The sequence below is a fragment of the Lepidochelys olivacea genome (assembly GCF_965140295.1).
Source record: "Lepidochelys olivacea isolate rLepOli2 genome assembly, chromosome: 3".
Classification (NCBI taxonomy): domain Eukaryota; kingdom Metazoa; phylum Chordata; order Testudines; family Cheloniidae; genus Lepidochelys; species Lepidochelys olivacea.
Genome location: NC_140413.1, coordinates 193,405,113 through 193,548,959, shown reverse-complemented (window position 1 = coordinate 193,548,959; position 143,847 = coordinate 193,405,113). Strand labels below are relative to the sequence as shown.

Here is a 143,847-nt window from a genome sequence, read left to right as displayed (position 1 = left end):
GATAAACTATTAGGAATTTTCTGGCTTTTACCCATTCAAATGCTATTTTAAGACTAGTTTGTGACTTGAGGCTCAGTACTGCGCTCTTTATTCAGGCAAAACTGACTGCTTTCAATGAAAGTTTAGTTTGGAGTAAGAACTCTAGGAATAATCCTTTACAAGGTATCTTCCTTTGCTAGTGTGCATCAGAACATGACTTGTCTGCTGTAGAATTGGAAGAGGAGGATAACTAGTTACACAGGGATAGAAAAGGGTGGGGGTTGGAGGGTGGGAAAGAAATTAAAGCTATATACAAGGAGGCCAATTTCTAAAACCTAGACATTTAAATTGGGCTCTATATACTGCTTAAGCAGGCAAAGGGACACAAACTAGTTTTCAGATTGGACTGTCTAAAGTTAAGTGCCTAAATCTCTTAAAGATCTACATACCTTTAAGCAACTAAATGCTGATTTAAACTCCTAATTCCATGTTTAGATACCTGTATTGAATACTTAGGCTACATCTACACTACCCGCCGATTGGCGGGTAGTGATCGATCTATCGGGGATCAATTTATCGCATCTAGTGTAGACGCAATAAATCAATCCCTGATCGCTCTGCTGTCGACTCCAGAACTCCACCACGGTGAGAGGCAGAAGCTGAGTCAACGGGGGAGTGGCAGCCGTCGATCCCGCGCTGCGAGGACGCGGAGTGAGTGATTCTAAGTCGATCTAAGATATGCAACTTCAGCTACGAGAACAGCGTAGCTGAAGTCGACGTATCTTAGATCGATCCCCCCCCCCCCCCCCAGTGTAGACTAGGCCTTAGAAGCCTAGATACAGATTTAAGTACCCATATTTGAAAGACTGAGCTCTTAAGACTAAATCCTGAGAGGTGTTGAATGGCTGCTTACCAATTTCAAGCCCTGTTGACTTCACAGTATCCCAGGATGTGATTCTAAATCTGCTGTTTGGACAAATATTGTTATTGCTTCAGTTCAATACCAAAAATCAGCCTTCAGAAGCCTGGGCCTCCTATGGGTTTATTTTTAAAATACGTCCAAAGGAAAAATAAACTACTGGATTTTCAGACGCGTTGTGCTGTAGGAGTAAAAACTTCATGGCTGGTAGAATGGAGATACTTTATCTGGTGAAGATTGATGCTTTCAAAGCATCATTTTCTGTACATTCTCAGGGGACAGAGCAGAACATGACTGCTAAACCTAGTGATAGAATTTGGAGGACACTGCCTTTGTACCTTGTACAGAAAATAATCTTGCATCTTAATCTTATACCTTTGAAAAGAAAATACATTCTCAGAATTCAGAAATTATGCTGGGCGTTTTCTTTTCATGGGTAAATTCTCATATTAAACAGGCTGTTATATGCTGCCGTGATGAAAATGGTACAAAAGCACTTAAGGGCTAATGAAATTACCCAGGAAAAAAAAGTGTATCTGCTATTACCTCTCATTATAAGGAGGTACCTCAACTTAGGATATAGATCTCCGATGTTAAGTTACACGTGTTGTATTTAGAGTGGTGGCACGATTCTTAAATTACTCAATCTTTTTAGTATCTCGCACTAGTAAATAAAAAAAAGTACCTGAAGTCTTAAAAATTTAAATAGAAATCTAGTTAATTTAGTACAGAGCTCTGATAAGTGATTTCCTTGAGTGGGTACCTATATACCACAAATGGAAAGATTTTACTCTTTAGATGACTCCATATGTCAAATGAGCATGTCTATATATAAATATAAATTCCTCTAAACAGAATCACAAATCAATATTTAAAACCACCTTGAAAACATTTCAATCATTCCTGACATGAATTGATGGGAGGGGAACCCCTGCGGATAGGGTTTGCCATAGTAATGAAAAGTGCAACAGGAAATGTAGCCTGAGAACACGTCAGGATAGCAAGAGCAGAGCTGCAGCTAGAAGTACAGAGAAGAGCAGAAATTTAACACCCTGGGCCAGGTCCTCAACTGGTGTCCATGGAGCTATGGCAATTTATTTCTGCTAAGGAGCTGGCCCCCCATCTTTATAGAGGTAGACAGTGAACACTGAGAAGACTCCACCACCCAAACATCTAGAAACCATATGGAACTTTTTCTAAAGAGAACTGTGGAAATCTACAGCTTCTCTGATCTTCCTACTTTAAACTGACAATATACCTGCTCCCATCTTAATTATTTCACATTTAATTAACTCTTAGGTGGTTGCATCCACCTGAGCAAGTAGTTGGAAAGCTTACATTCCTTTGCAATTTTCCTTTAAAACCAAGGTGAACTCAAAAAAGGTCACGTGAAAGGTTTAATAAGCACTCAGGTTCTTTAGGAGGAAAAGTGTATGGATTTTTATTTACTGCACAAGCACTCCGTTGATTCTGAGTTAGCTCAGGCTTCAGGAAACATCTAGTTCAAACTGGGTGTGCGAAGAGGCTTAACAAAATCATTAGCATGCTCACTCCCATACTCATATTAATGGTAGTCGTAACTTGATATCCTTAAGGAATGAAGTTTGGCTTCTGATTTGTAATAGTTTTAGCTTGGTAATAGCTTAATAGTCTATCAACTTTGAAGCGTGCTGCTTTCCCCCAAATGCAGTGTAGAACAGAAGTGTCAGGATGCCTCAGTGGGATTTTTTCCTATGCAAAATAAAATATTACAGCTAGGAAGCAGTGTTGTTGGAGACCTATTTGTTGAATTCTGCTTTGCTGCTCACAGCACACAAACACTTTGTAGCCAGAGAACGGAGTGCTTTGAAAGATTCAGAAGTGGTCTAGTCAGACGATTCCAAAGCCATGTATATGGTCTCCTGCCCCAAATTCTTCATCTGGAAATTGTTGGCTAGGTGAAAGGCCCTTTTGGGAATGGTGCCTAGCTCGGGAAGGAAGTTACTGAGCATTGTCAGGTCCCCATAAATGTGTGAATGAGAATATTTAGCCCTTAGGCTGGTCAGACCTCAATGTGTCCCAAAATCTTTAAATGACATCTCCTCATCCCCTGCCCCCAATTTCAGTCTGAGCCAAAAAACGTGAGAGACGAAGCCTGAAATGGAAGTGTCTACCACATTCCATATCCTGCCATTATAACTGTTAATGGTGATTTTTCATTTGTTCTACTGGGACTATAAAATTTTAGTATGTGATCACAACAAACTCTTCTTATATGGTCTTTAGAAGTGTAAGCATTGTTTAACTTCATATGTGCCATAATGGAATCTGGTCATGAAGCAATTACAACATGCATAATAGCATCCCTTCCCCTAGTCTTTTTATGTCCCTGCGTCTGGATAATATTGGTGGGGCTGGTAACACCACCTATTATAAAGGTTGCCCAACACTTTCCATTATTAGACCCTGTGTTTAATTGCTCACAGCTTTGCCAAACTGTAACCATTGCTTTATAGGAGTAGCAAAATATTTACTCTAGAAGTCTGTATTTTATATACTAGTAGGATATTACCTGAAATATAAAGCCTCTCAAGGAATACATTATTTTGACTCAATTTCTTACATCTAGGAGTCCAGTCCCACAGCCCTTAGATATGTAAAATGTAAGGGCAGCAGGATCGGGCCCAGAATACAAAATACAGTCCCCACCCTGCAGTCACATAAGCGCATGCTTAATTTTATATGTTTTTTTTGTAGTTCCATTGGCTGCAGAGGGAGAAATGCCATAAAGTTAAGCCAGTGTGTAAATGCTTTCAGCACTGGCACCTAAGAACCTGAGTGCAGGGCGAGAACTCCATTGACCTGGGTAGGGGCAGGGGCTGGGTCCTCTTGGTGGATGTGGGAATTACTTAGAAAACAAATGAGAGTAGTTGTTATACCAGTGTCCACACGGAACACAGAGGGAAGGTGTGGCATGCTATTTGAAACATGTTTTGTTAAGTCAAGGGGGACTTTGTCTAACTCAGGAGCAGCTCAGCGAATTGAGCAATGCAGGGGGTCAGGTAAGATCATCCCTCTGCAGGACTTCACAGTGAGCCTTGGGGGAGGGATAGGTCAGTGGTTTGAGCATTGGCCTGCTAAACCCAAGGTTGTGAGCTTAATCCTTGAAGGGGCCATTTAGGGATGGGGGCAAAAATTGGGGATTGGTCCTGCTTTGAGCAGGGGGTTGGACAAGGTGACCTCCTGAGGTCCCTTCCAACCCTGATAGTCTATGAATGTCACCGGTGCTGCTGTGGCTAAAGTAATAGCGACTTCAGTGTGGTTCTATTAGGGCCTCTTTCACAGTTTGCAAGGATATTATATGCAACATCTTAAAGTCCCCACTTTAAAATAAACAATGACTGAGATTTAGAGCAATGAATCCTTTCTATGTTTTCCTGTTTACCAGCTGCCAGAATCTCACCCTCCCCAGATCTCATTCAGTTCTTGACTTTATTATCTCCCTTGCCTCTGTATGCACCATAGTGTCCAGCATGTGCTGGCCATGCTCAGAGGGATGGTACCTGTATGTTGACCTGTAAAGGCTGTCTTTGCCCACTTTTGGTGTGAGGCACTCCTTCTGTATCGTAGATTCCTGTGTAACAGACGACCTGGGGATCTCTTGATTTCTCTTCCAGGGGGATGTTCACTCCTCCTATACCCATAGTCCTGAAATAGAGAGGCCTGAAGCAGTTTGAGACAGCCCTTGTCCCCAAAACAAGTACTAACACAAACCCTGGACACTTGGCCCTTATCACCCAAGCTGATGAAATCGACATGAAGGTGGAGTGCCCAGACACTGCAGGGACACAGTATGGGAGGAGTGGGGTCACTCATGGGTTTTTGCACAGAGGAAAGCACAGAAACGCTTGTACCCTGCCTTCTCCGCAGAGGCCTGTTTTGTGGCATTCTTAATAATAATAACAAGATTGCGCTGCTGACTCGTTTTGGCTGATGGTTCCTGATTTGGCAGGCTGAGTAGTAACCCGGAGAAGAAACATGGAGTATAATTCAGAGGTGAAGGTTTCATTTATTGCAGCTGGGCATTAGCTATTTTAATGGGCTTTTCAGCGTGAGGATCGCTTTTCCTGGAGAGCAGTGCTTGTCCAGCCAGAGGCAGCCCCCAGCACGCTAACACAGCCCTTCTTCCTTTCCACCCCTCCCGCAAGGGCGAGCCAAAGGATCGCAGAGCTGGTAGACCCGCTTCTCCTTCCAGATCAAACACGGGGAAAAACCCAGGAGGGAGAAGCGGTGCAAGCCTGGGACGCTTCTTAATTGGGCTGATCTCGGGGAAGCCGCACCGTGGGGGTGGGGCGGGAATTCTCCTTCCCTATCTAGAGAAGGAAGATGTATCTCGTCGGAAAGAAAACGCACCCCCCCCCCCGCGTTTGCAGCGATCCACTGTAATGACACCCCCACCCCCCGCGTTTGCAGCGATCCACTGTAATGACACCCCCACCCCCCGCGTTTGCAGCGATCCTCTGTAATGACACCCCCACCCCCCGCGTTTGCAGCGATCCTCTGTAATGACAAAGGGAGGATGCGGAGGTAGCAGCCGGGGGGAGAAGAGCCCCACCCAGACACAGGTGCCCTCCAAGTCAAGTGGGGGGGGGGGGGGACAATGGAAATCCTGCGCTGTCAGCCCGCCAGGAAAAAATATTAGCCCTCTAAAAATAGCCAGTGGGCAGGGGAGGGGGCCCGGGAGCAGCGACAGCCCTGCAGTGCGGGGCACTTACGTGGCATGCACGACCCCGGGCTTCAGCACCACCTCCACCGTGTACTTGGCCCCCGTCAGGAACTTGATGGTCCGGTTCTGGTCGAACCGCTGCCCGTCCACCTTGAAATAGACCGGCCCGTCGTTCGGCTGGATTTTCAGGGAGACGCTGATTTTCACCAGCTTGGGGATCTCGCCCATGGCTGCCCGGGGCTGGAGCGAGGACGAGGAGGAAGAGGAGGGGCCGCGTCAGACCCGAGCCAGCCCAGCCCTTCCCAAAAGCAGCTGATGAATATTTCTAATGGGGGTGGGGGAAGCATCTGCTCTGAGCCCCCCCCCCTCGCCTTTCCCTTCTCCCAGCCGGATCCCGGCGCGGCGCAACGGGGCCATTTGCAGCTGGTCACATTTCAGCCCGTTCCCAGGGAATTCAGCCGGCCCTGATTGCACCCGCCGTAATCCACTTTTACTGCGGGAGGGGCCCGGCCGCCCACGCCCGGCAAGCGGCAGCCGGTGCGGCAGGGGGTCGGGAATGGTCCAGAGGGAGAGTGAAACCGGAGCGGAAACAGGAACGTCCCCGCGCAGGGTTTGTTATTCGCCCAAGGCAGAGCGGGCCCACTGCGAAGCGTGCGAGGAGGCGATGCTCTTTGTGTTCCGTCCACACACAGAGTCTGCGGGTGCTCGCTCTCCCGAGTGCTGGAAAGGACTCCAGGGGTGATCCATACCCCATATTAACGGCACCCACGTATCTCCAGCTTCCCCGGAGGGCGGTGATTAGCCCTGGGGAAACAATCTAGCCCGGACACAACAATGCCAGGCGACACACGACAAAGAGAAGGGATGTGTGTGTTAAAGGGACTGGATTAATTCGGATGAGGTCTTTGTACCCTTCAAAAACCCCTGGAGCCCTTTTCAACTGCGGGGAGCTAGCTTAATTGACGATTTCCACTGCTACATCATTAACTGAGTATTAGGTCTGCACTTCCTGGCTAATTCCTACTCTGGGGCAGTCAACTGAGCATTGGCTACCTATGAGTATCTTATTAGGAGGGGAAAGATTCAAAAGTATGAATGCAATGCTTCTGATCTTCCTGCCCCGGCTGAGCCCCTTATAGTTAGATTTCTCAGTCACTTGGATGCTGGGGGATCTAGCTGTGTCCAATCACTAGGTAAAGAGTCCCTCTTAAACCATCTGCAGGCAGAAAAGAGAATTCGAATTCTATAATAAAGCTACTTTGTGGCTTGAGGTGTTTATACACACGTGTGTGTGTTGGGGGGACCGTCTGTACTTTGTGGCTTGAGGTGTTTATACACACGTGTGTGTGTGTTGGGGGGGACCGTCTGTACGAGAGTAAAAAAAGAAAAAGACTCCGTCATGATTTGTGCTTGGCCTAGTCAATAATCTTGGGGATCCCAAATGAGGCCTACAACTAGAGTAAGTGGGTTCTACTTTCCAGACTGTTACTCGGCACCCAGCAAAGCAATGTCTAGCTGTACTTCAGTGCTAGCTGTGGGGCAGTGGCTCTGGAGGAGGAGCTGGGACCTGCTTTCAGCACCATTGCTGCGGACAGTTACCGGCAGCAGGTCTACACCTGGGAAGACTCAGCTGATTTCACACAAATTGTGTCCATGCAGCGATTTAGATGTTTTAACCCCTCTGGCTCTGGGTCCTGAAGTCCTCCTAGTCTTTCCTCCACTAAAACTCTCCCTGAGTGAGAACGGATCAAAGACGTCAAGGTCGGGCCTATGAAACAGTTGTTATTTTGTCTGCTTAGACTCGAAAGGAACCAAAGCGGGACTGCAAGCAAGACACAAGAAGGGTTTATTTGCAGTGTTGGTGTTTGGATAGCTCAGTTTCCTCTCCAGCTGGGTAACGGGTGTAACTTCAGGTGACAGAGCCCGCCCCCTTTTAGAGATGTGACTGCATGTGGAGTTGGCATCACATGTGATGGGAACAATGCACTCGGTCACCCATTCAGCAACGTAGACTCTGGCTGCAGAAAGCCAGCCCCAGCATCCGCTGCTATCCCCATCCCCACTGAGACTTCCAGACCAATTTCCTGTGTGATGTGGGTTCCTTTCATCTGACCTCCAGGGGACTGGGGTGGGGGGAACTCATCAGCAGGCAAGCCAGGCAGAACCATGAACTCCCAGCAGCCACACAATACGTTTTTGCATATGCACATTGATTGACCTAAGAGATCTGTAGAAGTGTAAGGATAATCCATAGACGTGTAGGGATGATCTAAATGTCACAGCTCACTCTCTCCAGTAGCAAAATGCAACACGGGAATGTCTGATGGAGGTAGTAGTGCGGCAGGAGGCCCAGCTCTTGGTGTAGCCAATGATGCCTCAAGAAACTGCATTGTTACCAATTTACCAGACCCAGGAGTCACTTGGCAAGAGCGTGACTGTGGTAACCGCTGCTTGGTGAGGACATGGCAGGATTGTAGTAGTTAAGCCTGGGCTACAGGGGATTTGCAAGGGGCATGGGGATGTGGCCTATGTGTTACCTGCACTCATTAGGGCACCCCACCTTTTCCCAGTCTGTAGGACTCCAGGCGTAACCCGGTTAATTTAGGCACCCCCACCTTTTCCCAATTCATAGGGCTCCAGGCGAAAAGCACCTACCCTTACCCAATCCGTAGGGCTCAGGGCCACCCGTACCCAATTTGTAGGGCTCAGGGTGTAACTAACCTGGTCAATTTAAGTACCCACACCCTTTCCCAATACATAGGGCTCTGGGTGTATACTACTTCTGCAGGTCTGCTGGACCTTTTACTAGTGAAAGAGCCTTACACAGTAATATACTACATAACCTCTATTGAGTAACAATCACCAAAACCAGACTGCACACACTACACATACAGGGCTCCCCACTCCCAATAAGACAGATGAACTTTTCTTGATGGCCAGTCAGGGTCAGGTCCATCTGGGGGACTCCAGTTTCTGCGCGGTGTCATTGGCAGAGTGTTGAGGTCTGGCAGCTCTGATCTTTGGGGCTGTGTCCTGGAGTTGGTTCCCAAAGAACTTCCTTTTGGACCCCAGTTTATATAGTGAAATTTGAGTCCTTTTTAGCTATACCTTAACCAATTATTATGCTAAAATTTTACTAGCCAATCCTAACATAGTGTAACAAAATTCTCTAACCTATTATATCCCACTTCCACAATTAACTTACACCTAGCAAAATTAATTATACAGCAGACAAACAGTTAAAGAACCAGACAGAGACCATACAGATAAACAATAGCGAAGTGGGGACCATAATGACAAAACAATAAAAAAATGAGGATTTCACAACCACAACTATTGATAAGTGATTTCTTGCCAGACAGAATGCTATCAAACTAAGGTTTTTTTAGCCATCTTAAGATCAGTTTCTTTCTCTAGTGATAGTGGGGGCTATTAGGATGGGGTCACCTTCTTAACAGCCTGATATTACATTGTTTTAATGTAATGTAGATGGAATGTGAGGATGTGACTTCCTGCTCCTCAGCTAATGGCTCCTGCTTGGCTGCTCTATTAATCTGGCTGCAGATGAAGGCCTTAGGCTTTAGGCCTTACAATCTGGCTGCAGACAAAGGCCTTATCCTTACATATGCCCTGCACCTCCCCAGCCCTTCCCCCATGGGGTTGGCTGGGTGTGCAAGGAACTGCTGCCAAGCCCCAGGCCCAGCTTGTGCACTGCTCCCTGCACGAGCCCAGCTAGCAGTGGTGATGGTGGGAGCTTCAGTTCCTGGGTTCACTTGCCACAGCTTCACAATAAATAAGGCTAAGCTAGTCATAGCTATTCAGTTATACAGTGGGTGGGGTGGAAATAACTGTTTTGTGGTTTGGGCCTCACCTGTCAAAAAAGCCACCACTGGACTTTGGTGAACTGTGAGAGAACCTTTGACTGCCTGTAGTGTGGGAGGCCTCACCCTCAGCTTTCTGACACAACCGTTGAGTAGCCATTATAACGGAAAGCCTCCAGTGCTTTGCCTTAGCTCACATCTTTAAAGAGCTGTAGGTAGATGGGCTTCCAATGACTCTTGTACTGAACTGGAGTTGAAGGTCAAGAGAGTCTTTCTGACTCATACTCCAGTAACCCATCAGAGCAAGCACACCAAGCCAATCAGTCAGACGGGCCCCTTGCTCAAAGCAGAATGGAGACAGATGGAAGAAGAGATGCTTGAAGACCAGATGCATGCTTGTGTGGTGGGGTATAAAAACATCACACTGGAACTGAAGGGATTAGGGAGCAACTCTGGGCCCAGGTGACCCTGCCCAACCCCACCTGCAGAACATGCTCCAGCTGGAGGTGGAGCTTAAAAGGGAGCCAGACAACACACAAGGGGCTGTGGTAGGGCAGGGCGAAGGGTCTACCCTAAGTGCTCCAGAAGAACGGTGCTGCAGAAGCCTTTCCCAGGGAGCAGGCGCGTGCCTGCTGAGCCCTGAGGGGCTGAAGGTTCCGTTACTCTCTGTTTTGTTACTACTTTGTCTCAAGCTGTAAGATATTGGCAGAATTCCCATTGACTTCAGTGGCTTTAGGACTTAGCTCACAATTTCTTTTGGGAAGATGTGTGTATCAATAAATACTTTAAAATTCTGTTAACACAAGACACATGGGAATTGTCATACCAGCTCTGGCCAATAGACTCTCTAGTGCAATATCCTACTTCCAATAGTGGCCAGTATCAGATGCTTCAGAGAAAGCTGCAAGAAACCCTGAAACTAGCAGATGTGCATAATCTGCCTCTGTGAAGGTCTCATCCTAATCACTAATAGTTAGAGATTGCCTGAAGCAGAAGGTTTTACATCCCTTCCAAATGTTTTGTTAGCATTTACTATTGTGACTCTGAATATTCTTGCATCCGTATAATTGTCCAGTCTGTCAAACAGAGGGTACTGTAGTGGTTTCAAGTAGTTCCTCCTTGTCAGCCTCAGAGGGAGGCCACTCCGCCTCACTATGCTACCTAGTGGCTGACAGCCAATTGACAGGGGATTAGCGTGGTATGTGTCAGTAAATAATCTAGGGCCCTGGCCCCTGGGGGCAAGGCAGGGGTACTTAGTAGTCTTTAGCCCAGGTCCCTGGCTGGGGCAGGTGGCAAACACAGTCAGGCTCTAGCTCTCTAGGCAGGCAGAGCAGTAGCAGTCTATAGTGTAGCTCCCTGGCTGGGGCAGACAGCAAACACAGTCCATCTGGCCTAAGGTGGATAGCTGCCACCCCAGGAGTGAGATCAGCAGCAGGAGGTAAGGGGACCTGGGGTCACCCTACTCCACCGGCTCCCAGCCTAGGGCCCTATCAGTGGCGAGTGGCTCCACCACTGGGTTAGCAGGGCTCCTCCCAAAACACGCTGGCTGTGGTTTCAGCAACACAACCAGACTAATGTCTGGTTTCCCTGGTCTACTTCCTATCCCTACGTGTTCATAGAGTCCCGTGGCTCATGGGTCCTCGATCTCCTCAGGGTACTTGGCGGCCAGCAGTCTTGGCAGCAACTTGGGGTACTCATCTGGCAGCAGTCTCAGTAGCTCCCCTCCCTAAGGGTTGTCCTCCAGGGGTTGGCACTGCTTGGTCCTTGGCCTAGGAGCTGGCAGCAAGGCAGAGGCATCTGATGTCTTTCCTGGCTCTGGCCCAACTGAGCTAGAGGCCCGGCCTCTTATACTTCCTGTTATGCCCCTCTGCTTCCAGCGTAGGGGGGAAGGGGGGGAAAGCCTGGCTGCACCCACCAGGGGGTGGAGAGTGATTCCTCCCTGTCAGCCTTGGAGCGAGGCCACTCCACCTCACTACAGAACATTAATGGCATAGCTCATGAGTAACAGCAGTGAGAATTTTTCAGCTAATTCACCTATTTTACCACTAAAATATATCCTCTCTTTCTATTTTTAAGGATCAGCTGCTCACATTCCAGTGCAATGTAGCACCAGTAAGGCAAACAGAAGATCAAATAAACGGTGTCCCTTTGTATGTCTAATTTGTTTAGCAAAGTGTTTTCATTGTAGTGTCCTTGGAGTACAACAAGAAAGGGTATTGCTGAACACCTGAACAGATACAATGAAGATCTTACAGTCTGTTAAGGAAAAGTTAGCACATGTGACTCCATTTTGGTTTGGGGCCCACCATTGTTTAAATGCCAGCACATCATACACCAGGAGGAGTGATCCTTAGATACTGAATCCCTGTGAAAATCCTCCTCCTTGTCTCCAGCCTGCCTTGACTCCCAGTATCTGGTTTTTGTCAGTCTCTAACTCCCTGTCTCTTGGCCTTGATGTGAGGCCTCCCATTCTGATAATAAAAGTTACTGATGCATGGCTTTAGGACCATGCTGTGTAATTAACATACTGGTATAGCACGAGGAATGCACCAAGCAGGGATAGGTGGTAGATAAGACAAGGGTTTGTTTATTGGCTAAGGTTTCCGATGCAGGAAGGCAACATGCTTTGCTAAAAAGTATATAACCTTTGTATAATCTGTATTCAGGGTCCCCCTCTGGCTAGCAGGGGGGGCACCACGCTCGAGCGTAATAAACTTAGTGTCTTTTGGGAACTCTGCAGTTGTGGACTTTGTTTCTGTGCCTCAGCCTAGATTCGAACTGTGCGTGTCCTATCAGGTGTAATTCGTAGCATTGGTGTGCGTGTCCTATCAGGTGTAATTCGTAGCATTGGTGTGCGTGTCCTATCAGGTATAATTCGCAGCATTTGTGTGCGTGTCCTACCAGGTGTAATTCGCAGCATTTGTGTGCGTGTCCTATCAGGTGTAATTCGCAGCATTTGTGTGCGTGTCCTACCAGGTGTAATTCACAGCAGTTGTATGTGTGTCCTACCAGATGTAATTCGTAACAAGTCACATGTGACCACAACATAATACACTTCTGCATCACAGAATATCATGTACGGTTCTAGGTGTGTGTTCTGAGTTTCCATAGAGAAGAGATGAATGGGGCAACTCACACCTCTCAGAGCTTATTGCCACATTCAGTTCACTAGCAACACTGCAGTCGGCAAGAGCTCCAACATGGGGAAGTTGTTACACGGTGAAACAATGGCATCTCACAATGGACAGTCAAACAGAGGACTATAGAGCAAGATAAAATGGGAGAAAGGGTGGTTTATCCTCAGTATAATGTGGTAAGAGGGCACAGATATTCCTATGGATATTAAGGAAGGTCTTGGGAAAAAGCATTTTAAGAGTGTGGGATTTTCAAAAGTGCTCAGCATTGGCCTAACTCCACCCCCTTTCAAGTTAATGTAAAACCCCCATTTCATAGAATCATAGAATCATAGAATATCAGGGTTGGAAGGGACCCCAGAAGGTTATCTAGTCCAACCCCCTGCTCGAAGCAGGACCAATTCCCAGTTAAATCATCCCAGCCAATTATTTATGTCAATGGGAGAAGTTTAGCCAACACCGAATAATTCTGGAAATGCCATTCTAACTATATGAAATGCATCTCTTTTTTTCAGGTAGGGATTAGAGTGATGTGCTAACTCAGTTGTTAAAATAATATCTTTTGCTATATACCCACACCAATATTTTATAGCTCTACAGAAAAGAGACCCATCTAGAACACTCTTTCCTATCTCATTTGCCCATTGTAATACAATTCTCTGTTTTCAGAGCTCTCTGCTTGGATTTCATGCGTTTTGAGGATTGCAGAAAGTTTTGGTTGTAGCAAGTTACACTCTTGTGGGATTAAATGTAATTGGGGTAAAAAAAAGACAGTAACCTTACGTTAGAGAGCTGGGAGGAGTGTGACCACAAAATGGGGTATCTAATAATGGCTGCCACCAGGAATCAATTATAACTATCTCTAGAACTGACCATATCATGATGTGGTAAATTGTGTGAAACTGACAGCATTGATTGGAATTGGTTTCCTTACTAAACGATAGGTCAGCTCTATGAGTTAAGCCTGAGGACAGTTTTTCATGTTATTTCTGTATGAATGAGCATCTTCTATAGCTGTAGCTAGGGCTGTGAGTTTTATCCTGTTCTTTTAGGAAAAGTCATGGGGAAATATGGCAAAAGTCATGGGAATGTATTAAGAAAACATATAATGGACATTTTTGAGAGCCAACAGATTTATTTTTCCATTTTGAAAATAAAATGACAAGTGCCAGTGATGTTAGAGCCATTTGAATTTAGAAGTTGCCTTATTATCTTGCGAATCTCCCTATTTTATCTTGGAAAACTCCCAATCCTTTATGGAATTAAAGCTGTCACAGAATCCACACGTCCAGTTCTGCTCAGTTTACTGACTGTTCTTCATCTGTAGATCAGAGTTTCATTTTGCCTTTCTCAAGGCTCTCTGTGACGTTAATGTTACCATCCCAGTATTCACTCACAAGAATTACCCAAATGTCAAATGTTATGGCTGTTCTTGTTATAAACAAGAAAAGAATAGAATCCATGACAACAATCTGGCCCTCACCCATTAATTAACAACTTGCTCCACATTTCTTAACAATGCAAAATATCTGCAGAAACAGGCATCCTATGGTTCTTATCACCAGTAGAAGAGGTACAGTATGCATGGATACCACCCCTTTAGGCCTCTTTTAGGCTAATACACATGCAAATAATAGCCAAAAGTGGCTGAGAAGTGTGTAAGAGGGGAGAGAAGTCTTCATGGTATCCCATTGGAACCCACAAAACCCCTCCTGGTGACTGCTGTGTGGATGTGCTCATCAAGTTATGGGGGAGGTGTGGCTGGGCAGGACCAAAGAAGACCCATTCTATGCAGCATCAGCACACAGCAAACTCACAGGGAAATACTCAAGTGACATATGAATGTGGTCCATATTAGCTCCAATGGGATCCCACTCTGCACCCTGATGGAGTGGGGAGTTTGGCCCAATGCAAGCAGGAAGGCCAAGCCTGACAGCACTTGTGCGTCTTTTAATACCCTGAGATCTCTGTATTTAGAGGGCCCTGCCACACTCCCAACACAGCCCTGTAAGCTTGGCCCCTCCCTGACCTCATGATGCAGCAAAAATGCCAGGAGTCTCCAAACACCTGACTCCCCCGTAGCTTTGCCTTCCCCACCAGGAGCATTTCAATATTATCACACATATAGTTATGTATTTCTGGAGGGCCCAGTACTTTTTCCGGTCAATGCATCAGTCCTGCGTCAAACAGCTGCAAGAAGTAAAAAATAGCAATCATGCAAGGGGGCCAGAACGAAACAGCCGTATTTATACACTGTCTGCCCTGCAGCTCCAACTACTGGAAATCCCAAGGCGATAGTCAGCGACGTGGCTAACACCAATAATAACCATTTTTCTTATCTTTATTTTTTTAAAAAAAGATTTGGGAAGGCATTTTGTTTTTATTTGAATCAGTGAAGGCAAAGCCAAAATCCCATGCTTTCAAAAAATAGCCCTCTGTGATATGCTGCAGGCTGTCCGCTGTGTTGAGATATTCCCTGACACTGTGCTGGTTAGTGCTGTACATTCCTTTGAGGTCTTTTGCTTCTGCTTTTAGACAGTGAAGTGGCTGTTTCATTATAGTATTATTTGTTTCTTTTATTTAATACCCAGACAAACAATGCATTGATATTTTTTCTGTCTACACAGTCATTTGGCGAAACAGCGTTTGATGGTAACTCCCCCCAAGTGTAGTTTGATTTGCCTGAGTGCTGTAGGCCTCTAATAGCGCACCCCAGCTGTATTGCTGAATGGACTAGGTATATCTTCATGCCAATGGTACTTATAATGCGGCAGGTGCAGAGGAGGGCTGCAGTGAAAGAGTTAATGTTGGCAGCGCTGTTGGTGCAAAATCAGAGATTACATGTAGCTTTCTTGGGTATGATGCATTAATGCAGAGAATCTAATGCTCGGATATAGAGTGGTGGGCAGAAATGTAATAGCCCATGTTGGGGTATGTACCTCATCAGGCCCTGTAGGGGTTAATGTGGGCCTGAGAGACCCATTTACATTCCTGGCAGCACCTCTGTCTGTCTGTGTGTGAGAGAGTGAGCGAGCAAGCACCAGACTTACCTGATCATGACTCATGTGGTCCAGCTGGGCAGGAGCAGTCAGGTTAGTATAAAGCCAGGAAGTTGAGAGCAGAAGAGGGCTCCATGGAGGGAATCTACCTTCACTCTCTAGGAACAGAGAGGTGGGTAGGAGGAAACCCAAGGGAAGAATAAGCCATGGGATCCTAGCCCTGAAAGAAGGGTAAACCCAGAGACGTTATGGGGAAGGAAGCCTGAGAAAGACTGGCTAGGAAGAAGTCCAGGGAAACAGCAGTAGGGAGGGGGTCCTTGCCCAATGTATTTCACCCTCTGATATAGAAGAAGGGCTGGAGAGGAGAACTGATGAGAGGACATGATGGACCAGGCAGCCTGGAGGAACTTGTGGACTGGGTGATGGAACAACAGAAGAAGTAACAGCAAATCCTTCAAGAGTTTCAGCAGACCCAGCAACAAGAGAGACAGTCCTTGTTATTGAGACAGCCAGCAGTTTTGGTTGGCAAGGTGGTTGGAGGGGACACAATTTTGGGGCAAAGGTTCTAAGTCATCAGATTGGGCCATGAGGTGGCTGAGGCCAGGTGACCGAGGAACAGGGGAGGAACAGCAGTCTTATGCTTGAGCAACTGCTACAGAGTCTCCCTGAGGTCACTACGGTTTGGGTGTGGCAACACCAAGCTGTTATGTTAGAAGCAGCCAAATGCGTTCCAGGCACTCCTCCTGCAGATCCTAGAGAACCAAAAGAGGCAGTGGGAGACACAGTTATATCTGCAGGTGCAACTGGCAAGGCTGGAAGAGTGGCAGCATTATATTTGCTTGGGATTCTGCAGACAGAAATCATCAGAGGTCACAGGACAGGGTGAGAAAAGGATGTTCAGGGGCCAGGAGGCCTGAGACCCAGCCAAGAGGATGTTATGTCTTTGGGAGGGGACACCTGAAGACAGCATGCCTCTATATGCATTGCAACATGTAGGCTTGCCCCGAGGGGTGGAACAGGGGAAAATCAGCCCGTTGTCAAAATGTGGATGGAAAGGCCCCTCTCTTGCTAGCAGGGAAGTAGGACATTTAAAAAAGTATTGCCCTCAGAGGGAGGTGAACCACAGCCAGAGAAAGGGCAACGACCTCCGCAATGAGGAAAAATGGAGCAGGTGTCCTGTGGCACAAGTACAGTGGCTGTAAAAGCCAAGGAAAAGCCAAGATGGCAGCAGGTTGGGATAGTCAGACCCTTGCCTCAACTGGTATTAATCATGACCAATTGGAGCCATTTTCATTTAGGAAAGGAATGCCTGGAAACCCAAATGGCCAGAAAGCGCAGGACCAGGGTGGGTAAGGTGTCAAGGAATAGATCAAGAAGCCAAAGGGAGGCTAGAGAAAGAAGAAATGGGACATAGTTGATGGGAGACAAGCCAAGAACCCCAAAGACCTGGGAGAAGACTCCAAGGTAGTGGGGAAAGAAAAGGATGCAAAAATAGAACAGGATTTATTGGAGAAAGAAGGCATAAGGGGATGTAAACAGGATAAGGGTTAGAGAAGCCCAGGATCTCAAGGAGGTGAGATCTCTTCCCACTCTTGTCCTATGCCTAGGGAGAAGGTAAAAGCCTTAGGATGTGGGGGGACAAGGACTGGTATAGCACATTGTAAATAAAATGCACAGTGCTGATCCTATGCAGGAGTATGTGAGGACTGTTTGTAGAGAGGAATTAGGTGAAAGAGGCCCATCCCGTGGCAGCACCCCATCCAAAAACACATGGTTTATCACATGCTTATGTATTTGCAAGACTGGGCACTGAAGAGGCACTAGGAATATAGTCTTCAGATTAAATCCTCCGGTGACTAGCCTTCAGCAGGTTTGCTTTTGCAGGTGCAGGAGATCACATTGAACTGGATTGGGCCTGTAGCTTCAACCCTATGTAGGGGAGGTGAGACACAGCTGAGCCACCTGATGAGGAGCTTTGTGACCCTGAGTCACAATTGCTTGCTTTCACCTCTCGTACTGGGTGTGGGGATGGGGAGAGCAGTGTAAGCTACTGAAGTCTTTTCATGGTACGGCTTACTTCCCCCTTGTCCCAGGTTGGCTCTGCTGCCTGGCGTGTAGGGTGGAGGAGTCATGGCTGCACCTGTTCTCTGCCTCCGTGTTTGCAGCCCTGCTTCCCCCCATGCCCAGAGCTGCAATCCAGGCAGTCCCGACACAGCTTCCCCTTACTTCCCTATCTGGCCATCTTTCGTCTGGGTACAATCTAGTTCTCCATGAACAGTTTAACTAGTCAGCCCATTTCTGCCAATGGGGAAAAATCACTTGTTTGCAGTACTGTTGCCTGTGTGGTAATGGGAGATAAATAGACCCAAACTGCTCCCTCTGGAGCAGGAGACCTTCTAGAGAGCAACACTGGAAGAGGAAAAGAAGTATTTGTGAACTTCTAGGGGAGAACTACAACCAATGCAGAGAAAAGAAATGGAAAGCAATTGGTCACATCCTCCTAATATTAGATGAATGTAATTTTATTATTAAACAGTTTAAATATTTCTTGTTTTGAGTCATGAAAGTCTGACTCCCAGACTTACTGGGAACCCTGGTTAATTTCGCAATATCGGTAACTGTGAAGGTGGTAGGGTTTCCCTGGTGATTATATCTCCCTCCCTGTGTCCAAAGGCTTGTGGAGCAATTAGTAAGAGGTTGAAACTGCTTGGTTTAGTGGTTACAGCAGAAACCAAATGCAGTAATCCACGCCAAAAATCTTCTGCTGTTCATTAAAAATCCTTTACACATATCAGGAAACAAATACTGAGCTCATGAGCTGCCTGCTGGGGAAGAGGAATTGTTTCTAGAAATACAGCAACATTCTGGGCCTTTAGTCCTGAGTCACCCAAAATTCTGAGGCCTGATCTACACTTACATATTAGATTGCTCTAACTACATTGCTCAGGGCTATGAAAAATGTCATGCCCTGTGTGACCTACTTAGGTCCTCCTAACCCCCACCGTAGACACAGCAAGGTCAGGGGAGAATTATTGTGCCCACCTAGCGACTGCCTCTCGGGGAGGTGGATTAACTACGTTGATGGAAAATCCCCTTCTGTTCATGTAGGAAGCCTCTATTCGACACGGCAACCGTGGCAGAGTTGCAGGGGTGTAGCCGTGCTGCTGTAGCCACTGTAGCGGAGATGTGCCCTGAGTCAAGGGGAGTAGACACTGAGACCTGCCCTGCCCCCTCCTGGGAGAGAACCGGTGGGAAGGCTGTTTGTGGGGAGGAGCGTGTTGGTAGAGTCCCCTCTCCGCGTTCCCCATAAATGGTTCCATGGGGGAGAAGATGTTTGTCTCCCTGACTCCCAGTGCTCTGAGCTGTTGGTCCCGTCCTCCAATCCCAGAACTGCTGGAAACACAGCCAGGTGGGAGGAACGAAACCCCCTGACTCCATGGCAGCTCTTGGTCCCTGCTGCTTGGCAATGGGACTCCAAGGCAGCTGTGCTGACAGTGCTCCCTTGTCCGCTGCTGCTGCTCCTGTAAGCCCCCCTCCCCCTCATAAAAAGGGTTCATCTGTATAACACCATCCCTGCCCTGGCCTGTTCGCATTCAGCAGTGGCCTTCCCATTTCCCACCCTCTCAACCTGCATGAACCCGGGCAGGGGTGTGATGTTATCTGATTAAAATATGACCATATAGATCATTGTTGCAACCACAGTTATATATTTGCAGCAAATATTGTATTAAGGTTATCGAATGAGGTGTCTGTGAAAAGGTTATGATTTGCTGGTTATGATTATGCTATCTGTATGCATGTATCTTTTTTGTATGTGACATTATAAGTATTGGAATATCCACCAGCTTCATGGGGATTGTCTGCCCCATTCTTTGCAGTTCACCCTAATTGAATGACCATAGCCATCCCCCACTGTGACACCGGTGACAGCCAGATATGCCATGTAAGATATCTGCAAAAATGTTATAATTTGCCAGATATGATAACCTTGTTTATATGTTTGTATCACCTTTGTATTATGAGTTATAGATATGTATGTATGTCTTATTTCAAACTTGTGCTATGCTTCTGGGTGACACCCCCCAGACAGTTTGACATCGGCACTGCTTAGCCTGCTTGATGGCCCAGTAAGGACCATCAGCTATACAACTGACCCCTTGAGAGAAGGCAGATACACCTTATGACTCAGCAAGGCACGCAGGGACATGCCCATCCACAGGACTGTAAGGCTTCCAAGCCATGTGCTGGGCAGCGTGTGTTTGAAACAAAGGAAGCACAGGCTGCATGGCAAAAGCCTATAAAAGGCAGCTGCATCTTCTCCATTTGGTCTTCAATCCTGCTTCTTACCTCTGGAGGAACCTTGCTACAAACTGACGCTCTGAACAATGGACTGAATGACCCATCCAAGCTGTGGCTGTACTCCAGAGACGTGACTTAAGCCAGCAGTTTATTGCATCACTTCTACAAGCCTGAACCAAGAAACTTTGCCATTACTGTATGTAATTGATCCCTTTAACCAATTCTCTTTCTTTCTTTCTTTCTTTCTTTCTTTCTTTCTTTCTTTCTTTCTATAAATGAACCTTTAGATTTTAGATACTAAAGCATTGGCATCAATGTGATTTTGGGGTAAGATCTAAGTTATATATGGACCTGGGAGTGTGGCTGGTCCTTTGGGATCAGAAGAACCTATCATTTGATGAGACTGGCTGTAAAGAACCTCTCATCTCTGAATCCAGTGTTTTTGGTGGTGATATGAGAACTGGAACGCCTGAGGAAACTGCCTGCATGTTTTCTTGTTTGCCAGTGTGGCGAAACAGGAGTTCACTTTTGTGGCTGGTGTGGTATATCTTATAAAAGAATAACCACCAGTTCGGGGTTGTGTTTGCCCTATTTCTCAGCATTCTCAGTGGTGACCCACTAAGGCACGGTTACAGTATACTCCCTTGTCTGCTGCTGCTCCTGTAAGCCCTCCCCCCTGCCATGAAAAGGGTTCCTCTGCAGAACACCAGCCCTGCCCTGGCCTGTTCCCATTCAGCAGTGGCCTTCCCATTGCCCACCCTCTCAACCTGCATGAACCGTAGGCAGGGGTCAAACTGGGAAAAAGAGTATGATGGCGACGCTCTGCCAAGCTGTGCCCCTGTGTGCTGCCAAAACTGGGCATCGTGACAGTAGACTGAATCCGCCTCTCCTTTCTTACCGGCTTTCCCAGGGTAATGAAATAGCTCAAAATGTTGCCACTTAAACTGGCATCTGCATTAATATTTTGCTGACATGAATGGGGCAACAATCCACACCCCTCAGAGTTATTATCCATGCTCAGGCAGACACTGCTACACTGGGGGCACCTTTCTGAAGCATTCGTTACAAGGAGAACAGCTAGTGACTTATCAGGGTTTTCTAGCGAAGGCTGACATTCTGGAGCAGCCAAGGCAGCTTGGGAAGAGACACCGGCACGCTGTACCCCTGCACACTGGCTCAATGCAAGTCCTGATCCTGATGCCGCATGTGGCCTCCTGAGGTGTCCATGGAAAATGGGAGATGGTGCCAGGGAGACAGCCAGCTCCCTTACTTCCCTTAGGGATGGATGTGATCCAAGTGCAAAGGGTATGCTCCGGTCTCAAGGAAGGATTTTAGGAGTTGGTCCTCTCTCTTACAATGGCAGCATCTCTGCTTTCTTCTAGGTCACTTAATTATTGAGCCAGTATAGAGATTGATTGATTACACATATTGCTTCAGTTTCTTTGAAGAATTCAGGCTTAGTTTGACACTATTTTTTGCCCCCCTCTTAAAAATAGTGAAGGAGGCAGAACTGGAGTGGACTTTGGCTTTGGCTCGGGTTACCATACGTCCAGGTTTCCCCAGACGTTTCTTCTGGTTTGATCCCCGCCCTCGGTCTGGGCAGATTTTTTAAATAAGAGGAAATGTCCAGGATTTTTGCAGAGCAGACATTGCAGGCTTTGTCCTGATTGGTCCCTCTGCTGCAGCCCCAGCTGCCAGATCCCGTCCACTCACGATCTCCTGACCTGGGGAGGGGGAGAGGCAGGGAGGCACTGATGGATGGCTGATGCCACTGTGACAGGGAGTGACACTGTCCCCCACCTCAAGAGTGAGGCAGCAGGTCCTCCCGCCAGCACCCCCATGTGTCCCCTCCAGCATCCTCCAAAACCCCCCAGTACACACACTCCTTCAGCACCCCCAAATACCGCTTCCCACTACACTCACACCCCTCGAGCGCCCCCAAATACCCTTCCCAGTACACACACCCCAGAACCCCCCAAATGCCCCATTCCAGTACAAATACACCCCTCCAAATACCCCTCCCAGCACACCCCCCCCTCCAGGACCCCCAAATACCCCTCCCAGTACACACACACCCCTCCAGCACCCCCAAATACCACCTCCCACTACACACACCCCTCCAGCACTCCCAAATACCACCTCCCACTACACCCCCCCTCCAGCACCCACAAATACCCCTCCCAGTACACACACCCCAGAACCCCCCAAATGCCCCGTCCCAGTACACACACACCCCTCCAGCACCCCCAAATACCCCCTCCCAGTACAAATACATCCCTCCAAATACCCCTCCCAGCAAACACACACACCCCTCCAGCACCCCCAAATACCCCTCCGAGTACACACACACCCCTCCAGCACCCCCTAAATACCCCTCCCATTACACCCCCCCCTCCAGCACCCACAAATACCGCCTCCCACTACACACACACACACCTCCAGCACCCCCAAAAACCCCTCCCGGTACACACATACACCCCTCAAGAACCCCCCAAATACCCCATCCCAGTACACACACACCCCCCCTCCAGAACCCCCCAAATGCCCCGCCCCAGTACACACACGCCCTCCAGCACCCACAAATACTGCCTCCCACTACACACACACACCTCCAGCACCCCCAAAAACCCCTCCCGGTACACATATACACCCCTCAAGAACCCCCCAAATGCCCCACCCCAGTACACACATGCCCTCCAGCACCCCCCAAATAATACCTCCCACTACACACACACTCCCCGCTCCAGAACCCCCCAAATGCCCCGTACCAGTACACACACACCCCTCCAGCCCCCCAAATACCGCCTCCCACTACACACACACACACCCCCCTCCGGTACTCCACAAATACCCTCTCCCACTACACCCCCCCAGCACTCCCCAAATACCACTTTCCATTACACACCCCCCCCAGCACCCCCTAAATACTACCTCTCACTACACACACCCCCCCTCCAGAACCCCCCAAATACCCTTTCCTGGTACACGCCCCCCAAATACCCCCTCCCAGTACACACACCCCTCCAGCACCCCCCAAATGCCCCCTCCAGCATCCCCCCAGTGTACCTCCTCAAGCTCTCCCTCCGGCAGTGTTCTCTTTTTGGGAACCTGAAAGATGGTAACTGAGCTGTGACCTGGGTTCCTTGCTTACCTATCTAGTTACAGAAAACAAACACCCCCCCCCCCCCCGCCCCTAACAAAACCACCAAGCAAGCAGCCGGTTTCCAGAAAGATGGCCTAAGACAAAATAAAAGCAAAGAGAAGGAAATGATGTGCCTTCCTGAAGCAGAAAAGGGAATCACCTGGCCAAAAAAGGAGTATGGAGAAATAAAGAAGCCTGCGTACTTCTGAGACTGATCGCTTTTAGGTTTATATGAGTTAAAGGGTCAAAGCCTTCCCAGAAACTCAGCCTAACAAAAATATCAAATGAAACAGAAGGACCAATTTTAGTGTGTGTCTTTGATTAACACCAACATGCCAAATATTGAGCTGTTGGCTAGCTGAATAACTTTAGAAAGGAAATAGAGCCTTCCTGACCTTTAACAAAGGTGCTGATTAATATATACTGTACACTGTTGTATTCATTTACATGGGCTAAAGGCTTAAAAGTGTTAATATAACTCAGGTTTCAGAGTAGCAGCCGTGTTAGTCTGTATTCGCAAAAAGAAAAGGAGGACTTGTGGCACCTTAGAGACTAACCAATTTATTTATGCTCAGATAAATTTGTTAGTCTCTAAGGTGCCACAAGTCCTCCTTTTCTTTTTAATATAACTCAGTTACTATCCAACATGAAATAGTGTTAAACAAAATTCAAGGGTTTGATAAACACAGACTTTACCATGGCAAACACACCATTAAACATCATTTTATTAAAGATACAGAAAGAAAAACAATTAAAGAATTTGAAACGTAAAGTATTAAGTAAGACTTTAGTTTTACCAGCATCCCCTCTTCCCTTTAGCTGGAGAGAGTCTTTAGAAGGAAAAAATCCCTTGTTGGACACTCTCCTAGAAGACGGTATGAAAGATGGTAATAGCTGTTCTTTTAGAAGAAAAAAGAGAAGTTAGTAGCAATGGGCTGGAACTGTTGTTGCTGTTGTTAAAGTCTAATCCTGTTTCCTAAAAAACAAGACAAACACTCCAAAGAGCAGAGAAAAGAACAACGAAGAATGAAAATGCAGCTTCTAGACTTGGTTTACACTACAAACTTGTTGGTATAACTGAATCACTCGGGGTGTGGAAAATCCGTACCCCTGAGCACTGCAGTTATAACGATCAAACTCCTGGAGTAGAAGCGCTATCAACGGGAAGGCTTCTCTTGTTGACATAACTACTCCTGCTCAGGGAGAAGCTCTCCCATTGGCATCGGTAGCGTCTTCACTAAGCACTACAGCGGAGCAACTGCACGGATGCAGCTGGGCCCCTGCAGTGCTGTAAGTGTAGGCAAGCCCTTACTGGCAACCTCGTTGCTGGAGAAACATAGGCATAGCACACTCCGAGACCTGGCAAACTCGTACCGGCATTGGGCTGTTTAGGACATTGCTTTTAGCTGCCTTGTTTTGGTCACAGGCTTACAGCCGTGTTGCAAAATGTGCAGTCTTGGATGGATAACCCAAACTCTTATTAGACAAAAGGAAAAAAGAAAGAAATAGGAAAGAGAAAAAACAAGATAGGGGAGAAAAAGGTGGTGGGGAGGGCAGGAAGAAAACGACAAAGTCTCACACCGCAGGTGGTGTTTGGGTTTTAGTCAGTGGAGGTGGTGATGTTGTCTGGCTCCCTCTCTCTGGCCTGGTCTGGTAAGGGCGTTTTTCAGAACAGGATCTCAGGAGACAGTGCAGGTGGTAGCCTTGATGGTGAAGCTCACTCTAGTAGCCAATTTTTCTCTTTCTTTAAGGGCCCACGAAGCAAGTGGTGGGTGGAATAGCCCATCCCCTCATTATTTCGTCCACCATGGAGGCCTAGCTTCTGACACACCAATTGGAGTTCTCCGATTTCTGGTTCCACATGTTTCTTGTTGAACAAGCATAATCTTAATAGTCCCTGAATGATAGGAGGCAGCCTTTTTGTTTGAACTAATGCAGCCTTTCTGTCTCCCTTTTGTATTTTTCCCCATTAACATTTGTTGTTATAAGTTATTGTGACTTCTTATGGACTTACTTAGTTTTTACGGTTAAACCCACAATTAGAGTAAATTTGTAGGCCCAGTAATGTCAACACCACCACCAGAATACTTAGTGTTTTTTATACCTTGGCCTTGTCTAAACTATGTTTTTAAACACCTGTGTTAACATACATATCCCAGCACTTTGAGGCCCTTGGATGGAAGGTACCATAGAAAGGTAAAGCATTATTAGTTATGTATTGTGATGTTGTTAACCCATTTGTATTAAAGGGGTGAGAACAATAGGAACAGAACATTCCAAGCAGGGCCGTCCTTAGGATTTATGGGGCCCTATGCAGTATTATTAAACTGGTGCCCCTATGCCCCACAGGGAGGGTTGAAGGGGGGGAAGGACGAGGCAGCAAAGGATACCGAGATGCCTGGCTTGCCTCACGGCAGTGGAGAGTCATAGTTCCCCGCAGAGAGCCCCGTACTCTCTCCCTCACGCAGAATGCGCAGTGCCTGTGCATTTGGCTCTGTGAATACGGCCCCTGCCTAAGGAGACTGTAGTGCGCACTGGGTGTGCGGGAGCCAACCCACTCTTCCCTGCTGTCATGGGCAGTGGGTGAAGCTGCCGCTCAGGGAGGTTAGCTCCCTTGCCCCCTCTTCTGCCTGTGGCCCCACTCATACACCACTGCTGGTCCACCCCAGGCCCCGCCCCACTTTGCCCAGGCCCCGCCCTCTCCCCAGTGTCTCCCCCCTCTCTTCCTTTCTCCACTCTGCTCACCCCCTTCCAGCCAAAATCCATGAACCCACATGAAGCAAATGACATTTGAAAAAACCACTCTTCTGCAATTCTGCAATAAAGAAAATAGAGCATGTTTTCCACTGCATGCCAGATGGTGAAGACTGAACATGCAGAAGGTGCCTAATTAAAAAGCATAAATTTGGGAATAAAAAATGTCAGTAACAGGTTTTTTAATATGCCCTGAAGTTTGTCAGAGATTTATTTGCAAAAACTTTGTAGTAAGGGCGAGTCAGCTGTCTTGCTGAATACAACATTAAATATTATGGAATACATGATGCAGCTCTTCACTGTTTTACATTTTCTTAATCAGTATTTTTAAGCTGATTTTATATTTTAAATGTACTCTTAAGCCTTCATAAAGTGATCATTCCAGATTACTACATATTTAATTCTCTGAAAAAGACATTATTTTAAATTAATCAGTCACAGAGGTTTAGTGTGTTCATAACAATGTTCATTACTTTTAGAAAAAGGGAACACTAATTTACTTTGTGTGAACATGTTTATGAAATTTTATCAACTTTAAAAAATATGTTTCCAAAGATTTTAGGCATAACAAAGGATTTTATATCTTACTAGGTACTGATTTTGCCGGAGGGTTCTCTTAAAACTAGTTAGTCAGATAGTCAGAAGTAAAGAAAGGGAAACTCTTTGTCCAGCTATCTGGAAGCAAAGGGGTGTTGTTCCTTTAAGGGCTTTCTTCAAGGTGGGGGGTGGGAAGGTGAAGGGAGAAAGGGATGGACTGAGAGGATAGGAAGACTTTGGAAGCAAGTTTTTTTTACTATAGTAATTAAAATTAAAATGCGTATTTTAGATAAGGGTGGTCTTTTGAAGGATTTATTTAAAAAACTATATGTCTGAAGATCCAAGCATTTAAGGCTAAAGATGACTGTGCATCTAAAAATCTATGCAAGGATTTTTTAGAGATGTGATTTTGTAATCTTCACCAACTCACTAATGAAATATTTTTAAAGCAAATTTTAAACTAAAGTCCTGTAGACTAACATGTTCTGAGTAAATATTACAGTAATGCACAACTGTTTTTGTCAGTAATTTCAAAAACTGACAGTATATACCTGAGGGTTGGCAAATGCCTGTTAAATGGCTTCATTACCACTTGAATGGCTCTTTAACAGTTTCAGTGTTGTGCTAATAGGTCTGGCAACCTGGAAGTCTTTTTCACTTTTAAGTTATTAGAGTTATAACTGGTTATAAGAGTCACCAGGCTGCAGAAGCCTGCTGTGGGAGTCTGCAGGAAGGGTCAGAACAGGGATAGGAAGCGGTGGATGCTAAGACCCAGTGGTGCCCCAAATTTTCAGGTGCCATACACAGCCACATATTCTGCATATGCCTAAGGACGGCCTTGATTCCAAGGTCCTGAGCCATAATAGAAAAGGTCTTTCTGATGCTTATTACAAACTTTACCAGAGCTTCTGAACTCTTAGAACGTCCCTTCTCACTGGTGTGTGACCTTCAGAGACAGACCTAAACATGCTGAGCTTCCAAGTCCTCTTGCCACTTTCCCAGCTCCTGCACACAGAGGGCAGGAACTTCCAGTGATGAAGACTGCAGGGCCATTTTCCACCTCCGGAGTGCCAGGTTCTCCTTTACGGCTAAGAGGAGAATGGGAGGCCTTTCATCTGGTGAATGCAGACATTAGAGCTGAGCGTCACATACCTCTCTTCTGCCATCCTGTAGAAGCAAGGTAGTCTGGGTTACAAGTCAAGGGGAAGCTCCAGAGGGAAGCCATATTTGAAAGGTGTAGCAGAAAGATCCAGGAGATTATATTGGCTCTAGTGATGGGGTGCATCTTCATGGGCCCCTGCTGGAGGCTCCACTGCTCTGCTACACCCCGACCCAGAAAACAGCTTTCTAAGAGGAAAAGAGCAGTAAGTATTAGACCACTGGGCTTGTCTTGAAAGGCAATTTTGGTCTTTCAGCAGCCACAAAGGCTGGAGATCAGCAAAAGCCGGTCAAGGCCCAGCAGGCCGAGATAAAAATAGCTGCCTTCCACTAGCAAGGCAATTCTAGATGCATAGAGATGCGATGCTCCTTAGGCTGTAGTCAAAGGGCTTATTGTAGGCCACAATCAGCAGCAGGAGTTCAAGAGGAACCCCGCTGATTTTATTCTAGAGAGGGAATTAAGCCCCACAAGAGAAGGAAACCACTATTCATTTATAACTGGCCCTGAAGGGTAAGGAACTTCTTCTATTTATTATACCCTGTGTCAAGGTTCCTCCCCCACTCTGAACTCTAGGGTACAGATGTGGGGACCTGCATGAAAAACCTCCTAAGCTTATCTTTACCAGCTTAGGTCAAAACTTCCCCAAGGTACAAAATATTATACCTTGGACAGGCCGCTACCACCACCAAACTAATACTGGTTACTGGGGAAGAGCTGTTTGGATGCGTCCTTCCCCCCAAAATACTTCCCAAAACCTTGCACCCCACTTCCTGGACAAGGTTTGGTAAAAAGCCTCACCAATTTGCCTAGGTGACTACAGACCCAGACCCTTGGATCTTAAGAACAATGAACAATCCTCCCAACACTTGCACCCCCCCTTTCCTGGGAAATGTTGGATAAAAAGCCTCACCAATTTGCATAGGTGACCACAAACCCAAACCCTTGGATCTGAGAACAATGAAAAAGCATTCAGTGTTTTACAAGAAGACTTTTAATAAAAAATAGAAGTAAATAGAAATAAAGAAATTCCCCCTGTAAAATCAGGATGGTATATATCTTATAGGGTAATTAGATTCAAAAACATAGAGAACCCCTCTAGGCAAAACCTTAAGTTACAAAAAAGATACACAGACAGAAATAGTTATTCTATTCAGCACAATCCTTTTCTCAGCCATTTAAAGAAATCATAATCTAACACATACCTAGCTAGATTACTTACTAAAAGTTCTAAGACTCCATTCCTGTTCTGTCCCTGGCAAGCGCAGCATACAGACAGACACACAAACCCTTTGTTTCTCTCCCTCCTCCCAGCTTTTGAAAGTATCTTGTCTCCTCATTGGTCATTTTGGTCAGGTGCCAGCGAGGTTACCTTTAGCTTCTTAACCCTTTACAGGTGAGAGGAGCTTTCCCCTGGCCAGGAGGGATTTCAAAGGGGTTTACCCTTCCCTTTATATTTATGACACCCTGGAAAAGGTTTCGACCGTATGACCCAACCAGAGGGCTGAGCCACAGAAGACCCACAAAGGTTGACAGACAGCCTGCAGAAGGTGCTGAGAGCAGCAGAGAGTGGAAGCTCTGCCCTCAGCCACCAGGGGGCACTCAAGGAGGCGAGTGCAACTCATCACAGTGCCATTAGCGCATCACTGAAATTAGGGGATCTGGGAGGGGCCTGTTTATTTGAACTTAACTGAACCTGAAAAAACCCCAGTGGTATAGACTCATAATATTATCAGTGCAGCTGTTTATTCAAATATATTACAAAGTTATTGAATTTGTGCAGCAAGAGAACCGGAAATTGTGTATTGTTTTTAGAAAGTTTTTTTGTAGCTTCCGAATGGCCAAATGAATCAGTGTTTTGTTTTAGAATAACAACAGGCTGGGGTCTAAGACCCAAGTTTGAATCAAGTTCCTTGAGTCACAAATTTAATCAGATTTTTATAAAAATCAGAGTGAAATCGGAGACAGACTGAGAGCCCTAGAGGCCACAGCCTTTGCATTGGATGAAATTCACCTGTGTTGAGAAGGGACTTCTGTAACGTGTAAGCCTTTTTGCTGCCCAGAGCAGGGGAGAGGTACAGACACAGCGGCCACTCCTTTGTTGTACCAATAAAATAAAAACCAGCAGGATCTTATTAAAGGGAAAAAGGCAAAATACCACATTTATTGTGAATACAGAAAGAATCATAGTAAGTATAGCTATAACATTCCATTCAATTTCATATTTATTCACACATTCATTCATACAAACACACACACACACACATACACACCCACACACACAGGTTCTGCAAGGTTGTTATCATAGTTACCAGCCTTAGAGTTGCTCATGCCAAGCCACTGGCCAGGTGGCCTGGACATGAGGAGGGAGCAGGGCCTTGTCAGATGCTCATCTGATGCTCCTGGAAGTTGGTTTGCAGAATCAGACCAAGAATCAGATCTCACTTTTTAGAGTCTATTTTTATAGGAATTTCTTCCTATGCCAGTCTATGGGAATTGCTTCATCATGCTGTTGCTGAATCAATCAGCAGATAGCACATTCCTGACGGCTCCAAGATGTTATCTTGTTCTTTGGTTCTCCCATTCTTGAGGCTGTTGGGTGGATTCCAGTCTGCCCTCCGGGGGTCCTCTGGTTATTTCCACTTGACGCCTTCTTCAGCCGATGGACACTGGATTCTTAGGCTGGCACCTCCCTGATCATTCAGTTATTATCCACACCAAGCATCCATCCACATACATCCTCGATCTCTATTTTAATCACAATTGTTAATACAACAAAAGGGCGGGGAGTCTCTGGGTGCTGTTTGTTGTTAGAGTATTGCTTTGAGTCTCTCTCTCTCTCCGTGAATTGCTTTGAGAACAGACTCTGTCTTAGAACGTACTAACACAATTAGCAGCTTGCAAATTTCACACATAGAGGGAGAGAAACAGTACCAAAAACCAAGAGACCTCTTAATTAGTAATACCCTGGAATTGAAACTCTGGGGAATCAAACTCATTTGTGATTTTAATACAGAACTTCTTTAATATGATCCAACACCTTGGCCATCTCCCGTGCACAATTACAATTTAGATGCAAGTGGAGCCCTGCCCCCTTGTGTGTACAATCTAAACAGACAAAGGGCGGAAAGGGAAACAAAGACTTAGGGAGCAGAACTGACTGGCCCAAGAAGGTGCCACAAGTCCTCCTGTTCTTTTTGCGGATACAGACTAACACGGCTGCTACTCCGAAACCACGTTGCCTCTCGGAGAAACCACGGTAGTGCTGTTTGGTTCAGGGCAGAAGGCACCAATAGGGGTGGGCCGGGGATGGGGTCTTGGTTTCTGCAGCTTCCGTAGTGCTGTCACAGTATGTAAATAGGGCAAAAGGCTGCAGCTGCTAACTCCAGCTGGAGTCGGTGGTTTGTGGGGGCTGGGCATACACGCAATGGAACCTGAAGGGGCATTGTTATCGGTTTGAAAGCTAGGTTATTTAAAATGAATGAGATTAACGTGTTTTCAGCTGCTAAATTTGCCCACAGCACGTGCTTTCAGCTTCTGTGCCTGAACAATCCCTTCCCCACCCATTTGTTTTACATGGTTTTCTCTCTCCTGTTGCTGGTGAAAGACCACACAAACAGCAGCGGAAGCTGGTCGATTGCCTCAGTATGGGAAATTGGGAAAGTGACTGTACATCAAGTGCTGTCAAGGGCATGATGCAAACAACAGGAAAATGATGTTTTCTTCTAATCCTATTCAGATATCATCTGAGTGGTGTGACTTGGAACAGTGACTAATTAAGTTTCAGGTAATGTATGTGATTGTTTTTTTAAACTGTGTGCCTTTAAAAACGTATGTGATGACCAACCCCGAGGACAGACTACAGCACTCTTCCATCAACAATAACAACCACTTATTTTAAAAATCAGATTGCTTCTGACATCAGGAGAGGGCGCTTTCTCATTAAACTAGTTAAGTGGTGCTTATTGCCAAATGCACAATAAGTCTTTGTCTTTGTAAAACCCAATGAATCGACATTATAACAGAGCTAATAACATGGAAAGTTATTCATAAGATCCTTTTGTCCTACATTAAACAGTGACATGGTACACTGCCTAGTTCATTATTATAGTACAGAGTCATATGCCCTCAAAGTGGGCATAAGCATGCAGCCAAATTTCAAATTCTTTGTGTCTGTGTTTAGAATGTTCTAACCATTTTATAGGAATTTTCCGCTGTTTGGTAGCATTTTATTGCATTTGGACTTTTGTTAGATCTGCTCTTTATGGTATTGCAAAGAAAACCTATAAATAAACACACAGTTCTGCATTTCCCTATTCTAATCGCTTGACCCATAAGAGGAAATAGACTTGTTTTCATGTGATTAACAGACAGAGGAACTTACGACAAGTGACACAGCTGTAGAAAAGGCAGCCCACAAGAGCCTTTTTTGTCAAACACGTTGCAACTGTCGGCGCTGTCAGTACTGAAAAAGGGATTGGCTTGAGCATGGAGCGAGAACCAAAGAAAATAAGAGAAGGCTACCTGGTTAAGAAGGTAGGTGGGCAAATCTAAACAGGCAATGGGCAAGTGTTAGGGCTGACACCAATTGAGCAGATGGGGAAACTTAATTTTGCTTTTTTAAAAATGTTTTCTGCATTATTTTTCATGAAAAATGCAAACAAGTGATCAACCAATTCCTCAAGCAGGGCATTAGTACAGCATTACTTACTTGCAGCTATATACACTGAGGAGTAACTGCATCTTCTCAGTCTACTGTAAAGTAAGGCAAACTCATTTTCTATGTATAATATACATTTTATATGTATTAATGGAGCATTCTAAACACAGATCCAAAGAAATTTGGCTGAATATTCATGCCCAGTTTGAGGGCATATGACTCTGTACTATAACAATGAATTAGGCAATGTACCATGTTACTGTTTAGTGTAAGACAAAAGGATCTTATGAACAAATTTCCATGTCATTACTTCTCTTATAGTGCTGATTCTTTGGCCTTTAAATTGGGTTTAACTTCAGGTAAACCCTGTGGTTAAAAGTTTTTCTGGGAAAGTGGACTCCTTTGTTACAAAGAAAAAAATGCAATGAAATGAACACACCACACTGAGTCAAGTAAATGGGCTTCATGTGGGAAGCTTTTGGGGGAGCCGGTGAGACAGGACCCACTCTCCATCCCAGCCTGAAGGCAGGGAGTGGGGCGTAAGGCACAGCCTTAGCAGAGGAGCTGGTCTGGAATAGCAGCTGCTGCTCCTCTGCATCTCTGAGCAGGGATTCTTGGCCATGGGATCCACATCATAAGGGCATACTTCTGCTAAAGTGCCCTTGCGAGATCAGTCTAGCTTAAAGCTGTTTAGTTAAGCAGCTGTGACCCCCCTGAGAAACTCTGGCTAGAGGATCTCTGCCCTACGGAGCATCTTGGCTGCACAGGTCTTCAACCCAGGAGAAGAACTTGGGTCTGGTGGAGCCTCTAATCTGTGTGGGACCAGAGCTCTGCTCCTGGTGAACTGAGCTGGTGGTAGGTTTCTTCCCCATCTCTCACCTCGGCTCTTTCATTTTTGTTGTAAATGTAAGAAAGTAAATACCAAAAACGACCTTGAAGTGGCATCGTTAAAATCCTAAGGAGGCAGGGGGCCAGGTTCATTGCTGGCAGAACCAGTCTGCCATCCCCATGGCACAAAGTGTAGAGCAAGCTACCCATAATCCATACTCCACCAGAGGACCTGGAGCTGGCCAATGCAGCACACTAAGTGGGTGGGGCCAGCTGTGGAATGGGTGGGAGCAGGCCACCCAGGAAATGTACTGATCCCATAGAAGTCCCAAGTAGTCTCCACCGGTGAGGAGTTTAGCTGCCCTTCCCTAGTGAAAGACACCAGTGGTCCTTCTTCTTGCCATGTAAGAGGTGTGTATCTCTGCCTAGGTGTTGCTGCTCCTGGGAGTACAGCAGGGTGCAAATCACACTTCCTTGCATCTCGATGGGTAACTCAAGGCAAGAAAATCTTTCTGTTGGGCCAGTTGCCTTGGTATATCACTGCTGGTCACCATACAGTAGAACCTCAGAGTTATGAAGCCCTGGGGAATGGAGATTGTTCATAACTCTGAAATGTTCATAACTCTTATTCTTTCAAAAGTTTACAGCTGACCATTGACTTAATACAGCTTTGAAACTTTACTATGTAGAAGAAACATGTTGCTTTTAACCATCTTAATTTAAATGAAATAAGCACAAAAACAGTTTCCTGACCTTGTCAAGTCTTTTTTTAAAGTTTCCCTTTATTTTTTTAGTAGTTCCTGTTTAACACAGTACTGTACTGTACAATATTTCCTTTTTTTGGGTCTCTGCTGCCTGATTGTGTACTTCCGGTTCCAAATGAGGTGTGTGGTGGATTGATCAATTCGTAACTCTGGTGTTCGTAACTCTGAGATTCTACTGTAGTAACTTCTGCAGGAAAACAGAGAGGTTTGAGGGAGTGGGGAATGCGTTATTACGCTGGGGCAGCCCCTGAGAATGCTCTCTCTCCTGCATCAGGGAGCTTCACCCTGGTGGTGGGTAATGCCAGTGTACTGGAGAGGTGGCGATGGCCATAAAGGAGAAGGCAGTTGAAATCAGTAGGACTTGTGCTGTATCCTAAAGACGGATGCTGAGAGATCTGCTGTGCATCCCACGACAGAGCACCTTCAGCCAAGGAAGTTGTAGCACTGGTTCACTCCTGGTTTAACTTTGGGACAGCAAGCGCTCTATCTGTCTCATCTCTGACTCCTCTCTGTGATCCTTTTCAGTTGAGGCTTTTCAGTAATGGCCTCCTAAAAAGTAAAGGCAAATGTCTGTCCTCCCAAAGGTACAGGTGAACCCTTCACATCCACAACCAAATGGAGGGTGTGCTCACGCCACCCTCCATTAGCTTCCGTCCCTCATTCCTTGCTATCAGCTATGAATATTGTTGTGGGCCAGATCCTCAGCTGGCAGGGCCCCATTGATGTCAGTGCCAGTTTGCACCAGCCAAGGACCTGACCCGTATCTTTAAGTTTGGTAGTTTAGAAGTTGTGAATTTCTGTGGGTTCTACCATTCCATCAGGAGAGAATAATTATTTTCTAGCCATTCAGTGCTACAGATGTCAAAGAAAGGAGAAGTTTTATTAGGAGGAAGTTGCAGGAGACTGTTACATGAACCGCTTTTCAAGCTGCTAGTCATCTTGCAGGGACATTTGGGAAACAACTATCTTAACTGTGGTCTTTGGGTAACGGAAATAATTCTCTTTAGTTTTAAGAAACTGTGGGCCAAATCCTGCTCGCCTTTATCACCTGAGTAATCATAGAATATCAGGGTTGGAAGGGACCTCAGGAGGTCATCTAGTCCAAACCCCTGCTCAAAGCAGGACCAATCCCCAATTTTTGCCCCAGATCCCTAAATGGCCCCCTCAAGAATTGAACTCACAACCGTGGGTTTAGCAGGCTAATGCTCAAAGCACGGAGCTATCCCTCCCTGTCATCTCTGTGTTTGCAGACTATGGACCTGAGTCCGCTATTCTGAGTCACACTAAATAGCTTGCGGTGCAAGTGGCCCCATTGTGTAAGAGGGGCAGATTTTGGTCTTTGCCAAGCCCTGTGGTCATTTGCTTATAAGTAAAAGTACTGGGTTGGCACCACTTTGAGTGCAGATATGACAGTGGACAAAAGGCCACTCAAAGTCCTGGATCTTAACTCTGCATCCTAATTTGATTCTGATTTATTCCCCATCCAAAAAATCAGCTGGCAGGTCAATTTGGCTCTTGGCACACTCACTAAATTCTCCCCACTTATTTATATTAGCCAGAACGTGGTGGCCTGTTTCATTCTTTTTTTGTAGATCTCTGTGGAGCCTGGACTGAGGAAAGCAGCCCACCCAAGGGCTATTATTTGAGCCATAGCTTCTCCATACCAGGAACATGTTGCTTCTGCAGCAGAGTACTGGATGTGGAAGAAAGTCCCACTGTCAGCAGGCACAGAAAGTCCCATGATAATCAGCACCCCCTCCGCAATGGAACTTAATGTCTGATTCAGAGTACAGCAAGCTTTCTGAGGGTTCAGGTGGGCAGGGGAGGGGAGGGTGTTATGTTGGAATGCTTTGTTTAAAAAGAAATTCTTGTCCAATCTGCTGTCACAGACACACAACATTTAAATGAGGCAGCAGGACATGCAGCTGTCAAATCTAACGAATCCAGATGCACCCTCCATGCAGCAGGGTGGAGTTCCTGCCTCACACTGCACATAGGAAGTGGAAGCCTCCCCTGAGAATTTCCCTGGTGTGGGTGTGATCTGTGTCTTGGGGGGGGTCTATCGGTGGCAGTGACTCAAGCTCTGCCTCAGGGCCAGACTGCACATAACAAGCTACAGTCTCCTCTTCAAAGAGACTAAAGTCAACTTTTTCAAAAGCGGCCTGTGATTTTGTGCACTTAATTTTTGGGTTTCCATCTTCAGCTCTTCAGTGGGATTTGTGGGTGCTCAGCCCATCTGAAAATCAGACCCTGGGTGTCTCAAGTTGGGTGCCCAAAGACTCAGGCATCTCTACTCAGTGGTCATTTTTGAAAATTTAGTGAGCAGATCCTGCAAAAATGATAGAGGCCTATAAAATTCTAAGATTGATTTTTAAAGTCCATGCAGCACCGGGTCTTGTACTGTGAGAGTCAATGAGCGTTTTGCCATTAATTTCAATGTACGTAGCACCAGGCCCTCGATAAACATCCAAACTTCTAGTTACAAATCACACATCATCTTTGTGCAGTAGTAATGGGAAATAGAGCTTTAAAAGCTGAAATAAAACCCTAGAGCCAAATATTCCTCTTCTTTTAATAGGGGCAGATGAAATTTCCTTTTCTGGTGATGGTTTGGGTACAACAAAAGTGACAAAATATTGCTAACGGTTAAGCAATCATGGTGGAGCTGGGCTATCTGAATAATTCATGTCTGTTTCTGTGCAAACTACAGTCTTCAAAGCTGGGTGACTCAAGTCCAGTGCCTAAGTCCATATTTAGGTATACGATTTCCCAGAGATGCTAAGCAGCTGTGTGCTCCATCAACTTCTCTGGGTAGTGTGGGTGCTCAGCATCTCTGAAGATCCATCCACAGAGGGCTTGATCCAGCAAGGTGCTTAACACCCTTCCCTCTCATTGTCTTCAATGGGAACTGAGAAGCCCCAGCAATTTGAATTATTAATTATTATTATTACTTATTAGCTGTCTTACTGTAGCATCCAAGTGCCCTAGTCATGGACCAGAACCCCACTGTGCTACGTACTGTACAAACACAGAACAGAAAGAGCCCCAAGGTGCTTACAATCCTGTAGCATCGAGTTTTCATTTCAGTGCCTAAACTGTAAACCAGCCAGGGGTGGAAATTTTGAATGTTGTTTAAACTATTGCAAAAAATAACATCTAAAAAAAGGCATTGGTCTGTTTGATAAAGTCTCACTGATACAGGGAAAAAATGCAGGTTGGCTTGTTGGATACAATTTTGGAGAAGCATGTTAGTGGGATTACAGGGAGGAGGAAATAATGTTTGTAGAAAGAGAACAATTCATTGATTTAAAATGGAGAGTGAGACGGGGGTTATGATAGATCTGCCTTGGAAGGGCATTTAAAAGTGTCTCTTTCTTGACTCTGAAACCTATCTTTCTTGACTGGAGAAAATGTCATATAACTGGCTTATTTGATCTACCGCAGGGAAGTATGTTTAACACCTGGAAGCCAATGTGGGTAGTGCTCCTAGACGATGGAATTGAATTCTATAAGAAGAAGATTGACAACAGTCCCAAAGGAATGATCCCCCTGAAAGGAAGCTCTATCAATAGCCCATGTCAGGATTTTGGCAAAAGAATGGTAAGTATTTTTTACAGACACTGAATAATCATTTTATATATATATATATAATGTACACTGCATTTTTCATCAGTAGATCTCAAAGCACTTTACAGTCTTTATCCTCACAATCCTGCTGTGAGGTAGGGCAGTGCTGTTATCCCCATTGTACAGAGGGGGAACTGAGGCACAGAGAGGCTAAGTGACACATCCAAAGTCACACAGGAAGTCTGTGGTGGAGCAGGGAATGGAACTCAGGCCTACCAAAGTCTAGTTCCAATGGCTGGGCCCTCCTTCCTCCCTGGATGGCTGAAACAAAATGTTTAACGATATTCCTTTGTCACATCTCGCAAGCTAGTTAGATGTAGCCTTACGGTGAATGGGGCACTCTGCTGCTGGAGTTGCTGTCTCTCTGACTGAATGTGAAACAAGTCTCTAGTAGCTATAAAATACCCTAAGGGGTGTTTACTTAGCTCTCCAAGTGCAACAAAAGAGAACGTACATTTGGAGAACATACATTTTGTAGCTTTATTATCCATAAAAAGAATTGGAATAGCCCTGAGTTTCCCCTCCAATATTTCATCCTTTGTCTAATTCCAATTGGCTACATGCATTTATATTTTCTGTGTGAATCACCCTGGTGCAGAGCGGCTGATGACTTTGCTTGCATCCACTCACTTCAGACAGCTGATGCTTAGGTGATTTTTAAAAACACTTTGGGGGATTCAGGGACAATGAAACTGCTGTAAGTAATGGAATGCATTTATTCTGATACCCAACTTATACCAACTTCAAGTCAAGTTCTACTCAGTAGGGCCCAATTCAGAACAGCACATAAGCACGTGCTTAAGTGTATGCAGGTGTTTATGTCTCAGGGACGTCTATTCAGCTGTCCTGCATAGACATGAAGAAAAGGAGGACTTGTGGCACCTTAGAGACTAACAAATTTATTTGAGCATAAGCTTTCATGAGTACAGCTCACTTTGAAAGCTCATGCTCAAATAAATTTGTTAGTCTCTAAGGTGCCACAAGTCCTCCTTTTCTTTTTGCGGATACAGACTAACACGGCTGCTACTCTGAAAGCTGAATAGACATGCTTTCCCAAATCAGCACCTAGAAAGATGAAAGCCATTGATTGACTTCAGTAGCTTAGCAGCACACTTTATTTGTTTTTAGTATATTGATTCTTTATTGGCATTTGCTAATACGTGAAAGGAAAAATCTGCCCTGAATGGGGTTTTACCATGTGCTTTGAGATTTTATATCACATAATATAGAAATATAGAACTGTCGGACTGGAAGGGACCTCAGGAGGCCTTCTAGTCCACTCCCCTGCACTCATGGCAGAACTAAATATTATCTAGCCCCGTGGTTCTCAACCTGGGGTCTGGGACCCCTGGGGGGCCGCAAGCAGGTTTCAGGGGGTCTGCCAAACATGGCCCCCATGAGACTGTCTTGGGCCCAGGGCAGAAAGCCAAAGCCCCGCTAGGTGGGAATGTACCATGGGGCCCGAGCCCCACTACAACGGGCTGAAGCCTGAGCAACTCAGCTTCTTGGTGCCCTCTGTGATGTGGGCCCCAGGCAACTGCCCTGCTTGCTACCCCCTAATGCTGGCCCTGGCTTTTCTATGCAGAAAAACAGTGTTGTGGCACTGGTGGGCCATGGAATTTTTATAGCACATTCGGGGAGGCCTCAGAAAGAAAAAGGTTGAGGGCCCCGGATCTAGGCCATCCCATGTACTCATTCACCACTATGGACGATCCTGGTTTAGTGGCACGTTGTTTCTTACACTGGTGCTATCTCCGCTGCTTCTCTCCTTTCAAAGATAAGTCACATTTTTCTTCATTGCTTTCTTATGAGAGGTCTTATCACTACTGACAATCTGGGAAATAATTTTCTCATCCTCCTTCATATTTTATACACTGGAGTAGAAAATGTCTCTGTTTCAAACTCTCAGCTGTTTAATTGAACAGCTGTTCCTCTCTGGGATTGCACCGGGTACACTGAGTCTCCTAGCTTTCTCCTCCAGGTTACGGTAATTGATTCTCTATTTGGTAAGCGCCTGCCTTAACTTTGTATGTTATACTGTGGTGTGCTAGCTTGCATACCACACTTTTCCATACAGGGATCGGTAGCAGACTAGCTTATCATTTTTGACATGTGCTGTATATTGGTGTTGGGATGTGGCTGTTTATTCCACTGCTCTGGAGGCGAGTACATTGAGACCTGGGAGTGATGTCATATAGGAGAGGATTATGTTTTTGTTTGGATTTAGGGCTTGTCTACACTTGAAACACAACAGTGGCGCTGTTGCAGCACTTCAGTGTAGATATTACCTATGCCGATGGGAGGGAGTCTCCCGGCAGTGTAGGTAATCCCCCTTCCTGAGAGGCAGTAGCTAGGTCAATGGAAGCATTCTTCCATTGGCCTAGCACAGTCTACACAGAGACTTAGCTTGGCTGAGCCACACTGATCAGGAGTGTGGATTTTTCACACTTCTGACTGGCGCAATTAAACTAACCTAATTTTCTAGTGTAGACTAAGCCTTAGTTTATGATCATCTAGTGCTTTGCAGACTTGGACTCTTTCCCCCATTGAAGTCAATAGGGTTTTTGCACAATTTTAGGACTGCAGAATTTGGTCCTTAACAACTGGGATCTCAAAGATTAATATTTTGAAAGTCTAGAATTGTGCCATTTAAATCTACTAGGTAGCTTTTATATAGCACTTTTCATTGGTAGATTTCAAAGCATTTCACAATCTTTGATGTATTTAGCCTGATAATAGCTTGCTCTACCACACGGGTGTTATCACTGTTTTTAGAGGTGGGAAACTGAGGCACAGAAAGGCTAAGTGATTTGCCTAGGGCCACAACAAATCTGTGATGTAGAAAGGAACAGAACTCAGGTCTACTAAGTTCTAGCCTACTCCCCTAACCAGTGGGCCATCCTTCCTCTCATTTACACATGTAGATTTCAGTGGATTTACTATAGCATTTACTGTAGTATACTAATTTCATTTCAGTGGATTCACTGCATTTAGCTGTTAGATGTGCAGTTTTCAGTCTGTACTTTTCTTTTTGAGGGCATACAGTACTGCCTGCTCATTAACGTAACAGTTTCATTTAGATGGTTATTAATAAATCTGATTGAGCACCCATTGTATTTACTCTGTAATTAAATTATGGGACACCAGATTTTAGAGGAAATGGAAAACCTTGAGTGACTGATGAAATGCCTACAGAATATTGCTGGATGACCATCAGGTTAATATCTCTTGGGAACATTGACCAGAACAAATATTTAAATTGATCAGTTAAACAATCCACTCTTGAGTTTTTTCAAATTGATGTTATTACTTCTACTTAACTCTGCTTTAAGGAGAGCTGTTCTCCCTTTGATGTGACACTTAACTACATAGTAACTACATTAAAAATTAGCCCTACACGTTCCTAAAGGCAGATAAAAGTCTAGGGCAAAAACTGCTTTTGCTGTTACTGAGTTATTCACGGTGGGGAGCGTGAAATGAGGCTGGCTGTGTAGAAGGTCCCTGAGCTATCCTGCCTGCACAGGCTCAGGGGAATATGTTCTGTTGCACATCTTTCTGCCGCTTTCAAAAGGCACCGTATTTCTTCTACTGTTATTTCCTGCTAATAGCACACAATATTGAAGGTTAGAATCTAATAATTCCTTATGGCAGCAAACGATGGGCCTGATCCAAAGCCCACTGACACAAATGGGAGTCTTCCCACTGAGGTTGATGTACTCAAGATAAGGCCCTGTCTCTCTTTGGGGCCGTGGTGCACCGGTGGGCCTGCTAGACAAACCCTCCGTCTGGTACTCGGAGTGTTAGTCTGGAATCTTCTCCAGCTATGTTATAGATGCACAGGATGGTAGGGAAGGATTTCTCTGCACCTATAAAGTAGCTATAGCACCTGACTAGTTATTTCAGGTACTACATAACCTGGCTCTGGTAAGAATGTCAGGAATGCTCAGTCTGTAACAGTACAAGGAGCTGATTACTTGCACTGTCTGCTTACCTATCTCTTCAGAGCGTTTCTGCTTTAATCATGTGTTCAGGACACTATACTTAGCTCCTGCTAAGTGAGGCTGGGCAGTTTGTTGATGCTGGTGTAATTGTAACCCACTGGTTACATAAAGACACCTTTAAAAATCCTTATTCTTGTTATAGTTTGTCTTCAAGCTCACCACAGCCAAACAGCAGGACCACTTTTTCCAAGCCGCCTACCTTGAGGAGAGAGATGCCTGGGTGCGGGATATCAAGGCGGCTATTCAGTGCATCGAGGGAGGCCAAAGGTTCGCCAGAAAATCCACCAGAAAGTCCATCAGGCTGCCTGAAACAATCAATCTGAGGTGTGGTATAATGTCTCTCTTCCTCCATTCCCTTCCATCAGCAGGGAGTAGACAGTAGAGTCAGATAATGTAACATCAACCTGAGTTCTTTGGGAGGGATTCACTACCATGTAGGCAAGGCTGGTCTTCTGTCTCCCTGACCGGCAACTGTAATAGCTGAAGACCACCTCCTAGGCAATAAGGCTCACTGGAGGGTCATTTCTAAATCATGATGACTAAACATACGTACAGTATGTACAATAGTCACTGAAACATAAGTAACAGGACATGTAGCATCCCAAAGCAACGCTAAAACCTTTCCAGGGAATAGGATGCATGGCAAGCAGCTCTATTTTGGATGCTGCAATGCGAGATCCAAAGCGGATTTCAAATGAAATGAATTACACTTGCCTGAGGCTTCAAGTAACAATAGAATTAACAAGGACCACAGAGTTGTCTGCTTTACAGTTGTATGCATCAGCTCAGCAAAGACTAGAAAAGGAGTCTAGGTGATTGAATGTAATGGTCCTTCATAGTTGTAAGTTTTTTCCATTATTAAAATAGACCACAACTTTGAAAATAACTTATTAATATTATTTACATTGTCTAGGACCTAGCCCCCTGAATTGTGTCCGGGCCATTGCGCTAGGCTCTGTAACAGAGTAAATGACAGTCCCTGCCCCAAAGAACTTACAAACGAAAGGGTGAAATCTTGGCCCTTTTGATGTCAATGACAAAACTCCCGTTGATGTCAATGGCCCCTAAAAGACAAGATGTAGCAAGTGGGTGACCCAAACAAGTGCGCAGCGGGATGGGGAAGGGGAAGATGGGATAATAATCCTAGGATGTATTTAGACTTGTTTATTACTCATAACCTTGAGGCTCATTTTTTTAAAGTGGCCATTAGTTTTATGTGCCTTGTTTTTTGGGAGCCCAGCTTGGAGACACTTTGAAGGGGCCCAATTTTCAGAAAGTGCTGCACACCTGCCAGCTGAAAAATCAGGCATCTTTCAAGGTATTTCAGCAATGGAGGCACTCAAAATCACTAGTCACTTTAAAAAAATCTTGGCTTTAAAGGAATCTGCTGGCTTAGCCAGGCTGCCACTGCAAATAGAACTGGAGTAATAGGAGTAGAGAACAGGGAGAGGAGAGGAGATGGTGACTAGATGTTTCTCTGGCCAGTTCTACTGCAACTGGGGCAAAACTCAAATTCCATTGAAATTAGCTGAGACATGGGGACTGCACTACAAAAGCAGGATAATTCCATTAAACCTTATTTTCTGATCAACCTAAATCATGTAACGTTTCATGTGGTATGTTTTACATGCCCTAACAGATTATTAAGCAAGAAACCAGAGATGCAGAAACTCCTTCCTTTTTCCTATGTCTTACTCTCAATCATCAACTTCTAGAACTTTAATTAATTAATCTCCCTGGAAGAGCTCTCTTTAGTTTAGTCTTTACAGTTTCTCTAGCAACTCCCCTTAAATCCACTTGTATAATTACCAGATTTCAGTTACTGTATATCAAGAGCCCATAAATTTAGGGCCAAGCCAAAGCATAAAGCACTGCAGAAATGGGCTAGCAATGAGAGTTGGAACATTTTCAAAGTACCGGTTTCAACAATTTTTTGATGGGAAGGTTTCTGAGGTCCAAGGTGGATGCACCATTCACTTCAGGGGTTGCGGGGAAGGAGGGAGGGAGAGGGCGAGCGAGCGAGCCCTAAATCAAAACCCTAATGTTTCAATACTATTCCTTTTGCAAAAATGTTCAAAAGTTTTGGTTCCATGCAGAACATTCTCCAGCCTGCTCTCCTAGCTGTACTTGCCAGACTAAGCAGCCTGTCAGAGAACCTGAATCTAGTGAAAAGTAAAAGATATGCAAAGGCAAGGAAATATGGCATCCATTTGTTAATGTTTAGAAAACTAAGGGAAACAGGTTGTCTCAGAATATGATCTTCCAGAAAAATACAAAGCTGTGGTGTGCTAAGGATATTCTTTGGTGGGAGCCAAAATTGCACACGGCCCGGTCCTGAACTTAGGCTAACTTCAGTTGGCTTCAGTGGGAGATTTGTCTGACAAAGGACCGAACAACAACTGAACAAGAACCTCAGGACTTGGCCCAGAGAATTTAATTTCCTCTGCTAGAGGGCTGGCTCTACAGCTCAGGGGCCTAAAGCAATGGAGTTATCTGGGGCATGCAAAAAGGTGCTCTGGAGGAGGGAAATCAGACCATGAGTTGCTGAGGCTGCTGCAGGGCCTCCTAAAGCATGAGGATTCCGTCAGTAAGTCAAACTCATAGGAGTTCTTGATCCTCCAGTTCCCAGACACGACAGGGAGAAGTTGCTGGAGGATCTTAATACAAGGAGGGATGTCCAGGAAGAAGGCCATTCTGTGAAGCTTTTCTACAGCACTTGGAGTGTGTTGCGTCTCTGCTCACATTATCAATTCCCATCTTGTTCTGTTGCCCAAGTGGAATATTGAGCCTTGTGGCCTGTCCTGTCCAGGCCTGCTGCTGAAGTCAGCAAAAGAATCAAATTGTGAGCTGGGGAGGCATCCAAAAGTACTTGGCTCCATGCAGTCATTTGTCTTCCTTGGGCTTAAGCCCAGTAAGCTGTTGTGTTGGAGAGACAACAGTGCCAGGAGAATGTGAGGCACTTCCCCAGTACAGAATGAGGACTACATTATTATGCCAAATAGTTAAAGCTGCCTAGTTGCTAACAATTCCCATGGTTCCTTTTTACACACAGTGCCTTGTATCTCTCAATGAAGGATTCCAACAAAGGAATAAAAGAACTGAAGTTGGAAAAAGACAAAAAAGTGTTCAATCACTGCTTTACAGGTAACAAGCTCTTCTTTCCCATTTGCCATTTAAAGCGCTCCAGGCAATGAAATACACAGTAGGGCTCAAGTCATGACACTGGGGGTGTACACCACAGCATCTCTGAGCTTTGTAGGGCCCAGCCAGAGCCCTATAAAATTCAGAGGACAAATAGTGAAAGCTTTCTCCATCAATAGAAAGCTGGTTTCTGTAGACTGTTCAGAAGTATCTGCCATAGGCCTGGTAGGAGGTGGTTACAGATGGAACAGATTGTGCCTGTTCTAAAATGTGATCAGAGAGACGAAAGAATTGAAGCAGCTCTTTTCATCCGCAGTGTCATGAAATCCTTAGTGCCACTGAAATATTCTTAAAGGGGTACTGTGCGGTATTGGCTTCAAATCAGCCAAGCTATCCTGTGCTTAGGCAGGGCTCCCATCCTGCTCCAAGGCAAAGTCTATAGTGTGCTGGAAAGAGTCAAAACTCACCCCTTCCCTGGGGTACTGCTTTATTAACAAAGTAACTCCAAAGAATCTCTTTCCTCAGGCTTGGCTATTCCTAGGATTCCTCACTTAGGACTTATCAGCTCCACACTGTCTCCCCTGACTATTCCCACTTCCTTTCTGTCTGCGATACAGTTAATGAGCTACCCTTGCCACCATGAGTCAGCAGGTCAGCACTAACAGTGTGGGTCAGCAAGAGTACGCTGCCACATACCCAGATGAGCCTGTCATATTTGTCATTTAAAATATCAGATTCACAAACACAGAGAGCAGGCCAATTGCCTCTGTATGCTTAACAGGTCTTGTCATGGTTATTTTCTTGGGTAATGGCTGTTAATACACAGCTCGTTTTATTATCTTGTGACTAGGCAGCTGTGTGATTGATTGGCTGGTGTCGAACAACGCTATCCGAAATCGCAAGGAGGGTCTCATGCTAGCCTCTTCCCTATTAAATGAAGGCTACCTGCAGCCAGCTGGGGACACTTCCAAGAATGGTGCTGAAGGATTAACAGACACTCCCTTCCTTGATTTATCTGATGCCTATTACTACTTTGTGAGTATTGTGGCGTGTTCTTCTAATCTTCCAAAGTTTGAACATGGGCTTCCAGACTTACTGCTGTCCTGGAGGTCTATGTTCATTGTCTCTCTGTGGCTTCCAGAATGAAATTGCCCAATATAATGTTTTTTTTTGTTTTTTAAAACAGTTGTCCTAGCAGCCAGCTCAGTAACTCAATCTGAGATCTGAAAGTCAAGCTGGGTTCTTTCTGGCTTACACATCCTCACCACCAATAGAAATACTGCAACTGGAACTTAGCTAACATTTCTGGTGATGATACATGAGCCTGAGAAGAATCCAGTTCACTGATCACAGGGCTGGACTTGCTCTGCAGTTTCCCAGAGGAGTGAAGTGTTACAAAGTGATTTTTGTCAGTAAAGTCACCGGACGTGACTCAGTTGACACCAGGAGCAGGTCGCACCCAACCTTTAGCAGGCGGAAAATCTTCTTTTAATATTTTGTTTCACTCTCCCCCCCCCCAGCCTTACCTTGGATCATCTCAGCTGAGATTGGTAACCATACATTTGATGGATGTAATTTAATAGGGTACTACAGACATAAGCTGGTTATCTGAAAAGCATGAAATACCACTCATGTTAGATAAATGTTTAAAGTCATTTGGTATACTGAGTTACATTTAATAGAAACAATCATTATTTGTTAATGTTGTTTAAAAGCTCTTGCTCCTATAAGTTCTGTTTACACTAATCACATCTGCGGTGGAAAGCTTGACATCAATAAGAGTTTGTCTGAGTAAGGACTGTGGATTTGGCCCATTAATCCATTTATCCTCATAAAGTGCCTATGAGGTAGGGCATTTTTACAGATGGGGAAACTGAGGCAGAAAAGTTGTGTCTTGCCCAAGGCAACGCTGGCAGTCAAATTCCTGGCTCCCAGGCCTGTGCTCGGACCACACCTGTTTCACACTGTTGCATTCTATTTCAGCTCTTTTCCAGTTCTAATACATGCAAGTAGGGCATCAAGAAAGCCCAGTATCACAACATGTCATTGACATTGCATGAAGTACAAAACGTACTAGAGTTATGTGGCTCATAGATAACTATTTCTCTGCAATTGCATCTTTTGAACTGTGCAATATTTCAGTAAACTGCATTACACTGATCTGATTGCAGGGTTGCTGTGAAACTTGAAAATATTGCAGGCATCTGGAGACAACTAAAGTCAGTGCTGGCTTCAAAACCCCACAGAGTGAATAGACAAGTGCAGAATATGGACCCCAGTGGCCAGCTCTTGTTGGTGGAAAGGGGGTTAAGCGTAGGCAGCAGCATTCCCTGCTTTTTCCAAGTTTTGTGAATGCCTGTGGAGGAGGGAATGGGCATGGCTGGATAGTGGATCCAGGTGATGGTAGCTTTCACTGGCATCCTTCCTTCTCAAGCCTGCAGGAAATTGGCTGTGTCAGCAGGTACATGAGTTCCACTCTGCACACTGAAAGTCATTTTAAGGGAAGGTTTGGAGCAGTCACTGGTTTGAATGGTGGGAGCCTTATTATCATGGGAAAAGAAAGGGGTCAACAGGGAGTAGTGTACGGGCACTGAGATGTAGAACAATGCTCCAGCTTTCTTCAAATGTCCTGAGATCCATGGGAAAAATCCGTCAGAGAACCTGGTTCTATGCCCCTTTGGCCCCAACATTCAATGGATGACTCTATGGGAACTCTGCTGGCTGAAACTCAGTTTCTTGGCTTTTCTGGGAGATTTTCCAGAGGAAGGGTTGTTCTGGCCTCCTGGCTAGCAAATAAGACAAGCACAAGCTGACCTCCCTTCAGTAGGAAAACAAACCCCAGCAGCACGTGATTACTGAAGGTTGTCCTCTTCTTTGTGTTCATACAGGCAGACAGTGGGTTCTTCTGTGAAGGGAATTCTAGTGATGACGATGTGGTCTTGAAGGAAGAGTTCAGAGGCATAGTGGTCAAACAGGGCTGTTTACTGAAGCAGGTCAGTATTTCACTCATTCTGCCGTTTTACAACAGGAATGAAGTCAACAAAATACAAGAATAAAATATATCCAGCAGCTTCTCAAGAGCTTGGAGCTAAGCTGGGCCATCTGAGTGTAGCACATTGTGTGTGTGTGACAGGCCCCCCGTGTGTCAATCCACAGAAAATATGAGTTAGGCTAGTACCTAGCAACAGTGCTTTAGCTCAGGTTGTAGCAGTTTGTGCTTTTAGCTCTGGAGGACTCTGGTTCCATCTCCAGTGTGTTGGCCAAGGTGGTGGCTGTTACATGAGTACTTAGCAGCTGTGATCTTTCTCAGAATGTTCTTGAGCCTCCTCACTTTGCACAGAGTGCTTTCTGCTGAGATTCACCGGTACTTTTGTCCAAATTAACAAGGTTTACTGTTATTTACATGACAGTAGTGCCTAGAGGCCCAATCAAATTCAGAGCCCCATCATGCAAGGTGCTATAAATACACAGAGCGGGCTAGATCCTGCCCCAAAAGTTGATAATCTAAAGAGACAAGACAGGAAAACTGTGTGAGGGGTAGCCACAGCAGGTTAGTGGAACACATGGGACTAGAACCCATGTTTCCAGTCTCTTTATACAGCACCGTATCTGCTACACCACACTGCCTTGCAAACTGGGGGGGGGGGGTCATATCCCAGTTCTGCTTGAGGCTTCCTGTGTGTCCCTGGACAAGCCACTTACTTGATCCCTTTCTGTGAAAGGGAGACAATAACTTTCCCCAGGATACCTTCCTTTCTATACACAATATACACCCTAATTACAATAGCTTTTCATAGAATCATGGAACTGGAAGGGCCCTCGAGAGGTCATCTAGTCCAGTCCCCTGCACTCAAGGCAGAACTAAGTATTATCTAGACCATCCCTGACAGGTGTTTGTCCAACCTGCTCTTAAAAATCCCCAATGATGGAGATTCCACAACCTCCCTAGGCAATTTATTCCAGTGCTTAATCACTTTGACAGTTAGGAAGTTTTTCCTAATGTCCAGCCTAAACTGCCCTTGCTGCAATTTAAGCCCATTGCTTCTTGTCCTATCCTCAGAGATTAAGGAGAATAATTTTTCTCCCTCCTCTTTGTAATAACCTTTTCCTTATGACACCCCTGAAGGAGCACGACAGGAATCAGAATACTAGCAGAACAGTCAGGCAGGATCAGGGTTCTTCAGTGACATTAACACAGTGCAGCAGCACAATGCAACAAGAGACACCAGGGTGTGTGTAAGATATTAGGTATTGATCATCCCCAGCTCACTGACTGAAACCAAAAATCTTACTTTGGCCAACATTTAAAATATGAAGCCCTGTCCTGGAGCAATGTGACATGCTCCATACATGTATGAAAGCCCATGCACATTTCAAAGGAAGATAATGTGATATTTAGTCATAGAAATGGGTAAGCCAAATAAGTTCCAAGGAGCGGGGTATGGTAGGGCTGCAGGTAGGGTAAGTAGCCAGTGCTTCTAGGAGTGACCTAGCATTATCAGAAGCCATGGAATGTAGAAGCTAGAATTGTACAGATCTGTTACATCCTCCACCCCCTCTGGGGATACAGGTTTAGCTGCTACAAAGTTGTTCATAGCAATATCCTTGGAGACACTGAGGCCCCAATGTTGCCATGAACTTCCTGGGGGCGGACCACAGCACCCCATTGACTTCACTGGTGTAGTATTCTGCTGACAGAGCTTGTTGCAGTATCAAGTTTTAGGTACTAGAGTGGTGGACTCTATAAAAAACAAAAAGATAGGTAGTTGGATATCATTGCTGGGTGGAATAATGCCTTTTCTTTGTCTAGGAAGAGTCCCTAGTCCCCTCTCCAGAGAAACTGAGACAGAAATGCCCCTTTTATGGTCACCTTTTCTGCTCCCTAATTCTATTTGGTGTTTAGAACACATGATGAGAGGTGTCATAATGAGGATAATGACTGCATAGACAGACATTCAAGTAGTATATCCATGTTGAGTCTGTGAATGATGCCACAAATCATCTGCAGGGAGCATGAGTACTTACTGGCCATGTCATTTGTATTCTTCCTGTTATACTGCATCCACTGTTTAAAGGGACGTGACCCTTCACCACATTTCTGTCATTATTCACTTCCCCACACCCACCACTGTTGGCCCATACCTAATGAGTAAAGAACTTCCTTGTGAACAGCAATAGTTACTTGAGATATGGAAATATTTTTGAAACAGTGGGAGGAAATGCCCGATAGCCCCTTTTGACTAATATTAGTCTGGTTTTGATCATCCCACTCAAAGTCACAGTGGATTGTGAGAGGCCACTGTTGCTGCTTCTGGCTTGAATGTCTATTTCTGAAGACTGTAGTTATGGCTGGTAAAAATGCTGATCTATTTTAAGTGGATAATACTAATTGTGTGACTTATTGTCCAGGCAGGAAAACTAGCTACTGAATTAGATATTGAGTAAGATTTTAAGAAGTGCCTAAATGAAATCTTGAAATCAAGCCTAAGTTCATTTTGGTGCCTAATTCACTTAGGTACTTTTGAAAACATTATCTAGTTTAAGTTCCTTCATTGAAGGCACCTGTATATCAAGGCCAAAACATTAGTTTTTCAGCATATTTTCCTATTCTTGTGTGATTCCTTTTAAACAAAGCAGAATAGTAGGTGACTTTTTGTAACTTTGCTTAGGGGCATCGGAGGAAAAACTGGAAAGTGAGAAAGTTTGTCCTAAGAGAGGACCCTGCATATCTTCACTATTATGATCCTGCTGGGGTGAGTGATTTTGTCCATATTTTTACCTGCATCATTCAAGGGCTTCTTAAAGACCTGATCTCCAGCTGGACTGATGAATAGAATATTCCTTTGCAAGTGTTTGGTGGGCGTGGCAGCGTGTGTGTATGGCGGGGTGGGGGGGGGGGAGTACTTGTGCTGCTTCTGACTAGCTGTAGCTGTTCTCCAGATAAGCAAAGAATGTCAGGTCTCTACAGGTGCTGGTTGGGCATGGCTGAGTGAAAGTTCCTGGCCCTGGAAAAGAGGCAGCCATGAGTGCCAATCTGTCCTTTTAGCCAGTGATTAATTACATTAACAGTACTGTCAGACTGTCTGGAGTGGCTCATGACTGGGAGTGCCAACCTCAGGGCAGATTGTCAAAAAGCAGGACAGACACTCCAAACTGGTGGTGTGTTCTACAATTAGATTTCACCACCCCAGGAACAAATGCGAATTCCCGGATCACAGTAACAGTCTAACCATGGAGTCACAGACAGTCCCCTTAGGCACTCCAGTCTCTTGCCATTCAGGCAAGCTGGACTTAGTGATAAATGGACACTTACACCAAAAAAACAAAAAAAACAAAAAAAACCACACACACACAATATTAAGGTTGCTCCCAGTCCCAAGAGATGAGTCACTTACCCCAAATCAATTTGTACCTTAGATCCCACACCAAAGACCACACCGATAATAAATCCTTAATTAGTTTACTATAGGATTAGCTAACTACAAGAAATGAGTTATTTACAGATTGAAGCAGGCAACATAAGCACAAATGAGTTATAATCTTAGGTTCAAAAAGGTGATATATGTAGTTTAAGGCTAACCCAGGTTGATCCTGGGGATATCTGCTTTTGTTTCTTAGCTCCAGCCCTTGTGAATGTCTAAACAGCAAGGAGATAACCAGTCCTTGTGAGCATCTTTATATGCCCTTCCCCCAGAGTTCAAACTGATGGGACAAGTGTTCCTGCACATAAATTCTTCATGGGTGGATGGGGCAAACAAAGTTTGTTGTAAAATGGCCTATTTAGTCTTGATTGTCCTTCTTGAAGGACAGGGAAAAACACTCTTCCTGCCTATGTTCACAGATTCAGAGGAGACATTCTTACAATTATAAAGAAAAAAACTTTCATATTACCTTATAGCAAGGGATACAGACATTACAAGTAAGATTAATGCTCGCAGCAACTTACAAGCATTTTATAGAGTCTAAACACTAAACAGTGCTATAAGTCTAACACCTAACTTGAACAATACTAACATACAGGTAAGCTGGTCTGGTCTCCAGCTATGAATTTGTCAGTGCTCAGCTGATGCCTACAGCCTTGGCAAGAGCTAGCACCCGATTTACCAGTGTCACAAATACACTTTTGTTTACATGCCCAGACTAGATTAAAATCTGTTAGGCCATAACAAACAAGTTAATCAAATACAGTCAGCCTTTTTACGGTTATATTTTCTGTGTTATACAAGAGACAGAGTATCTTGGCTCAGGCTAATTACAGTGGGACAAATTCTTCCCAAATATAAGTAGGTGCCTCAATGGAGCTGTACCTGCTTACATTAGGGATAAATTTGGCTCCCGGGGCTCAATGCTTCCCTGAATCTGAGCTCAGTGCAGGGGTGGGTTCAATAAGGTGCCAGTTATGTCTGTTTGATCCTATGCTGGCCAAGCCCTAGCGGTGTCAGGGTGGCCTAGAGCCAGCAAAGAGCACATAGAGGAGTTTTGCCCTTCCAGCCCCTTTGCTGGAATGTGCCTGTGTTAGGGCACAAGAGCTGCTTCTTTCAGGTTTGTGCCAGCAGAAATTCTCTCCCCACAAGGAGAATTGTCCCCTGGCCACTTGCAGCCACAGTCCTGAGCTGCATAAGAGAGCTAGAGTGTAAACAAGAATCTGGCCTAGCATGTCTGTGGTGGTGGTTGTCCTTCTGTAGAGACGGACTTTCTGGAACAAGCCCCCTTCTCAAACATTGAGTGGAACTGCATCTGCTGGCTGAATGTTGCAGGTGCGTTGCTTCTATTCAGTGAAGGAAGGGCCCAGTCAATCCAGATCTTGCACTTTGTACAAATCTCTACGTTGTTCTTGTACACTGAGCTCAGAATGGATCCTCCAAAATATTTAGCGGAGCCTGTATTCCAAAGGGGCTCCCCCAGCCACATGCAGATTTGCCCCATCTCACGGTGCCCATTTCTCATAGATCTGGGCCATATTTTTGCATCATTCATCCCTGCTTCCAGTGAAGAACTCCAGTCAGATATATCTGGACAGTTTTAGAAGCAGACATGTTGGATTTTAAACCATGCCCATGACTATTTTGGCATTCCTATCAGGGAGAAGATCCACTTGGAGCGATTTACTTGAGGGGCTGTGTGGTGACAGCTGTTGAAGACATACCAGATGGTAAGGAAACACACAGCAGTGTGGTGTTTGCAGTACACACGTACACATCTAGATGCAGTCATACAACATCTTGGCTCAGAAATAAGCCATTCACAAATCATGAATGAATGGATCAGGTCAGCAGCGTTAATCCCAGAGCTGGGTCTCCACAGCTATCCTGATTTGTCTGCAGTGAAGAAAGACTGAGCTAAAGGGGGTTAGGGAAATGCATATTTGGTCATATGCTTAGGCTAACTCTACTTGGCTTCTGTGCTGAGGTCATCTGCACAAGGCCCCCCTCCCCCCCCCCATGAATTTTGGGGCTACTGCAGTCCATGACTCTGGAGGGGAAGTGTTGTAGCAAGAGAGGTTAGGCCAAGGAACAGTCCATCTATACCTCATACTCTTCTGAAACCAGGGAAAATGCTCATGGGGACAAACCACTATGTTTTAATCCTGCAAGGAACATTATCAGCCACTCCATAAGTTTTCCTCTCCTTTGAAGGATGGATTGTTTGTAACACAGCAAGATTGGCTGTTGGGTACAGTACTTGACTTCTGAGAGAGCTGTGCTGCCATGGGTGAAGGACGGATGGAGGCATCACACTCTGGGGTGGTTTGAGCTTCCTTTCTTTGCAGATAGCTGTGCTCGGCTGATTTTGGAGGCTGCACTCAGCCCACACCACAGATGTGACTTGTGGGAGGGTTGGTCGTGGCCCTTAGCACTTGATAAATGTGTCACTCATTCTATAGTGTTGGTAGTTCCTATTCCTGATTCCACAGGGGGAGGCTTCTATTCATGGATGTGATTTTTGGTATTTGAGAAGTCTTACTAATAGCAGAGAAAGTGATATGGTAGAAAGGAAGAACATCCCAGTATGGTTTTAGAAGCAGAAATGCTGTAAACATGGGCTAAACTTTCTCCATTCACATCTGTAATTTGTTACTTTCTTCCCTCCCCCCACCCTTTAGCCAAGAAGCATGATGTTGACACCAACCTGTTTGAAATCATCACAGCAAATGAAGTCCACTATTTTTTGCAAGCAGCCACACCTGTGGAGCGTACAGAATGGATCAAAGCAATTCAAGTTGTTTGTAGGACTGGAAAATGAAGACCAGCCTCCAGCAAAGAAAAGCAAACTGAGAGCTCCTAGCAAAAGGGAATATTAAGATGTAGCCCAGAGAAATGATTTCATCCATAGAATCTCCTCTCCCTGGCGCTTGTGGGTAGAGTGGGTAGTTTCATTTCTGTCATGGCTACTAACAAACTATTGAACTCTCCACTATTGTAACCAAGAGATTTTACTAATTTATAGTAGAAAATGTGTCTTACTAACTTGTTTCTTTGTAATTAGTGCACCCTGTGAAGGTAACACCTTGTGCCTTCTTTTGCTCATATTGAAGATGGTGAGAGTTGTGTCATTAACTTAGTTGAGGGCAAGATCATGCAACTGATGTAAATAAAAGTAACTCAAATTGTCAGCTATCAGCATTCTTTTGTTACTCACCTACAGTCCAAGGTCTTCAAGTAAGCTACATCTACGCTGCATCAATTTGGTGCACAATACTATTCACACCCCTGTAGTCCAAAGTGCTGTGCGGTCACTTGCAAGAGTGGATACTGTGGGTGTGAACTAAAAGGTTCCTACTTCACATTAATGCAGTCCTGTTTGAAGAGAACTACATTAACACAAACTAGAAACCTTTTAGTTTATGCCTGCAGCATCAACACAAGGGGAGTCACAGGGCAGCATTTCAGTGCTCTCAGCTATTCACACCTCCGTAGTCTGAACTGTGGGGCAGTGTAGCAAGCCCTATAGTATTTAGGAGAGAAAAATTTTGCACCTTCTGTAAGCAGAATAAGTACTAACATTGGGGTGGTTCTGTTTATCTGATCAATTACATAATCGGGATGCGTCCACAAAAGGCTACTAGGAAGATGACTTGGACAAGGATTAAAACTAGAGCGATGTCAGATTCTGCATGTAGCCCTGGTTTATGCTACCATTTTCCTATATGCAGGAGAACCTCAAAAGCTTAGACAGTTTGGTTTCAATAAGCAACCAAAAACCCAGCTACTTATTCTTGACCAAAGTGGTCTAGAAATCAGCCGGGATAGCAGCCTCTCTATATTTTACTCTTTCCATTTCTGAGCCCAGACAAAACAAGGAAATGAAGAGGTAGAAAAGTGAGGGTGTAGGGTAAACTGAACATTTAAAAATTGGTTTGTGTTCTGGGCCAAGATTTGGCTAGTTCTTGAAACAAACATACTCTTTACTTTTTGAGAGCCCCTTCAAGACTCTCAAAGGCAGCCCTTGTTTTATCTAACTGCTTTATGTAAGACAGATCTTGCAACACTGATGTGCATAATCACTTTGATGTGAATGGGACTTGTGTGATCAAAGATTGGAGGACTGGGCCCCAGAGCCTCATCTTTCTGTGAAAGGATCTATGGGCCAGATCTCCTATCCTGGTATCAGTGGCAATTCAAGAAAGCACTAAAGTACATACTAAAAATCCATCCTTGTTCAGGGACAGCACTTAAACCTTGAAAGCATGAAAATAGGAAGCTGTAGGAAAAGACCCTAGCATTCCTTGTCTCCCTTATATCACCTGGGGCACTACTGATAACACACTCCATAATGTGGTTGCTGCAATTTCTGACAAATACTGAAATTCCCCAGCAGCATCCAACTCACTGTTACACAAAACCTTACCTGTGACCTCATAAAGTGAAGGCACAATAACTTTCCACATGAATGGACTGTGACAGTCAGATGTGCCAAGCTGTTGATACAGCTGTGTTGAAGGTCACCATTTAGGTTTTTTTTGCAGGCTCAAGTATGAACTACCATGCAAATTTACATTTACCCAGCATCCCCTGTGTGGGTTTGTGGCCAACATGGCACCATAAATTCTATCAGTTCTTTTCATTCTTCCAGAGAAGTAGAAGTTTGCCCCACCTCCATGCAGGAGAATGGGCAAGCAGTTCACACTAATGAATGTCTAAGGAGATCTGCAAGAGTCCACAGTCATCTGCCTGAGGGCCATGTGCCTCAGTATTGCCCACCAGCTGCCCTTAGCTTCTGGACAGCATTGGCTCCTGCAGCAGCTCCTCACTCCAGTGACTGCGTTTGGAAGGTGCATTCATATCACAGAGCTGCAACTTGACTTTGGCCCTGATCCTGCATGAGATTGCACCTGGATGGACCCCTGCACCATGCACAACCCCCTGAGACTCCACGTGGACACAGGGATCTGCAAGTGTGGAGTCATGGGATCCAGGCTTAAGAGAAACTAGGTTGGGGGGGGGTGGGGGCGCGAAGATGATACCATGGTGACAGCACTTCCCCCTTTCACACTCTATTCCCTCCCCACCTGCAGCCATAAGTTTTATGTCCTTCCACCTGTGGAGACAGTAGGGACAATTTGGCCTACAACATTTTTTAAATATCTCCTTAGGTTCTACAGGTAATGCTGTGACCCTAGAAATGTTCATGACCCCAAGGCTGAGAATGGTTGCCCTATGAACACACTTGGCTCTTGCCCTAACGGATCTTTAGTTATCACAATCAAAAGATGACCCCATGCTTGGCAAATGTGTTGTTCCTGTATATACAGGCTGAATCTGTGTTTGTATACAAGTAATGCATTTCCAGTTTCCATTACCTAAATGAATTGTCCCAGTGAGGTCAGCTTTTGTTCTTTGGCAATGGTCTTCCATCTCAGAAATAAACCAGAAAACACTCCCCCAGGAGCAGCAGTCAGGGATGGATGTGTCAGTTTGTCTTAGTCTCCCTGTAAAACGCCGCATGGGAAATCAGCTTGCAACAAGCACTTCCTACAAGCTGACAGGATTGCTAATGTTTGGCCCATTCTGCTATTAAAGGAAAGCCTGAAGATTAAGATACAGGCTGCTCACTCAGCCATGCTTCTTGATAATGTTTGTGGCTGCCGGCTTGTTATAGTTTGAGCGTACATATCTGAAAATACTCTGTAGAACTGCAAAACCACAGAACAAAAAACACTCACCCTGTATAAGTCAGTGAGAGAAGCAGCTGGTAATTCTTAATAAAGTCACTGCTCTAGCTATGGAAACCTTGATTGGTGTCTGCCTTTGTTTGCATTACCTAGATGTGGCTGGATGATTCAGCTGCCTATATTTCAGTGTTGCTGTCTCTGCTGAGGGTGGGGTTGGTGGTGGTCTGTTCAGGCCATGCAATTTGTATCTGACCTCATATGCAGGAGAACTCCCTCTAAAGGGATTCTTCCAAGCGTATCTCCTTTGTGTGTGTGTCTGAGAGGGAGTATCAATAGTGGCAGTGTACATGCTATCCCACTGCACCCCAGATTTCCTGTCCTAGGTTTTAGCTAACCTGGTGGTGCTGTGAGCGACTTCAATACCCTTGTAGTTTAATACAGGATCTCATGGCCTTCATGACAACCATGGGATAAGCCAAGGTGATTACTAGCTCAACACTTAGAGAATGGTCTGGACCTCATTTTTGGTATGGGATTGAAGAGAGCAAGCAGTATCACTGCCATGACTAAAATGGTTCTCTGAGGACAGGCCTCCTCTTTCATTCCTTTGGGACTCAGGGGTATAGTGGAGAGTGGACCTATTTCTCTGGTAGTTACTCTACAATGGATGGATCCACTTGGGTTTCCAGAGTTCTCTAAAGGCCAGGATTTTCAAATGTATTTAGGCACCTAAAGATGAGACTTAGGTGCCCAACCTGGTTAGTGGTTTTCAATATCCCACTAGACACCAATCTGCATCTTTTGGCATATGAAAATCTGGCCCTATGGAAGTTGATGATGCTGTTAAGAGGGAATCTGTCACACATATGGTTTTATCAAGTGATGGGTTAGTGCTAATGAGACAATTCAATTGTCTCATTAGCACTGACCCCCCACTTGGTAAGGCAACTCTCATCTTTTCATGTACTGTGTATACCTGCCTACTGTATTTTCCACTCCATGCATCGGATGAAGTGGGTTTTAGCCAACAAAAGCTTATGCCCAAATAAATTTGTTAGTCTAAGGTGCCACAAGGACTCCTCGTTGTTTTTGCTGATACAGACTAACAGCTACCACTCTGAAACCTGTCACACATGGTTTTGTTCTCTCCTCTCAGTTGGAGAGCTGTGTAATCACTTACTAGTCCTAACTGCTCTCAGTATAATAAAGTGATGAACTGTTATAATGTATTTGTTTCATTAGCCAAAATAGCTCTGAGTGCAAAAGAGAAATTACAGAAAGTAAAACAAAGGTTGTTAGAGCATAGTGTTCATGATGTCAGAAACTGAACTCAACATAGGATGTTGTGAATTTCAAGAGATCATAAATCAGTGTAATTCATTCAAGGTATTACTGCGATCTTGTTACAAAAGCCAATTTTTATCCTAGTTCTCTACTAGTCTGGACAGGTGATTTTGGTACCTGCAAGGAACTATGAATCCTTAAATAGATATCCTTATTTACAATCAAGCTTGTGCCAATGGAATTATGCAAGGGTTCAGTTCAATTAACCAATTCTACAATAGAATTAATTTAGACAAGTTACTGTATTATCAGAGGTCAGTTTAATTCAAAATCACCTTGTCTAGGTGATACTCATAGTCTATTCATATTCATGGTCTATGCATGTATAAATATCAAATCTTGGCTATCACTCATTACAGCCAAAACATAACAGGCAGATAAGTTAGAATACAATCAAAATACTTATCTGGAGTTTTATCAATTCTGTATGCTGTTAGGCAGTTGCCACTTTAACCAAAAGGTTCAAATAGTGATACAATCTTTAGACAAAAAGACTTTCTATTGGCTTGTAAGCTGAAGAGTGGTCTATTCTCCTGACCACATAACGTGCATGATTTTTTTCTTATGCTGAATTCTTTGATCTCTCAACTAACTGTGCTGTAAGGAAGCATAATTTCCTCTCAAATTGTACTAGGCCTAGTTAGTGTAATGAGTTTGACACATGGCTAGAAAGGGTTAAACATCCTGCAAAATAACCCTCAAAAGACATGTGGGGAGGACATGTGGGGAGATAATGTTTGTGTATTTACATATGTATGAGTAGGGTCGACAATGTAATCAACAGCCCATCTTTGCTGTATTCTGGTATCATTTAAATGAATTGTAAACATGGGATCTCTCCGTATTAGTCTGTCTTCGAAATGTACTGTGAATGGTGGAAGAACAAGCAAATAGCCTTATGTTAATTCATATAGTTAAGTACTGGTGATGGACCTCCTTCAAAGTCATCCTAATCACCTTTTGTTCCCAGAGGAAATCCTAACTTGTCAAAGAGGACATGAAATTGTATAAAAAGATCCTTGGGTCCTGATTCTGTCATCTCAGATCTGCTTAAGCTTCTTCAGAGGAAGTTTGAGTCACAAGATTGAGGTCCCAGTTATGCTGGTATGCCCTGAATGTGATAGTTCACATTGGACTATAAACTATGAACTTTTTCTGAAAGCACTCTTTGCAACCCTCTCTATGAATCTGCACCTAAATGAATTGAACTCATGTCTGTATATTGACCTTTTAACCATACTCTAACTTTTGTTTAATAAATTTTAGTTTAAACAATAAGAATTGGCTGTAGCATGTATTTGGGTAAGATCTGAAACATTCACTAACCTGGGAGGTAATGTGTCAGATTCTTTGGGATTGGTAGAACCCCTGTTATTTTATATGATGAAATAAGATTTACAGAAATCATCATATTTGATGTGGGTACCTGGATGGAGGCCTGAGGCTGGATCTCTTTAAGGGAATGTGTTGTTTGGACTTGAGTAACCAGTGAGGTAAGAAAGAAGTTGTTTTATGCTGGCTTGGTAAATCTAGGTATTGGAATATCCACCAGCTTTATGGGGATTGTCTGCCCCATTCTTTGCAGTTCACCCTAACTGAGTGACCACAGCTGGCTCCCCATGAGGACCCCAGTCACAGTGGTGTAGTTGTGCTTGAATACACATTACCACAGGTTAATTGGTGTTTTGGATCAGAACCACATACTTGTCAAAATTAAATTTTGACATTGGAGAGTTTAAGGGTTAAAAATTACAGTGTCCCATGATCAAGATCCTAACAGATAAAGCTTGGAAGAATTGTGCTCACAGAAGGGGTTGTCTTAAGAAAAAAGGCCCCAGAGCAGGAACTGATAAAAGAAACTGTTAATTGACAGTGATATGGAAGCAGATGCAATGAAAGTGCTTGCAGTGAGAAACCAGTACCTAGAACTTGGACAAAAGCAAAAAATAGCAGATATGGAAGGAGAAGCTGCTGAAAGAGAACCAGTGTTCTGAACATGAACAAAGAATGGCATATATTTAATTGCAGAACTAGAAGCTAAGGCAAAAGTGGACAGACTTAAACTTCAGCTCAAGAGAATAAAGGAACAGGAACTATATCATCCTGGAAAGTCAGCTCCTCTCCACAGCAGAGATGGGGATAGACTATCCAGTTTGTAACAATGTTGGTATGTTGTTGGACTCTAAGTAGTTGTATGTGGATACCAAATTTACCGCAAACACTGCCACCTTATGTAAATGCTTTTACTGTGAACTTGGTGAAGGTAGCCCCGTAACTTGTGCAGGGAATGTAAAAGTCAATGGTAAAAGCTGATTAGGGCAAATTACAGCTTCTAACATCACTTGTTAAAGCAGATTTTGTCAAAGAGGAAGATTTACCAGATCAAAGTGTGAATTTGCAATCCAAGTGTACTTTTAGCAAGAATCCATCTTGAACGGAATGGTGTTATACATGAAGTTAGCTGGTGTAAGGAAGTCATTGCTTAAGGATCTTTTGATTGGGGATGTTATTAAAACTTTGTTCAGTCAAGTCGATGACATAAACCAGCCACAGAAAGAAATAATCCTGAATCCTGACTTCCTGAGGAAACTACAATCCATTGGTGATCTTCCTGAAAACACCATCCTGGCCACTATGGATGGAGAAGCCCTCTACACCAACATTCCACACAAAGATGGACTACAAGCCATCAGGAACGTATCCCCGATAATGTCACAGCAAACCTGGTGGCTGAGCTTTGTGACTTTGTCCCCAAATGTGAAATAGTTATGGGTGAGGACAATGTCTACCTTCAAATCAGCGGTACTGCTATGGGTACCTGCATGGCCCCACAGTATGCCAACATTTTTATGGCTGACTTAGAACAACGCTTCCTCAGCTCTTGTCCCCTAATGCTCCTACTCTACTTGCGCTACATCGATGACATCTTCATCATCTGGACCCATCGAAAAGAAGCCCTTGAGGAATTCCACCATGATTTCCACAATTTCCATCCCACTATCAACCTCAGCCTGGACCAGTCCACACAAGAGATCCACTTCCTGGACACCACAGTGCTAATAAGCAATGGTCACATAACCACCACCCTATACCGGAAACCTACTGACCGCTATTCCTACCTACATGCCTCCAGCTTTCATCCAGACCACACCACATGATCCATTGTTTGCAGCCAAGCTCTGGGATACAACCGCATTTGCTCCAACCCCTCAGACAGAGACAAACACCTACAAGATCTCTATCGAGCGTACAACTAAAATACCCATCTGCTGAAGTGAAGAAACAGATTGACAGCCAGAAGAGTACCCAGAAGTTACCTACTACAGGACAGGCCCAACAAAGAAAATAAACAGAACACCACTAGCCATCACCTTCAGCCCCCAATTAAAACCTCCCCAATGCATCATCAAGGATCTACAGCCAATCCTGAAGGATGACCCATCACTCACAGATCTTGGGAGACAGGTCAGTCCTTGCCTACAGACAGCCCCCCCAACTTGAAGCAAATACTCACCAGCAACCACACCCCACAACAGAACCACTAACCTAGGAACCTACCCTTGCAACAAAGCCTGTTGCCAACTGTGTTCACATATCTATTCAGGGGACACCATCATAGGGCCTAATCACAGCCACACTATCAGAGGCTTGTTCACCTGTACATCTACCAATAGGATATATGCCATCATGTGCTGGCAATGCCCCTCTGTCTGGTTTGGCCAATGTACATGGCAGTCTCTATGTAAAAGAATAAATGGACACAAATCAGACATCAAGAATTATAACATTCAAAAACCAGTTGAAGAACACTTTAATCTCTCTGGTCACTCGATTACAGACCTAAAAGTGGCAACTCAACAAAAAGACTTCAAAAACAGACTCCGAGAGACTGCTGAATTGGAATTAATTTGCAAACTGGATACAATTAACTTAGGCTTGAATAGAGACTGGGAGGGGATGGGTCATTACACAAAGTAAAACTTTTTATTTACATGTTTATTCCACCCCCCACTGTTCCTCACACGGTCTTGTCAACTGCTGGAAATGGCCCACCTTGATCATCACTACAAAAGGTTCCCCCCACCCTCCTGCTGGTAATCTCACCTTAAGTGATCACTCTCCTTACAGTGTGTATGGTAACACCCATTGTTTCATGTTCTCTATGTATATAAATTTCCCCACTGTATTTTCCACTGAATGCATCCAATGAAGTGAGCTGTAGCTCATGAAAGCTTATGCTCAAATAAATCTGTTAGTCTAAGGTGCTACAAGTATGCCTTTTCTTTTAATCCTGAACCTGTGTCTATTAGGGGAAAAGATTTGCCTATGAAGGGTTTCTCCATATGTTTGTATGAGGAAGATAGCTGTTTGTGCAAAGAAGCAGTGCATATGTGGAAAAAATTCCTAAGTGTCTGTCTGGTATCTCAGAAGTGAATCTGGCATTAGATAAGGCTCAGGAAGACGTTTCTCTAGAGAAAATTAAAATTGGTGATCAGGTTAAAGCCCTAACTGAGGGAGGAAGGAAGGAAGGAAGAAAGGGAGACATTCTTGGTGAGTGATAAATTGTTGGCAGTAAAGCTTGGGAAAGTAAGCCTGACCCAGGTAAAAGTGATGTGCTTAAAGTAGCTCAGTGTAGTAAGACAACGTTTGTGGAAAACAGCAGCTTATCTGTTAAGGGAGGGAAATGCAAAGAAAGTTTAGATGAACATAGGCAGCATTCTGGGCTGCTGGCATTGTCTAATCAGCAGTTTGGGAGGGCAAGGTTAGTGAAACATGAGTATCCCCATACCTTACCTGTTACCAGTGTGGAGAATTGTGACAGTGAAGGAAATGTTCCTTTGTCTGTTAGGGATAATGACTTGCCTATGAAGGGAGCTACCCCAGTCTCCAAGCAGTTGTCTGTGAATAGCCATGTGTGCTGGGACAAATGAAAGGATATCTGAAGCTGTTTGTCTGTTAAAGGGGAATATTTCTCCAGATATTTTCTGTTTGTAGAGCACACAGAAAGCCTGTCAGCCTATGATGGCTGAAAATTTATCATTTGACCCAGAGTTGATTCTGGCTATAAACTAAAGCCCAGGAAGGAAGCGGTCCTAAATTTGTGTCTGCTAGGGATGATGACATTGCAACTAGGTTGCATCTAGTTGATGTCAAATATAGCTCCCATGCAATGCTCAATTCTGGTGCTTCTATTTTGCCTGTTGCAGGTGTGTTTCTGGGTAAAGATATGACAACCTTGTCTGATCAGGGTTATATCCTAGCCAGGGCACAAGGAAAGCATGAAGGTGATTTGACTGTTACAAGTTTCCACACTGTTAGTGGGTAATAAGGAAGAGAATGTTTCTAATCTTGTGACTATGAAGTCTAGCAGTTTACCTGAAAGGGGGTTTTGTGAAAATCCTCCTGTTGGGACACAGGTGATTCTGGATTTAAGTGAAAAACAGAGAGTCTGTTGCTCAGGAAGATGTTCTTTTACAGCAAGCCCTAGATGTAAAGGGTAAGGGCAGAATTTCTTTGAAAAATGGGCTGTTTAGAAAGATTCCTGAAGAGGAATATCTTCAGGATAGATTTTGCAAGCAGTTTGCTGCAATTGATGGATGTGAAAGTGATTTGATTGAGTTAACTCAGGGTGAGTCACTGTAAAGAGAAAGCAACAGTTTGGGAGACTTGTTCCAGTTAACTGCCAGAGTCTTTGAGGTGTATAGACCTACTGACTTTGCTTTAGAAGTGCAGATTGCATTTGAAATCTTTTCAAATGCAATAATTGTTTTAGGGAATTTAAAACAGCCCTATAAGCTTAACCAGCTTGTTGGGGAGACAATGTTGTTGGAACGTGAATGTCTCCATGTTGATTCTTTAAGTAAGCAGTTGATGACTCAGGTACTGAGGAAAGATCGGGTTACTGGATTATAAGGATGCAGGGGAGAACAGGCAAAGTTGCATCTCTAGATGTTTTGGATATGACTTGTAGTCTTAGTGGATTTGACACCTGATTCCATGTGGAAGTAGAGGTTGGTAAGGGAAGGATAAAAGAACCTTGAGTCTAACATGCTAGTGAAACTGGATGGTATCTCTTTAAGACAGAGGCCAGCCTTGGAATTGGTAAAGTTTGAGGATCTGAAAACTAGTAAACAAGCTAGTGTCTGTGTTGATACAGATTACCTGACTGACTTGCCCATAGCCATTAGCAAAGAGGATGCACCCAGCCTGCCAGCGGAGTCTGTTGCACAAAAAAAAAGTTCAGATTTTGATTCTTCTGGATAGGGAGGAAGGGAAGGATTAAACCTTGCAAATAAAAGCCAGAGGTTAACCCTAAAATACCAAAACCCCCAAGGAAGTGGTTAAGGTGAAAGTCTATGTTAAGAAACACCCTGAGGTCAAGAAAAAGCTACGAAGATTCAAAAGGGATATTGAACAAGCTGACGTAAAGAATGATTTGTCTAAAGGCTTTGCATGACAGAAATAATTGTCAATGTTAATGTTATTGCCAATGACTTGTTGCTGATACCAAGAACCGTAAAAATGTAATGTGCATGGTCTTTTGGAAAAGCCCTTGAACATGTTAAGAGTGGTACATAATAGAAACCCTTATGATTATTTTCAGAGTAACAGCCGTGTTAGTCTGTATTCGAAAAAAGAAAAGGAGTACTTGTGGCACCTTAGAGACTAACCAATTTATTTGAGCATGAGCTTTCGTGAGCTACAGCTCACTTCATCGGATGCATACTGTGGAAACTGCAGCAGACTTTATATATACACAGAGAATATGAAACAATACCTCCTCCCACCCCACTGTCCTGCTGGTAATAGCTTATCTAAAGTGATCATCAGGTGGGCCATTTCCAGCACAAATCCAGGTTCTCTCACCCTCCACCCCCCCCACACAAATTCACTCTCCTGCTGGTGATAGCCCATCCAAAGTGACAACTCTTTACACAATGTGCATGATAATCAAGTTGGGCTATTTCCTGCACAAATCCAGGTTCTCTCCCATCCCTCCCATCCCCATACACACACACAAACTCACTCTCCTGCTGGTAATAGCTCATCCAAACTGACCACTCTCCAAGTTTAAATCCAAGTTAAACCAGAACATCTGGGGGGGGGGTAGGAAAAAACAAGAGGAAACAGGCTACCTTGCATAATGACTTAGCCACTCCCAGTCTCTATTTAAGCCTAAATTAATAGTATCCAATTTGCAAATGAATTCCAATTCAGCAGTTTCTCGCTGGAGTCTGGATTTGAAGTTTTTTTGTTTTAAGATAGCGACCTTCATGTCTGTGATTGCGTGACCAGAGAGATTGAAGTATTCTCCGACTGGTTTATGAATGTTATAATTCTTGACATCCGATTTGTGTCCATTTATTCTTTTACGTAGAGACTGTCCAGTTTGACCAATGTACATGGCAGAGGGGCATTGCTGGCACATGATGGCATATATCACATTGGTGGATGTGCAGGTGAACGAGCCTCTGATAGTGTGGCTGATGTTATTAGGCCCTGTGATGGTGTCCCCTGAATAGATATGTGGGCACAATTGGCAACGGGCTTTGTTGCAAGGATAAGTTCCTGGGTTAGTGGTTCTGTTGTGTGGTATGTGGTTGTTGGTGAGTATTTGCTTCAGGTTGCGGGGCTGTCTGTAGGCAAGGACTGGCCTGTCTCCCAAGATTTGTGAGAGTGTTGGGTCATCCTTTAGGATAGGTTGTAGATCCTTAATGCATTGGAGGGGTTTTGCTGTTTGGTTCAACAAGAACACACTAAGTATTAAAAAGACTACTAAAGTTGAGGCTTCATAGCTAATGCTTAGAGCTTTCCACAGCAAAAAAACCACTACAAGCTTGAACTGCTGTGCAGAAGGGGAACTGAGGTACAACACTGAATGCCAGAGTAAGTGCTTTATAACTAATATTAATGGCTGTTAGTTCAACACATAGACCAAACCCTGGAATCACTAAAGTGTTTCACCAAAGTATGGACTAAGTTTTGGCTGGGGCCAAAGCATGCATCAGTAATTTGGCCTTACAAAGAATTCAATGTAAACACAGCTCATATCAATGTTGGAAGGTCCTTAAGGTATATCTAGGATCTAATTTCACCCTTCCACACCAGTCTCACATTGGGGGTGAGACGCATGGCTAGAAAGAGTTAAACATCCTGCAAAATAACCCTCAAAAGACATGTGGGGAGATGATAATTGTGGTTGTGTATTTACATATGTATGAGTAGGGTCAACGATGTAATCAACAGCCCCAATCTTTGCTGTATTCTGTCATCTCAGATCTGCTTAAGCTTCATCAGGGGAAGTTTGAGTCACAAGATTGAGGTCCCAGTTATGTTGTTATACCCTGAATGTGATATTTGGACATTGGACTATAACCTATGAACTATTTCTGAAAGATCTCTGCTATGAATCTGCACCTCAATGAATTGAACTCATGTCTGTATGTATATTGATCTTTTAAACCACTCTTGTTTTTCCAATACATTTTAGTTTAGTCAATAAGAATTGGCTGTAGCGTGTATTTCTAATGCATATACAATGAGAAATCAAAATGAAAAGTCAAAGAAAACAAAAATCAAAGGTATGCAGACAGCTCTAATTTTGCTATTTCCTGACTTTTGAGTCCTTCATTATGCAATTTTAGTGTTCTAATGTATTATTTTGGTATAGAATATATTATTTTCTATGTAACAGATACTTTAATACAAAAGTAAAATAAAAACTAAGTGAAATATTTACTTGAAAAAGTTAATCAGATTGCAATCTACAACGTACTTAAGTGTGTTTTCATTCATTCCCTAGCACATATTAGCTTCTTACACACCAATATGCATTTTCAGTGCACACAGTTCACAGGCAAAACTACACACTTCAGATATAACCATTGATGAGCAGAGTGCTTTTACAAGTCTATAGACTATCAGTAAACAGCACAAGTCTCATGTCTTCTCTAGTTTACTATTTAAAAAGTTTGCTTTTTGTAGTCAAGATACGGAAAGTATGGAGCTTATTAATTGCCACACATAGGCTTAAGTTACACTGAGGGTTCTGGCCTAAGACTTTAAAGGATGTCAGGCAGCAGATGCTGTTTCAATTTTTCCCCACAGGTCAAGTAGCTACAACAGCTAACCAACTAAGCTTAACCACAAACGCTTGCTGAGTTGTGAAGTTGCTTCCTTTTTTTAAAAAAAAGGACACCTTTTTTCTATTTTATATGTTTTACACCTATAGAGTTGTAATAAATACACAGTAGGTCAAGATGTGCAGTTTGATATAGTATAAGTGTAACATTGATAAATAAACCTAAAAGATGTCCATTAAGATTTAATAAACTATACCTTAAATTTTATGATCTCCAAAGGCACTCTAACAGACCCCTCAGTCTGATGAAACTTCATTGTCTTGGTAACCTGACCATAAAGTATTGCAAATAGTTTGGACCATGCCAACTATTTTAAGAAATATACAGCTACTCTTTAAAAAAGGAATCTAACAAGGAATTTTATATTATATTTATATTTTTGTTTTATATGAAAAGAAGTCAATATATTCAAATATTATGTTGAGAAGATGTGACAGGGTTGGGACTCACCACCACAGAACCTCCTGCTGTTCACTCTGGAAATTAGCTCAGTTCATGCAGAGCGCCCTCTGCCAGTGGTATCCTGTCCATCTCTCACCCTAGATTGGCATCTCAACCCACATTGCTCCCAGCATCCTCTTCAGGACACTGCCCTCCAGCAGTGCCCACTGCTCCAGTCTCACCACCTTCCAGGGGTTTGGTGTTATCAGCAGTCCTTCTCTTCACCCCAGCCACAATAGCCAACCACACCCTAAAGTCTAACCCCTTTTGGCAGTGGTCTGGTGCAGTCTATCATGGCCACTCCAAACAGCCAGGTAGAAGTACAAGGGGGAGACCCAGGCCCACCTTCTACTCTGGGTCCTGACTCAGGGATCCTTTGGCAGCAGCCTTCCTGCCTGCCCTCCTTCTCTCCCTTTGTCCATCTCTCTCCCTGGAGCATTTCCCCTTCAGCCCCTTTGCACCAGCTAGGCCCTTTTTCTCAGGGCCCACAACCCAGCAGGTACCAGGTAGGAGTTCCCTTCTGCTCTCGCTTCGCTGGCCTGGCCGCTAGTCTCCTCACACAAGAGCTAGACCTTCACCCTCTGAAAGCCTAGGAGAGACTGCCTGCTCCCTTCCTGGGCAGCCTTTATATAGGGCCTAGCCTAGCCCTGATTGGCTGGCTGTAATATTGGCCCTGATTGGCTCTCTAACAGGCCCTCCCTGATTGGCTGCCGCCTTGCGCAGCCGCTCTGGCCTGTTGTCGCCCAATCTGGCATGGGGGTGGGGCACTGTCCCACCACAGAAGCCAACGTGAAGTGTAACTCTTTAAGATGAATCAACCAAAATGTCATAAGGCCTGATCAATTATATGACTGGCAGTTGCAGGGAGAGTTTCAGATTAGGTAGTGGGGCTGCTTCAAAAAATCACTGGCGTGTAGGGAATATCAGGTACTGGTACAGAGGTGTGGACAGCTATTTTGTAGTCTTTCATTCATTGTTATCCTACTAGACATGAACCGAGAAAATGAATCAAATGACTTTATATGCACTAAAAATGAACTAAATAACAATGACAGAACTATTCAGAAGTTTGAAGAGACTTCACATAAAGACTCTATTCTAACTTCAAGATGGGTATTTCTGCAGATGACCAAGAGTGCAGAGGTAAAGAACATGGAGTTGTGCAAAGTTAGCCACAGGATCACACTGTAAAGGGGGCCATGGACAGTAACTTGCAGAAGTGTTACTGACTGAAGGTAAGCCAGCATGTGTTCAAAGTATGGTCCAACATGTCTCTCACAAACGAGGATGTCACAAGAGGTTTTGCATTAAGATAATATAATTTTCCAGACAGAGCTGCAAGAAGCTGTAAGAGAGACACCTCATTTTCTCATTGAGATGGGACACTGCTTCTGCCCTGGTTGGGCGTTTCAAATCTTTGCCAGAAACGTGGTTGCTTTCTGACTGGCCCACATCAGAAGAGGAACCAGGTTGCACCACCCAGTGAAACATATAGAACAATACAGGGCTTCTTAAGCATGTTGGTCCCAACTCCCATTGGGATGAGAAAGATGGAGTTGGATCATTGTGGCCTGGCCAATGAGAGCACCCCCTACTTGGTAACAACTGAAGCCTTGTCACTGACAAGCACCCTATTAACTGCTCTATGTAGTCCTATGTGCAGCTGTCTTGAACAATCTAGAAGTACAGCTGTCAACACCTTGAATGAAGCACCTCAACGATCTCCCTCATTGTAACTGTGGAGCTGTGCTAGAGAATTTTCCTAAGCTGTTACACCCATGCAGAACTTGATGGTAACAGAACCCTATGAAATGTGCATGCACACGGGATATTAAAATAACCCATAACTTTAACAAATCACAATACATTTTCACCAGAGCACTGTCCCTACACTGCATATGTGATTAACTCAACCTAAATGTAAAGGTTTTTACCGTCTACCACTAACCTACTGGAAATATGAAAAACAAGTCCATTTTCATTTTATTTTATGTCACTGAAAAAGTATCTTCACTTTCTTCATCTCAAAAATGACTGAGCTGTTTTGGCTCAAACTTAAAAAAAACCCAACAACCAACTTTCTCCCAGATTGATGAAAACCTGCCAGAATCTTACTTGAAAAAGTATAATCAGCTCTGATCCTTTATTATAAACACTTCTGCAACCTCATCTAAGTGCCTTGATGTACCTTCCACTTATATAAATAATGTACCTGCACTTACGCATTGTAATGACTAATTAGAATTGAATGAAAAAAGCCTGTGTGAACACACCATATTAAGTCTGAATTAAAAGCTGCAACAGTCAGGAAATGTAAATATTAATATTCTCTCACCACCATTAGGTCAACCGCATGAGATGGAGTGTGTTATTTTTGATTATTGGTTAAGCTGTTAAATGTATATCTTAATAGAGCGTTGCGAAACGGTCATGTACATTTTTCCAGACAAGGCATAAAAACTACTCCCTGCTTTAGCATAATGGAAAAAAACTAGTAATACTTTACTCACTCATTTGCCTGAGAAGAATACATTTGTATCTTAATAGGCGAGTAGACTCTTGCAAGGATGTGGTATTATACGCAGATTGTGAAATGCAAGTTAGGGCTGCTGTGAGGACTCTCTTGCCATTTTATATTTAAGTTCAGTGTTAATGGCTCAAGATTGTTACATATAATTTCATCCTCCTTTCCTTCCACCCCCATCCCACTCAGGACACGTTAACTGTCAATTTTCACCAAGAAGTTTGGCTCCTAAAAGGAAGCTGTGGAGAGAGCAGCGTTTTTTGGCCTGTGGCATGCCGGTCAGCGATACGTCACCCGATACAGTAGGTCACCTGTCTTGTAGTACCACCACTCGTCCAAGGCATGGAACATCCTAGATGCTACGAAGTTACCAAGAAACTCCCAGCATGCACCATGTTTGTTACTTGTCTGGAATCCGTAAAATAGGTCAGAGAATGCTATAGATATACTCATGTTGGACAAAAAGAAAAGGAGTACTTGTGGCACCTTAGAGACTAACCAATTTATTTGAGCATAAGCTTTCGTGAGCTACAGCTCACTTCATCAGATGCACCTGTCATGTTGGACAGTTTCCTGTTCTGTTGTCTTATGCATGATGTTTAAAAATTGCACAATTCTGTGGTTCTAATGTACTAACACTTCCAAGTTTGGTTCAAAACAAATCTTTACTTGAATGACATGGGTTTGCAGGTTCTGTGCTTTGAACTTATTTGTCCCATAGTCAAACTTCTTTGCAAACCCATTGTCACATTCTGGGCTGCACTCCAGACCAGTGACAGGTTGTCACTGCATGCTCTGAAACACTGGGTGTCTCAATGCTTTGCTGCTGTTGTAGTTCCCAACCTGCTACTGTTACATCCCGGGGTACAATCCAGGTCAGTGAGGGGCTGTCACCATTGTGCCTCACAATTCTGTGCTGTTGTAGATCTCAACGTGGGCTGTTCACAAACAGCCAACAGCATGCAGGTCACACCCTGTGTGTCTGTGTATAGCTACCGCCCTGGTCAGCAGCCTGTCCACAACACTCCAGTCATACTCTGGCTCCCATGAGGCTTGGTTACTACGTGCAGGGTGAGTCCTGGATTTTCTCAAAATGTGTGCTGTGCACTGTCCAGCCCTGGACAGTTCATATATTAAGGATCCATTGCCCCTGCAAAGGGTCAATATTCAACAGTTTGTTACTTTAACTGGAGTTACCAAACAATTCAATTTAAACTAGGGATGTCAAGCGATTAAAAGAAGTAAGCGCGATACATCGCGCGATTAAACAATAATAGAATACCATTTATTTAAATATTTTTGGATGTTTTCTACATTTTCAAATATATTGATGTCAGTTAGTTACAACACAGAATACAAAGTGTACAGTGCTCACTTTATATTTTTGATTACAAATATTTGCACTGCAAAAAAAAAAAAAAGACATAGTATTTTTCAATTCACCTAATACAAGTACTGTAGTGCAATCTCTTGATCATGAAAGTTGAACTTACAAATGTAGGATTATGTCCAAAAAACCCCCTGCATTCAAAAACAAAACTATGTAAAATTTAGAGCGCACAAGTCCCATCAGTCCTACTTCTTGTTCAGCCAGTCACTCAGACAAACAAGTTTGTTTACATTTGCAGAAGATAATGCTGCCTGTTTCTTGTTTACAATGTCACCTGAAGGTGAGAACAGGCATTTGCATGGCACTGTTGTAGCTGGCGTTGCAAGATATTTACATGCCAGATGCACTAAAGATTCACATATCCCTTGATGCTTCCACCATTCCAGAGGACATGCTTCCATGCTGATGATGGATTCTGCTTGATAATGATCTAAACCAGTGCAGACCGAGGCATGTTCATTTTCATCATCTGAATCAGATGCCACCAGCAGAAGGTTGATTTCCTTTTTTGGTGGTTCGGATTGTTTCCGCATCAGAGTGTTGCTCTTTTAAGACTTCTGAAAGCATGCTCTACACCTCGTCCCTCTCAGATTTTGGAAAGCACTTCAGATTCTTAAATCTTGTGTCGAGTGCTGTCGCTATCTTTAGAAATCTCACATTGATACCTTCTTTGCATTTTGTCAAATCTGCAGTGAAAGTGTTTTTAAAAAGAACGTGTGCTGGGTCATCATCTGAGACTGCTATAGCATGAAATATATGGCAGAATGCGGGTAAAACAGAACAGGAGACATACAATTCTCCTCCAAGGAGTTCAGTCACCAATTTAATTAACGCATTTTTTTAAATGAGTGTCATCAGTGTGGAAACATGTCCTCTGGAACGATGGCCAAAGCATGAAAGGCATATGAATCTTTAGCACATCTGGCATGTAAATATCTTGCAACACCAGCTACAAAAGTGCCATGCAAATGCCTGTTCTCACTTTCAAGTGACGTAATTAAGAAGTGGGCAGCATTATCTCCCGTAAGTGTAAACTAACTTGTTTCTTTTAGCAATTGGCTGAACAAGAAGTAGGACTGAGTGGACTTGTAGGCTCTAAAGTTTTACATTGTTTTGTTTGAGTGCATTTACGTAACCAAAAAAACTACATTTGTAAGGTCAACTTTCATGACAAACAGATTGCACTACAGTTCTTGTATGAAGTGAATTGAAAAATACTATTTCTTTATCATTTTTACAGTGCAAATATTTGTAATAAACAATATAAAGTGAGCACTGTACACTTTGTATTCTGTGTTGTAATTGAAATTGATGTATTTGAAAATGTAGAAAACCTCCAAAAATGTAATAAATTTCAACTGGTATTCTGTTGTTTAACAGTGAGATTAATCGCGATTAATTTGTTTGAGTTAACTGCGATTAATCGACAGCCCTAATTTAAACAATACTGGATTAGTTTAGATTAAAATTACAATAAGTTCATTTAGTGAGTACGACTATAAGGTATTAAAGTCACAAATGGCAGAGGAAAAATAAAGAAGCTTTTTGGTAGCTAAAACTTAACATGCTAGATTGGTTTCAACGTAAAATCCTTACCACATATTCCCAGCAACATGGCTGACCAAAATCTCAGGTCAGGATCTTGTCTTGAAGTCAAGAGGCTGGTTCCTTTGTCATCTTAGGTGAAAGAGAGAGAACTTTGGGTTTTATACCCCTTTCTTTTACAGTTCAGTTAAACCTTTTAAATGGATTTTTCTGAGGGTTATCCCTCAAAGCAACAGTAAAGAAGGTGATATGGAGTCTGACTGTGTAGGCTCCAGGTTCGTTCTTCTCACCTGTGTTTGCAGATGTGCAAATTTGCAAATTTGCTTTGTCTTCTGCCATTTCTTCTCCCTGCTGTCTTGAGGACCCTGTTTACTACTGTTAAGGCTGAATCTGCACTCTGCCACTCCAAGTGCAGAAGTGGGGTCCCACAAGGATTTTAAAAATTAATACTTGCCACTCCAGGCTTGTACTAAACTCCCAAGGTCACAGCTTTTCTCTGACCTTGGCTTGGTAAACACTGCCAGACCACCCAAATGCAACCCCCATCCCCTTTGAACCTAGGAAGGAGGACTTGGGGAATTCCTCCCTGTGGGGTATCCTCAAGTCCTTTTACCACCCCCCTCCAGGGAAGAGCTGAGAAAGCCACAGCTAATTTCCTTTGTTTTCTATCAGCTAATCAAACAACATGCACAAGCCTCTTAGGACACCAAAAATCCAATGCCGTTCTTAAAGGTAAATTTTATTAAAAACAAAAAGGAAAACAATCCATCTGGAACTTAGGCTTCTTGCTAGATTTTAAAAGAAACAATTACAAAAATTAAGCACCCAAAATAGCTTTTTGGGGCGGGGGGTGGGGGTGGGGGATGGGGGGGTTCAGCTTAAAGCTTACAAGCAAGCAAAAGCATCAGGGGTTAGCACAGAGGCGATCCACAAGCCTTAAAAAATAAACCTAATTGCGTTTAGCTAAACATTCTGATCTACTTACACATTTTGGAGTTCAGATAAGTAGTTCTAGGTATGATCTGATGATTTATGATCATACCTGGCAAAAAGCTGCTTATAGCATGGCTGCTCTGTCCCTCCAGCCCAGAGAGAATAGACAAAGGGAAAGTTTCTTTCCCCATTTAAAAAAGTTCTGGCCCTCCCATTGGCTCTTTTGGTCAGGTGCCATCTCCTTTTCCTTTACCCCGGGGAACTTTGTTAACACTTTACAGGTAAAACAAGCAGAGAACAGCTACCAAGAGGGATTTTATAGCTAACTGGCTGGCTGGGTGTCCATAAAAGGGACCTCCCCTCCACTTTATTTATCACAACTACTTATATGTAAATTGAGGTGAACACACATTTCTTCAGCCAGAATAGCCCTGCCCAGGCAGAAGAATGTGGTTTTGAACACATGCTAAGAATATCAGAGGGGAATTTAAGAATTTACATATGTTGCTATATACATTTACCATGATGTCATTGACCAGCGAGTTTAGTCTTCAAATGATACCTCACAAGGTGTATTTTGTTCAAAGATTATTACAGTAGTGTGTAGGGTAAGATACAGGGGTGCTTTTGGTCAGACCCATAGACGAGGTTCATGCTTACTGGTTTGCTAGTACTGGAAGTGGGGGACTAGTAGCTCTACTAGAAAACATTGTGACGTATTGCATTAGTGCCTAGATGCCCCAATTAGGATGAGGGTGCCACTGTGCCAGGTGCTTTCTCATATGATTTTTAGAGGGATGTTTTCAAACGCCAAGAGCATTGACAAACAGGAGCCTCAACATTTTCATGGCTATCCAGAGAAATCCAAGCAGCTTGTTACCCAGCTTTGCTGAGAAGATTACAGTTCAAACCTAAAGTTAACATTGCTGATTCATGATTGTAGGTGGAACTCTAACCAAGGCTGGTTATGGGTGAACTTGAGTCTTGAGTCAAATGTATTGTATATCGTTAGAAACCTGTACCCTTCTGGGGTATCCCAATGCTTGATCTGTCAAAAGATGACACCAAATATCAATGTCTCTGTGTATTCAATTGTATTTCAGAGATTATTCAGTGAGATGTGCTTATTCTTTGAAATTTCAATGCTAATCTGAGATGCATGAATGCAATTTCCCTTTAAATTGCACATAACATTTGGGAGCAGGGTGATATCTGCCTCAAGATACCATGCATTTTAATGGGTACAATATTTGCAGGGCATGCCCCAAAAGCACACCGCAGTCCTCACACTGTTTTATATTGGGATATATGCTGAAAGATGTGTGCTCTATCATGCAGGAGCCTCTTCAATCTCTTATTCCATCAAAGGTGTGAAATATTCTTTGCACCTTGAAACAGCTCTAATTTTAGTCAGTGTCAGGGCTGTAGAATCTCCATTTGGGATGCAATTAATTAAAAATGCCCCTTTCTGACTAAACACCCCACTTGGAAGATCTCTTGATCTGATGAAGATGTGGCATACAGCTGGCCTAAATCCAGAATAGGAACAAGATAGCATCCACTGAATCATGACTTCTACATGGAATCTATTTCTTTGTCTCTTAAAAAGCCCACTTATTCTGTGTTTCCTACAGTGAATCTGACTAGTATAGAAATTTTATAATTATACTCATACCCCTAATGCCACATACTTGTCACTTCTATGTATTTCTCCTCTGTGGCAAGTGAAACCACTGACTTCAGACCCACATTCTGCTTCATTGTGAAACAAACTCATGCTAGCAGCCCCACCCTTGGAAACTAGACTGCTGTAAGAGAGGAGTCATAGATGGAGAGGCACATCACACATCAGATGGAAATGTAGAAATTAGGGCAAAAACTCAGATACATTCACCACAAGAAACTCACCAACCTCTGGGCAGAAATGTGTGATACTTCTCACGGAGGACAGAAAACTCACTGACTTCCTTCCCCACCCTAGCTGTGTGTGTGTGTGTGTGTGTGTGTGTGTGTGTGTGTGTAATAGCCTATTCTCCCTGCCCTCCCCAGAAATAGAGTGGAAAAAGTCCTCCTTATGCGCACACATGTAGCCTCTTCCCTAGGGTAGGTGAGAAGGAAAGATAGCTGAGCGGTGGGTGGGATGAGTTTTCTGGGGCAGCTGCTGAGATGTGAGGGTCATTGCTGTGAGGTAGGCTGAATGATTGGGTGGAGGCTCTAGGGAAGTGAGGTGAAGAGATGTTTAGGGTGGGTAGTAGAAGGTGCTTGGATGGGAGGGTTCAGTGATGAGAAGCATGAAGGTTGCCTGGGTGGTGGTGAAAGGCTCCAAGGGAAGCTGGAGGTTGCCTGAGATCATGGCAGGTTGAAATGCGTAGGCTACCTTGGGGAGGTAGTGTAGGAATGCCTGTTGGTGGGGCCACCTTCTCTAGCACGGGAGCTCTTCCAGTTGCCACCTCCTCAACACTTTTGTGTGCCGCTTTTCTGGCTGGGAGTGGTGAGAGGGAAAGCTAAGAGGCCACCTGCAGAGTGGGCTCCATGGAGCTCTCCTGGGTGTAGTTGTGGGTGTAGGAGGTACAGCAGAGCAATCCGTGTAGATGTAGACACTTCTGGGAGATGTGACAGGGTGGCCTCCCTGAGTGACTCTGCTGGGAGTAGAGCACACACAGCTCTCTGCAGAATCAGGACGGCAGAATAACTGGCGTCAAGGTTGAGCTAATGCTAAGTTTTCACTTTTACTTTGTGGGTTTAAAAGAGGAACAATTACTTTGCCTTTTTTCAATTTTCAGAGGTCTTTAGGGAAAACGTTAACTTCCCTTTTCTCAATCTTCTTTCATTTTTCATCTTGCCTCTGCAAATGAGGGAACCCCCGCAAAGTCTGAACCACCCCTCCTCCCTTTGTCCAACAACTCCCCTGAAAAATCTGAAAAACTGCAAAATGGAGGTTCCTAGGGTTGTGTCTGGGACCGGAGATATTGGCTAGTGTCATTCGGTTGCACAATCCAAGCAGCGGCTGGCCAAAAGTGCTCACTCCCGCAGCTGGGAGCAGCTGACATGCCAGAGGCTGTGCAGGAACAGCCCAGGAGTGGGGGTTCTCAGAACTAAGGCTGGCTCCCAGAGTCAAGGATTGGAGTGACCTAGTAGATCACCGGTCCAGATAACACCAGGGAACGCCACAAGGCTCAATGCCTCGGCCAGGCTCCTTTTCCCAGGGGTGGGTTCCTGGCAGCGCCGCCTTGGGCAGGCGAGCGACATCCTATGTGAGCTCTGGGGCAGGGGTGAGCTCTGGAGCGGGGTAGCTGGAGCGCAGACTGCATGGCCCTGCCATGAGGGGCAAAGGGGCAGCAATAACCATGGGGAACCTAGTGAAGGCCTCAGCTGAACATCCACCATCAGCCAGAGTTTTGCCCCCTCCCCCCACACAAGGGGTGGCAGCCCCAAGTGGGTACATTGTGGGCCATTGGAGAATGACACGAGCTTGGAACGAATCACACGAGCACTTCTTGAATTTGGGCATGTACCTACAGGAGGGACTGGCACAGGCTAAGGCCTCCGGACTGGTGTCTGCCGCCTTGTGGCAAGGGAGCAGGAGAGGGATAACGCTGCCCTTTTCCCAAAGAAGGCCAGCGTCAGGGCGGCACATGCTCAGCCAGGGAGATGGATTTTCTGGTGTCAGGAGCTGCCTGGGCTATTGCAATGGCTGGTGAAGGCACGTAAGGAGTTCCCTCATTGGGGCTCTGCCTGTGTGCCGGCCGGGGCAGGACAGGAGCCCGGGCAACACCCTCTCACTTCACACACCCGCAACTACGATGCTCTAGTTCCTGCAGAGCTGCCCGGATGGCTCTAACCAGGCTCAGAAAACAGAAGAACAGCAGGCCCCTGGCTGGAGTTCAGGAAGACTCACGCACGGCAAATCCAGGCTACAGAGGCGGGACTGGAGCACGTCAGCCGTGCCTGGGCTCCCTGCCAAGGGGGCTGAGCTGTTAGGGAAGACAGAAGTGTCTAGGCCTTTTGTTGCCTTTGGAACTTTTCCCCTTATGTTCTGCTTTGTTGCTATTGATAATTGTAGACAGAATTTTGGTAATCAAGGCTCTATCCACCACTGGCCAAGCTTCCGAGAGCAGAACTGCGGGTACCAAACCCAGCTGGACCTGTTGCGTAAGCACTGTTGAGCCACGGGGTGGCTGGAACCTAAAACCTGGTCTGAGCTTGGGAGAACGATGTGATCCCACCCAGGCAAGTAAAGGCATGAGGCTTTACAGCTGTCTGGGTCACTCAGGGTACATCTATACTGCAAAAACAGATCGACACCTGGGAGTCTCTGAGCCTGGCTCCACTGACTCAGGCTTGTGCTACTGGGCTAAAAATAGCCATGTCAACTTTCCCGCTTGGGCTGGAGCCCAGGCTTCAAGCCCTCCCCCCTTGCCAGGTCTCAGAGCCTGGGCCAAACGTCTACACTGCAGAACGAGCTTGAGTGAGTGGACCCAGGCTCTGAGACTTGCTACCGTGGGTCTTTTTTCACAGTGTAGATGTTCCCTTAGCGCACCCATAGAAGGGGTCGGGGTCAGAAGGGCAGCTGATCCGTAGCCATGACAACACGTTTGGGTCGGTGCTGAGCATCTCCACAAACCAGCTGTTTGTGTTGGTGCCTCAGCTCCTCTGAGGATCTGGCCCCTGGGAGATATTCAGTTTCTTGTTCCATTAACTCGCATCACAGTGGCATCTGGTGGCCTCAGCTGGGATCAGAGCCCCATTGTACCAGGCACTACACAGACCAGCCTGGTCCTGAAGGACTCACACTCTGAACAGACCAGGCAGATGCAGGGTGGGAGGGGAAACTGAGGCAAACAGGGACTTGTCCCCAGTCAGTGGCAGAGGGGGTGTCAGAACCCAGATGTTCTAATTCTAGGGGTGAAAGTAATAATAAATTCTTACTGATGGGGGGACTGATGGGCAGAAGGGGAGGGGCCTCCGGTGGAAGGGGCGGGGTTGGGGGGGTCAGCCTTCCCCTGCCAGCCCATCTCTGCTGCTTGGCCCCCATCGCCCGGGACTCCAGCAGTGATTTAAAAGGGCCTGGGGCTCTGGCCGCTGCTGTAGTAGCAGCGGTGGTGGCCGGGAGCCCCGGGCCCTATTAAATGGCCGGCCCCGAGGCAGCTGCCCTCTTGCCCCCCACCCCACCCCCGCCATCGGCAGCCCTACCGGTATGGACCCTGCTGGCGGGGGAGGCAAAAGAGGCAGGGACGTTAAAGTGCTGCCGTGGCAGCACTTTAACGTGGGGTTTGTACGGGCTGGTGCCGGCTTCTTACCGGTACACCGTACCCGCTCACTTTCACCCCGCCTGATTCCCAGCTCAGTGTCCACAGCCACCACACTGCTCTACCTCTGGGTTTGCTGGGTTTCAAAGAGCCCAAGGAGCCCCCAGTGCCCCCTGACTTCCCATGGGACTTGGGCACCTGACTCTCATAGGCCCTCCAGGTGAACGAGCTGTTGGGGGAAGCTAGCCCCTGGTCCCTCCCCCTCTGGCTGAGGCCCCGCCCCTTCCACTCCCCCTCCCCCACTAGAGCCCAGAACACGCCCCCCCCCACTGCTGCCAGCCCCCCCCCCCCGCACCCTCCCAGCTCCAGTCCCAGAGCGCAGGGCGGACGGGCAGGCGATGTGGCCGGAGCGCCCCCAGCCCCAGCACGTCCAGCCCTGGGGCCTTGTGCACCGGCCCCAGCCTGCTTCCCCCAGCCTCTCGGCCACTGACAACAGAGCAGGAAGGGAACTGGAAGCAGGCAGGAGGGAGCTTGGAGGTGGAGCGTGGACAGGGCCATGCCAGGCTGTTTGGGGAGGCACAGCCTTCCCCGGCCTATGCTACCCCCGCCCGTGCCTGCTAGAAACCCCAGCCAAACCCCAGTCATTACAAAGCCAAGAGACTCCCAGTTCAGTTTAAACATGAACCCAAAGCTTTGGAAGCCTGGGAATGAGCAGTTCCCCAGCAGGCAGGGCTGGGGCTGAGAGAGCAGAGGGACCCATCTGGGGCAGAAGTGGTCGGGCTGGTCCCAGGGCACTGACTCTGCTCTGTCTCTCGTTCCCCTCTAGGGTGTCAGAAATGCTGTCAGCAGGTACGTCCGGGCTCCATCTGCCCATCGCGCCCATTGTGCTGGGAAGAGGTTCAGAGACCAGGCTACGGACCCAGCCCCACGACTGTAGGACGGTCTCACGCTCTGGATCCAAACCCCCTCTGTCCCCATCGCCCTGGGGCTGCTGCCGCTGTGGCTCTGTGAACCATCCTTAAAGAGGGGATTGCCCCACAACTCTGGGCTGCAGAACCCCTCCTTGGGGGCCAGGCTGGCTCCAGGCACTATTAATGGGGCTGGGGGGCTGCTTTTCACCCTGAGGGCCCTTTTAGATGCTGTACGGGTTGGGAATTTAGGATGTAGTCATGAGATAAACAAACACATTCGTGTCCCTTGCAGGGCTGAGAAGGAGACTTTGCAGGGTTTGGTGCTCATTTCCCACAAGCTGGGCAGGAGGACCAAGGCTTTTCCTCAAGGGAGCAGTCTGCTGGCAGCACTGAGGGGATTTGTGGGTGAAAGACGCTCCCCACATGGTTCATTAGGTCAGTGTAACAGCAGGGTGGGGAGGCCTCCCAGGGAAACACCACAGAGCTGGGACCTTGTGAGGAGATGCAGCTCATTCATTGTCATTATCTATCTAATCTATCTATCTATCCATCTCCATACACCCCCTCTATCTAAGATATTGACTATAATCAACTCTCATGCTTCAGGCTTTCAGCCAGTTACCTGCAGGGATCACGAAGGAATTTCTTTCCCCAGTGCACAATTGTATTCTGGGATTTTTTGTGTGTTCGTTTTTTGCTTTCCTTTGAAGTTCAGGGATGGACAACAGCTGGAGATGGGACACTAAATTGGGTTGACCAGTGCTTTGAGGTGATACAGAGAATCCTCTGTCTAGATGCCTGGCTGGTGGGTCCTTCTCACATGCTCAGGCTCAGACTGATCACCAGATTAGGGGTTGGGAAGGAATTTTGTCCTAGCTCAGATTGACAAGACCTTGGGGTTTTTCCACCTTCACTAGATTTTTTCACTAGATTGAGTGTTAGTCTCCGGGGGTGGGGGGGAGTTTCTAGACAGGAAAACATAAGCAGCAGGGTACCCATTTTACAGCTGAGGAGAATGGATGCCTGGAACTGGGGATGCAGAGGAACACCCAGTTATCTGTCACCAAGGGAACAAGCTACCGGGATCAGAGCTTATCAGCAGTAGATCTCAATGTGCTTAACAGAGGAGATCAGTATCATTACTGCCATTTTACAGATGGGGAAACCAAGGCACAGATAGGGCGTGACTTACAAAAGTCCAGTGACCGGACTAGAACCAAGGCTGCCCTGATTCCCTGTCTACTGCTCTATCCACTAGGCAACATGCTCTCTTTATAACCCATTATATTAGCGTAATGCTTTGGGTAAAACATCATGTAACCCTTCTGCCAGGTGGAGTCGGCAGCAACCAGGGCCAGGTTCAATATCTAGGGGTTCCTCTTCAACTATACAACACAGAACTAGCTCAATCCCCACCCAGTAACCTGGGAAAATTACACACCACCCCTAGGTGCCTCTAAGATGCAATACTGCCCTACTTGCAAGCACAGAGTCTGAGTGTAGAAAAGAAACTTTTAATGAAAGGAGGGAAGTCACTCAGCATTAATTAGGGAAAACGCCACAAGCAGGATTCAACCATGAGCAAAAGCCCCACCCCAGACTATGCTGGGCAGTGTCTTTTGCCTCAGGTTCTTGAGTTCAACAACCAAAGGATCCTTTACTATGTCCCTCTCTGCTCCCTCACCACACCCCACCCACAGTGGTTGTCCTTCCTTGGTCAGAGAGGCCCCAGAGTTCAGAGGTGCATCTGTGTGAGTTCACCTCCCACCTGGCGGGGGGGGGGAGGGAGGAAGGCACCTTGCTTGCTCCATGCTCTATGCACTTACTCTGGCATCGCCACCCCGCCCGCTTCTCCGCTGGCCACTCCATCAGCTCCATTCCCCTGGCTGCCTTGCTGCACGCTTTCGCCTTCTACGGCCACCTGCTGCTCTGCCGTAACCCCTGCAGGTCAGTCTCTTGAGGTTCTACCCAGCTCTCAGGGAGGGAACGTCCCCACCCTGCTGAAGCAGGCTGGACAGAAATGCTGTCCCACAACAAGTGACTCCAGTTCTAGTGATCACTTAACAACACAAAAGACTTCGACTAGAACTTTAATTAACTCGAGCTTTGAACACGGGGGAGAAGCAGGTTAAACCATGCCCAGGACTCTCAGGTAGCACCCCCACCTCCTGGCAGGGACACTTGCCCCCCATCACCTCTTCCCTTCACAGAGGTCTGGCATTTGAGCTCCTGGCTTAGTGAGTTCTGTTCATTTGAGGGTGACCCCGTCAGTCAGGACATGCTAAGTACAGCTCTGCTGCCCTTTACTCATACAATAAGAGTAGCAACATTTCACTGCCCCCGCATTTAATACTAAAGTGATTTGTAACCCAACACCAGCTAAAGTTCATCACTTTGGCAACACAGCTTGTGAGGAGATGGAGCTCATTCATTGTCTTTATCTATCACCAGGCCAGCTTTTCTAACCCTTTGAGAAAATGTATTTGTTAAATCAACCTGCCATGGAAACATTTCTTCCTCTGCCCCTTGGGACAGGCAGGATGGGCTAGCAGACAGAGCACTGGCCTGGTGCTTAGGAATCCCAGCTTTAAGTCCCAGCTCAGGCTCAGACATCCTCACTGACCTTAGCCAAGTCACTTAATGTAGGCTGTGCCTCCGTCCCCCAGCTGTGACACGCCTCCCAGAAGTGAGAGGGGAAAGCTGATAGAGAGTGTGAGGCTTGGAGGCTGCAGAGGAATGTGGAATCTGTCTCTCCTACCCTTAATGACACAGGCAAGAACCAAGTTTAAGGTGCAAAATCTCATGACCCTAGATGATCTGGTTAGCCCTGGAAAGGGGAACGTGCCAATGGACTAGCCCAGCAAGGGCTTCGGATATCAGACTTCAGAGCTGTGACATTTCTGTGTCTAGAACACTTCTTTGAGGTTGTTTGGGAGGTTTTGTAGCTCCCTTTGAGCCGCTGGCCTCCTGGTACACAACTCAGCATTCTGAACGCTGTGTGAAATAGTCATGGTGGTGTGAAGTCTGCAGCGCCCGCACCGTCCAGGAGGCGCAGTGTGGTGTCCAGATAATACCAGCTGTGACTAAGTTCCTCCTCTGCTTTGGTGGGTCCTGCGCTTATTGGCGGATTTGCTCTCCTCAGAGATTCATGACAGCCCTCAGTTTGGCCACTTTTGTTAGTGGCTTAAACCTGCCATTCACTCAGCTAACCTCATCACTGGCCAGCATGGGAAAAAAGGAGAACAATCCCCGCAGTCTCTGCTGATCCACCATGTGGGTCAGGGAACAGCCTAGAGACCTTCACCTCTGGTGGAACCCACAGCCCAGGTCAACTCCTCCTGTGTCTGATCAGGAGTTGGGAGGTTTGGGGGGAACCCAGGCCCACCCTCTACTCCGGGTTCCAGCCCAGGGCCCTGTGGACTGCAGCTGTCTAGAGTGCCTCCTGGAACTGCTGCGTGACAGCTACAACTCCCTGGGCTATTTCCCCATGGCCTCCTCCCAACACCTTCTTTATCCTCACCACAGGATCTTCCTCCTGGTGTCTGATAATGCTTGTACTCCTCAGTCCTCCAGCAGTACGCCGTCTCACTCTCAGCAACTAGTGCCTCTTGCTCCCAGCTCCTCGCACGCACGCCACAAACTGGAGTGAGGTCCTTTTTAAACTCAGGTGCCCTGATTAGCCAGCCTGCCCTAATTGATTCCATCAAGTTCCTTCTTATTCTGGAACTGCCCCTATTACCTTACCCAGGGAAAATGGACCTGCTTAATCGGGGACTAATATATCTGCCTTTTAACACCACCGGGTCTCGGTCAGCGCGGAGGGACGTGGAGCTGGGTGCCGTCTCGTGATGCCTTCCATTAAACTGCGGAGTTCAGATGGAGAAATTTTTGAAGTTGACGTTGAAATTGCAAAGCAATCTGTAACTACTATGTTGGAAGATCTGGGAATGGATGATGAAGGAGATGATGACCCAGCCCCTCTTTCAAATGTTAATGCAGCTATATTAAAAAAGGTGATCCAAAGTGCACCCACCACAAGGATGATCCACCTCCCCCTGAGGACGATGAGAACAAGGAAAAATGAACAGATGACTTCCCTGTATGGGACCAAGAATTCCTGAAAGTAGACCAAGGAACACTTTTTGAACTTATCCTGGCTGCAAATTACTTAGACATTAAAGGTTTGCTCGATGTCACATGCAAGACTGTTGCAAATATGATTAAGGGGAAAACTCCAGAGGAAATTCGCAAGACCTTCAATATCAAGAATGACTTCACTGAAGAGGAAGAAGCACAGGTACGCAAAGAGAACCAGTGGTGTGAAGAGAAGTGAAGTTTTGTGCCTGACACTCTAACACTGTAAGGATCGTTCCAAATCCTAGTTGCACTGCTCTGTTTATAATTGTTAACATTAGACAAATGCAGCAGCAAATGAAGTTGTATTAGCAGGATATTGTTCCCTTTACATTTGTAGTGTTTTTTTGAGTACAGATTTAAATCCTATGGTTGAGTTTTTACCAGTGTAATCAGATGTCTTTTTACTCTACTCAGCAATGAATAAAACTGAACTAAGTGTGAAAAAAAAAACAAAAAACAAAGAAAACCACTCTCCTGTAGCCGTCTGGCCTGACCCTGTCACCTAGCCCTCACTGGGGATGCCAGCACAGCTCGAGAGAGCTGAGAGCATGCCTTGCAGAGGAAGGCTGGCCCAGGGGTAGGATGCTAATATGGGAGATCTGCGTTCAGTTCCTTGTGCCACTGAGGACTCCCTTGGGTAGGATGACCAGACAGCAAATGTGAAAAATCGGGACAGGAGGTGGGGGTAATAGGAGCCTATATAAGAAAAAGACCCAAAAATCGGGACTGTCCCTATAAAATCGGGTTATTGGGCAAGTCATGTGGGCCCAGATTGTAAAGGTATTTAGGTGCTGCTGCGCTCAGCATAGCAATGCCTAGTGGATTTAGGCACCTAGGTCTCATTTTCAAAAGGCATTTAGGCACTTTGTAAATCCCCACCCCCACCAGTGAAACAAGCTAAAACAGTAAAAGCACAGAGTTGTTGGTATAACTGTGTCTCCACTAGGCACTTTTCCTGGCACAGCTCTGTCCATCTGAGATCACACCCCGTCAGCCCCTCGACAGACACAGCCATGCGGCAGATGTCTGTAGGGTAGTTAATGGCCTTAATGTTGCATTGAATGTGGCTCAGCATGAATCTCCCACAGGAATTTTCACTTCTTTCTCTCTGGGCTGATTTCAGGACTTAGAAGGTCCCAAGGACACAAAGGTAAGTACAGCTGGAGCCTGGCACTGTGGGAACAGTAACATTGTGTAATGTAGTGCCCAGGTCAGAGGCCAGAAGGCAGAGCTGAGCTGGATAGGGCAGGGCGGCTGCTGCACTAACTGGTGCCATGGATAGTGGAAGAAACGGGGTGGGGGTGGGGTGGGGATTGGCACTGAGTAGCTCTCAAGTCCTGTCTGGTGGTGACAAGGACAAAGGAAGAGCAGGTGTCAATTTTGGAAAAAATTATGTCTCTCTATCCAGTGTCTGAGTAGCAAGGTCCCTCCCTGAGAGCAGTGAGATGCTTCTTATTTCTGCAGGACCCATTCTGTGGAAGGAGGAGCTCTGCCTTTGGCTTGTAATTGTCTGGGCTTGTCCCCTACCCCAGCTTCCCCAGGACTAAATATGAAGAAGGGAGGCCTGAGTGCAACTAGAGATGCTCGGTTATTGCTGGTCTATCCTTCACATCACTGGATGTGAATCATTGGACACCACATTGTTCTTGATGTGCATACTCCATCATCCCTTTCTTCAGAGGACCAGAGCATCCCGGGTAGGCCTGGGTCTCTCTCACTTCACGGTGTGGAGAGACCCACGGGAGCTATACTTCCTTTTCAGTTCTGACCATTTCAGGCACTGGGTAGGCTGGAGGGAAATAGAAAAGGGGGCTCCAAGGAGCAGTAGCCAGGAGACAATTTTGTGTGTCTGTCTTCCCTGCACCAGTGGTGGCCTAGGGTACAAGTGTTCTCTCTCTCTCGTCTCAGTTCCTCATGACATTGTGTAGATGAGAGAATGGCCAGCCTCTGGCAGAGATCAAGAGAAGCAGCAGCCATCTTGAGCCCATCCCAGAGGATAGAAGTCAGACAGTGAGCTGTGGAGTAAGAGCAAATGGAAATTTGCTTTTCAGGAAGCTACCATACTTCAAGAAGACTCCATCACCGGCTACAACTCCTTGACAGGGCTGAATGGGCTCCCCCCAGGTCATGGTGCCCCATTTAGAGGCAAAAGCTGTTCCTCAAGACCATCCCAGACTAACATAAATTCTCTCCATAGACAACAGTCTTTGCAGCCCTGTCTCAGTAGTTAACTTGTCCAACTTGGATGCAAGCAGAGCTGCTCAGTCCTAAATTTATTCCTCCCACATCACTGGGTGATATTCCCTGGTCACGGCATTCTCATCCTCCTCTCTACTGCCTTTTGCTTGCTTCAGAGGACATGAGCATTCTGGGTAGGGCAAACCCCAGTGGGGTGAAGGCGAGGGAAAAGGACAATAGACTGCTGTGTGGGGTGATGATTTTGTGCGGGGGAGTAGCCATGACTGCTTTGGGGAGATGTAGGAAAAGTCCTTCTGGAATAGCAAGCACCAGAGACACATACCATTGAAGTTTCTGCCACGAATTTGGTCTTTGTGGGTTTTATTTTCTGCAAGGGAGAATGGATAGAGAATAATTTCAGCTCTGGCCTGAGACCAAGACGTAGGACAGCCTGTCTTTGAGACAGATGCCAGGGAATGTCAGATGAGAGCAGAGGGCTGTTACTCTCAGTAAGATCAGGGATGGTGGTGGGAGAGGTTGTGCAGTGGCTTATAAATACCCCCAAATTTGGCTAGCCCCTCCCCCATACCCACCCATGCCAGTGCAAATGTCACTGCTGCTCCAGGGGAAACACTCTGTGCATTACCATAAATGGCCACCAGGTGTCACTGCTGCCCTGTGGGAAACGCACATGAGTTATATCCACCCCAAAATATGCCTTAGCCCCCCCTTGTAGCCAGGCCTTCCAATGCAAAGTTCAAATGTTAGGCAGATACTTCTGCACTGCTGCTTGCTTTGGCACTGCCTTCAGGGATGTGCACCGTTTTCCTGAGCATGAACCCTAGTTCCAGTTCTTTCTTGCTGAGAGCAAGGAGGCAGGGAGTCGAGTGGGGGAAGGAGACTTTGTGCTGTTTCTTTTCACCTGTGTGTGCTGAAATGCCAATTTTCTGCGTGTTCTTTCTTTCCACACTTGTCCTCCATGGACTCTGGTTACAACTCATATGTTTCAGAGTAGCAGCCCTGTTAGTCTGTATTTGCAAAAAGAAAAGGAGGACTTGTGGCACCTTAGAGACTAACCAATTTATTTGAACATAAGCTTTTGTAAGCTACAGCTCACTTCATCGGAATGCACCCGATGCAGTGAGCTGTGGCTCATGAAAGCTCATGCTCAAATAAATTGGTTAGTCTCTAAGGTGCCACAAGTCCTCCTTTTCTTTTAACTCATATGTGTGATGAAGCGGGGAGTTTGCATAAAATTTTGTATGAATGCTGCGTGTGCCCCTCACCAGGGTCTCTAAGCAGCGTCTCAATGCTGCCCATTAAAGCTCCTTCCCCTTTGAGTCTCTCTGTTCTGGGGCAGCTGCTTTGCTCAGGGACACTGCGCCAGCTTAGGGCAGGTGCATGGCAAGGTGGAGGTTGTAACTTCTTTGTCACAAATGTAAATAAAATTAATCTGTGACATTGGGCTTGTTTCTTAAAGTGCAGAATAACACATGGACATGCTCCACCACACTCAGCGGGCGTGTGTCCCCTGGTGACCAGGTTGGGCAGTGCATGGTGAATATCTCTCCCACTGGGACAGTGACCCTTGCTGGCCAGGTGGGATAGTGCCCTTTGTATATCTCCATGTGGTGTCCAGGTGTGGGAGTGTCCTATGTGCATCCCCACCGCCCCCACTGCAGGGCATAGATCAGCATGCATGTCACACACCCCGTGAGTGCCCAGCCCAGGCCAGGGAATCTAATGATCCAACCGCCGGACCAAATTCAGTGATGAATCCTGGTCACACGCCACTTGCGGCAGGTTGCATATGCTAAGAACCACAACCACTGTGACCCCTGCTGGCCAGGCAAGGGAGTGCCCTGGAGGTGCCTCCCTGTTGGAGCAGTGACCCCTGGTGGCCAGATGGGGCAATACCCTGTATGTATTACCCCCACCCACACCCCATCATTTCTGCAGCGACTCCTGGTAGCCACTGAGGGCAATTACTTGTGTGACCCACCCCCACCATAGTGGCAGTGAGCCCTGGTGGCCAGGTCAGGCAGTACCCTGGGTCTATTCCAACCCCATTGTGGCAGTGACCCTTGTTCCCAGTGCATATCACTGCTCTGCAACGGGGACTTGTCCACTGGTGCCAGAATGGGGCAGTACCCTGTGTACATGTCCCCAAATGAGGCAGTGACCATTGCTGGCCAGCTGGGGCAGGGCACTGCGTGTTTCTCCCCCATTTGGACAGTGACCCGGGGCGGCTAAGTGAGGCAGTGCCCTCTGGTTATTCCCCCCCCCCCACACACAGAGATCGTGACCTCTGCTGGCTAGCTGGGGCACTGCCCTCTGGGTATCTCCATCAATTGGAGGACAGCCCTTCCCCCAAGTGGCATCGCGTGGCAGAGCCCTAAATGTATCTGCCCACACCTTTGTGGCAGCGCCCCCTGGTGGCCAGGAACGGCAGAGTCCTGCAGGTATTCCCACCCCACCATTGCCGTAGTGACCCCTGGTAGATAAGACAGTGCATGCTTTGTGACCTTTGGTGGCCAGGTAGGGCAGTGGCCTGTGTGAATTGCCTCCTCCGACAACCATTGCGGCAGTGCCCCCTGGTGGCTAGGCCAGGCAGTGCCCTGTGTGTACCACCCCCAGCGGAGCAGTGACCACTGGAGGCCTTGTGCTAAGAGGCACCACCTCTGGGTTAGGCACTAGGGCTGGTCATTTGGGTGTGGATGGGCCCACGCTGTCCCCAGAAGCTCTGGAATGGCTGCTGTTCTGGGCAGAGGACTCCACCTTGTATTTAGCTGCGATGCTCTGAGCACCTTTCCCCGCCCTGCCTGGCTCAAAAGCTTGTCTCTCGCCCCAAGAGAAGTTGTTCCAATAACAGGTATTACCTCCCCGCCCCGTCTCTCGGCATTCTGGGACCATGTGAGTGGCCACCTTCACCGCCTGGTTGCTCCCCAGCCCCCTTGCACCTGCCAACCCTCCCATCTTCCCCTGACCCCAACCTCCCAGGGCACCCCACCTGCAAACCCTAGGGGGGCGGGGGGCTCTGGGCCGGGGAGGGGCCATAAGCTCAGTAACTGGGTGAGGCTGCCCCTGCAATAAGAAGCAGTGGCGGGGGAGGGGGCGGGGAGAGGGGAGTGAGGCAATGCATCATGGGAGATGTAGTGTCTCCCCTGCCTCCATCTCCCATCAGCCACTGCGGGCCCCGTAGCACCATGGGAGATGTAGTGTCTCCCCTGCCTCCATCTCCCATCAGCCACTGCGGGCCCCGAAGCACCATGGGAGATGTAGTGTCTCCCTTGCCTCCATCTCCCATCAGCCACTGCGGGCCCCGTAGCACCATGGGAGATGTAGTGTCTTCCTTGCCTCCATCTCCCTTCAGCCACTGCGGGCCCCGTAGCACCATGGGAGATGTAGTGTCTCCCCTGCCTCCAACTCCCATCAGCAGCTGCCCGGCCCGCCCCGCCTTCCCATTTCTAGAGCGAGGCGCCGGTGGTGCGAGGCCGGACGCGGAAGCTGCCGTGACGCTGGGAAGGGCCCCCCCCCCCGCGGGCCGCTCTGCACCAGCCCCAGGGCGCCGCGCGGGTGCAGGCTCCAGCTGGCTGCACTGCAGCCGGGACCCCCACACCGCTGCCCCTCCTCAGTGCCCCCAGTCTCAATGCCGCCAGCCCCGCCCTTCTCCACTAGCTCCCCATCTCCCCTCTATGGAAGCGGGGCAACCTCCGCCCACTGTTCCCGTTGGGAATCCCTTTGGGGGGGGACTGAGAGGTGTCACTTCCGGTCCCCGGGCACAGTGGGACTCTAATATTGGCGCACCGGGGCAACCTAGCTTCCGGTCCCAGCTGCAGGTTGGACTCTAATAGCGAGATCGCTGGGGCAACATCACCTCCAGCCGCACGCCCCGCTGCGAGCTGCGTTTGCCGCTCTTGTGGGGTCGGCGTCGTCCAGGCGGGGCCCGAGGGTCGCCCTAGACCCCCCCCCCCGCCTCCAGCTGCGGCCCGGCCCCGTGTGGCTGTACTGCCCGTTCCCCAGGGGCTGGCCTGCTCGCGTGCACCAGGGTTTGCCCCAGCCCGGCCAGGCCCTCGGGGGGCCCGGGCAGGTAAAGGCCACGCGGCTGCCCTCCGAGCCAGAGCCCCGGGGAATCTCCCACCACAAAGTCGGCGGCACAAACCAGCGTCCGGGCGCTTGTGTTAGGGGTTGGGGCTCCTAAGGGCACCACGACAAGCAGCCATCGAAGGCGGGCGGGGGATTGGGGTCCAGTGTCGGCACCAGCAGGATGCCTGGCTGCTCTGCGGGGCTTTGCCTTCACCGGCTCAAAGGCAGGCGTGGGTTGTCATCCCCGGGTGGTTACACGCTGGGAGACGGAGAACTCTTTCTAACAGCCCTTTACTAGCGGGGGGGCGTGTGTGTGTGATGCAGGCTTTACGGAGTAGGAAGCTACTTCCCTGCCTCACCCTGTTTGCTTTTCTTTTTCGAGAGCCTTCTCCCTCGGGCAAAGCATAGAGGTGCTCCATAAGGACAGAAAAGCCCTTGTTTCATCGTAAATCTGAAAGTATGTGGCCAATAATCCTCCTTATGTGGAATCATATGGAAACTGACCCTGGGGAAGGGAACTCAGGTGGGAGCCTAACTTTAGCTAAGTGGGCCTCAGGCAGGGCGCATGCCTGAGAAGCTGTAGCTGTAGCGAGGAAGTAGCTGCAGGGGTGTGCTGTAAGGAGCAAAACTGGCTCTTGCAGGGAGGGAAGGAAGAGAAGCCCTCTCTCAGGAGAGCTGGGGCTCCAGATACCAGGACAGAGACTGAACTGAAGCCAGCTCCGGGAAGGAGGGCTGGGGACTCTTGACTCAAGGGAAGAGGAGTGTGTTTCAGTTCTGCAGGAAAGGCATGCAGTCAGGGCTGAAGGTCTGTGCTCAGCTTGGTACTGAGGTGGAGAAGTTGCAGGATTTATTAAAATGGACCCTAGAAGGGGAATGCTTTTATTATTTATCTAATTTGTGAGGACTTGTAAAGGGCCCTGAGCAAAAAAGGGAAACTGAGGCAGTGCTGTGCAGATTTACCCCAGGTCACAAGAGGGTGCTTTGGAGGCCAGTAACCCTGCTACAGCCTGGGTTTCTAAGAAATGGTTCCTGATCAGCTGAGGTGCAGGTGGAGATAACTTCCCAATGGAGACAGATAGTAGTAATGTGTCTTCCCCAGCAGAGGTCTGGATCCAGGAAAGTATCCACCAGCTCTGAGTTAATTTCCTATTTCCCCCCACCGTCTCTTCTCTATTGTGTTGGTCAACACACACTCTCCCTGTCTGCCCTTGTCCTGTCTCCCTTCATAGGACGTGGGCAGGTGTGCATCCCGACAGGCTTAAGAACATAAGAATGGCCATACTGGGTCAGACCAAAGGTCCATCTAGCCCAGTATCCTGTCTTCCAACAGTGGCCAATGCCAGGTGCCCCAGAGGGAATGAACACAACAGGTAATCATCAAGGTAATTATAGAGGCTTGGTGGGATAATATGCATGACTGCAATATTGGTATAGAAGGATACTGCTTGCTTAGGAAGAACAGGCAGGGAAAAAAGGGAGGAGGTGTTGCCTTATATATTAAAAATGTATACACTTGGAGTGAGGTTGAGATAGAAATAAGAGAGACTTGTTGAAAGTCTCTGGGTAAGGATAAAAGGGGTAAAAAATAAGGGTGATGTCATGGTAGTGGTCTACTACAGACCACCAAACCAGGAAGAAGGGGTGAATGAGGCTTTTTTTAAACAACAAAATCATCCAAAGCACAGGACTTGGTGGTGATGGGGGACTTCAACTACCCAGACATCTGTTGGGAAAATAACACAGCAGGGCACAGATTATCCAACAAGTTCTTGGAATGTATTGGAGACATTTTTTTTTATTTCAGAAGATGGAGAAAGCTACTAGGGGGAGGCTGTTTTAGATTTGATTTTGACAAATAGGGAGGAACTGGTTGAGAATTTGAAAGTGGAAGGCAACTTGGGTGAAAGTGATCATGAAATGGTAGCATTCATGATTCTAAGGAATGGTAGGAGGGAGAACAACACAAGAAAGACAATGGATTTCAAGAAGGCAGATATTAGCAAACTCAGGGAGTTGGTAGGTAAAATCCCATGGGAAGCAAGTCTAAGGGGAAAAACAACTGAAGACAGTTGGCAGTTTTTCAAAGAGACATTATTAAGGGCACAAAAGCAAATTATCCCACTGTGTAGGAAAGATAGGAAGTATGGCAAGAGACGGCCCTGGCTTAGCCAGGAGAACTTCAATGATCTAAAACTCAAAAAAGAGTCCCACAAAAAGTGGAAACTCGGTCAAATTACAAAGGATGAATATAAACAAATAACATAAATATGTAGGGACAAAATTAGAAAAGTCAGGGCACAAAATGAGATCAAACTAATGAGGGACATAAAAGGAAACAAGAAAACATTCTACCAATACATTAGAAGACAGAGGAAGACCAAGGACAGAGTAGGCCTGTTAATGAGGGGGGAAAGACCATAAAAGAAAATGTGGAAATGGCAGAGATGCTTAATGACTTCAGTTTTCACCAAGAAGGTTGGTGGTGATTGGACGTATAACATATTGAATGCCAATGAAAATGAGGTAGGATCAGAGTCTAAAATAGGGAAAGAACAAGTCAAAAATTACTTAGACAAATTAGATGTCTTCAAATCACCAGGGCCTGATGAAATGCATCCTAGAATACTCAAGGAGCTGACTGAGGAGATATCAGAGCCATTAGCAATTATCTTTGAAAAGTCATGGAACACAGGAGACGTTTCAGAAGACTGGAAAAGGGCAAATATAGTGCCCATCTATAAAAAGGGAAATAAGGACAACCCGAAGAATTAAAGACCAGTCAGCTTAGCTTCTGTACCCAGAAAGAAAATGGAGCAAATAATTAATCAATTTACAAACATCTAGAAGATGATAAGGTGAAAAATAAGTCAGCATAAACTTGTCAAGAACAAATCGTGTCAAACCAGCTTTCTCTGACAGGGTAAGAAACCTTGTGGATGGGGGGGAAGTGGTAGATGTGGTATATCTTGACTTTAGTAAGGCTTTTGATACTGTCTCGCATGACCTTCTCAAAAACAAACTTGGGAAATACAACCTAGATGAAGCTACTATAAGGTGGGTGCATAACTGGTTGGAAAATTGATTCCAGAGAGTAGTCATCTGTGGTTCACGGTCATGTGGGATGGGCATAATGAGTGGGGTCCTACAGGGATCGGTTCTGGTTCTGTTCAATATCTTCATCAATGATTTAGATAATGGCATAGAGAGCACACTCATAAAGTTTGCAACTGATGCCAAGCTAGGAGGGGTTGCAAGTTCATTGGAGGATAGGATTAAAATTCAAAATGATCTGGACAAACTGGAGAAATTGTCTCAAGTAAACAGGATGAAATTCAATAAGGACGAATGCAAAGTACTCCACTTAGGAAGGAACCATCAGTTGCACACATACAAAATGGGAAATGACTGCCAAGGAATGAGTACTGCAGAAAGGGATCTGGGGGTCAAAGTGGATCACAAGTTAAATATGAGTCTACAGTGTAATGCTGTTGCAAAAAAAAAGCAAACATCATTCTGGGATATATTAGCAGGAGTATTGTAGGCAAGACACAAGAAGTAATTCTTCCTCTCTACTCCGCGCTGATTGGGCTTCAGCTGGAGTATTGTGTCCAGTTTTGAGCGCCACATTTCAGGACAGATGTGGACAAATTGGAGAAAATCCAGAGAAGAGCAACAAAAATGATTAAAGGTCTAGAAAACATGACCTATGAGGGAAGACCTGAAAAAAATGGGTTTGTTTATTGTGGAGAAGAGAAGACTGAGAGGGAACATGAGAACAGTTTTCAAGTACATAAAAGGTTGTTACAAGGAGGAGGGAGAAAAATTGTTGTTCTTAACCTCTGAGGATAGGACAAGAAGCAATGGGCTTAAATTGCAGCAAGGGTGGTTTAGGTTGGATATTAGGAAAAACTTCCTAACTGTCAGAGTGGTTAAGCACTGGAATAAATTGCCTCGGGAGGTTGTAGAATCTCCATCACTAGGGATTTTTAAGAGCAAGATGGATAAACACCTGTCAGGGATGGTCTAGATAATACTTAATCCTGCCTTGAGTGCAGGGGACTGGACTAGATGACTTTTTGAGGTCCCTTCCAGTTCTGTGATTCTATGAAGTGATCCATTCCCTGTCGCTCATTCCCAGCTTCTGGCAAACAGAGGCTACGGACACCATCCCTGCCCATTCTGGCTAATAGCCATTGATGGACCTATCCTCCATGAATTTATCTAGTTATTTTTTGAACTCTGTTATAGTCTTGGCCTTCACGACATCCTCTGGTAAAGAGTTCCGCAGGTTGACTGTGCGTTGTATGAAGAAATACTTCCTTTTGCTTGTTTTAAACCTGCTGCCTATTAATTTCATTTGGTAACCCCTAGTTCTTGTGTTATGAGAAGGAGTAAATAATCCTTCTTATTTACTTTCTCCACACACGTCATTATTTTATAGACCTCAATCATATTCCCCCTTAGTTGTCTCTTTTCCAAACTGAAAAGTTAATTTCTCCTCATACGGAAACCATTACATACCCCTAATCCTTTTGTTGCCCTTTTCTGAACCTTTTCCAATTCCAATATATCTTTTCTTGAGATGGGGTGACCCCATCTGCATGCAGTATTCAAGATGTGGGCATACCATGGAGTTATATAGAGGCAATATGATATTTTCTGTCTTATTATCTATCCCTTTCTTAATGATGCCTAACATTTTGTTCACTTTTTTGATTGCCGCTGCACATTGAGTGGATGTTTTCAGAGAACTCTTCACAATGACTCCAAGATCTCTTTCTTGAGTGGTAAGAGCTAATTTAGACCCCATCGTTTTATATGTATAGTTGGGGTTATGTTTTCCAATGTGCATTACTTTGCATTTATCAACATTGAATTTCATCGGCCATTTTGTTGTCCAGTCACCTAGATTTGTGAGATCCTTTTGTAGCTTTTCACAGTCTGCCTGGGACTTAACTATCTTGAGTAGTTCTGTATCATCTGCTAATTTTGCTTGGTTTTAGGAGCTTGCAATATGGGAGGATGGGGAGGGGTGGAAGAGAATCATGCTGGGTCCTGGGAGTCAGAATGCTGGGGGGAAGGTGGTGTGAGTACCAGCCAGCACAGCAGCTGCCCCGCACTGTCCAGCTCCAGCTTCCGGCCTCCAACCTGGACAGGGGGTGGGGGGAAGGAGGCGGTGCTAGCACTAAACTGAGGAGCAGGGACCAGGGCCATGGAGACAGGTGGGGGGGGCAGGGGGCGGGCACAGCCCCCACAACTCTAGCCCACTTCAGCCCACCCCCTGCACTAGGGAGGGGCTGGCACTGCCCCTGCTGGCCACTGGGTGTCACTGCTCTTCTATAGGAAACCCACTCTATGTATTACCTTGACTGGCCAGCAGGTGGGGCAATGCTTGTGGGGCCCAGGGGCACAGCAATGAAGGGGCCATGGCTCCATCATTTTTAAAAGGGAGAGCTCTGCTGTTTCCATGGATGCCTCTCATGTCACCTTGGCTCTGCTGCAGGCCTAGGTAAGGAATGGGTTTGGGTTGCTGGTTAAAGACTTCCCTTTACTCCCATCCCGTACCCAGTCTGCAGGAGGGAAGGGCTGGCATGAGAGCCGTGTAAACAATCATCATGTCAAAACTGTGGTGTTTTGAACAGCGGGCCCTGATGCAGCGTGGGAGTTGTAGTCTTCTCTTACCTTTGTTTTCAGAATGTGGTGCCCTGTGCAGTACCTGGTGCAGCTGGAGGTGTGATCAGTGATTTATCTATATGCTGCTTTTAGGTATTCTTAGGCAACCTGTAGCTCACGCTCGGAGAGTGAATTACGTGACTGAACATTTGGAGGAAAGCAGTCACCCCTTCAGCTTCTCGGGGCAGGGATGGGTGGGTTCCCACTCCAGGCACCAGTATACATGTGCTAGTTTACTCAGCTGACCCCCAGTGGGAGTGGAAGTGGTGGATAATGGAAAGACATCCGGGGTGGAAAGATTCTGGGACAGAGAGACCCCTTGTCACACCCTGTGTGGTGCAACCCCATCAAGTGATGAAGGACTGTGACCTGGGCTAAAGTCCCAGGTGTGGAGCTATTTGCCCTAGTGATGGCTCAGGTCCCTGTGCAGACCCAGGAGGGATTGGGTGTGGGGGTAGTTGGGGTTCTCCAGGATATCATTCTGGGGAATGACTATCACTCTGAGACAAAATTCAGTCCCAGTTTCTGTACCAGCTGAGGATTCGAACCAAGCAAGCCAGAAGGCTCAGAAAGGAGGTGGGGATGACAATGCAAATAGCTTGGTTGGCAGGGAGAAGGAGGGTTTTTTTCCCCCTTGCTTTCAGCACACAAGAAAGGCTGTTAAGCTCAGGACACACAGCCTACTCTTACTGGGGAAGTAGAGGCAGAGCTGATCATGGTGGTAGCTGAAACCCCAGCTGAGCATGGAGAGACAAGGGAAGGGAAGGATGACCGCCAGACATGTTTGCCCTCTCCAGGAGTGGGAGAAGCCCCAGAGAAGGTAAAGCAGCTGGAAGGTCACTGCTGGTAACAAAGACGCTGAGTTGGAGTGTGGCCATGGCCATGGTAGGTTCTCTTAACCAAGAGAAACTGAACCACAGCCCTCCAGGCAGGGGGTGGAGGAAGGGAAGCTGAGAGAGGACTGTCCTGGGGGTGAGGGCAACAGGTTAACTCCAAGAGGGGAAATGGGCTCCCTGCATATGCACAGCTCTGGAGTTGGGACATGACTCCAGAGGGGGCCAGTCAATGTGCAGGACCACCCTGCACACCTGCCTCACCAGATCCTTGGAAACCAGAACCCCAGACATATGGCTGGGTTAAGACCAAATGCTTAAGGGGTCACTTTCTACACCAGCCTAGAGGTCAGGGCACCCCAGGCTGCAGCCAAGATGGCTGACACATGGAAGAATGTGGGGTCACTGCCCTCCTTACTCCCTGGCAGATGGGGAGGAGGGAGTGGCAGTCCAGCTCCAAACCCAAAAATTTTGGGGTGGCAAAAGGGGATGGGGCCCAATGAAAACTCCCCATGTACACCCTGCTAGTGTCATCGACCAGACCAGACCTAAGGGAGGACATGACACTGTGCTGAATTGTGTCTTGAAAACCATGACCTTGATTGATTAGCAACTAAGCTATAAGAATCTTGGAAGTTCCTGGTAGGACACCTACCAAGGAGGCTGGAAAGATGCTGACATCTATGGATAACATTTGGGATTCAGAGTTCCCCAGGTCCTTGGTTAATGTGACCCTGCTCAGTTCAGTCTCAAAGGGGGAAGAGCTATGATGAAGTGGGGATTTTTTGGTAATAATTTTATGAATTCTGTGTGTGCCTCAGTTTACCCCATATGCTGCATTGTTACCCAGTGAAAAATGAAAAATGACTTTTTGCTCTCAAGGCAGGCTAAGAGACACAAATGTGGATGTCACCTAGCTTTCTCCCCATACCAATGGAGCAGTTGAGAAGAAGATGGCAAACCGAATTGCTCAGGCATTGACACCTAGCAACAAATGACCCAGAGGGAGAAGCTGTCCTGGAGTCATTCAGCCTGGGACCGGGGCTTGATCTCTGCCTTTCGAGACTGTCCTGCCAAATTCGGAACAGGCGATCACTCTGTTGTCAATGCTCTGAATGTCACTGCAAATGCTTGGTGAGGTGCCTTAATCCCTGAAGTGTGGACAAGTCCATATCAGGAGTCTCTCAGCTGGATCCGCTGAACGCTGCTCCTGGTGTGAAGCAGGAGTGCTGAAGGCCCAGAGATCCAGTCACAGCAGGCAGTGAAGCCGTGTGATGACCCTGGAGGAAGGAGTGAGACCTCCGGGGAGGGGTCTGGCACATCAAAGGGCTTCCTGAGAGACTGTTCCAAAGCCAGAGTGTAGCACCAATCGTATGGATCCATGGCAGTAGGGGAGGTGACATCAGGGCAGATCTGTGCAGTGACCCTTGCTTGCTGCAACAGGAGGCGATCTGAGGGGGTCTGTCCAGGTAACCCCAGCCCTGGGCTCTCTGCCATGGCTTAGCTGGCCCCTTTGGCTCCTCTTCCTCCCAAGGAGACACTGAGATGGGTTTCTGCCATTACCCTCCCCCTCCCCGCCACCACCGCCACACACACACTTTTGAGACCCTGCAGGTAGGGCTGGAAGCCTGGGGTCCCTTGTGTATTGGGGGGTGGGATGGGGAAGAGCAGAGAGACGCTAGAAGGACCCTGAGCTCTGAGCCTGGATTTCCAGTTATTGTTTTACAAGGTGGGTGAGGTAATATCTTTTATTAGCCCAGCTTCTTTTGGTGCGAGAGACCAGCCCAGACCAGCTATCCCACTTGGCACTGAGCCAATCAGGCTCTTTCTGTGCAAATACTGTCTCTGGGTACTGTGGGTACTGGCCATACCTTGTTTGCTTTGTGCAGCATCCTTCATTTGTGTACTCACATGCCAACGCAGGTGGATGGGGCAGCAGCAGGCTGCATGGAGCTGGAACCTCACCGCCCTGTAGCTACCAGTTCTCCCTGCGTCCTCCAGCCTCCAGCAGCAGTTCGCATGGAATGTTTGGATCAGAGGCGGACAGCCCTGGTGTGAACATGAGTGGGAGCCTCCGTGGGGGAGCCCAGTCTCCTGGGCAGGCTGGCTGAGTTGTGGGACACTGCTGCATTCTGACACCTCCCCTGGCGGAAAACATGGAAAACAAGTTCTGTTATTTACTATTAGCCTTTCTTAGCATGAAATACCAACCAAAATACACCTGCAAAGAGCTCCGGGTGCCTGACCAATTCGTTAGGGTTCCAACAGGAGGGATAGCTCAGTGGTTTGAGCATTGGCCTGCTAAACCCAGGGTTGTGAGCTCAATCCTTGAGGGGGCCATTTAGGGATCTGGGGCAAAAATTGGGGACTGGTGCTGCTTTGAGCAGGGGATTGGACTAGATGACCTCCTGAGATCCCTTCCAACCCTGATATTCTATGAACAGCTAATAGTGCCCACCCAGCAGGAAAGCATCATCCCACACGCAATGAATGAACTCAGGCAATAAATCAAAGCTGCAAAACAGCCCTGCTAGCCACCCAGGAACAACCCTCAACCCTCCCCCATAACTCTATCAAATAAAGAAAGACCCATTAGGCTCTGGTGAAGGGCCTGGTCCCTTCTCCTGTACCGGGGAGCCAGACAGGGCCTTTCTGATTAGAAACCAGGACAAAGAGCTCTGGAGGTAGGTGGATATTGGTTGGGTTAGAGCACATGCAGTGGGAGCATGCCAACTGCTGCACCACTTCATAGGGTTGCCTGCCCTGCTCTAGTCCTGCTGGCACAGGGTTGGGGGGACTTTATCTAGGCCATGCAAGCAGGGAGGGAAAGCCTCTCTAAACTCACACTACCCACCTGCGTGAAGGCCAGGCAGAATATGGCTCTTGTTGTTTGTTCCCCACTGTGGAAGGAGAATGTGGCCTGTGTCTCAGAGAGTTTGTTTTATTTTGCACCAGAAAACTTGTGAATTACCTGCAACCATAGGGAGGCCTTTCCTAACTTGGCCAAGGACTACTGCTGAGGTCTGATTAGTTCTGCACCCCTCTGGCACACAGCTTCGGTCTGAAAAGTGTAGTGCTCGTAGGGGCAGACAGCCTTGAGGGGAGGGGTGTGTGTGTGTACGACAGAAATACAACTGATTACTGTGACTCTGAGCAAGCAGGGAAAAGCCTTAAAAACTAAAACTGTCACTGCCCTAGGGCTGTGTGTGTGTTTTCACTTTCACTTTCAGTTGAGAGCTGCTGGGTGCATGGAGAATGTTTCAGTTCCCATAAAATTGCTGTACTTTATCCAGCAATAGTTGTCTGAACAGACTGGAGTCAGACATGCCCGGGGGCAATGCAGCTATAGCTGGAAGCCCATCCCTGTAAGATCCAGCAGGCAGGTGAGTGTCAGCCCTCAATTGCTGTGGGTGATGGCTCTGTTATTCTTCGTAGAAGCTGTTCCTATGGGCAGCAGTCCATCTGGGGCTCTCAGTTACCTACTTTCAATATTGCTGCAGAAATGTTTAAAATGCTCAGAGACCTTTGGGGCCCTTTTCCATTACCCTGTAACACAGACTGAAATAGTGTTTGTTTATTCGCTCTTCTGCATGATTTCCTGGAATTAGAGACTGCAGAGGAGTGTGTGCTTTCTCCTTCTCTGGTGACTGTGTGTATTTGCCATCAGCTCACTCCACTGAAATTCTGCTTTAAGAGACTAGAAGAAGGGAAATGCCGTAGGCCAGATTCAATAAGGCTGGTGCAGGGAGGGGTCAATTCCAGCACGTTGGGCCCAGGGCTGGATTAACTTTTTGTGGGCCCGGCACCAAACATATTTGTGGGCCCCCACTGAGGAATAGGGCATGTGATGGGGGACGGTCTGCAGAGCGAGGGGCCAGTTGGGGGCAATGAGGCGCAGTGGGAGTGGCCCCACTCAGTCCAGCACGAGGGCACTGTTTACAAATTCACAACTGTTAGACACACACTGGCCCACCCAGCCCTGCACTGCCAGTGTGCCCCTTCCACACTGAACCCCTGCCCAGTGCCCTGCCCTTATACCCAGCACCCCCTCACCCAGAGACTTCCCCCACAGATCCCAATGCCCCTGGACCTCCTATGCCCAGCACCCCCTGCCCAGAGACTCCTCCTGCTGACCTCCCACCACAACTGCACAGCACCCTACATGCCATACCCCCTGCCCAGCTCCCCCACCTACAGATCCCCTACTGTCCAGCACCCCCTTCACATTCCCACCATCACAGTTGTACAGTGCCCCTTATTCCTGAGGGAATTCTACATCAAATTCTGTGCATAATATTTCAAAATTCTGCATTTTTTTTTTTTTTACAATAAATAAATGTGGAAGCTCCACCATGGCAGTGGGGAACACAGACCACTGGCTGCATGGAGTTGGGAGAATACCCCGCAGCCTCCCCCAGGACAGGGACTTGGCAGTGAGGCTGAACCTGACCCTGACCCAGCACAAGGGCCACGCCTGCCACAGAAACACCCTGGGGCCCTGCCCCTTTTGTGCTAGGCACACCAGATGTGGGCAAGGAGGCTCAGCCTGGCAGCAGGATCCAAGTGTGGGGGGATCCAGATGGGGGTAAGAGGGTTCTGTGTGGGGCAGTCTGAGTGCAGGCAGCTCAGTGGATCTGGATGCACAGGGAGGTTCCAGGTGCAGGAGTGTTAGGGGGCTTATTCCTTCACCCACTCACTTCCCTGGTCCTCGCATGAACAGAGAGCAACAATACCCGAAGTCCGAAGGTGCAAACAATTCGATGTTTATTGGGGTGAACTTCCAGCAAGCTTAAATACAAGTTCCTTTTTTCCTTATTTTCAAATCCCAACTTACTTCCTGTTTGCCCCTAATTTATATAGTAATATTCTTAGCTATACCTTAACCAATCATTCTACTAAAATTTAACTAACCAATCCTAACATGGATTAGCTAACCAATTATATCCCACCACCTTAATTAGTTTACACCCAGCAAAATTAATTATACAGCAGACAGAAGCAATCACAGAACCAGACAGAGACCATGCCAATAAACAATAGCAAAGTGGGAACTATAATGACAAAACAATACAGAAGTGAGGATTTCACAACTACATCTGTAAAGACATAAGAGTTTCCCAGCTATGTCTATTGATAAGTGAGTTCTTACCAGACAGAAAATTATCAACCTCAATTTCCTTTTACAGCTTCTAGGCACTTCCCTTTCTCTGGAGGTGATAGGCACTATAAGGACAGGATTAAATTCCTAACAGCCCAATAGCACCTTATTTCAATGTGACTAGTTTGGAATGTGAGGATGTGACCATTCACTTCCCAGCTTATGGCTGCCTCTGTCGCTTAGCCAAAGGCCTTAGCCTAAGAACAGGGCCTCAGACTGTCACAGTAAGAGAAGGCCCTTACACTGGCAGACAGTGATTTTGATTCTTTCTTTTATACCTCTAACTAGCCAAGTGATAGGAATACACCTAAATTCTTAGAGTATAGGCCTTTACAGACAGGCCTGAATATCTATATCCTAACAAGGAGCAATGGGAGTCTGCAGGGGGGGCCAAGTGAAAGTGGTTGGAGCTCAGCAGGGTGTGTGTGTGTGTGTGTGTCTGGGTGCAGGGAAGGTGGGGGTCCAGGTGGTAGGTGGTTGGGGCTCAGTGGGGAGGGTGTCTGGGGGGGTTCATCGGGGTGGTACAGATGCAGGGGAGGTGGGGCTTGTCAGGGTAAGGGTTTGATGGGCCTGCTTAACAGGGGAGCCCCAGCTGCTGCCAAGGGGCTCCGCATGCTGGGCCCCCGCTTCCCCCATCCCTTTCTCTTCCCCATCCCATGCCCCTTCCCCACCACTCCATCTCATTCCCATCTGACCCCTGCCTCTTCCCCCTGCCCCTGCTTCCCCTGTCTCCTTCTCTTCCCCATCCCATGCCCCTTCACCACTGTGACATCTCCTCTCCACCCCACCCCCTTTGTCCCCACTGCCTCTTTTCCCCACACCCCCGCTTCCCCCATCCCCTCCTCTCTTCTCCCATGCCCCTTCCCCACTGCCCCATCTCCTCTCCACCCCACCCCCTTCATCCCCACTACCTCTTCTCCATCCCATGCCCCTTTCCCACCACTCCATCTCCTTCCCACCTCATCCTCTTTGTCCCCAGTGCCTCTTCCCCCCACCCCTGCTTCCCCATCCCCTTCTCTTCCCCATCCCATGCCCCTTCCCCACCACTCCATCTCATTCCCATCCAACCTCTGCCTCTTCCCCTTGCCCCCGCTTCCCCTAATCCCTTCTCTTCCCCATCCCATGCCCCATCTCCTCTCCGCCCCATCCCTGTTTTAGGGAGCAGCCAGCTTTGTCTGTCTCTCTAAGTGTTGCGTTCTTGTGTGTTCTGAATTCCTAGAAGAAAAGTTATTGCTATTTAACTTCTCTCTGTGTGTGCTGTGAACACAACAAGTGCCACCGTAACCTGGATTCCTGGTAAACCCTCTGCCATTGGAAACCCTGACCAGGGTAGCGGCTGGCAGAAATCAGCGTGGGCCTTGGAGGAGAGCTGGAGACATAGGCAGCAGCCTCTCCAGAGTTAAGTCTGCAGCAAAGTTTTTGTTTAAAGACAGCTTTTGCATCTTCTCTAAATTCCAAAAGATAAGTCAGCTCTGCCGAAGGTCGGGGTGAGATTGTGTTTGTGGGGAAATCTGGAGTTATTTGGACAAGGCATTGCAGAGCTGGAGCACCTGACAAATGAGTTGATTTCAACACCCACTAGCCTTCAAATGCTTTTTTACTCACATCATAGGAATAAAAGGAGTCCCCTCCTGTGACTCCCCTGATCTGCAAGGGAGGGACAGCCTGATCCTTGTGGTAGGGGCTCAGTAACTCAAGCTAGGACCAATGGACTCTGAGCTTGTTGCATGCGGTGTCTCTGTCTAGACCCCTGCTTGCTGCAACAGGAGGCGATCTGAGGGGTCTGTCCAGGTAACCCCAGCCCTGGGCTCTCTGCCAGGGCCTAGCTGGCCCCTTTGACTCCTTTTCCTCCCAAGGAGCCACTGAGATGGGTTTCTGCCGTTAACACCCCCCCACACACACGCACACACTTTTGAGACCCTGAACATGACACTCTTCAACTGAGGGTTTACAATAAAATTTTAGGTAAAGCACTGAGGGAAATGTCACTCCAGATACGCTATATTTCCATGTGTGTTTCAATAAAAAATAATGTTTGAAAAGACAAAAGCCACGTGGCAGCATGAAGGATTGAGTAACTGCATGAAGGAGAGAAACTATGCGGTAATGAAGCAGTATGTTTCCCCACACTCCTTCCTGCTTTTTAAAAACCAGAACGTGGTGAATCCATCTAGTGTCTGGATGCATGTTGGCCAATATTGTCTCATGTTTTCTTGGGGTTCCCCCTTGGTTTGTCTGGCAAGGGTGCTACACGCTGAAGGAGAGGAGACACATAAATCACGCCACTGGACTCCCTCTGCTGAGATCTACTGTGTCGGTGTGAGGGAATGCACCCTGTGTTCACATCCTACACACCATTGTAATAATCTTTGTACAAAATATGCCTTGTGAGGTATCTTCTGAAAAAATCTCACTGGTCAGTAATATCCTGGTGAAATGTTTGTAGCAACATTACATGTAAAGTTATGACATCCCCCTGTATTATGTTATTAGCACGTTCAAAACCACAGAGACCTGCCTAGGCAAAAGTTGTTAAAGAGGTCCATCTTAAACAAAGGAATGTGTGGTTATCTCCATTTACAAAGTAGTGTTGCATGTCTGAATTAGTGACTCAAGATTGTTGAATATCAGGCTCAATTGGAATTATTTAATCTAAGATTATCAACCAGAGATTAGTACAGCACTATACAGAAAGCAGTAGATACATTGCCACCCTTTATTTGCAGACCAAGAGCTGGATCTGTGTCTCCGTTTCACTGTATTCGGAAGGAGGCTCAGTTTTCTTTCCCCAACTAAGACCCCGTGCCATTTTTCATGGTGTGCACAGGGTCAGTGCTCTGGAACTGCTCTCAGTGAAGTTCAAACAGAACCCTCTTGTACATAGGCACTGACTCCATGGGTGCTCCTGGGCTGTGATTGGTAAAACATTAAAACAAGTTTATTAACTACAATGAAATAGATTTTAAGTGAGTACAAGTAATGAGGCATTAAAGTCAGAAATGGTTACAAGAAAAATAAAGACAGAAAACTGACTAACGTCTAGTTTAACAAACTATATTAGATTCAAGCCAAGTTTTTCACCTATGCTGTCGGCAGTCTTATAGACCAAATTCTTTAAGTCAGGACCCCTTCCCTATAGTCCAACAGTTGCTTCCTATGTCTTTTCAGGTGGAGAAAATGTGATTGGCAGGGAGAGAGAGAGAGAGAGAGAGGAGGGACCCTAGAGTTGTCTACCCCTCCTTTTTATAATCCCGTCCGCCCTTTGAGAAGCATTTCCAGCTGGGAGCAAGGTGACAGGCAGTCTGTGTGGATGGAAACTCCATGCTTTTTCTTTGCCAGGATGTAGATTTTTGTCTCTCCCCCTTCCGTGCCAAAGAGTGGCCACTTAGCAGGTATTGGTCCATCATCCTTGTTTTCACCTGGCTGAGGTGTCAGCTTGCCCTTTGTCTCTGAGGAAGTAGTTTGGCCACTCCCCAGATTTACCTAGAAAACATATTTTTAGTTATGATTTTAGTTTATGTTGATAATTTAACATAAAACACTCCTACACACATTTTGCCATGATATGATTGATCAGCAAACAATAAGTTTTTAAATGACACCTCAGAAGGCATACCTTGTACAAACATTATTGCAATGGTGTGTAGGGTGTGCACGTGGGGTTGTTTTCTGTCAGTACCTTAGCATTAACTATTTCACCCATTTTAGCCACTGGGATAGGGAAGGGGGTGGGTGGGAAGTCCTGAAGGTGAAGTGGTGGTAGCGGAAGGGAAGGAATGCTGAGGGAAGACAGGAGGAGACCCGCAAAGTAAGGGAAGAAATAGAGAAAAAGGAAGATAGGACAGAGAGAATAGTGGTGAGCATTTTCCCCACTGAGTGATGGTGAGCGTGATAACAAAGGTCTTGAAGAAGTAACACACTGATGATAATGAACAGTGAATTTACTCTATAAAGGCTGCATTCTGCTCTCAGTCTACCATTGGGGTTGATGGGGGCACCACTTTGGAATGAGGAGAGTGGTGAGCCCTAAATGGATGCCCTGGCACAGAGATCATAATAAAAATGGAATTTGGCCCCATGCACAGAATGAGTTTAACACCCTGAGGCTAGAGAGAGGTGTAGTGGGCTGGGAGCCAGGAGATCATGTGGTTTAGTCTCACCTCTAGTGTTAACGTTCCTCTGCACGTCACAATCTTTGGGCTTGTCTTCACTACCAGGGTAAGTTGACCTAAGTTACACTACTCCAGCTATGTGAATAACCAGAGGAAGCAAAGCAAAAGGGGTGTGTGCTAAGCCTTGCCCCTCCCTCAGAGACAGACTGCAGGAATGTGCTTAGGTCTGCTGGTGATTCCGGAGCCGAGGGAGGATAAGTGCTCCTCTGCCCAACTTGGGTGTGGGGCCCAATCTGGGCTCGGGCTGCCTAGTGTCACACAAAATAATGGTTAGCCCAGGGGCTAGAGAGACTCACCTGGAATATGGGAACCCATGGTTTACATCCCCCTCTCTGCTGAGGAAGGAGCGGGGATTGAACATGGTGCTGCTGTCTCCCAGTGGTGTGGTTTGTTTTGGGGGTTAGGTAGGGGATAGGAATCTGGAACCCTAGAAGGAGGCAGCAGTGCACATGCACGGAGGCAGAAACTTAGGCACATAGGGAATATGTGCTGCAGAAACTTTGGCACTGAGCAGCCAAGTGAGCTAAGACACCTACAGAGTTGGGGAGCAGCCAAGCAGTGGTTTTGTGGGTCTCAGCAATGCCTAAAAATGGGACTCGAGCACGTAAGTACCTTTGTGAATACCACCCCATGTCCCTATTCTAGGAGGCCTCCCCCTTCTAACAGAGGTGTTAACTGAGGACCTGAGACATTGCCCAAGGTGACTTCTAGCAGAGTTAGGAACAGAACGTCAGTCTCTCCTGGGGCAGACCCAAGTCACTCCTAGCTAGCCACTGCCTTTTGCAATGAGTGTGCCGAATCTATGTGCTTAGCTATGCTGTCTGTGCAATGGAGCTACCCCTGCCCAGCCACGTGAACGAGACAAGAGGCTGCAGGAAGAGCCAAGCATTGGGCAAGTCTCGTAAAGCAGAATGTTCAGAGGGTTAGGGTGCTGTGCCAGGGATCAGATATGTGGGGCAGCCCCTGAACCTCTGCTGTAGAGGGTACAGGGAGCAGAGGGACCAGGGAACCATAACAAAATGCGTGTTTGTATTTGTTTTTTATGCTATAAAGCAGCAAAAAAAGATTTTTTTAATTTTGGTGAACCCTCTTTTACAGGATGTTATAATTCAGCAACCACTTGTCCAATTCACATCAAATTTAGTAGATATAGTTTACTTCAGCCCCAGATCTAACATTCCAGTTTTGAAGGTGATAGGATCTTCCTGTAGTTTATAGGTGTAGGGTCAAAAATCAGGGTTATAAAGGAAACTATTAGAGTCTTAAACTATGGAGTGACTATCATCACTCCATCATACTGGGATGAAGCAGACTCTGATCCAACAGGGATGTGTGTGAGGCTAAACCTGCTGGGTTTGAGAGGATAAGCACATTGCTGCGTGCAGATTTCCATAAGGACTCTTTAATTTCATATCACCATCTAAATGATAATGGTGGCTTTCTGCTTTACAATTTAACTTGCATCTTCAACCTTGCAACATGCAGGAGAAAAGAGTAAATTCTGCTGCTGTTTACAAAACATTATCATAAAATTGCACAAGGACAGATGATACTGAACCGATTCTCTTTTCCTAAATTATTTTTGCTTTATACTGTAATATGAATTCTTTCATTGTAAGGCACCTACCGGACCAAGGGTCCATTTCACTGACTGTGAGAAGCTGGAAATGTCCCAGTGATCCTGTAACTGCTGGGAAGTTTCTCCTGGGTTCATGAGGTAGGTGGCAGGAAGTTCTCATCCTTTAATTTGTTTTTAAAATGCTTCTTTTTCTACTTGAAAAGGTTCATTAATGACTTTAGATGATCTGTATTTATCCAAGTGACCCAGACCTAGAAATTGCAATGCCTTTTCTCACACTGCATTATAAAAACAGATACAAAATACATTAAGGGTTTTTTCTTCTTGGTGACTTTCTCTTTGTAATTCTACAACCAGACTATTACTCTACAAAATTTAGTGATTTTTGTGATAATATTTTTCAATGAATTTTGCAAATGCTAGTATTAAGGCCTTTGTCCAGAATATTGGACTGTAATTTGAGATGGTGAACGGTGAAGCTGAGTTTTGCTATGTCTTGTAACATGTCTTTTGACAAAAACAGTAGCAAGCATGCACATTTTGATGCAATTATTAACTAGCACATGTCCTAGGGTTCATATTGTGCTCAATGAATTTGTATTTGTGCTCAATGAATTTGAATTACAGCATGTTGCTCACTTGGCATTTGTTTTTTCTTTTCCTTTCTGATGTCTGGATCACGTTACAATGAAGATGAGGATTTCCTTCCACTCGCACTGTGCCATGGGCAACCCCTCTCTGTCCAGTTACCTCATTTTCTTTTTTGCTGTCCGTGTTTCTACACTGGAACCAGGTAGGAAGCCTCTTGTCACAGAGTGTATTTTACTTTCTCTCAACAGTTTTAATACCATTGATCTTTTGTTATTTTGAAACAATTCATAAGAAGAGCATTTTATGTAAATTTGAGAAATAAAATCCTTTTTTTGGAGGGGAGGCAGGGGAAGATATTGATTTTTCTTCCTTTTTACTCCCCTTGGTCTCAGTGTAACCTGTACTCAGTGGACTTTTACATCATGTTTCACCTTAAACTTGTGCCACTCTACCTATCACTATTGAATATTTTCATTAATGACTTGGATAATGAACTGGAGAGTATGCTGATAAAATTTGCAGATGACACCAAGCTAGGAGAGGTTGCTAGAATTCTGGAAGACAGGATGAGAATTCCAAATGACCTGGACAAATTGGAGAATTGGTCCGAAATCAACAGGATGGAATTCAATAAAGACAAGTTCAAAGCTGTTCAATTTGGAAGGAAGGAAAAAGCAAATGCACAGTTACAAAATGGCGAATAAATGACTAGGTGGTAACACTACTGAAAAGGATCCAGGGCTTATGGTGGATCACCGATTGAATATGAATAAGGCTACGAGTCAGTCATGGAGGTCATGGATTCCATGATTTTATGGGAAATCCGTGACTTCCTGAAAATTATGATTCAGTTCTGGGCGGCAGAGCTAAGGCTTCAGTCCGGGGAGGTGGCGCTGAGGCTCCAGCCCCATATGGCGGAGCTTGGGCTTCCATGATTTATTGTTTATTGCCCACCGCCTGCCCCTGACTTTTATTAAAAATACCCATACCAAAATCTTTGCCTTAAATACAAGTCAACAATGTGATGGAGATGCAAAAAAGGCTAACTAAGATTTTAAGTGATTATAAGTAGCAGGCATAGAAATCAAAGTTGGTTACCTAAGTAATAAATATAGAAATGCAGTCTAAATTTTAACTTTAAAAGACTAGGTAAGATTTGAATTAAGTAGTCTCTCACCCTAACAGATGTTACAGGTAGCTTACAGTTCCTTAATACACAGATGGACATCCTTCCAGCCTGGGACCAATCTCCATAGTTAAAAATCTTTGTCTTCTAGACGATCTTCCAAGAGTTGAGATGGAGGTGACGGGGAGAGAGGCCAAGAGATGATGTCACGATCTCTCTTTTATGCTTTCTTCTAGCTGCTAGAAAGATCCTTGCTGTGACGTGGGCTAGGCTGCCCCATTGCATATGTGCCTTCTCCAAGAAGACACAAGAACAAATGGATATAAACTGGCCATCAGGAAGTTTAGACTTGAAGCTTATGGAGGGGATTGATTGGTACTGAGCTTAAATAATTCCTCTCTCTCCCTGGTATTTATCCCTCTGATATATTTATTGAGAGCAATCATATCTCCCCTCAGCCTTCTTTTGGTTAGGCTAAACAAGCCAGGCTCTTTGAGTCTCCTTTCATAATACAGGTTTTCCATTCCTCGGATCATCCTAGTAGCCCTTTTCTGTACCTGTTCCAGTTTGAACTCATCCTTCTTAAACATCGGAGACCAGAACTGCATACAGTATTCCAGATGAGGTCTCACCAGTGCCTTCTATAATGGTACAAAAACCTCCTTATCTCTACTGGAAATACCTCGCCTGATGCATCCCAAGACCGCATTAGCCTTTTTCACAGCCATATCACATTGGTGGCTCATAGTCATCCTGTGATCAACCAATATTCCGAGGTCCTTCTCCTCCTCTGTTTCTTCCAAGTGATGTGTCCCCAGTTTATTAATTCTTGTTATTAATCCCTAAATCCATGACCTTGCACGTTTCACTATTAAATGTCATCCTATTACCATTACTTCAGTTTACAAGGTTATCCAGATCTTCCTGTATGATATCCCGGTCCCTCTCTGTATTGGCAATGCCTCCCAGCTTCGAGTCATCTGCAAACTGTATTAGCACATTCCCACTTTTTGTGCCAAGGTCAGTAATAAAAAGAGTAAATAAGATTGGTCCCAAAACCGATCCCTGAAGAACTCCACTAGTAACCTCCTTCCAGCCTGACAGTTCACCTTTCAGTATGACCAGTTGTAGTCTCCCCTTTAACCAGTCCCTTATCCACCTTTCAATTTTCATATTGATCCCCATCTTTTCCAATTTAGCTAATAATTCTCCATGTGGAACCATATCAAATGCCTTACTGAAATCGAGGTAAATTAGATCCACTGCATTTCCTTTGTCTAAAAAATCTGTTACCTTCTCAAAGAAAGAGATCAGGTTGGTTTGGCATGATCTACCTTTTGTAAAACCATGTTGTATTTTGTCCCAGTTACCATTGACCTCAATGTCCTTAATTACTTTCTCCTTCAAATTTTTTTCCAAGACCTTGCATACTATAGATATCAAACTAACAGGTCTGTAGTTACCCAGATCACCATTTTTTGCCCTTTCTTAAAAATAGGAACTATGTTAGCAATTCTCCAGTCATACGGTACAACCCCTGAGTTTACAGATTCATTAAAAATTCTTGCTAATGGGCATTCAATTTCATGTGCCAGTTCCTTTAATATTCTTGGATGAAGATTATCCGGGCCCCCCGATTTAGTCCCGTTAAGCTGTTCAAGTTTGGCTTCTACCTCGGATGTGGTAATATCTACCTCCATATCCTCATTCCCATTTGTCATCCTACCATTGTCCCTAAGCTCCTCATTAAAGACTGAGGCAAAGTATTTGTTTAGATATTGGGCCATGCCTAAATTATCCTTAACCTTCACTCCATCCTCAGTGTTTAGCAGTCCCACTTCTTCTTTCTTTGTTTTCTTCTTATTTATATGGCTATAGAACCTTTTACTATTGGTTTTAATTCCCTTTGCAAGGTCCAACTCTACATGGCTTTTGGCCTTTCTCACTTTATCCCTACATGGTCTGACCTCAATAAGGTAGCTTTCCTTGCTGATCCCTCCCATCATCCATTCCTTGTAGGCTTTCTGCTTTTTCTTAATCAACTCTCTGAGATGCTTGCTCATCCAGCTTGGTCTACAACTCCTGCCTATGAGTTTTTTCCCCTTTCTTGGGATGCAGGCTTCTGATAGTTTCTGCAAACTTGACTTGAAGTAATTCCAGGCCTCCTCCGCCTTTAGATCCACAAGTTCTTCAGTCCAATCCACTTCCCTAAGTAATTTCCTTATTTTTTTAAAGTTAGCCCTTTTGAAATCAAAAACCCTAGTCACAGATCTATTTTTGTTTATTTTTCCATTTAGTTTGAACGGAATTAGCTCATGATTGCTCGAACCAAGGTTGTCCCCTACAACCATTTCTTCTATGAGGTCCTCACTACTCACCAAAACCAAATCTAAAATGGCATCCCCTCTTGTCGGTTCAGCAACTACTTGGTGAAGGAGTCCATCAGCTATCGCATCCAGGAAAATCTGAGCCCTATTATTATTACTAGCACTTGTCCTCCAGTCTATATCTGGGAAGTTAAAGTCTCCCATGATCACACAATTCCCATTAGTACTTACTTCATTGAAAACATTAAAGAGGTCTCTATCCTTATCCAAATCGGATCCCGGCGGTCTATAGCACACCCCAAGCACTGTCCCAGGGGAGGCTCTAGTAGCTTTCTTCCCCAGTGTGATTTTTGCCCAGACGGACTCTGTCTTATCCATTCCGTAACTTCTTATTTCTTTACAGTCTACCTCATCATTGATAGACAATGCGACTCCACCACCTTTGCCTTTATTTGTGTCTTCCTAAACAGCACATACCCTACAATACCTGTACTCCGGTCATGACGACTATTCCACCATGTTTCTGTTATCCCTAGAATATCTGCTGTCACTTCCTGCACCAGTAGCTCTAGTTCCTCCATTTTGTTACCTAGGCTCCTCGCATTAGTGTACAAACATCTTAATTTTTGCTGTTTGGCTTCTCTCACATTCTGTACCCAATTAGCACAGACATTCTACCACCAGTATCACCTATTAGACTGGCATCTACACTACCCTTCCTCCTTATGTCCGTTCTCCTATCCATAGCAGTATCCTTTCTTACTTCGTTTTCTTCCCTCTCAATGTTAAAATCCAGCGTAGAGATTACCTGGACATCTCCCAACCATCTCCCCCAAATTCCTAGTTTAAAGCTCTCTTAATCAGTTGTGCCAGCCTCCATCCTAGAAGTCTATTTCCCTCCCTACTCAGGTGAAATCCATCCCGAGAGAACAGTCCTCTGTCCATGAATGCTTCCCAGTGGCCATACATCCCAAAGCCCTCCTTATAGCACCACTGCCTGAGCCATCTGTTGATCATCATAATCTTGTCACATCTTTGTTGCCCTTCTCTAGGAACAGGAAGAATCCCACTGAAGATCACTTGAGCCTCAATTTCCTTAAGCGTCTTCCCCAGTCTGGCATAGTATCCCTTGATACGTTCCAGCAAGAATCTAGCCATATCATTTGTTCCCACATGAAGGACAGTTAGTGGATTCTTTCCTGCTCCTGTTAGGACCCTCTTCATCCCATATCTTAGCACCCGGCAGACAGCACACCCTTCTGTTGTCTGGATCAGGTCTGGTTAGAGGCCTGTCTATTCTTCTCAGTAAGGAGTCCCCAGTCATGTAGACCTGCCTTTTCCTGATGATGGTGCGATTCTCTGGTCTATCCCCTGTTCCCTCTGGCTGCAAGTCCTCTCGATTCCTATTGTCCCTTGCAATCCTCTGCAACCCATCCCGTATCCTCCTGGAGTTCATATTTGGTGGTGTTCTCCATTGACTCTTACCCTCTTCCTATAGGAATAGCTGCTCTTCTCTTCTTCCTTGCCCTTCCACCTTCCGTGACCACCTGCTGTGCCCCTTCTTCATTTTCCAACTCGGCAAACCTGTTCCTGAGCTCTATTTCTCCTTCATTAGCCCATCTTTTCCTCTGCCTGGTTCTCTTGGTCTGTTAGTCTCTTATGCTTCCACTGTCTACTTTCCTCACCCAGCAGTCGCCCCTAAGAGTTCTTTGGTCCTGCTTCCATCTGCAAGTCTGAGCTTTTCCCTTCAGCCTCCTCATGTCTTTGCTCCATCATCCGCTCGAACCCCCTTCTGAACTCAGCCGGAGTTTCCACCTGCTTCTCCAGTCCTCGGATCTTTTCTTCCATCAGCTCTATCAGGCGGCAGTTCATGCAGACGATACTCTTTTCAGGAACCCCCTCCAGGATCATGTACATACCGCAGCTTCCACATCCAGTCATCTTCATTATGTCTTCCACTGCTTGGGTCACTACCACTACTGCCTCTGTATCTGTCATAGCCTTCTCACCTACATCCTGTTAGTCCGGGAAACACAAACCAAATCAAAACACCACCACCCACAGCAAAACAAACCCTCAATGAGCACCAAAACACTGCCAGACCACCACACACTCCCGTCACTAGCCTGTCTGTTCCTCTCCCTGGCTCTCTTAGTCTTCCCCCCAAACTCCCATTGTAAACTCCCGCTCAGACTCCCCTGTTTACAGCTCTGTTTGCTGGATCTTGTGCTGCTGAATGTAACTGACACATGCTGTAAATTCATTTTGTGTGATGTGCTACCAAGTAGAGAATGTCAAAAGTGGAAGGGGTAAAGAAGGATTTTGTACTATTTTTTCTTGTTTTTCAAATACCTATATTTGAAAGGATACATAGCAAGTTACAAATATAAAACAAAATACTTTTTTTCAGTTTAGCTTATGTCACTGGGGAAAGGGTTTAAGGCAATCTGAAAAAGGTCACTATTATACCAGAATAAGGATGTCCACATAGGAGTTATACCAGTATAATTACACCTGCATAACTAGTAAAACTTTCCCATGTACACCAGGCCTTAAGCTCCACAGCATGTCACAGACAGCCTCTCCTTTCAGGTGTTCTGTATGATCCTTCTCTCTAGAGGCCACCTGCCTTGGTTCCAGTCTAGCAAACAGTCTGCCTCCAATGAAGTGAGCTGTAGCTCACGAAAGCTTATGCTCAAATAAATTTGTTAGTCTCTAAGGTGCCACAAGTACTCCTTTTCTTTTGGCGAATACAGACTAACACGGCTGCTACTCTGAAACCAGTCTTCCACAGGTTAATTGTTCTGGTTGCAGACATTAACCAGCTCACAAAATTTAGAAACAGAGGTCACCCATTTTTTAATCCTCTCTGGATTGGTATTGACTAGGAAAAGTGGCTGTGAGTTTAGCTCAATGGTCAGCTAATGTGCTAGCTAAGCCTGTCCTAACTTGACCTGTTTTCCAGTGCAGATACACTGAGACACCATTAGCTCACTTTTAGTTGGTCAAGTTGCAGCCTAGGCAATTGTGAGAGATCAGCATTTATTACCTATGAAAACAATCCAGCTCCCCTCTGGTCTAATTTTCTGTTTGTCTTGGTTCCTTTAATAGTGAATTTCAAGGTGATTGGACCTGATCATCCCATCATGGCCTCTGCAGGTGAAGATGCCCTTTTACCCTGTTACCTCTCCCCCAGCATGAGTGCTCAGAAGATGGAGGTGCGCTGGTACCAATTCACGTCATCTGAACCTGTCCATCTGTATCAGGATGGAAAAGATCAGCCTGAGCAGCAAATACCAAATTATCGGGGCAGAACAGAGCTTCTGAAGGATGGTATTGTGGATGGAAGCGTTGTCCTGCATATACGCAACATCACCCCCTTTGACCATGGGCAGTTTATCTGTTCCTTCCAATCACACAGCTTTTATGCAGAAGCCGTTCTGGAACTGAAGGTGTCAGGTCAGTAACTTGGGCTGCTAATTTGAATTCTCAGCAGAATAATAATTTATTTTGAGGTGGAACTAGATGTGTCTTATTTTCATGCCAGTATCCAGAATTCCCTTCTGTCTACCAGTTATTTCCCATCAGGAGCCTATGCCCTGGGCATAAGCTGACAGATTTCAATGTGTGTCTCTCCACACTCTGGATGTTTTTTTCACAACTTTGTTGTGCAAGAACTGTGAGAAAGTCTATAAGTACCTACACGGGAACAAATATTTGATAATGGCTCTTCAGTCTAGTAGAGAAAGGTGTAACACAAGCTAATGGCAGGAAGTTGAAGCTAGAGAAATTCAGATTGAAAATAAGGCATACTTTTTTTAATTGTGAGAGTAATTAATTAGTGGTTCTCGAACTGTGGTCCGTGGACCACCAGTGCTCCGTGAGCTCCATTCAGGGGGTCCGCGGATAGTTCTCTCTAAGGTGCGCGCCTGGGTGGCCGCACATGAGAGAATGAAGGGCCACTCACCTAATTAGTGAAGCTGCGCGGGCGTGGCTCCACTAATTAGGTGCCTGGACCCTGGAGAAAATGTGCATGTAAGGTGAGGTGGTGGTCTTGGGGGGACTAGGGGTTAGGTGGGAGAGGGCAGTGGGGTGAGAAGAGGGGGTGGGGGGAATTTGGGACATGCAGGGCTGCAGTGGCCAGAGAAAGAGGCGACTTTCCCCAGCTCCAAGGCTGTGGCTGCTGGGGAGAGAAGGCTCTCCTTCCCAGCCCCAGCTCTGTGGCTGCTGTGGTGGGGGAGAGACCCCTCTCCTTCCCAGCCCCAGCTTGGGGGCTGCCACGGCAGGGGAGAGAGGTACATCCATTGCATTAGAAAGGTAAGAATACTTATATTAAAATATGAGTTGTGTGCTTTTATTTGTAGAACAAAAAAAAGTTAATTATTATTAAGGTGGTTTTTTATATATCGCTGTTATCCAAAGTGCTTTACAATAGTCAGTTAATGGTACAAACAACATTTGGAAAGATCATTATGTGGTTCGCTGAGACCCTCAGCAATTTTCAAGTGGTCCGTGAAAAAAAAAGTTTGAGAACCACTGATCTATTGGAACAACTTACCAAGGGTTGTGGTGGCGTCTCCTTCACTGGCAATTTTAAAATCAAGATTGGCTGTTTTTCCTAAAAGGTCTGCTGTCAGAATCACAATGGTCGCTTCTGGCCTTGGAATCTATGAATGAACCTATGAAAGCCTTTTAAAGACTATTAGACCTTTAATTTTGGAGAAAACAGCAAGAGGAGATAAAAAGGTGAAGAAAAATACTTTAAAATCGGCTCTTGTTTCTTGCCACACAACTTCTAAGAGTGTGTGCAGGAGAAAGAGAAACATCCTTTTCTGATGGCTTGAAGTGTCCATCCTAGAAAGGGCTGGAAGCTACAGAGAGAGCAGTATCTACATCAGCAGGACCAGATCTTTTATTTCTTATTTTGATTATGTTTCTTTGTCTTTGACTTACACTGACTGAGATCCAAATCCACTTCGGGACTCTCGTGTGAAGTGAGGGGGTTCCCCTGGAAAAATACTCAGTGCTCAGAGAGGGGATAGCTCCAGGTTATTACAACGAAGGCAATGCAGTCAATTGCCTCCCTGCCATGCTTTGTGGGGATATTCTGTGAATACTTGAGAGTCCCCAACCCAACTCCCCACAGTGTGCAAACAAGGCCTAGCGGAGCACAGTGTGATATTGCTAGATACAGTATTGATTTCTGGGAGCTGCAGTCTTTGAGGTTAGAAAACTAGCAGGAAGGGGAAGTGCATATGTATGTGCTGAGGCCAACGGCTGCTGCAGCTGTTGCTTCTGGAGCTGCTTGATGTTGGATTTCACTCTTTTGGTTTCAGCCTCCACTGCTCAACAAATTGGTGACTAGGATGGCTCTCCTGCCCCTGAATCCACCTGCACCCTTTCTTCAAAGCCTAGAAGAGCTTGCAGTTGCCTTTAATGCTTGTATAAGAGTATCTGAGTACTATGTCCTTGCAATTAATGACAGAGAACTCTCTGAAGCAAGAAAATGTGCTTTGCTTATTTAGTGCCTTGGAGCAGAAGGGCAGCGTATATTTTACACTCTTCCCTTCTGAATAATAAATATGATACAGCACTTACTGCATTAATTTTTGTGTGTGTCTAAAGTGAATGTGGTAGCTGCATGCTATAAATTCCACGAGCGTGGAAACCAGGGGAATTGACAGATCGGTATATTGCTGCTTTAAGGGAACTGATTGTCACATGTGATTTTGGCAACAGGGCAGATGAAATTATTCGAGATCGGCTCATAGAGAAAACAGCTGTGCCACGTATTAGAGAGCACCTGTCAAGGTTCCTTCCCCACTCTGAACTCTAGGGTACAGATGTGGGGACCTGCATGAAAACCTCCTAAGCTTACTTTTTCCAGCTTAGGTTAAAACTTCCCCAAGTACAAACTATTTTACCCTTTGCCCCTGGACTTCCACTGCCACCACCAAACTTTATCTGGGTTCCTGAAAAAATATAGTTTGGACACGTCTTTCCCCCCCAAATCCTCCCAACCCTTGCACCCCACTTTCTGGGGAAGGTTTGGTAAAAATCCTCACCAATTTGCATTGGTGACCACAGACCCAAACCCTTGGATCTTAGAACAATGAAAAAGCATTCAGTTTTCTTACAAGAAGACTTTTAATAGAAGTAAAAAGGAATCACCTCTGTAAAATCAGGATGGCAAATACCTTACAGGGTAATTAGATTCAAAACATAGAGAATCCCTCTAGGCAAAACCTTAAATTACAAAAAAGACACACAGACAGGAATATTCATTCTATTCAGCCCAGCTATTTTCTCAGCCATTTAAAGAAATCATAATCTAACACATACCTAGCTAGATTACTTACTAAGTTCTAAGACTCCATTCCTGTTCTGTCTCCGGCAAAAGCATCACACAGATAGACACAGACCCTTTGTTTTTCTCCCTCCTCCCAGCTTTTGAAAGTATCTTGTCTCCTCACTGGTCATTTTGGTCAGGTGCCAGCGAGGTTACCTTTAGCTTCTTAACCCTTTACAGGTGAGAGGATTTTTCCTCTGGCCAGGAGGGATTTTAAAGGGGTTTACCCTTCCCTTTATAGTTATAACAGCACCTACTGCTTGAATCGGAATTGACATTACAGAAAGCCATAACTATTGTTAATCCCATCGAGCCAGAGATGGTGGAGGTGAAAATAATGAGCTCAGGTACAGCGGGTCCGATGCAAACCGGGGAACCACTGCATCTGGACTACAACAAGGCAGTTTAAAAATGACAATGGCAATGTAAATAAGAAGTAACCTGCCCAATGATTTCAAAACATACAAGGAAAAGAATGTCACCACTCTGAATGTACACACCACACTTCAGACTACACAGGAAGGCTTGCAGGGGGAGCTCAGTGGCCTTCAAAAAGAGCGGACATTTCTCTAAGGGATGCTGAAGCAACCCAGCCTAATCAACAGGTATGTGCAGTTACCATGCCTGAAGTTACTGCACTGAGTGTGGATGGAAGCAGTACCGCATACATTGTGGATAAAATAACATGTGCTGTCCATGTCTCTGCTGCAGCAGGAGTGAAGCCCCAGGTGGTGGAATGAATGTTGAACACGGGCTCAGCAGTTTCTATACTACCTGAATTGATTTGCCTGCAATACTTTGGACATGTGTCAGTTACTGCGCTGAGCTTACACCTGGCATGCTACTTGATGAACCGCATCCCTGTGCTTGGTTGACTACCTGCAACCGAGACTTTTGATACATAACGCATACCGGCAGAATTCTGTCTTATGCCTGGGGTACTGCTATCCTAAACAGCGATTTATTTCCCTCACCAAACATGTAGGCAGTCAATGGGCACATTGCTTTTGCCCCTCCTGGCACCACTATAGCACAAACTCTGGTCTCTGCTCTTAAGGAGGATGGTACAGAGGAGCCCCGTGGCTGTGCATTTGGATTTGCTCACAAAACTAAATTTTGACCTCAAGTGACAGCTGTAGGACAGAATTTACCTCTCTACCATTCTCAGTCAGGGATGCTGTAGCAGAAGAGGTTAAAAAATCAGTACAGAATGGTGTTATTGAAGAGATTGCATCATCTGAATGGGTCTCACCAATAGTGGTGACAAAAAGAAAGACTGGAGGTATTTGTCTTAGCATAGACTTAAGGGAGGCTAATAAAGCCATTATGATTGACAGCTATCCACTCACACATAGAAGCAGCATTGGTGGATCTTTGTGGCACAAAGATATTTTCTACTCTCGATCTACAGAATGCATATCACCAAGTTATACTACAGGAGGACAGAGAGATCTCCCAGCATTTATTATGCTTGAGGATCTGTTCCATTTGAAACGTGCACCATACAGACTTGTATTGGCACCCAGCACTTTCCAAAGAAAGATGTCAGTGATTCTGAAGAATCAGCCTGGAGTCCAGTATTATTTGGATGAAATTATTGTGTTTGAGAAGACTTGTGGGGAACATGAAAAACATTTCCATGCAGTACTACACCACATCAAAACAGCAGGGCTGAAACTGAATTTGGCCAAATGCCAATTCTGACAAACAGAGTTGTTATTTCTGGGGCACATAATTTTGGAAACTGGACTGAAACCTGACCTGGACCATGTCATGGTGGTTATAAAAGCACCACCTCCAAGACACATAAATCTTACATGCTTTCTTAGCTTTTACGTCATGGTATGCCAAGTTTATTCTGAACAACACTTCAGTCATCATTACAGACATACACCAGGGAATCTCAAGCTTGGCCTGGATGACTGTTGCATGAGTTGTTTTGAAACAGTGAAAGATTTGATTGAAAATAGTCCAGCACTTGCATTGTTTGACCCTGCCTCAGACTATGGACTGGGAGCAACACTTACTCAAATCCATGATGACAACATGGAGGAGACTGTTGCATTTGAACACTTACAGAAGCTGATAGGAAGTATTCATCTGTTGAAAAGAAAGCACTTGCTTACTGTGGAAAAATGGAGAACTTAGCTCTGGGGCCAGACTTTCAAGTGGCATACAGATCATAGCTCTTTGATGACACTGTTAACTTCTAAAGGATTTGGATGAGTGGGAGGCAAAATTGCTAGATGGTCAGCAAGACTACTGTCTTTCATGTATGTCACAGAATAAAGGCTGGAATTCAAAATGTGATGGCTGATTGTTTGTCCTGCCTGCCCTTGCCTTCACCTGACGAACAGACAGATGATGACAATATAGTTGCACTTATAGCAGGCACCCCCACAGCTGTTACACAAGAATAATTCAAAGCTGCTTGCTTAGCATGCCCCATTCAACAAAGACTGCAGGAACAGCTCATAACAAAATGGCCACACAACCCCAAATGCTTGATCTAGCTTTGCCACTTTACTGTAGAGTACTCAAAAAATTTTTGTACAAGATGGATGGGTATTATGAGGTACTGACTGGTTGATTATACTAGACACACTGTAGACAAAATTCATACATCTGGCACATGATACACATCAAGAGGCTGAAAGAATGAAACTGTGTCTATCTGACCTGTATTGGGGCCGAGAATGCATGCTCAGGTTGAAGCAGCTGTAAAAACAAGCATTACTAGCCAGTTACACGACAAGATGGTGGTAATGCATGTGGCACCATTTCAGGCTGTTCTTCTTCCAGATGCCGCATGGGAAAAGCTTGCCATTGATATTATATGTCCATTATTATTATATGTCACCTCTGCTACACTCATCAAGTTCGTGTCGACTGTAGCAGGGAAGGGAACCCGAAAAATTTGTGTTGGGCAATGGAACTCAATTTTCCTCACTGGAATTTGAAACCTTTCTGGCAGAAGGGAACATAACTGGCTCTGTGGATATGGGGAAAGTGGTGGACATGATATACCTTGACTTTAGCAAAGCTTTTGATACGGTCTCCCACAGTATTCTTGCCAGCAAGTTAAAGAAGTATGGATTGGATGAATGGACTATAAGGTGGACAGAACGCTGGCTAGATCATCAGGCTCATCGGGTAGTGAGCTATGGCTCGATGTCTAGTTGGTAGCCAGCAACAAGCGGCGTGCCCTAGGGGTCGGTCCTGGGGCCAGTTTTGTTCAACACCTTCATTAATGATCTGGATGATGGGATGGATTGCACCCTCAGCAAGTTCGTGGATGACACTAAGCTGGTGGGAGAGGTAGATATGCTGGAGGGTAGAGATAGGGTCCAGAGTGACCTAGATAAATTGGAGGATTGGGCCAAAAGAAAACTGATGAGGTTCAACAAGGACAAGTGCAGAGTCCTGCACTTAGGACGGAAGAATCCCATGCACCGCTAGAGCTGGGGACCAACTGGCTAAGCAGCAGTTCTGCAGAAAAGGACCTGGGGATTACAGTGGACGAGAAGCTGGATATGGGTCAACTGTGTGCCCTTGTTGCCAAGAAGGAGGCATACTGGGCTGCATAAGTAGAAACATTACCAGCAGATTGAGGGACATGATTATTCCCCTGTATTCAGCACTGGTGAGGCCACATCTGGAGTATTGTATCCAGTTTTGGGCTCCCCCACTACAGAAGGGATGTGGACAAATTGAAGAGAGTACAGTGGCATGCAACAAAAATGATTAGTGGCTGGGGCACATGACTTATGAGGAGAGGTTGAGGGAACTGCGGTTATTTAGTCTGCAGAAGAGAAGAGTGAGGGGGGATTTGATAGCAGCCTTCAACTACCTGAAGGAGGGTTCCAAATAAGATGGAGCTTAGCTGTTCTCAGTGGTGGCAGATGACAAAACAAGGAGTAACGGTCTCAAGTTGCAGTGGGGGAGGTTTAGGTTGGATATTAGGAAAAATGATTTCACTAGGAGGGTGGTGAAGCACTGGAATGGGTTACCTAGGGAAGTGTTGGAATTTCCATCCTTAGAGGTTTTTAAAGCCTGAATTGAGAAAGCCCTGGCTGGGATGATTTAGTTGGGGTTGGTCCTGCTTTGAGCAGGGGGTTGGACTAGATGACCTCCTGAAGTCTCTTCCAACTCTAATCTTCTATGATTCTATGACACTTTAACTTTAGATGTAGAAAATCATCATGTATTACCCTCAAATTGATGGAGAAATTGAACAATTCCATAGAAGTTTGAAAGACAGTCTGCAGACAGCTGTGCTGGAAAGGAAAGTGTGGACAACCTTCATAACAATTACTTATAAATCTACAGGGCTACACGCCATGCCACAATGCAAAAGTCACCTGCTGAATTATTGCACGGTAGAGAGGTGCATACTAAATTAAACACTGCTGGATTACACCGGCCTATATCTCATATATCATTGCTGCCGGATATCCGACAAAAAGTTCAGTGGAAACTACAAAAATAAAAGATGCAGATAAATGTTGTGGGGCCAGGGAATTGAAATTCAAATGTGGTTTATTTATAAAAGTATGAAAACCTCAAATGTTAGGAAAAGGAGAACCCAGGTTCACTTCTCAACCGAAAATTGTTTCTAAAAAGGACTGACACTCTGTACCTCAGAGTAGCACCCTGGACCTCCCATATTCATCACTGTCATATAATTATGATATGTTTTGTACAGTCTGCCCTGAGAGGTATCATTTTAAAAGTCTTGATCTGTTGAACATTAATATCCTGTTGGACTGTATGTGCTATCATGGTGTGAGAAGTTATGAAGTTTTGCTATGTATGTGTTACTGAAATATGTTGTGAGGTTGGGAACACCAACAACCAACCTTTCAGGTGCAACAATGGAGGAGGCAGACAGTGGTTATTGGCTCATCAACACCCATCCAGGAAGGGATCTCAGAAACTGTATACAATGGAAACTTCTCAGAGAGAACATGTAGATAATGGAGACTGCTTGACCAATGGAGACTACCTGATCCCCACACCACAGCAAAGGATTTTTCCAGCAAGCTGGAAGAAACTGTAAAAGAGGGGAAGTGACATCATCACCTGACCTCACTCCCCCCACAACACAACACCTGGAAACAGGTTTGGAGGACAAAGACTTTGTACGTGGTGGGCAGTTCCAGGCTGGAAGAAGAGTCCCAGTCTGTGTATTGAGGAACTATACTATTTGTCAGGGTGAGACACTGCTTGATTGAAATCCTGTCTAGTTTATAGAACTCAGATTGTGAATTTACTTTTATTTCTTAGGTAACCAACTTTGATCTCTACGCTTGCTACCTATAATGACTTAAAATCTATCTTTCTATAGTTTATATTTTACCTCAAACAGTGTGGTTTGGTAGAAGTGCTTGGGAAATCTCAGCTCAGTTTACATCAAAGAAGGGGCAGTTTGGATAATGAACTTATACTGGTTAGGCTTCTGACCAGGACAAGACGGTACATGGTGTGCATGGCTGTGGAGCTGGGGGGAATTGGCTGGGGCCTCTCTATTGTCGGTTCATGAGTGACTGGGAGAAGCGTTCATGTAACTCAGCTGGGTGTGTTGCTGTCTATGGATGGCTGTGTAAGTGTAGTGCCTGCCAGGGGTTTGTGGCTTGACACAGCATCACAGTGTGAGGGGCACCCTGTGTTGGAGGGACAGAGGGCTCAGTGGTCCCACAGTCCATGTTGCACCCCAGGGACCCCGTCACAAGGACCTCACACTTACAAGCTGTCAGATGGTCAGGCTGGAGCACTGTTCATCTTGTCCCTGCTTACTAAGACAAAGTGCAATGTTCATACTACCTAATTAGCCCCAATTATTTTACTTTGCTGCTGACAATACAGGATAACTGACAGGATATTGGGCCTGATGAATATGCTGTTAGAGTCTGACAGCCAACTGTATTGGCTAGAGACTGTGTTCTGTAATTATTAAAGGAACAGTCTTCTATTATAACTTGAATTCTAATTACAGTTACATAACTACTTCTTAGTTATTGTTTATTTGTTAATTACATAATTTGTTTATTATTATAGTAGCAGGTTATTGGATTATTATTACTGCTGTAAGATTGAGTTTGTTCTAAGACAAGGGATATGTGGTGTTGCTAGATCCAGCATTGATTGCTGGGAGCTGTAGTCTTTATTTAGAAACCAACAGGAAACAGGAATTGTAAGTATGGGTGTTGCTTCATTGTTCTCTTAATAAACCTTGTTGGATTTCACCCTTTTGGTCTCAGCTTCCACTGCTCAGCACAGTGAGAGAATATTCACTGAGGCAATAAATACACCATGAGCTCCCCAGGCAGAGCTGCCAAGCAGCTCCTGGTGCCTCTTCACAATGAGACTGCCAAAATGTGACTTAGGGCTCTCCTACACTATGTGGGCTACAGTGGCACAGCCATGGCACCCCAGCTATGCCGCTGCAACCCCAGAGTGCAGACCTAGACTAAAGCAATGGCAGGGTTTTCCCATTGCTATAGGTAATCCACCTTCCCAAGCAACAGGAGCTAGCAATAGAAGCACTCTATTGTAATTCTTCACACCCCTGAGTGACACAGCTGTGTCAATCTACATTTTAAGTGTAGACCAGGCCTTAGAGCCTCTGGCCTTCACAGTATGGGAAAGTTTTATCAGTTGGAATTAAATTGGTTTTTAATCCAGTTTATTTAGATGAGTGCAAACTCCTGTGTGGACGCTCCTATATCCATTTAAAGCAGGGGTTTCAAACTCAATTTACCTCAGGGCCGGTGCCAGTCCTCAAATCCTCCCAGCGGGCCAATAATGTCACTGAAGATGGTGTTCAGAAAAGAAAATGTTTATAGTGTGTTCTTTATTTCAAATTTCTTAGAAATAATAAAACTGTCATATAACTTTATACAATTCTTCGCCTGCCAGAGAGTTTTTAGTGTTTGCCAGACACCTGGCAATGCTTCAGTTCTGTCAGTTTGTTGATGTTTGGCCTCAGTGACTGAGCAGTGGAAACCTTCAGGATTGCATCAAGGTGCGCGTCAGATAGTTGTGTTTGGTATTTAGACTTGTTTATATTCATTGTGGAAAAAAGTGATGCTGCCTCCATGGCTCACTCTGCCCAGTGACTAGTGATGGTATCTCTGTCCCTCTCCCCCAGCCAATGGGAGCTGCGGGGGGGGGGAGCGAGCGACGGGGGGCGACGCCTGCAGCAGACATTGCCGGCAGCGTGTCTGCATGCGTCTCTCCTCCATGGGCCGCAGTGGGGAGGTTCTAGGGCTGCAGATGGCCAGTGGCAGGGCCGTCCTTAGCCATACACAAACTGTGCAGCTGCGTAGGGCACCAGGAAATTTGGGGCACCAAATTAGGTCAATCCCCCGGCCTGCTGAGCCAGCCAGGAAAGCTGCCCCCGCCCCGCCCCGCCCCGCCTTTTCCCCAAAGCCCCTGCCCCGGCTCCGCCCCCACCCCGCCTTTTCCCCAAAGCCCCTGCCCCGGCTCCGCCCCCACCCCGCCTTTTCCCCAAAGCCCCTGCCCCGCCCCCACCCCGCCTTTTCCCCAAAGCCCCTGCCCCGCCCCCACTCCACCCCTTCCCCTGAGCTACATCCCAGGGGACTGCAGCAGGGGTCAGGCAAGTCCTGCACTCACAGGGCAGCAGGGAAGTGGAGTGAGCCAGCCCCAACCCGCTCCGCTCCACTGACTCATGCTAGGGGGTGATTTCCCCCTTGCCCTCCAAGCCTCCTCCTGCACCCCCACAGAGGCCTGGGACCAGCCCCCCTGTGGAGGCCTGGGGACGCCCCCCTCCTCTTCCTGCGGAGGTCTGGGGCCAGCCCTCCCCACAGGGGGGCTATGTAGGGCACAAAAATGTCTAGGGATGGCCCTGGCCCACAGGATGGGACTTTGAGATCTCTTGTTTAAAGGCAGCTATCACTGGTTTAATTAAACCTGTTCCAAACCGAGTTAAAAACAAACAAAACAGAAGTCCCTGGAAAAACCATGGAGCACGTCCTCAAGGAATCAATTTTGAAGCACTTCAAGGAGAGGAAAGTGATCAGGAACAGTCACCATGGATTCACCAAGGTCAAGTCATGCCTGACTAACCTAATTGCTTTCTATGACGAGATAACTGGCTCTATGGATGAGAGGAAAGCAGTGGACTGTTTTTCCTTGACTTTAGCAAAGCTTTTGATGCAGTCTCCCACAGTATTCTTGCCAGCAAGTTAAAGTAGTATGGGCTGGATGAATGGACTATAAGGTGGATAGAAAGCTGGCTAGATTGTCGGGCTCAACGGGTAGTGATCAATGGCTCCATGTCTAGTTGGCAGCTGGTATCAAGTGGAGTGCCCCAAGGGTCGATCCTGGGGCTGGTTTTGTTCAATATCTTCATTAATGATCTGGAGGATGGCGTGGATTGCACCCTCAGCAAGTTTGCAGATGACACTAAACTGGGAGCAGTGGTAAATACGCTGGAGGGTAGGAATAAGATACAGAGGGACCTAGACAAATTGGAGGATTGGGCCAAAAGAAATCTGATGAGGTTCAAAAGGACAAATGCAGAGTCCTGCACTTAGGATGGAAGAATCCCATGCACTGCTACAGACTAGGGACTGAGTGGCTAGGCAGCAATTCTGCAGAAAAGGACCTAGGGGTTACAGTGGATGAGAAGCTGGATATGAGTCAACAGTGTGCCCTTGATGCCAAGAAGGCTGACAGCATTTTGAGATGTATAAGTAGGAGCGTTGCTGGCAGATCGAGGGACGTAATCATTCCCCTCTATTCGGCATTGGTGAGGCCTCATCTGGAGTACTGTGTCCAGTTTTGGGCCCCACACTACAAGAAGGATGTGGATAAATTGGAGAGAGTCCAGCAGAGGGCAACAAAAATGATTAGCGGGCTGGAGCACATGACCTCTGAGGAGAGGCTGAGGGAACTGGGGTTATTTAGTCTGCAGAAGAGAAGAATGAGGCGGGATTTGATAGCTGCTTTAAACTACTTGAAAGGGGGTTCCAAAGAAGATGGATCTAGGCTGTTCTCAGTGGTAGCCGATGACAGAACGAGGAGTAATGGTCTCAAGTTGCAGTGGGGGAGATTTAGGTTGGTGTAGTGAGGGTGAGACTCACCAGCACAGCACCTCCTGCTGGTCATCTGGGAATTAGCTCTTTTCCAGTTTACAGAGTGCCCTCTGCAGGCTGATGTCTCACTTGCCACTGTGTCCCTCCCAGACCCCAGTGCCCCTTTACCTTGGGGTGCTGCCCCAGCAGTACCCCTGCAGTCTGGGTATCCCATCCCAGGGAATCTCCAGTGCTCTATCCCCACGTTGCCTCAGTGGTGACTGCCAGTCATCAACTAGCCCCCACTCACTGGGGCAGACTGTAATGGCCACTCATCATTGGCAAGGGGTTAGGACCTGCTGCCTCTGCCTAATCCCAGGCTTGCACCTCTGTAGCCCCAGTACCTTTTGTAGGCCTGCAACAAGGCCTCAGCCTGGAGAGTTGCCAGGCTGGAGCTCCTCAGCTCCTTTGCCGTTCCCCAGCACTGCTCCACCTCAGATATCTTACTTCCAGGCAGCTAGCCCTTCCCACTCCAGGGCTAGAGTGAGACTCCTCCAACTTCTGGCCCACAGCCCTCTTATAAGGGCCAGCTGGGCCCTGATTGGGGCATGGCCCCAGCTGTGGCTGCTTCCCCCAATCAGCCTAGCTGTTCTCAGCCACAGCCCTCTCCAGGGCTGCTTTTACTATTGGCTCCCCAGGGAAGCCCTCTCCTGGGGCTGTTTTAACCCCTTCAGGGCTGGAGCGGGGTGAGTACCCCGCTACAGTTGGATATTAGGAAAAACTTTTTCACTTAGGAGGGTGGTGAAGTACTGGAATGGGTTACCTAGGGAGGTGGTGGAATCTCCTTCCTTAGAGGTTTTTAAGGTCAGGCTTGACAAAGCCCTGGCTGGGATGATTTAATTGGGGATCGGTCCTGCTTTGAGCAGGGGGGTGGACTAGATGACCTCCTGAGGTCCCTTCCAACCCTGATATTCTATGATATTCTATATTCTAAAAGGCCTTTCTTATGGAAAAATCAGTTCCATATTTGTTTAACTAGATGGTTTTAAACTTACACCTTGTGTGAAATCACTGCTGCTTCACAAGGCCCATGTTTAGCAACTTAGTCACTAAAACCTGCAGCAGCCCATGGTGCCACAGCCCAGGTCTACCCGAGGAGTTTGTTCCCAGAGTACACTGTCGTCAGATGTTGAGAGATACTTGGCTGTGTGTGTGTTCTTTCAGCTCTGCGCAGGTAGCAGAGACAGCAGACTTTGATTGAACCACCCAATAAATCTACAGACTCGGTTTTCAGCAAAGGTACTTGGTCAGGTTTATTGCTGACGAGACATGGTGCTAATGCACTAACACATGTATGCCCGTGAAAATGGACCAGCTCAGTGAATGGCGGGACTTTCCATTCTCCCCTTGGCCAGACAAAGACACGCCTTCTGAGATACATCTTTATACACAGAGACAAACAAGTTACACTTTACTCAGTATGTACCACGGTGCCACCCTCTGACGTATTAGGGTGCCACCCATTGACGTATCGAGGAGATACCCATTAGCTTGTACATGTTGGTTGGATCAAAAAATTGCTATCCATCATGCTGTCATCTTGACCTTTTCCTTAAGATGGCTCAGTGTGTTCCTGTTCTCTTTGGGGAACGTGTTTGCTATTGAGGTGTTCTGGTGCCACCTTTCTGGAATGTGCTTGCATATATTTGTGCCTAATACTACTTAGGAATGTGTGTTTCTGCAATATCAGCCCTATTCTTGCCAGATTCTGTCTGCTTCCAAGCAGGCAAAACCCGACTTTGCTTCTTTGCTTTATTTCAACAAAACTACTTTAGTTCAGACCTCAGGCCTCACACCAGGCCTCTGATACAAGGGCTTATGTTTCAGGCCCTCTTTGTACTACATACACTATACCGGCAAAGTGTTCCTGGTGGCTTATACTGGCAAAGTGACTTTGTACCACCTTATTTCACCCACACTGAGCAAATCAAGTTTTACGGGGAATGGTTGCATTTTTGCCAGTATAACCGTGTCTACACTAGGTTTGTCTTGCTTTCTAACATTGTCAGGCTTCTGAGAGTATCTTCCTTATGAGTGTGCTACAGACTTCAGGAAACAGAGCAGGACCAGGGATATAAAGTTTAAACCAGAGCTCTCGTTATGACATGACAAGATGGCTCCTACAAACTTTCAGCATACAGCCCGTGCATGTATCTGCTTCATGTGAGAGACCCCTGAAAATGGGAGGCCTTCTGGTGATTAAACAACTAATTTTAAAGAGACTATAAATACAGTATACTGCTGCATCACCCTTTCTTCATTCTTTAAACTTGTCCCAATAAATAACTGAACTTCTCAAACAAACAGGCCTGAGGCATGCGTAGAGAATTACAGCACTGATTGCTGTTAAATCTTCACCTGCGTGGATCTGAGATTGTTAACACTTAACCTGCTGGCACTTAATTTTTACCACTGGCTCAATCTGCTTCTGCATGTCATCTCTGTAGACAATTGTCATACGAGTCCTGGTCGCAAATGTGTGTGTGTGTGTGTGAGAGAGAGAGTGGGGGCCGGGGAGAGGCAACAGGCCATATATGCTCTTCTCCCTTACTCTGTACTAAGGCTGTGCAGTAACTGCTCACCTGCTACTGCAGCTTGGTACTTAAGGTTTCTAATCCTCAGCCCCTCAAACATTCCATAGAGTCATAGATGTTAAAGCCAGAAAGCACTTTTATGATCATCTAATCTGATCCTCTGTATGACACAGGCCAGAGAATTTCACCCAGTGATTCCTACATCCAGCCCAGTAACTTATGGGTGAGCTAGAGCAATTATTTATTAATTAATTTATTTTTAAGGAAGAGACTTACAATTCTGATTGAAGGACTACAGGAGATGGAGAATCCACCATGTCCTTTGTTCCAGTGATTAAGTACACACATTGTGAAAAATTTGCACCATATTTTGTCTGGCTTCAACTGCCTGCCACTGGAATTGTTATTTCCTGGAGCTCACAGCCAGTTTAGTTGGGCTGCTCTTTCTGTTCAATGATACGGCCTATCATTTTATCCTGGAGCTGAAATATGCTATTCACATTGAGATAGGCTTCCAGCTTTAGGACTCAGGCAATAATGAAACACTTCTCACAGCCAGAGCCCAGCAGTGACACAGCGAAAGGCTCTTGCCCTTCTGCAGGAGGGACAATGATCCACTTTTCCCTTCTCCTGAAGAATTAAATGCTTACCTTCGAGGCTGAAGAGATGCATAATGCTTGTGTAGGGTTCACACAGGTTCACTCCATTTCCCTCCAGGTCTGGGTTCTACGCCTCGCATCTCTATTGACAGCTACCAGAGCGGAGGGATCCACATGGTGTGTGAGTCTGCTGGATGGTACCCGGAGCCCCAGGTGCAGTGGAGAGACCTCAGTGGGAAGCACTTACCATCCCTGACAGAAAAAATAACTCAACGTGATAACGGCCTGTTTGAAGCACAAATTTCCATTATTGCAACAGAAACTTCCATTCAGGATCTGTCCTGCTCTGTCAGGAACTCCCACCTCAACCCATGGAAAGAGTCTGTGGTCTACATTGCAGGTTGGTGTTCATCAAAGCCACACAGTTCAGCCACTCACCAAAAAGGGGGTATGTTTAGGGCTAATTTAAATATTGGATTTACAACGTGCATGTGAATAGCGCTGCTCAGAGGCTATTCATTAAACACCATGTGTGGTGAATTTAGGGGAGGTTAGACTTCATGAACCGGCCTTCCAAGCTGCAGATGAAGTATAATGAAACATGGCTAATTTTGGGGGGAGGAGTGTTTAATAGTGTGTCTTATTATTGTTAACACAGTTAACATGCCTGGAGTTGAATTGGCATTCACAATGGAGAGGGAGGCTTGGAAAATTTCTGTAGTGTAGAAAAGGCCCCTTTGTGCAGCCAGAATGGGCTCTCACAAACTGGAGCTGGGAGGGAAATGGTTTCCTGTCCCATGAAGATTTTCTAGTTTTCAAAACAAATTCCTTTTCCCCATGGGGACAAAACTGACACTTTTCAAAAGTTTTCATTAAAAACAAGAGAGAGAAGAGTCACAATAGTCTGCTAGGTCAAATCCCTGCTCCAAATCAGCAGGAATTTGACCCTGGATATCCTCTGTGAGTGTCCTAGCCACTAGGCTAGTGGATATTCAAGGGTTTCACTCCTTCTGTGGTTTTGACCAGAAATCCCATCCTGGACCCAAGAACCCTTTCCTGTAAAAATATTTGGTTATGATGAAGTGGCATTTTCTGACAAAAAAACCAAAACAATTTAGTTGAAAAATTTCTGACCACCTCTGCTTCCAGCCAGTGGCACAATGCCATGATCACCACAAAGGTCGCACACATCTGTTCTGTCAGTGTTTCCAAGTTAATGAGGATGAGGTTTTGTCTTACAGATCCATTCTTCCTGAGAGGCTACCCCTGGAAGGTGGCTGTGTACATACTCCTGGTTGTTATGGGTTTTCTCACTTTCACAGCAAGCTACTTCTTCTGGAAGCAACACAAGGCAAAAGGTAAAGTTATAAGGGGGCACTACAGTGTACTCAGAGATTTGCTTTAAAATATAAATGAGATGAGAGTGGAGGTGGCTTCTCCACAGTTAAAGATGCAGCTACATTTTTATGTGAAGCCACATTTTGCACCCTCTCTAAATTTCTCAAGAAAAGTCAGAGAGTTCAGGACAGGCCCTCGGGTGGAATTTGTGAGGGAAATCTGAAGTCTTCCATTACTTTTTTGCCCATATCTTGGGAAATAAATGAATAAAAAAAGGAGCCACATGAAACATATCACTGGATTCCCATAGGTAGTGTCTAACGGATGAAACCAAATACCAAAACCAATGTCCATGATTTACAATATGAAATGATGAGCCCTTCCCTTTGGAAAAACAGAGTGCTAATAGAGCACCTGCGCAGCACAGTAGAGAGATGCTCACCTGTCAAAATGCCCTTAGCCTAAGAACACTGCAGTGGGCTTGGAAATGAGAGTTCTGGGCTTACATATGCCTCTGATTGGTTTTGTGCACTTCAGAACCCTTAGCAGAGAGCACAGCCAGGTATTGTACAGCAGCAAGGTTAAAGCAGCCCAACTTTTAGGTGGAGACAAGCCCTTGGTGACGTGCCCTCACTCACACAGAGTCTGTGGTAGAGCCAGGAATTGAGCTGTGGTGCGAGTCCCAGGCTAGGGTTCAGACCCCTGCCTCTCAGGGCCCTGTCTACGAAGGTGGCCGCCCCCTTCCTTTAGCTTATCAAGATCTAAGGCAGAGGACCAATGATTAGCTAAATAGAGACCACTTTAAAAATAACACCTGCAATTATTATTTCCCTTCCTGCAGCGTGGCATTATTGACAGTCACCACCCAAACCCTGCTCTGAATATGGAGCTATTCATTTCCTCATTGGCTTTCCCATGATGTTCATCACTGCAGTGTCTGAGACTCACAAGTTGCCTGCTAGCTCTGGTAGTGTCAGTCCCATTTCCTCTCTTGTAGCCTGTTTTCTTTATCCTGCACAGGGGTGAAGCAATGGTGCCCAATCCTATGGGGCTACAGATTCACTATCTCCTTTCCAGCAATTCTGTATTTTTCTGTACTCCCAAGTTCAGCGTGGATAGCCATTCTCAGGGGCTGGCTCCCAGTCAGGCACAGGAGGCTGTTCTCCACAGGAGTATTGAAATGGGCTGTGACTGAAGCCTGGGTAGCTGAGGAGATTTGGTTAGTTTTATGCTGTTGGGCCTAGCTCAGAACCAGTCCAATCCAGCCAAGCTGATCTTTATTCCCCAAGTCAGTTGAGGAGGCTGCACAAATATGTTACAGGGTTTAGGTTCCAGTTGAACAGGAGAACTTTAACCACAGGCGGGAGGATCGCTACGACAGGCAAGCGCAGGCCCCTGTGAGACACAATACAAGGGGGTCAGTGGGAGTGGTTCTAGTGGAAGTCTGTTGATACAGTTCATTACCAGCCAACCAGTGGTTTGTAGACCGTGCAGCATTTGTACTGGACTCTCCCCCTTTCTAACAAGTCTCTCCTCTTCTCTCATAGCGGCGCATGTTGCAGAGAAAGGTAAGGCTCTTCTATGGGAACTGCAGTGGGGGGGCATCTCGAGGTTTGGAACAAGTTGCTGGTGCCTTCTGTTAGGGGTTCTGATGAACGAATGGTCAGCTCGGTGGTTATTACATGCAAAGCAGAGTTGCTGCCCGCCCTGCTCCTACCCTGCAAGTCTCTGCAGTGCACCCCAGAGATCCCCAAGGATGGCAGGAGTTTGCCTCACATGGACAGGCATAGGGTGGAGGCAAGTGTACGTTACAGTGACCCTTCACTCTGTCACTCACTGGGATGTCAATGAGGTGAAGGTGTTTTTCACATCCTCCTAAGTTTATAACATAACCTTTATGTAGATGGTGGCTGGGGCAGAGTGGCTGGGAAAAGGTCAGTATCAGAAGCAGAACTGTGAATTTCCAGCCTTTCTGACATCTTAAACTTGTGTTTTGGTAAATTTCTTCACTAGAACATTATTTTATGGTTTGTTTTAACCACAGCCTCAAGTTCTTAAAGTTAACAGCATTTTCCATTTGGGATAATTGTCTTTCCATTGACTTTTATGGGACTGAGGTAGGCCCTGAGCCCGAACTCTTATGGAATTATTTATGTGATGTGCTATTGAGAAACCTACAATACATTCTGTTCTTGTTTTTAGGGAAACTCGTTGATGACCTTGGTAAGTGTCATAACCCTCTCCCTGTTATAAACCTTGTTCCACAGGGGGATGCAACTTCCCTGATCCACATACCCACCTGACCTGACATTACACATCCCCCAACTCCCTCTGTCTTCCTTGCCCAAGTCTCCCTCTGCCCTTCAACTTTCAGATGGTCTCCGCCAGCTGCCTGACTCTGCCTCTACACTCTCACTCGTGAGTCGCATCCTGGCCCATGACTCTTACTTGCCTTTCCACATTGCCATGACCCCCACAATCATTTCCCACCACCTCACCAACATTGACCCTTGCCAACTCCATGCACACCCACGTCCCTACACTTACACAAAACAAGGATATTCCAACACAAAACCATTTGTTTCCAGTTAAGCTTGAGCATTTCTATATAAATTCCAAAGCTGAGATCATAACATTCTGGCACTAACACAGAATGAGATCAGGGTCACGTTGAAGGATCACATTTAGTATCAGAGACAAGTGTGCTGGAGAACCAGTGCCAAGATTTCAGTTCTCTACTCACAAGCTTTACTCCTATATTGACTTCTTGCTAGAGTTCAATTTGTTTGGGTGACTAAGTATGGTTTTCAGTAGTTTTATTTTTTAGTATTTTTAAAAGTGGAACCATAAGTTTTAATTTCCACAATTATAAAAGTTTGAGAGTTTAAAATACTTTCTTTTTTGACTTTTTTTTGGGGGGTGGGAAGGCTGGTGGCACCTCTGCTCAGCATGGAGTTCAGGCTTAAAAAGAGTTTGGGGAAGTTTTGTGTTTGTTGTAATGTTCTTTGAAATGTGCCCTACAGAATGGTATGCAAGATATAAGGAAGGGCATATTTGCACTTTTTGACAAATTAGAGAAAAACAAGCTCATAGGGTGATGCTCTCATCATAATTTTGAAAGAACGCATCAAAATTCATCTACTTACAAAGACATAAAATAAAGCAACAACTAAATCTACATTAAGATATTGTAGCTTCTGATTGATTGTATTCTGGCCTCCAGAGTGAGGTCTATCCATGTCACACTGTCAGTCAATCTCTTTAATAATCACAGCGCAGCTACATTAAATTACAGTCTGAATTATCCTCAGGTACCTGACAGCATGAGATTGCATATTTTTCCCTTTTTTTTCTTTAAATCAGAAATGGAGAGCGAGAGAGGTAAACGTTTCGGGCCAGTGACAATGTGTTAGCAATTGTATGTAAATGTCTCCAAAGGAGGGGGGAAAATGAGAGTTTGTCTCTTTTTCTCTGGATGATGTGGTTAATGGGATGAGGGATCATGGAAGATCTCTTCTACTGATGCAACAACCTCATGATCCTGCCTAGCTATAGCAGCAGACCCCACTGCACGGCTGCAGCTGCTGCAAACCCAGCTCTGTCAGCAGCAGGAACAGTTCATGGGCTGGCAGATAGAGGTGCAATTGGCTGAGCAAGAAAGGACTCACCAGCGGAGAGAAGGTCTCCTGTGGCAGTTCACAGATCTGTCCTGGATGGAAATTTAAAGACCACCGGGGGGGTGTCTCTTGGGTGTTTGAGGCCCAAACTGGCCTGGAAGATGACGTGGAGGATTTTCTAAACACAGCCAGCAAGGCTGCCAACCTCATTGGGAGGAGAGGGGCTGGGCCATCTTGGTGATGCCCTTCTCCACGGTTGAAGCCCAGTCATATCCCTCCCTGACTCTGTCAGCAAAGGCACCATGAATGGTCTGGGCTGAACCTTTTCCTCTTGGAGTCTGTCGACAGACTACTAGTAGCCCAGTGATTCCTAGACATAGCTATTTCCTGAGTTAAACCTTGAGTTTAGGACAATGAAAGAGATTATGGACACACAGTCCTGCAACAATTAGGGCTGGTCAAAGAATTTGTAACTGAAGAGTTTTCCAACAAAAGATGAAGTTTCATTTAAATGTTTTGATGAAATTTTCAATAGGAAAAAGATGAAATGTGACGTCAAACAACGTCAAAATGTTTTGTTTTGACATCATCGTTTTAATTCATTTTGTTTTGACTTTTATATTATATTAAAATATTATTTTTAAATTATATTGTATTTATATAATACGTATAGTATTATGTCTGTGCTCCACATTTAATATTTTAATGTAATATACAGGTATAAATGAAATAACTGAACACAAGCAACTTGAAATCAAACATTTTAACACTATGAAACAAAAGGTGTCTGTACTGTTGAACCAAAATACTTTGATGCTCCTAATAAGAACATAAGAACAGCCTATACTGTGTCAGACCAATGATCCAGACCAAGCCCCATATCCTGTCTTTCAACTGTGGCTAGTTCCAGATGCTTCCGAGGAAGTGAAGAGAACAGGGCAATATATTGAGTGATACAGCCCCTGTCATCCGGTCCCAGCTTCTAGCAGTCAGAGATTAAGGGACACCCAAAGCATGGGGTTGTGTGCCTGACCATCTTGGCGAATAGACATTGATGGACCTGTCCTCCATGAACTTATCTAAACCAAAATGGAACCAGAGTGCTGGCACTTAAAATTAAAAAGGTCGTTGAGCAGTTTTTAAACTAAGGGCTGGGGGGAAGCTGACAGGTGTGGAGGAGCACGTCCTTCGGACAGCGACATCCCTTAGGGGAGAATCTTTTAATGGAGATTCTCTATGTCCTAGTAAGGAGGAGAGGATGGAAGATGATAAAATACAGGTAGGATCTGATGAGAAACAGTCAAATGAAAAAAAATCCCGTTCAATTACATCATGTAATGGGAGACAGCTAAAAAGTGACAAGTTTTTCAAGTACTTATATACCAGTGCTAGCTGTCTAAATAATAAGATGGGTGAACTAGAGTGCCTCATATTAAATGAGTATATTGATATAATAGGCATCACAGAAGCTTGGTGGAATGAAGATAATGAATGGGACACTGTAATACCAGGGTACAAAATATATTGGAAGGACAGAGCAGTCATGCTGGTGAGGGAGTGGCACTATATGTGAAAGAAAGGATACTTCAAGTCTGCAGTACCATCTACAACATTCTTTCGCCTCCTGTTCTTGTGCTACAGATAACCCAGTGTTTACCCCTTTTTCCAGTACACCCCCATGGGGGACACCACTATTTACCTCTCTCCATTCTGAAAACTGACCATTTATTCCTATCCTTTGTTTCCTATCTTTTAACCAGTTACCAATCCATGAGAGGACCTTCCCTCTTATCCCATGACTGCTTACTTTGATTAAGAGCCTTTGGTGAGGGACCTTGTCAAAGGCTTTCTGAAAATCTAAATACACTTATCTACTGGATCCTCCTTGTCTACATGCTTGTTGACCCCCTCAAAGAATTCTAGTAGATTGGTGAGGCATGATTTCCCTTTACAAAAACCATGTTGACTCTTCCCCAACAAATTATGTTCATCTGTGTGTCTGACAATTTTGTTCTTTACTATAGCTTCAACCAGTTTGCCCTATACTGAAGTCAGACTTACCAGCCTGCAATTGCTGGGGTCACCTCTGGAGGCCTTTTCAAAAATTGGCATCACATTAGCTATCCTCCAGTCATTTGGACACCAGTTCAACAGCCTGAACCCACCCCTGGATACTCTGGCCAACCTCCAGAGGGAAGTCCTGGACTTTCTTCTGGCTGGGGAAGCACTAGGTCTCTGAAGGTATTGTGAGCCTCCCTCTGGAAGAGGGAGGGCACAGCATAGGTTGCATTCACAACAAAGTCCATGCTTTCCACTTGAGGCCCTGTAGAATCTCCTTTATACTGAGCATAGTCTGACATGGAGCACACCTTCCTCAGCCACCTCCAAAGGCTCTGATATGACTGGCTGCTGTTTTATCTCCATCCAAGAGGTCTCCCTCAAGATCTCTCAAGGTTGCTGGTCTTTCACAAGAACCTCCTCAGGACCTGGAAGTTGATCTCTGCAGCCAGGTCCATTGTAGTCACCGAGTGTGTAGGCCTTCTTGCTGAACCCCAGTTCATGGACATGTTGCTGATGTGGTTTTCAGACTCCCCTGATGTTTTTTATTGTGGTGAGATGGAGGCCCTGGCACATGCATACCTACAGTGCATCAGGTTGCAGTCCCTTTTCTGCCTCCTCCAGAACCTCTTGTTGAGGTTCTGGTTGCACTTTTCCCTGTACCTTTTTATTTATGCATTTCCTATCCTTGGCTCCATGAAGTTGTGGAACCTCCTCCTCAACCTCCTGTTGGCCATATATTAACCAGGGAGGAGGGGTTAGATGGAGGAGTTCCCTGCGACTAAGACTGTGGGACTCAATTTTGTGCACTTGTCAATTCACATCTCTCGGCAGAATTCCTCTGCACGGTATCAGCTAGCTTCCTGGACTCTTTTGAGGAGCAGTGTGCACTTTCCAATGTTCTCTGCTCCATGTCTTCCCTCTGGAACCCTGATTGTAAACCTGTGACCCGCACTTCCATTCCTGTTTTTTCAGTTGTTGTTCCCCAGAATCAGTTGATCCATGTTTTTTTTTCTGGTCCTGGAGGCCCTTTTGGTTTACATGGGGATTGAATAGGCCTGTGTATGGAATGAGACAAGGGTTCTGTGAAAAAACTACTATGTGATCATTTCATTAAAGACTGTATGAGTATGCAAAAGGGGCCTGAATTAAAGTTGTACAAGGAAACTTAATTCTGGCATTTTCTAATTTTGAGTGCTTGACCTGGCAACCTAAATAACATTATTTCAACATAAAAAGAAAAGGAGTACTTGTGGCACCTTAGAGACTAACCAATTTATTTGAGCATAAGCTTTCATGAGCTACAGATCACTTCATTATATCAACATAGTTTGTCAATAGGTTCATAGGTTTTTAGTTTTAAAAAAATCTGTAATTAAGATGTCTTCAGCTCACATCATTAAATTTGCATCCCAGCCCTTTAATATTGTAGTATGTCCCGCTACCATTTGAGCTAAAGGACTACTTACATTAGATGACAGCAGGTGTAAGCTGCTATTCCACCCATGGAATAGCTATTGGACCAGTCCTGTACATCCTCCTGATCTATATATCTATATAGATATAGAGATATACTTCTATAGTTTGTTTTGAAAATATTAACCTTCCCTTAAAGTTAACTAAGTTTTCAGTTTCAGTAGCTAGGTAAATGTGTATTCATCGAACAAGAGCTCTTTTGTAATTTGTTATGTATTAATTTATTTTTATTTGTTTTTTTAGTAAAGCTCCAGTTTGAGCTTGGTAAGTTCCTTTTATCTTTAGTATAAACTGTGCAAGAAATGTTATCATACTCAGAATTTTCTGTAGTATCTGGCTGATGAATCTTGCCCATATGCTCAGGGTTTAGCTGATCGCGATATTTGGGGTTGGGAAGAAATTTTCCTCCAGGGCAGATTGGAAGAGGCCCTGGAGGTTTTTTGCCTCCCTCTGTAGCATGGGGCACAGGTCACTTGCTGGAGGATTCTCTGCTCCTTGAAGTCTTTAAACTACGATTTGAGGACTTCAATAGCACAGATATAGGTGTGAGGTTTTGTTTTTTTTTGTAGGAGTGGTGGGTGAAATTCTGTGGCCTGCGTTGTGCAGGAGGTCAGACTAGATGATCATAATGGTCCCTTCTGACCTAAATATCTATGAATCTGTCTGTGTTCAGTAGAGTTCTCATCTCTATTCCTCCAGTGAAACAGCTATTGGAGGAGTTCTACGCATCCTCTTATCTATCTGTCTGTCTGTCTCTATACTAGACTATACAGTTTGTTTTGATAATATTAACCTTAACTTAAAGTTAACTAAGTTTTCGGTTTCAGTTTCTAAGTAAAGGAATTCTTTATGAGCAAAACCATTATCAAAATACGGACTTACTTGAACAAGAGCTTCTTTGTAATTTATTAGATATTAATTCCTTTTTATTTGTTTTTTAGACGAGCTCAAGACTGATCTTTGTAAGTTCCTTTTATCTTTAGTCTAAACTCTGTAAAAATTGTTGTCATACTCAGACTATCTGTGTTCAGGGGAGTTCTCATCTCTATGCTTGTGCTTGTTTTCAGGTTGGAGAAAAACTCAAGTATATCGAGGTAAATAAAGCTGATGTTTTACCAATGTCAAAATCTGACCTGACCCCAATAGTTCTCTGCTTCCCCCTCTTTTACAGTGAATGAGTCTCACGTGAAAAGTAAAGGATTAAAAATAGTAATTTCAGTGGGGATGGGAAGAGACAGATGGTTCCCTAGGTTTTTTATAGACTAGGGATGTGCCCCTTTACTAAAGCGGTGAGTAGTGAGGGGATATTTTTCCCTAGACATTATGGACCTAATTCTCCACTGAATTTAGCCATGCATTTTTGGGTTAGTCCTTGTTTTATGCCGATTATTGACCCTGTATTGACATTATCTAATCATTAAGTTGCTGAATATTTTCTTCCTAGTAGCAAGATATCTATAACTATAGTTATGGCCCTACCAAATTCACGCCCATGAAAAACACACCACAGACTGTGAAATCTCATCTTCCCCTGTGAAAACTGGTCTTTTGTGTGCTTTTACCCTATACTCTACAGATTTCATGGTGGAGACCAGTGTTTCTCAAATTGGGGGTCCTGACCGAAAAGGGAGTTGCAGAGGGGTCACAAGATTATTTTAGGGGGATTGCGGTATTGCCACCCTTACTTCTCCTGTGCCTTCAGATCTGGGTGGCCAGAGAGTGGCAACTGCTAACTGAGGGCCCAGCTCTGCAGACAGCAGCGCAGAAGTAAGAGTGGCAATACCATATCATGCCATCTGCCCCCAAGCAGAACTGAGGTACTAAGTGTTTTGACTAAGTCACTTAAGCATTTTGAAACCTCCTGGGATCTTAACTTCATTCTCTGGGCCTAGTAGATTTTTGAGTTTGCCGACCTGGTAACTGGAACCAAAATAACTCAGTCAGTTTGATATCACATCCTTAGTTATTTTGATGCAAATCTGTGTGTGTATGCCCATGAAGAATGCCAGAGCTGTTACAACCATAGCTGCAATATTTTGTGAAGCTTCATGTGTGAAATGTCTACAAATTATTTCTTGTGCTAATTTGCGTATTTACAAATAATGTGCACCTGGCCAATACAATCTTCCCCAAAAAATGGCAGCGGTAGGCAGCTCTGGAATGGTGCCAGAACGCTCCAGAGTGGCATTCAAGCCCTTTTTTTTGAATGAGGTTTTAGTGCCACAGAAACCCCATTCTTCCCCCAAAGCCGGGCAGGGATCCCTTTACCTCTGCGCAGGCCAAAGGGTCCTGGCAGGAGTGTAGTGATACGCCCACTCCTCGTTTGCTGCCCGTGAGCAAATGCCAGGACCAGTGTCAGCAGAGTACCAAAGGAGAAGAGACAGCAAGGGAGGAGAGAGGCAGAGGCAGCTAAGTCACAGGACCTCCTCTTCAGCCTCCTCCTGGTGCTGGCCAAGACAGCATCCATCATGCCAGGAGGCGGAAGCTGGACGGGGGTGGTGCTCTGTGACTGTGTGACCTATTTACTCTCCCTTGTCTGATCACACCTCTGGCCAGTGTCCACTGACTTCTGAGAGGCCTGTGGCGGGTGGGGGCTGGGGGGTGCGGGCAGGGGTTCTCTGCTTGGTGTCCCCCTCCAGATCCCTCATATTTTAGCTCACTCCTGCTCCTGGTTTCTCTTTTGTTGTCCCAGGTACTCAACTGTGGCCTGGGCTTAGTGGTTCCTCTCCGTTAGTTGAGTGGATGGGCCTTAGTTCTGGGTGGGCCTAGACCCGGCCATCCCAGACCTGCAAACAGCACAGCAGCAGATCCAGGTACCTGGGCGGAGGGAGCTGCAGTTAATCCTTGGCCAGCTCTAGTAGTGTCAGCTCCTGGCAGCAAGACAGAAAATTAGGGGCTGTCCTGGCCAGAGCAGGGCTGCTAAGTCCTCCCCCAGAGCTGAGCTCTGCCTCTGATGCTCTGATTCTCTTTTCCAGAAGTGAAGGTGACTCTGGATCCATCCACAGCTAATCCTGGGCTGAAGCTGTCTAAGGACCTGAAGACTGTGACATGGCAATCCAAACCTCAGGTTCTGTGTGAGAATCTCAAGAGATTTGACCAAGTTTTCTGTGTGCTGGGCTCTGAGGGATTCACTTCAGGGAGAATTTACTGGGAAGTGGAGGAGATGGGGAGAATCTGGGTCATAGGGGTCGCCAGAGAGTCTGTGAGGAGGAAAGAACAAATCAAATTTACCCCCGAGGAGGGGATCTGGGGGCTAGAACAGACCAGGGATCACTACTCACTTCTCACCGCCCCTGAGAGCCCCCTGCCACTGAGTGAGCCACCCAAGAAGGTACGGATCTATGTAAACTATGAAACTGAGCAAGTGACATTTTTCAACCCAGATAATGGTGATCTGATTGCCAGACTTACAGCTTCTTTCACTGGGGAGAAAATATTCCCCTTCTTCTGGGTCTGTTCCCACCTCACACTAGCCACCTGAGACATTTGGAGATCAGGTGGGTAGGTGTGTGTGTGAGCGGCGGGGGTTGGGGGGGAGTTGGTTTCTAGTGCTACTTTTCATAGAATCATAGATCTGGAAGGGACCTTGAGAGATCTAGTAGCAACTTAGCTACTTACTTTGTTGTGTCTGTTATTCCTTGAAACCACTTAAATCCTACTTTTTATACTTAATAAAATCACTTTTGTTTATCAATAAACCCAGAGTAAGTGATTAATACCTGGGGGAGCAAAGAGCTGTGCATATCTCTCTATCAGTGACATAGAGGGTGAACAATTTACAAATTTACCCTGTATCAGCTTTATACAGAGTAAAACGGATTTATTTGGGGTTTGGATCCCATTGGGAACTGGGTGTCTGGGTGCTGGAGAAGTAACCTGCTGAGCTGTTTTTGGTTAAAGTCTGCAGCTTTGGATGGTGGCCCAGACCCTGAGTCTGGGTTGCAGCAGGCTAGCATGTCTGGCTCAACAAGGCAGGGTTCTGGAGTCCCAGGCTGGCAGGGAAAACGGGCTCAGAGGTAATTGCAGCACCTCAGGTGAGAGTCCCAAGGGGATCTCTGTGACTAAACCTGTCACAGGGGCCACTCACATGTTCCTGAAATACCATACATTCTGGCACTTCCAGGAATGGCATGAGCCTGCCCCTGCCTGTGCGACCTCATACGCATGGTGCGTGTAAGGTCAAGCTACCTGGGGGGTGTCATTTGGAAGAGTGCACTACCCTGCACTTGCCAGTGTGACCTTGCATGCCCGCGGGGGCGGAGTGCCATGCTCTTCAAAATGACGTCCTCTGTTGTGTATCGGACCAAAAAAGGGGGACAATCCGGTATAAAAGTGGATATGTGGCCTCCTTCAGAGATGTCGAGGGGTTTGCAATCCAGCTTGCTCCCAGATGCCTTCCACTTAGCCCTCTGACATTATATAAGCACCTCGAAGGCACAGCACAACTACAATGCCAATTACACAATTCCCAGCCTTCTGCAGTCTCGGATGCAAATGGCAAACTCAAAGAGCAGATACTGCACAGTCAAATATCCCGATCTAGCCTTCCTCATGCACACAGCACTTACCATCGCTGAAGAATCTCCAGGAGGGTAAGTCTGAAATGCATGTAAAAATGATACCACCCTCTTGGGAATAAGAACAATAACAACTTGTCAGTTTTTTCCTAGTCCCTGAGTCACAGCAAGCTCAGTGGCCACACTCTCAAGGACAGGCCTCTATCAGTGCTGACTGGCTGTCTAGCCTGAGTGGGAAAAAAAAGTTGAAATGTTTGTGGACCTCATTGCAGAGTTCCCTACCCGCCTACCACGAATACCTGAAAACAGTGGAGTAGTGGAGGTGGAATTTGGAGACCGACAG

At 45.8% G+C, this 143,847-nt stretch overlaps 3 protein-coding genes and 1 pseudogene across 14 annotated transcripts in view; 3 read left to right on the top strand and 1 right to left on the bottom strand.

Moving 5' to 3' along the window:
- The window catches only part of CNRIP1 (cannabinoid receptor interacting protein 1), an 11,816-nt gene extending 5,515 nt beyond the window's left edge, over nt 1–6,301 (bottom strand). Inside the window, exons 1-2 of one of the 2 annotated variants that reach the window (XM_084622333.1) lie at nt 5,653–6,301; nt 4,441–4,600 (exon numbers count right to left, since the gene is read on the bottom strand). In XM_084622333.1, the coding sequence (XP_084478459.1) occupies nt 4,441–4,600; nt 5,653–5,831 (339 nt within the window). In that variant the 5' untranslated portion in view covers nt 5,832–6,301. The remainder of the gene's footprint in view (nt 1–4,440; nt 4,601–5,652) is intronic. The other variant, XM_084622334.1, reaches the window with a different exon arrangement.
- A 24,301-nt stretch (nt 6,302–30,602) lies between these two features.
- On the top strand, nt 30,603–54,072 carry PLEK (pleckstrin). Of its 4 annotated transcripts, none has more exons than XM_084625039.1 (11): nt 30,603–30,704; nt 31,185–31,232; nt 31,816–31,981; nt 37,142–37,297; nt 41,468–41,649; nt 44,378–44,469; nt 45,317–45,501; nt 47,355–47,459; nt 50,136–50,219; nt 52,549–52,618; nt 53,570–54,072. In XM_084625039.1, the coding sequence occupies exons 3-11, from the start codon at nt 31,934–31,936 to the stop codon at nt 53,707–53,709; spliced, it is 1,062 nt and encodes a 353-aa protein (XP_084481165.1). In that variant the 5' UTR covers nt 30,603–30,704; nt 31,185–31,232; nt 31,816–31,933; the 3' UTR covers nt 53,710–54,072. The 4 variants fall into 4 exon arrangements, with proteins under 4 accessions (XP_084481165.1, XP_084481168.1, XP_084481167.1 ...); XM_084625040.1 differs by having other exon boundaries at nt 30,619–30,704; nt 31,053–31,232; XM_084625042.1 differs by lacking the exon at nt 31,816–31,981.
- A 29,796-nt stretch (nt 54,073–83,868) lies between these two features.
- LOC311517492 (S-phase kinase-associated protein 1 pseudogene) lies at nt 83,869–84,614 on the top strand (annotated as a pseudogene). Its single transcript has one exon. The product of its transcript is annotated as an S-phase kinase-associated protein 1 pseudogene (transcript).
- Nucleotides 84,615–90,224: 5,610 nt separating this feature from the next.
- Nucleotides 90,225–142,657, top strand: LOC311518419 (butyrophilin subfamily 1 member A1-like; the record flags this gene model as incomplete). Of its 7 annotated transcripts, none has more annotated exons than XM_084624223.1 (14): nt 90,225–90,463; nt 91,689–91,841; nt 97,848–100,348; nt 107,915–108,012; nt 108,568–108,667; nt 115,030–115,377; nt 130,617–130,898; nt 131,740–131,856; nt 133,384–133,404; nt 134,039–134,059; nt 139,231–139,251; nt 139,929–139,949; nt 140,055–140,081; nt 141,963–142,657. In XM_084624223.1, 10 exons carry the CDS (start codon nt 108,568–108,570, stop codon nt 142,466–142,468), a joined length of 1,464 nt encoding a protein of 487 aa, XP_084480349.1. In that variant the 3' UTR covers nt 142,469–142,657. The 7 variants fall into 7 exon arrangements, with proteins under 7 accessions (XP_084480349.1, XP_084480350.1, XP_084480351.1 ...); XM_084624224.1 differs by having other exon boundaries at nt 90,225–90,916; nt 91,689–91,829; XM_084624225.1 differs by having other exon boundaries at nt 90,225–90,916; nt 97,848–99,649.
- Nucleotides 142,658–143,847: the final 1,190 nt, after the last annotated feature.

Excerpts from the sequence above, each read along its gene's own strand:
- PLEK (XM_084625039.1), top strand. The coding sequence starts at position 31,934 with ATGGAGCGAGAACCAAAGAAAATAAGAGAAGGCTACCTGGTTAAGAAG. Across the intron at positions 41,650-44,377 it reads CCTGAAACAATCAATCTGAG|TGCCTTGTATCTCTCAATGA; the intron begins GTGTGGTATAAT and ends TTTTACACACAG. Across the intron at positions 50,220-52,548 it reads ACTATTATGATCCTGCTGGG|GGAGAAGATCCACTTGGAGC; the intron begins GTGAGTGATTTT and ends CATTCCTATCAG.